General features: G+C 41.2%; 2 protein-coding genes across 3 annotated transcripts; one reads left to right on the top strand and one right to left on the bottom strand.

The window, feature by feature from the left end:
* The first annotated feature begins 7,425 nt into the window (after positions 1 to 7,425).
* Positions 7,426 to 20,952, top strand: LOC139447146 (arginine and glutamate-rich protein 1-like). 2 transcript variants are annotated; one of them, XM_071228328.1, is made up of 6 exons: positions 7,426 to 7,660; positions 9,521 to 9,556; positions 10,870 to 10,980; positions 14,379 to 14,604; positions 16,583 to 16,666; positions 18,489 to 20,952. In XM_071228328.1, the coding sequence occupies exons 1-6, from the start codon at positions 7,497 to 7,499 to the stop codon at positions 18,645 to 18,647; spliced, it is 780 nt and encodes a 259-aa protein (XP_071084429.1). In that variant the 5' UTR covers positions 7,426 to 7,496; the 3' UTR covers positions 18,648 to 20,952. The 2 variants fall into 2 exon arrangements, 1 of the variants encoding a protein (XP_071084429.1); XR_011652009.1 differs by lacking the exon at positions 18,489 to 20,952 and having other exon boundaries at positions 14,379 to 15,763; positions 16,583 to 16,654.
* A 9,980-nt stretch (positions 20,953 to 30,932) lies between these two features.
* On the bottom strand, positions 30,933 to 126,193 carry LOC139448631 (dynein axonemal heavy chain 2-like). Its single transcript, XM_071230197.1, has 80 exons — positions 126,093 to 126,193; positions 122,660 to 122,859; positions 121,549 to 121,670; positions 119,607 to 119,955; positions 118,094 to 118,258; positions 116,184 to 116,422; positions 115,458 to 115,649; positions 114,096 to 114,233; positions 113,299 to 113,406; positions 112,697 to 112,902; positions 112,235 to 112,364; positions 111,435 to 111,620; positions 108,794 to 108,928; positions 105,708 to 105,787; positions 104,946 to 105,092; positions 104,322 to 104,613; positions 103,409 to 103,513; positions 102,633 to 102,803; positions 102,042 to 102,176; positions 100,907 to 101,118; positions 100,188 to 100,388; positions 97,261 to 97,417; positions 96,432 to 96,521; positions 94,919 to 95,167; positions 93,236 to 93,397; positions 91,908 to 92,030; positions 91,054 to 91,191; positions 90,173 to 90,255; positions 89,064 to 89,244; positions 88,372 to 88,510; positions 87,630 to 87,847; positions 85,119 to 85,217; positions 84,828 to 84,953; positions 84,490 to 84,600; positions 84,185 to 84,373; positions 83,114 to 83,407; positions 81,959 to 82,139; positions 80,638 to 80,918; positions 79,597 to 79,722; positions 78,914 to 79,132; positions 78,035 to 78,152; positions 77,248 to 77,525; positions 76,063 to 76,221; positions 74,887 to 75,131; positions 73,998 to 74,196; positions 73,381 to 73,605; positions 72,550 to 72,654; positions 71,765 to 71,953; positions 70,788 to 70,873; positions 70,032 to 70,162; positions 68,076 to 68,225; positions 67,050 to 67,217; positions 65,928 to 66,088; positions 64,864 to 65,003; positions 60,188 to 60,320; positions 58,737 to 58,882; positions 58,027 to 58,237; positions 56,731 to 56,847; positions 55,713 to 55,854; positions 54,455 to 54,741; positions 53,103 to 53,393; positions 52,293 to 52,508; positions 50,481 to 50,631; positions 47,466 to 47,615; positions 46,778 to 46,910; positions 46,072 to 46,216; positions 45,090 to 45,289; positions 43,796 to 43,922; positions 42,480 to 42,872; positions 41,617 to 41,742; positions 40,940 to 41,131; positions 39,529 to 39,720; positions 38,680 to 38,864; positions 37,477 to 37,699; positions 35,843 to 35,959; positions 35,502 to 35,651; positions 34,561 to 34,737; positions 33,880 to 33,954; positions 32,739 to 32,889; positions 30,933 to 31,561 (listed from the first exon to the last, which is right to left on the bottom strand). The coding sequence occupies exons 2-80, from the start codon at positions 122,847 to 122,849 to the stop codon at positions 31,407 to 31,409; spliced, it is 13,608 nt and encodes a 4,535-aa protein (XP_071086298.1). The 5' UTR covers positions 122,850 to 122,859; positions 126,093 to 126,193; the 3' UTR covers positions 30,933 to 31,406.
* Between the last annotated feature and the right edge of the window lie 9,494 nt (positions 126,194 to 135,687).

Genomic DNA, 135,687 nt, shown 5'->3' with positions numbered 1-135,687 from the left:
ATAAGAAACTTTGAAGTAGCTGTTTGACAAGATGTGAAGAGTTTGACCACCTTTCTGACATTTGGGATCTGTCCACATGATCATTCCTCAGAAAGTATTGCATCTGCTCAACAGATGTATTTTCTGTCCCCGCATCAGAGCGCACTCTCTCTGGGCATCCTTGATATGTTAATACAGCATCAATGAAATAACTTGCTACCAGCTTTGGATTGTTATTCGTGTTCCATGCATGCAACCATACTATGTTACGTGAAAATCCATCAATGCATCCATGAATGCAAATTCCGTAGGGCTTCAATTTGTCATACCCATCGATATGCCACACAGCGTTAGGTCCTGATGAAAGGTACTTTCGGCGCTCCAGTCTTCTTTTACTACGACGTTTCACACCCCGAGGATCAACGATACCAAGCAATATTCTTACAGTTTCTGTGTTAACAGTCAAATTATTTTTCCTACACCTTTGATGCATCCATCGATAGCCATGTAGCATACCAGAGGTTTCACATTCAGACAAGATATGAAGAGAGCGACATCAACCAGCTTTGATTTTTCTTTTCTTCGATAGAGCTTCATTTTTGCAAGTTTTCTTTTCAGTGTGCGTTCAGTTATCAAAATCTTGTGATCATGAGCCAGAAAATATAGAATGTCTTTATTGCTCAAACCTAAGCATACGTATGTTCGAATGATGTTAACACACCTCCCCAAAGTTTGAGGTTAATAGGTATTACAATACAACTGTTGACTCTATTTAAAGCATTTAAGTGGAAATTTCCAGATACTGAGTGGAAATTTCCAGATACTAAGTGGAAATTTCCAGTTAATAGGGATATGAATTTTTTTTGGACATGGCCCTAAAAGGCTTCCGTAATATTCAAAATAGCATGTGCTAACCTGTGTTTATTACGTTCAGATCCTCAAGACAAGGAGGACTGCAAGAGTTCCAATTCAAAGGAGGAAACTATGTGCAAATACAGCTTTCAGCAATTACTTGACTGAAGGTGAAGTGTGCTGATGTCATGGGTGCCATCCTGGCGTCTGGCAGCAGCGACTGTAAGCATAGTCTCCTAAAAAAGGAATGTTTGTTTGTTTGTACTCAGCAGAAATCCAGCTATATGACGGTAGTCTGTAAATAATCGAATCTGGACCAGACAATCCAGTGATTGCTATCGCTAGCATCGATTCACACAATTGAAATATGATGACATGCATCAACCAAGTCAGCTAGCCTAACCACCCGATCCCGTTTGTCGCCTCTTACGACAAGCATAGTCGTCTTTAACGGCAAGCATGGGTTGCTGAAGACCAATTCTTACCCTGAATCTTCACGGACACAGAAACGTTTGAAGCATAAATTTGCCATTTCCTACCACTGATTACATCTAAACAAAACTGACAAAATCCTTTCCATCATTTTTGTCATTGACGCGCTAAATGTCCTCCACATGACTAGCATAAATGTTTCTGAATGAATGTATGAGAATATATGTTTATATAAAAGCGATAAGACATATAAAAAGAATACAATGCTTCTAGACTTTCAATAAAAAAAATGGATGAACTTCTGAAAAGTTATTTATTATGGTCGGACAAGATTGGAGTTAAAAAAACGAAATGTGTTCAGCTATCGTCTTAAAATCAATATCCATATACACTCACAGAGTGTAAAGCGTTAATCGGTAAACGTTACACTCACAACAAGCTAGCTCCACAATACAATCTACAATCGACATATTGATACTATTAGCTGCAAACACCGTACAATATAGACCCGTTCTTCAGCTTTAGCACTGGGGTCGATGTGAACTCCTACCACATGATGATCAACGTGTAAACTGGAAACGTTCAAGAACACGTGAATAAGCGACATAACCAGTTCAATACTCAGAAGAACTCTCTGCTAAAAGAAGAGGGCGACTGTATCATAAGCATGTGTTTATGAACCACTATCAAATAGTGATACTGACCCGTGAAGATCCGGGGTAGAATAGGACAAACAAACTAGTGATACCGACCCGTGAAGATCCGGGGCAGAATAGGTCAAACAAAATGGTGATACCGACCCGTGAAGATCCGGGGTAGAATAGGTCAAACAAAATGGTGATACCGACCCGTGAATATCCGGGGTAGAATAGGTCAAACAAACTAGTGATACCGACCCGTGAAGATCCGGGGTAGAATAGGTCAAACAAAATAGTGATACCGACCCGTGAAGATCCGGGGTAGAATAGGTCAAACAAAATAGTGATACCGACCCGTGAAGATCCGGGGTAGAATAGGTCAAACAAAATAGTGATAACAGGTGTTTGCGCCAAGGTGAACGTATCCTACCCCAGAGGCGGTGGGGTAGCCAAAGACTCGGGTTCGATTCCCGACATAGGTCCAATGCACGTAATTACAGCATTGACTTGAATTAGCATTGACTTGTACTTGTCATATCATTCAATTAATGGCATTACATAACAATCATTTAATAACATTAAATTCATAACATGTTAGAACATTGTTCATGAAATATGTATTTATCATTTCACGACTTACATACGGGAAGATGCGGAGTGGGTCTTCCTGGCTGCATTTGAGAAACTGCCTCTGTGAGATGAACCAAAGTATCGAATGGTGTCATCTCGGTTGACCTTTGAGTATTTAGGAAAACATTGAGTGTTTCAAGAGTCTTTTTGGCACCGGCAAAGGAGGGTGTGGCAGGTTCAACACAGTCGATTCCATCTTGCGTGTTGTCATCATCGGAATTCGCTCGGCTATTTCCGTCACGCTCTTCTACAATCGACTAGATAATGTCCTCATCACACGGGCGTTCAGCAACAAGGATGTCTCGGTCTGCGTCTATGTACTCTTAGGGGGCACGGGTGGCCCAGTCGTCTGAGGCGCAGCGATTCGCTGTGCAGAGTTGCATCCCTTTGGCACACCAGAAACCTATGATTGTGGGTTCGAATCCCGGTTAGCCTCGATTATGTTTCTAGGTTTGTCAGCACCATACCCGTGCTCGTGGGATTCACCGAAGTGGTAAATGTCTGAAACCTGCATCTATTCGGGCTTTCCTCCCACATTAAGCTGACACACCATGACATAACTGGAATAATGTTAAAAGCGGCGTTAAACCCAACTCAGTCAGTCAGTTGATTTTCAAGTTTTCAGTATAGGGTGGTACAGTTAACATGAACGTCTTTGGCGAGCACTCTGAAATCCCTCTTCCAAAATGGTACGGACAGGATATAGATTCAGCTGACAGATCAAGGAAACCTAACCATTTTGATTGTACAGTCGGGGCCCCGTCGGTGTGAGCGACCGACTGTTGGTCCGAAATTCAAAGTGCGGCGCTAATTGACTTTTTAAGTTTTCTTCCAGTTATCCTGCGACCAAACAACAATGCGGGGACATGTTTTGTTAAAGCGTATGCAAAGAAATGTCAATAATGCCCATATTTAGGCATATATCAGTATTCATGCTTAACCATATTTGCAACCGGTTTCTGTTTGGTCTGTTAACGAGCGAAAGTTGTGATGTATACACATGCACAAAAGTTAAGCGCCACCATATTCATAGTCTCTTGATTTCACGTGTGGGAATCAGAAATACGAAATATGATGATGTATGACTGAATTAGGCTTCCATAGTTTCATGAACCCAAATTTGTCCAGATACCACAAGGAAAGCGTGCTTTACGTGTTGCTGCAGTTCCCCTACCCTATAAATAGTAAAATTCAAGTTTCAGACACGTGGTTGCACTTTGCTCCTGTGTGAGATTCCCCTTCCAATAGAGGTTGAAAATCAGCCATGGGCAGGAGAAAGTTAACGAACGCTGAAAGATGGCATGTGATAGGCATGAAAAATGCTGGCATGTCATGCAGGGCCATTGCAAGACAAATGGGTCGTCATCACAGTGTTATCACTCGTTTGATTGTCAAACATGGTCAAACCAATTATGTCAATGACAGGCATAGGTCTGATAGGCCAAGAAAGACCTCTAACAGAGAGGATAGACGTCTTTTCAGGATAGTCAGACGAAATCAGATTGAAGACTGCAGTGGATTACCCATCAGAGACTCTCGACCATGACCGTAAGGCGTCGCCTCAGAGCGGCTGGTTATAACGCAAGAAGACCAGCAAAACGTCCTCAACTGACTGAGAGGCACATGCGGAATCGTCTGTTATGGTGTCGTGTCCGTAGTCGATGGAACTTGGCCAACTGGAGAAGGATCCATTGGTCTGTCGAGTGTCGAATGCTGCTACGAACTGTTGATGGTCGAATACGTGTTTGGAGGCAACGTAACACTCGTTTTGCACCAAGGAACATCCAGACGACCCATGTCATCCATGTGGCGGGGGGTCTGTCATGATACGGGGTTGTGTTTCCTTCGGCTGCAAACTTCCGCTGGTGACAATTTGTGGAAACCTGAATGGCCAACAATACCAAGATGCCGTTCTTCGTCCAGTGGTAGTCCCTCATTTTGACAACCATCCTCTTCAGACAAGACCTGTTTACATGGACGACAATGCTAGACCACACAGATCTCTGGCAGTTTGGGCTTATTTGCGTCAAGAAGCTATTGCCACTCTTCCTTGGTCGGCCTGTAGTCCGGATCTTATTCCGATTGAGCATCTCTTGGACATTCTTGGCCGGAAAATCAGACATCGTGATCCCCCAGTTCAAAATCTCGCTGGACTTGAAGCCGCACTTCATGAAGAATGGATCCGTTTGCCTCAGAGAAGCATTCAACGACTTGTAATGAGTATGAGGCGTAGGGTTGAAGCTGTGGTCAATGTCCGTGGATCATACACACGTTACTGACGTTTCTGTCTTGCAATAGACTCTACACTCCCTAGGGTGTCTTTGTGACACCTGATATGGTCTGCTGATATCATGACAGTTACATGACAAAAACAGTTTTTCAATGTTTTCTAATCCTTCAATTTCTGGTCTTCGGTAAAATTCCATTCTGCTCATATTCTTTTGGAACACAAGATAAACTTGCTTTGGGACAACTTTTGCATCACATGAGGTTTACATATACGGCATATAACAATCGTACATCTCGTTATAATAGTCATCATTAAGTTCCAAAAGTAACAGCTCACAAATATGGTGGGTGGCGCTTAACTTTTGTGCATGTGTATATTTACATTTTTAACGCACTTGGGCCGCTTTATGTCAGCAAAAATATATTGAATGTGATACAATTTACGGCACCAATTTTCGAACACAGTTTTCACAGGTATCCCTCAGATAAGCACGCAACCTTTCATCAATGAAACTTCAGTAGTTTCTGAGAAAACTTGTCTTCATTGCACACACTATGCACGAAGTAAAATAACGGATCAAGGGCCGTTAGTCTGTAAACATATAATTGACGGGGCCAATTTTCGAACTCATTAGGTAGCATCAGTGTGTAAAATTTCTTTTCTCTTACTTAATTAGTGTGACCTCTTGATCCCCGACTCTAGTGGGAGTGCGTATATAGGAATGGCTGTTGTCCGTCCTCCCGTTACGTTTCGTTTCCAGAATATAGTTCAGGAACCGAAACTTTGCATGCGTGGAGCCTTTTAATATTTGTTTTTTCAGAAAGTTGCATTCGTTTAGTTTCCATGGCAACAAACTTGACTCAAATACAGATTGCATTCGTTTCCGGGAGCAAAACTTGAAACCCGTATTATATTTCACCATGAAACCTTTCAAACATATCAACTACATCCTAAGCTGTTATTTCTTATTTCTTTTCTTATCTGGTAAAGAGTTTACAAATAAAAGAAGCGTTCATAAAATATATAATTTAACGCCATGTAATATGCCTCCTCCAATGAAGCCGACTTCCTGGTCTGATGATTAGAGCGTGCATGGCAATAAATACCAGTATATATGATCCATGCACCATGATTTCGATTCTCGCCGTTGATAATTTGTCTTATTAAAAAAGTTAAAACTGATAATGATCTTAACGCATTCTGAACACACGAAACGTTTAGTGAAGGTAAAGTCGTTGAAAGGACAATACCAGGCATAATAACCTCCCATTCGTTCTATAAACATTGAGGGGGCACGGTGGCCCAGTCGTCTAAGGCGCAGCGATTCGCAGTGCAGAGTTGCGTCCCTTGGGCACGCCAGAAACCTATGATTGTGGGTTCGAATCCGGGTTCGCCCCGATTATGCTTCTAGGTTTGTCAGCACCATACCCATAGTCGTGCCCCCACTGATATTGTAATTGTGGCTGATCCATCTCTTATTAACTCATGCATTGTTATCCACAACCAGGACAGACAAGCACGCAAACGGTATATTCCGTTTGTTTGTTGTTTAACGTCCTAGTCTATATCTTCACAGATCTTCACGGGTCCGGTGTATTCAGTACGATGCCATGTTCGTTGTGCCGCCCGTGCTCTCATCAAGCTGTATGGTATACCTCATAAACTACAACGAACACTTCAATCGTAGGCAGGCATCGTGGACTGGCATTTAAGGGGAATGATTTAATTCCGCCACACAGGTTCATTATGCGTACAAAAGTTAACGCGGCGACCCTGTGGCCGCCTCTAAGTTACTGTGGAAGGGCCGTACTTATCAAACTCAGTATGTAAGGAGTCCGGGGTTCGATCCCCTGGTACTTGTTGTTACCCTGTCTGGCGCTCGGTTTTAAGGGGCTAAAACAAGGACTGGTCGGCTTGGAGTCAGTATACTGTGTCTAAGTGGGGTATTCATGTTAAACTGCGGCATGGTAACTCAGCGGGCTAGCACTATAAATCGGCATCAGTCCGGACTAGTACAAGCAGCCACACACACACGTGCATGCACGTCGCTATATATTTAGGTGCAATAATCTTGGAGGCGACGTTAAACCCCATTTCACCTCATCTTACCTTCACCCTCTATATTTCATACTTGATGGAATGGAGAATCCTTCTTAAAACATGTAGATCTAATAGTGCACCAATCGATGTCAATCGATGTAAAAAAATCCCTTGAAAATTTAGCAAATATTTTTTATTATTTTTCAGCAGGATGTAACAATTTAGTTACAATGGAAACCAACAGTGTCTGATTACGACACACAAAACGTACCTACTAGGATATAAATATAAAATACCAGCTGATTGTCCTCTTGACGTCCAAAATGCGTTTGTAGTGCGGTTAATCCTTGCAATTGATCATCATAGCAGTTGTCCCCCTTTGTTGACAAATCGGATTCACAGCGTTGATAGTCTTAAAAGACATTTCTAAGGGATAATGTGTAACAATTGTTCTTTATATTCATGGGCCAAATTTACAAATACATCTTAGTATATAAGTACAAACTAGTCATATGTAATGCTGTCGTTTTATTTATCATAACACACTGCATCAAAAGGAATTTATTTTGGTGTAAAATGTTATCAACTATTGTAGCTTCGTGACGTCATAGTCTCGCTGTAGCCGCCATCTTGGGTCATTTCTTGTAGCCAGACTGGGTATATTCAGATCAGGGAAACTGGGTCTTGGAAAGAAAATGGGACGATCCCGAACAAGGAGCAGATCGCCAACCAGACACAGACATAGAGTAAAACACAAGAAACACAGGTCAAGATCCCGTTCACGATCTGTTTCAAGAAATCGACGAGAAGGCAGCAGACGGATACGATCTCGTTCACGGGATAGAAAACGAACAGCAAGGTACTCTTCACAATAAATCTTTGAAGAGTTTACCATCTGTGTTTCGTCAAGTGAAATCCCTATTCATGAAAATCAGTTGTCTGTAGATTAACTCATCTAGATATTTGCCGACTTTTGTGCGAAGGAAATGCATCGATAATGTTGAAACCTGACAAAATCGAAAGGTGCACTTGCTCATAATAAAATATTATTTGCTGTTACCGTCCTTGTAACCTTACATTCAAGTCATTTGAGACAATTATCCCCAGTGCAATTAACGTAGGAAATGACATAGTTTAATCACCTTTCTTCCCATTGTTCCTGCAGGTTATAAGCAAATAACCACGTAGCAAAATGCTGCAGTAAATTTGTATGCACAGCTTTCGAAGCGATATCACACAGAGGAAACCAAAACGTTAAAAATACCTACCGCAGCTGGGTCACACTGACCAGTTTCTGGTTGCTTTTCAAACTAGCCATTAATATAACTTACTCCCAGTCCTAGGGCTCCCCACTAAACCTGAACTGGTTATTTTTGCAACTAAGCTCATCACGACCGCCACTGTCACCGATTTTGGTTGATTATGTTGATTAGACATTTTAGAATCCCTAAGCAGTTCTACAATAAGCAAATTGCTGTATATCCTACTGTAATATTATTAATAATCATAAAATAAACCCGCAATATTAATGTCACAATCTGATGTATTCACTATTTAATACTTGTAGGGCCTATCGTTTGACTATATTGTCGCGGCCTCTGTATTAGGACCCCTGTTGACTGTTTACTTATGCTCATCCAAGCACAATATTTCATTGCTTGACGGAATACAGGAATCGTTTTGGCATGTCACAATTACTCGTCAGTATACTTGTTAACTTTTTTTATGATGATTTCTGGATTTTTTTTTGTTCCATTCAAAATTGGTCAGGAAAGAACACATTTGTTTGGATGATGTCTGTTGACCCAACCTAGGTCGTAATAATACTTATAATGCATAATCCAAAACAGGAAGTAATGTAAACCACGTTTTTCACTTGTATCACACCGCAAAATAGTGATACCTTGATAATATATATTTGCCCGCCCTTGAGTCGTTAAAGACAGGTACTTTGTTTACCAAACTCAGCATCGATCAATCCTAATGGACGTCATAAAAGTTGATCAAAGAAAGGAAGCATTTGGCATATTGACATAGTGGTGTAATGATACAGTATTGTTACGCTATACGAGGGGCGCAGTACAGTGCATCGATTTACAACCCCTGTGTATCACAATACTATACATATTAACAATACAAAAGTAATACTTACAGCGGTGTAAATAAAGTGGGAATAATAATAGAAACTGTTCAACAACCAGCTTATCTGCTTATGCCAATTCTCTGGTATTTCATGGGTGTATACTATATTGTGCACCTGAATGGGGTCATTTTCAACACAAATTATGCATTATATATATTCATTCTAGAGCAAGATTTGGGATCGTTTTCCCAAGTGGGAACATGTCCAATCTTCTTTGCACTGTATGCATTTGGTGTTAATTGGTGATGGCTTGTTTCATTGACTATTTCTGCAACTTAACTTTATCTCACCAAATGTTCAAGTGAGCTTATGGCATGGCATGTTGTCCGTTGTTGGGAGGTCAGGCACTATAACAAACAGATTTGTGTATGACGTTAAAATCAACGTGACTGGGTTTTTTGTTACTGCCAAATGAACATATTTATGAATCTTGCTCATCAATGGCAAGACGATGCAGTAAGACATAAAGGAGGTAGCTTAAGACCTTTATGTGGCCGAGGTTTGTTCATGGCATGGGAATGAAAGATTAAGATTAAAACATATATACAACCATCTCATCAAGTATTTTCTCCGCAGAAACCACAAGGCCCAGAGAACTGACAATACAGTAAGGTATGTAGCACTATATGGGTCACCCTTTTAGTCTTGACATTTTCTTTAAGTGAAATGAATTGGTTTTCCTTAATTGAAAAGAATTAACATTTAATCTAACCTCCAAAGGTTTTGGTTAAGCTACAATGAGCTGAAATTGTTGATAATTACCCTACTAAGTTTCATCTTTCATCTTGGGCATCAAAACATGATAGTTGTTCCCGACCCAACCAACCTGCATTGTCCAGTTTTTTATATCTTATTTTCTATGATCATTAATCACCTGGATACATTTGCCATTATTGTTTCATTTAAAAAGTAGTGTCACTGACTCAGTCTCAAACTTGACACATTATTTTTCTCTGGTCGTAATTTGATTGGGTGGTAGTTTTATCTTGAAATTAAATATGAATCGGGAGAATATGAATGAAATGGAGATTTCGATGATGTAACTCAACTCAACTGTACATCTACAGTCCATTTTGACTGTTGCAAAAATATCTAAAATATTAAAAAATTACTTCTCCAGATTGAGAAACTACCAGTTGTTATCATGCATGGATGTTTGGTGTCATAACATTGATCTTTAAAGTTTCTTTAAAGATAATATTGGTGTCGTGCTGTCCTCTAGCAGTCACAAGACCATTATACACAGCTGATATTCTGAAAATCATTGAAGATTATCATAACAGTCTGATATGCCTAACTCGATGGCTGTAAATTTAACTGCATATAACTTTCAGCTCACTTGGAATGTGTCTGGTGAGCAACAGTGCCTTGGCAGGTTTCTGTGGCGTAGTTGCCGAAATGTCATACATTTTCGTATTTGCAAAGAAAATTTAAGTTCATCCTTATTCCTACAAATAATATGCCAATCTGCAGAAGAACATCACGAGGACTAAATTTTCATTCTGGGATAAATAAAAGGTCAATATTTAGCCTACCACCATCTGCTACGAACACGGGTGTTTTGTTCATCAACTGGTATGAAGTCTATTTATCGTGTTGTATCTGTCCAATTGAGGCATTCCACTCATATTATCGGAAATTGATGCATGCAATAAAAAAAAAAAATATCAACCCATACCAACCCTGACCACAATATCATCAGACTTTGTTGTCCCAATCGGAACATTGTAACAAAATGTTAATTGTAATTTGGGAGCCTTTGCAGCTATGGATTAGTGTGGGGAATTCGTTCAGATTTCAATTTGATGTTTGTGATATTTTTCGAAACAACACTCTTTGCATCGGTAGTGTACCCAACCAATCAGAGATTGTTACATCATGAATTCATGACATTGTGATCATCTTTGAATTGTTTGTCATTTCAGAAAGCGATCATATTCCTCAAGTAGTTCAAGCAGTGATGAAGATCTCATCATGCGGGCTAAGCGTCGAGAGGAAGAAGAGAAAAAGGCTGAATTAGAACGACAGAGACTCCAGTGAGTGGCCAGCACAAAAATAGTCTCATACAGCAGCAGGGGTCCGGAAAATTTAAAATCCCAATCGGACATTTACATTTATGCCACGCCCCCTTCAAACAGCGTGTTTTAGTACGACTTTTTACACACAAATTACAAGTTGTTACGTATTCATAATATGATGAATTATGAATTGTTTCAATTTAAATTGTTTAATTCACCGGACAATTAATAACAAATAATATCATTTTAGATATATATGGAAAACATTCGTTTGTTTCTGTTATAATAACGATCTGTCAACGTTGTGAACGGTCTAATTAATATTCATGAGTCTGCTAGAGTGTACGCGTTGTAACATTTGGATCGAGACTATTATCCCATATTTGGTTATCACGTGACTTCACGGGAAAAGTTTTTTTTTTAAACTAAAGATTATTTAAAACAAGACAGATAATATAATCATAAATCCTAAACTATCGTTGATAGCAGTAGTTATTTGAATACTTTTTCATCTGTACTTAATTATTGACCATAAAAAAAATTGTCATCGATCGTCACAGAAAGCAAAATGGCGGTCAATCAAGATTCAATATACGACTAGCCACTGAAAACAATAAAATCTGCAAATCCTCGTTGTATGTCAACCAAGTGAAAGTCGTTAGCCACGACTTACAAAATGATCATTCAGACTTTGAGGGTTTGGCAGATCCGCTCGACTGATCTGCATCGGTCGACTGGCTGTCGTCACGCTTTCGCTTCTTGACTGAGGTTACGTATCGTAGCATTGTGAGGATAATGAGGTATATCGATGATGCAAGGTATTTATGTACAGTTGTAAATACATTTTACTCAAATTAACAAGATGTTCTCAGTAATAAATCCTCGATTAATCAGTGTCAACTCAGTTTATTGCCTATTACAGTGATTGACCGATTGGACTATCATTCTAGGTACGATGTATTTACAGCAATCAAAACAAACAAAGCTTGTCAGTGTAGATAATCTTCATTGTGTTACAACTGCAGACAGAAATTGCTCAGTCCTAACTGTTGATCATGTCCGGTCAAAATTTAAGAATGTCCGGACAATACTTTTTAAAATGTCCGGACAGAAAAATTTAAATGTCCGGTAAGCAATATTTTAGACCGGACATTTGAGATTCCCAATCGGACATGTCCGGCGCATATGACGGTTTCCGGACCCCTGTACAGCAGTCTATGACTTTTGTTACCCAATCCTAAGCCCTCAGTCTAGTAAAATTCTGTTCTGTCTAGTAAGCTCAGAAATAGTAATCCACATAATGATACTGATATTGACTGAGAGCCAAGTTTGGGCTTGAAACTGGCACAAGTTCCGGTCCAACCTAGACGTCGTAACGACGTAATGTTCGAGTTTTCATAGGTTCTACTCCTTTTCCTTATATTGTCAGGGGTTCAGGGGATCCAAGATTGAGAAATTCAACTGGTCCTGAACAGTGTTTAAAATGCCTAGATTGCCATCAGGACCCATAGAATTTCTCCTCGAGGCAAAGAAGTTAACTATGACTATGAAACTCCAGTTTCCATTTCCACCCGTGCCGAACCCCGGCTATAATTCTTTAGCTTGGTAGTAGTTGCTATTACAAGTTATGTCTCTTCTATGTTCTTCCTATTGACCATCATATTCCACCTCCCATATCACTTGCGTTTGCTTCAAATAAGAGGGCATCACCCAGTGAAGACAATCTGACGGATAATCAAGATCTATATTGTGTGTCTTACTTAACGAAGTGCATCAAATCACTTGAGCACCTTGATTAAAAACATGAAAAGATTTTGAAAATATCTGTTAACGCTAAGCTGTGGGTAAAACATGCTTTGCCAATCCTGCAATCGGCTGAAATGTGCACAGCAGTTTACAAACTGAATGTCGATTTATTTATTTTTACACATTTTTGATTGGACCATGCGTAGACTTGTTAGTCCAGCTAAAATATAATTCCAGCCTAGTTCGGCATGGGTGGAAACTGGATTTATGTTGTCAATTTACTCACTTGCCATGGGAAGATGAGAACCTCTAGGCCCTGACTGAACTCAGTAGGCCCTTGCTGTCGGGGGGCACGGGTAGCACAGTCGTTTAAGGCACCACCATTCGCTGTGCGGAGTTGTGTCCCTTGGCCATCCAATAAACAAATCATCATGGGATGGAATCCTTATTTGCCTGGATTATTTCTTGTTTTTTGAGGACCATATCCGTGCTCGTGAGTTTCACCAAAGTGGTAACAGTCCAAGACCTACATCACTTTGGACTTTCCTCCCGCAGCAAGCTGAGATGCCTCATACTGTTCATACTCACTCGCTCTCTATTGCGATGCCAATGACTCAGTGAATTTGCTGGAGACAAATGACATGGAACATTGTCATGATATCATCACAGCCCGCTCGGTTATTTCTTTTTCAAAGGAGCATGAAAAAAAGCAGGAGCCAAAATAGTATTCCCAGGAGCCAACACAACTGACATTTTAAAATTAACTGGTTGAAAATATTTGTCCAGTAAAATGAAATAACAGATAGGCAGTTGTTTTCAACACTGGTTGGTGTGGGTCCTAGAGTCCTTGAGGTCATGTAATGATCTATAGTATTTGTAGGGACTCCCTACATCTTTACTTTCATCATTAGGCTTCTGACAAGGACCCCTTGATTCTCATGAACGGCAGTGTATGACACCAAGAAGTATCACGTAGAGCCCATTGGGCTTTTCAAGAAATACATTCTGGTAGCCACAGAACCTTGGAAGCTGGACCACCTAACATGCAAAACACTATGCAATTCATCCCTCTAGGGGAGTCCATGGGCTTGCACGCCTTGAAATCTAGACAGCAAATGGTGCAGCGGGGACAAGAGGTAAAGTGCTTTCCAAACAAGCTTTTCTGGCCTCCGACCTGCCCTGGTTGTAGGTAATAACTTGGGATCTTGGTGGATTGTGGGATAGAATTTTTCCCTAGTTTAAAATATTAAGCAATGCTTGTTGTAGAACAGGACTAGGTTGATACATTTTGTTTTTGTTGTAGCGATAGAAGACGGTACACATGCTCAAAAAGTTATTTACCACTCCTTTAATTACCACCCAATGCTTTTGTCAGTCAAATATTGCAAAATGCCTTGTAATTAGCGCTTCAAGGTCACTGCTACAAAATAGCAGCTACGAACATGTGTTTCCTGCTAGCTTTTAATTTTGAACCTGATCTGAAATATTTATAGTAAAAACGTTTCTATGCAACTTGGCATAAAGATGCATATCGCGATATATATCATATCATGACCTATGTATCATGATATGTATTGTATCACCCCTAGTAGTCATCCCTTCTGCTGTGGATGACTGGTATTTAGGCTTTGGGCTGTATGTAATCCTTGCATTCATTTTTTGTGTTAAAGGAAACAAAAAGAGCTAGAGGAGAAACTAATCGAAGAGGAAGTTGCTCGTCGTGTAGAGGAACTTGTAGCTAAGCGAGTAGAGGAGGAACTGGAACGGCGTAAAGATGAGATTGAAGCCGAGGTCCTGCGTCGTGTGGAGGAGGCCAAACGTATTATGGAGAAGCAGATGCTGGAGGAACTGGAGAAGCAGCGAGAGGCTGAGCTAGAGGCTCAGAGAAAGAAGGAGGTATGGGTGACCTCCGTGTGTCAGATGGGTACTGTTGGCATGCCTTTTGTTATAATGGTTGCTTGGACTTTTAACTCCTTAAGTCTTCATATTGTTAGAATGCCCGTACACTAGTTGCTTCATCCAATAGCTATGGCCTGACAGTGTTTGAGTAGTGTTAATGTTCTGTGTATTATGAAAGTACTTCTGTATCAGAGAACATGAATCTGAACTAAAGGACAGACTGATGTCGTTTGTTGAAGTTTCCTTGATAAAAGTGGTGTCAGTTTTGTTGGGAACTTATGAGAATAGACAAGAACATTGCAAGATATGACACTTTGATTTGTATCTGCAACATCTACTTCGCCCTTCATTTGTTTTTCAAAACGTACTGTTTATCTGCATTTATTTTGATGGTATTTTGGTTTGGGCGCTTTTTTGTTAGACCAGTATTTCTTGTCTTATCTTCAAATATTCTCAATAAAATATCACAGTGGAGATAAATTGTCTTGTCCGGTCATAGCTTTGTAGTCTATTGACTCTTGTTGAAAGGTATGCCAAAAGTACTCCAGTTCCTGTCCAGTCCCCGAGATGATGCTTGGCGTTAGAAATGTATGTTGATAAAACTATTCTCCTAAAATTTGCTTATCCCGTCGTGCAAGAAAACAGCTGTGGAGCTTGCCAAATCATAAAATAAAGGTAACAATGGTAACAAAAACAATTGAAGTTTTAAATATATTTTTTAAAAATCATGCATACCATGGAATTGGTGTTACGGTGCGTTTTTTTCACTTGTGTAAACGTGTTGAACTTGGTTTGTTTTCGGACAGTTATCCGACTTGAAGTTCTTGGAAGTAGACACTGTTTCCATTGTTGTCTGTGGAATTGCTATGTATATTTGGCAGCTGTCTTCTTGTGTCAGGATGTGTATTTTGTTAACGATTCAAAACAATTTTAGGTGAATCACTGACAACCATTTCTTTCCCAAGCTGACTCCTTGACTGGGAAGAAATTTACGTTTTCTTGAGATCGTATTACCTTAATCATCCAGCTTGCTTTTCAGCGATGGGCTCTCCGTTTAACTTTGAAATAAGTGTTAACATGCCACCATTTTCTTCCAAGTTTTCTAGGGAATGCTGTGATAAAACAGAAACAAGGCTTTGCGTTTTCAGGAAAAAATGCAAGTATTGTCATGTAAAGTCTTGATTGAGTAAAACATACACTCAGTTTAGCTTCAGCCTAACCCTCCCAGTGAGTATGTTCCTTACATTGAGCTTCGATGTTTAGAACCTAGAAATGGAATTTCAGATGGGAAAATGCCTTTGTTTAGTTTGGTTAAGGGGGCGCTAGTGATTGGTTGAACATAGAGTCCACTGAAAAAATGGATAGATTCCATTGGTGGAGTGAGTCAATGGCGGATATATTGAAGACAACGACAGCTTATCAGCAGCCCTGTTCATAGTGCTGCACTCCTGGTACGTAGCAGAGGTAAAGACAAGCCGGAACAAGGTGATATAACCAAGAATAGTTGCCATGGTGATAACGTTTACATGGCAACCATTCAGTTGTCACTGTGGCTGCTTTCATGTTTACCCTCCATAATATTTTTTTTTTTTCTATTGAGTAAATCTGTTTTTATACTGTTGTATTTGTCTGTGTAATTTCACATGTTTCTTTGTATGTGTAGGTATTTGATTGGTTAACCCTGAGAATTTTCCAATATTTTTTGTAATTTACTCGTTAGTAATCTGATAAGTTCTGCACCACTTGTACATCATATTGTATTAATGTAACCATGGTAACTCTGCAAGATGATTAGCCAGTCTCTGCGACTAATGTATATGTGTATGTTCACATTTGTGTATTGTAAGGAGATTATCATACTAACATCATAAGATTCATGCTTTAGGAGTTTCTGTACATGCTTTGGTTGTGACATTATAGTTGAACCTGCATCATCTTGCATGAGTTCTATCTGTTATGTTTGTATCTATTTTAGGAAGAAGAGCGGGCGAAGAGGGAAAGGTTAGAAAAAATAATGGAGGACAACAATAAGAAAATTGAAGACGCGCAAAGAAAATTAGTAAGTACTTTTCAGTCCAACTTGGGGGCATGAGTAGCCTAAGGTGCGTCAAGTTGACTGTAGAGTTGAGTCCATTTGGCACTCCCGAAACCTGGGTTCAAATCCTGGTTTGCCTCGATTCTGTTTCTAGGTTTGTTAGCACCATACCTGTTCAAAGCTGCGTTTGACACAACTCACTCACTCGGTCCAACTTAACTGAAGCTCTTTCATTTTCCTGCAAGCAATAACAAGATCCGAAATGATTTTGTTTTGCTCAACCATGTAGATATTCAGAGTTAGAATGGGTCCCCAGCAAATTATGCTGGTTGTAAGAGGCGACAAAGTGCATGGGTTATGCAGGTTCTGTGAATTGGTCAGTTGCGTGTGATCATATCGTATGGATCTTTTATCATAATATCAGTCAATTGCTTGTCTGGTCTTGACTTGTTTTTTTACATGCCATCATCACATAGCTGGAATATTGCTGAGTGGTGTTTAACAACAAACAACAACAATTATTACATTTAGTGCAATAAAGTGTAAAGCATTAAAGCCTACATTTATCAAGGAAATTATCTGCTTGTAAAACATCTTTGCTACTGCAGGTCTTATCATACTGTTTATGTATATTAAAGTTCCGTTTATCCCATTATTTAGATAATGTATTTACATTTTAATGAACTTTGTTTTAAATGAAAACGCATTCATAACATCCAGATAGAGCCCCAAGAAAGGGAAAATTTGATGTTTTTTGGCAAATATAAGATTTCATATTATCCACTATTTCTGTTTTATTTTCATTGTTTCTGTGATCAGAAATTTTGAAAAGAATTATCAATATTATCTGTCATCCCCCATTTCCCGACATCTTACTGAGGCAAGGAAGTTAAGTGACCGTGAAAGTCCAGTTTCCACCCTTGCCATACTAGGCTGGAATTATGGAGTTTTATTTCGGCTGGACTAACGAGTCATTTGATGCACTTCCCAAAGTAAGACCTGTTTTTTTACAATACAGACAATGATACAAGTGATATGAGAGGTTGAATCTGATTGGTCAATAGGAGGGTCATAAAAGGGACATAACCCATAGTTCATTTTTTACAAAGTTATGACCCTTGCTACATGCTTTTCAACTTAGTGCATACTGTGTGAAATTGTGGCCGAGGTTTCTCAGACTACTGACATGACATGAATGAAACTTTGCATGCTTAAGAGATACTTGTCAAGACTGAGTTCAAAGATTGGTTCCGCCAATTATTTCTTTACAGAGTTATGGCCCTTGCTCCATGTTATGTTACCTGGTGCATAGTTTGTGCAATGAGGACAAGTTAGCTGATCTAAGAGATACTTATCAGGATTGATTTATTTTTTCTAGAGAAGGGGCCTTTTAGTAATTAATATCACATTTAATATACTTTTCTAATGACGTATATATGTAAGTGGCCCAAGTGGCTATCTCATTTTAAAGCTTGATGGTACTTTTTCTTATAGTTTATATTCACTACTATACATGCTGTATGAACAAACAAAATTCAAATATTTCCCATGGTGGGCGATAGTGATAACAATGTTTTCTCCTTGTTTACAATTTATGTTTTCATGACAACGAGGTGGATTTGTCCCGAAAATGAGGGTAGCGTTCGTTTCTGGAGCAGAACTCCAGAACCTAATATATTTTTTTATAAAACCTTTCATTTATCTTATTCAATAATAGGTTGCACTTGTGCATGTTTTATGCAGCTAGATTGAGCCCTGATCTTGCTTTGGAAGAGTGGCTAGAGTCAGTCTGAACTTTCTGATTGGAAGAATCAAAACATGATATGTTATTTTTGTTTTATCTTAGGCTGAAGAACAGTTGAAATTAGTTGAAGAACAGCGAAAAATGTTGGAAGAAAAACAACGACTTGAAGACGAGGAGAGAAAGCGCACAAAGCGAGACCAGGAAATCATACTCAACAAGAAGAATGCAAGACCAAAGCTCTCATTTGCACTGGGGAAATAGGCACCCCAGTTGCTGTGTTCTTGTGTGTGAATTCTTACCTCTTTCCATGGGAATATGAGCAAGTCTACTTGGATGGCAGAGGAGCAGATCATCCAAAGACAAAGACTCTAACATGCTCAGTTGATGTACACCTCATCTCTGTGAGATGGAAAGTTTATCTGGGAATGGGGACAAATTTTAGTTTGAATTATGATCAAGACATAATAACATTTTAACTTTGCCAGTTTGGCTGGGGGTAACAAATTGTTAGGTATATTGAATCCAGTCAAATTGAAACAATTCCCTAGTAGACAAAGGAACCTTGTCAAGAATGCATGATCATAGACAGCCTATCAAGATGAAAATCTCAGGTGCTTTTTTTTGTGTGTGAATATTTATTGATACTGGCTGTTCACTCATAAGAAGGCACTGTCAACATTTTGACTAGATTTGACAGGCTTGATGTTGATCCAGGAGGCAAGTTTGTGGAAGGACAGTCTTGAACTGTCCATGTACATTGACAGTCAGAGCAGACTGGAGAGAGAGAGAGAGAGAGATCGGTCATTGTTCATCATGCCTGGAGGCTTTGTGAGGAAGGGTTGGGTAAAGGTAGGTTAATCATGAATGGGTGGGGTGAAGGGATTTAATACTGATATTTTAGGGGTGGCATATAAATATTAGTAATGGGACTTAAGGCAAAGGGTTGGGGTTTGGAACAGTTTACTTTATAGGGTGGGGAAAGCGTAAGTTTCTCGTAAATTTTGGGATGGGTTGTAATTTGTAAAAGGGATTTTTACTTTTAGAGGGTTAAGAAAGATGTTTACTTGTAAAGGGTTGAGAAGGATATCAAATGATCCCTAAGGAGGAGGGAAAAGGATGGATTACTTGAAAAGTGGTTGGTTGTGTTATTCTGGAATTGGGGTGGGGGAAGGTGGGTGTAGGCTTGGCTGGGTAGGACCCTGGGTGTTGGTCCTTTGGGTATGGGTGATAGGTTCTAGTAATCTGCTAGGGGGGGAACTGTCATGGCAACTTTAATAAGTATGAGTGTCCCCTCTGTTTATGCCACGATGTCGGCATGCCAGGATGGGATTTTGGTATTGTTATGGATAAGCAATTAACAGGTTAAGGTAGGTGTGAGTCAATACATTTATGCTTTTTGTTTTGGGGAGGGTGGGTGTGCAGTGGCTTGGTATATTTTAAATTCACAGGAAGACTTTTGCTTTTGAGATAATTTATAATATATGGATTTGGCATTGTACTCGAAACTTGTTATTTATTTTGAAAAGGTGTTGTAAATATTTCCTCTATGTCAAACCAATGAATTTATATTTAATCTTTGGATATTTTCTAACACATGGTATCATTAGTCTGATGTTTTCTGTGCTTGTTTTAAACACATACAGTGGTAAGGGATACTTCTTTAACTCTATGCAGTAAGGTGGAACAGTTGGTAAATTTATATGCTATTAATTTTTTAATCCATGACATTTCTATACGTTATGTGAGCAGGTGGCCATGTTGGAAAGTCGGTTTAAGGATTTTTGCTAATGTGTGGAACAAAGCAGTCTCATTTTTTGTGGTCATAATACTTAGTGTCATAATCATGTTATGCTTTTAATAGCAACTCTGGCTGCACGTTTTGGGGAGGGGACTAAATATATTAAAACAAAATGGAAATCAAAACATGACGAAGGGAAAATACTAGGACTACAAGCATCATTTTCCCGATTTTTATAGAACGATACTGATCCTGATGAGGTTGGTTGCGAATGGAGAAGAATATTATGAGAGTATGCTCGGGAGGGTATCTAGGACATACTTTTAGCTGAGTTTTTTTCCTGAATTAGCAGCATGAGTTTCCTATGAAACTCAACAACCATCAGAATTCCAAGACTTTTTATGAGCCATTATGATGGTAACTTGTGTGCTTGTGTGACTGTGAATGTATGGATGTATGGAAGTGTGAATGTACAGCAGTTTGAATGATGTAAGCGTCTGGGGTCGGTTGGCTGGGGCTTCATTGTATCAGCTGGTGTTTTGTTTTATCATGCATCAGAAATGAATGACTCTATGAAGAAAGAGGAGATTGAACAATCAAGGAAGTGGTGTGTAGGGTGGAAGGGGAACAGGTAAGACTCGTAAGACGGATGAATCAGGAAGAACGGAATGATACATCACGGGGATGTGGGAGGGGTATTTAGATATGCTGGGGGTTGGGGAAGAAGGGTGGGGTTTCCAATAGATGGGATTAATGGGTTCTGTTTATGCTTGACATGTTTGTCTATTTGTGCTGTATAGTTGCTAATAAATTTTGTATGAAATATGAGGAATTTGTTTTGTCATGAAAATTGAGTCCTCAAGTACAATGTATTATCTTCATTCCTTTGAGGCATCAGTGAAGTTTTAGAATTGCTATTACAAGATGGGTGGATTTGCCCTGCTCACTCCGATACATGTGTGGTCACGACCTGGACTTTCCTCCTGTGTTGGGATATAGAACTGAATTGCTGTGTGATTGGATTGAACACAGTTTTCCTGCAGCCAAATCCTTGGATCTCTAGGTCACAAGGAGTGCTGAATATTACATATACATGAGCGTTAATTAATCACCACCTTATTCAAAATCCTATTCTGTTAAAGGTAATGACAAACAACGGAACCCTAACTCGTCAGCATGTTTTTTTAATGTACTGAAGACGCCAGGTGAAAACCTAGGTGAACTGCACCAGGAATGGCAGAGTTAAAAAGTTAAAATTCAGACATCTGCCTTTTTCTTTTGTTTGTTGTTTGACGTCGCACTCAGCAATATTCCCGCATTGTGACGGCGGTCTGTAAATAATCTAAGTCTGTACCAGACAATCCAGTGACTGACATCATGAGTATCGATCCACGCAATTGGGATACAATGACATGCATCAACCAAGCCAGCGAGCACCTTATCCCGTTGGTCACCTCTAACAGGTCTAAACTTACTTTAAAATATATTATTTCAAGGATAAGTGTTTACATAATATTCTCTTAAACATGTAAATATATATTTCTATTGTACGTGCATCATTCGAAAATCAGCATATGCATACTGATCCAATCAACTGATGCACAGATCTCAAATTTGAACTCTTGCAAAGACATTCTTCACCTCATCGAACTCTGAGTTTTCATTTTGTCCTGTGATAGTTTTATATATTCTCTTGAAACTCAGTATCCATCAAAAGTCTTGTTCCGAAAGTAGACTGGTACATTCAAGTAAGATTTGTCATTAAGCAACTGTTCTTTCTTAAGACAGACAGACAGATAGTTTATTTATGTCTCACCTTGTGCGAACATACGATATAAAAATATACAGACAAAAGTAAAACATGCTCAAGCCACTTCAACATGATTTATGAGAGACAATCCGGTTATATGTACATAAAAAAAAAGGACACGGATAATATGTTTAAGTGTGTTCGCACCTAACCAGAGATAAGAAAGTAAAAATGTGACACAATAAGACACCAAGAGTACTGTAAATTAAGCGGTTATGTACACATAAAAGAAACAGGCATAATAAATAAAATTTATACGTATACAGATTTAAAAATATATACATGCCCTTCTCGTGAGTAGAATATCCTTGCAGGTTTTGGCTGAGTAAAATAACAGTGATGAATTGCATATTAATGTGACATAACTTGTAATCATTATTGTCCCCCGCCGCGCGAAGTGGGGGATATAGTATTTACGACAGTCCGTTCGTCCGTACGTCCCACTTGGTTGTTGCCGCAATATCTCAAGAACTAAACACTGGATTGTCTTCATATTTGGAACTATGGTGTATATACAGACTCCGCACACAGCAGTCGGTTTTGGTGACCTTGTCCTTATTTTCAAGGTCACAGCAGGCAAATCTGCTTTTGGAGTTGGAAAACGGTGTTGCTGCGATATCTCAAGAACTAAACACTGGATTGTCTTCATATTTGGAACTATGGTGTATATACAGACTCTGCAGACACCAGTCGGTTTTGGTGACCTTGACCCCATTTTCAAGGTCACAGTAGGCAAATCTGCTTTTGGAGTTGGAAAACGGTGTTGCCGCAATATCTCAAGAACTAATCGCTGGATTGTCTTCTTATTTGGAACTATGGTGTATATACAGACACCGCAGACACCAGTCGGTTTTGGTGACTTTGACCCCGTTTTCAAGGTCACAGCAGGCAAATCTGCTTTTGGAGTTGGAAAACGGTGTTGCCGCGATATCTCAAGAACTAAACACTGGATTGTTTTCATATTTGGAACTATGGTGTATATACAGACACCGCAGACACCAGTCGGTTTTGGTGACTTTGACCCCATTTTCAAGGTCACAGCAGGCAAATCTGCTTTTGGAGTAGGAAAACGGTGTTGCCGCAAAATCTCAAGAACTAATCGCTGGATTGTCTTCATATTTGGTACTATGGTGTATATACAGGCGGGGGACATGTCGTCACTTTGTAACAAATACTTGTCTAAATCTGCAAAGCCATTCACTATTTCATTGCAACGTTGTTCAAAGGGTAAAGTAAAACTGGCACATGGAGGACAATTGATTATGAGTTGAGTGTCCTCGGACCATGTGACCAAATATTAACTGACTGCCTTCATCCCACAGATGCAAAGCAGAGAACCCTGATTTATGAGAGACAATCCGGTATATGTACATAAAAAAAAAGGACACGGATAATATGTTTAAGTGTGTTCGCACCTAACCAGAGATAAGAAAGTAAAAATGTGACACAATAAGACACCAAGAGTACTGTAAATTAAGCGGTTATGTACACATAAAAGAAACAGGCATAATAAATAAAATTTATACGTATACAGATTTAAAAATATATACATGCCCTTCTCGTGAGTAGAATATCCTTGCAGGTTTTGGCTGAGTAAAATAACAGTGATGAATTGCATATTAATGTGACATAACTTGTAATCATTATTGTCCCCCGCCGCGCGAAGTGGGGGGATATAGTATTTACGACAGTCCGTTCGTCCGTACGTCCCACTTGGTTGTTGCCGCAATATCTCAAGAACTAAACACTGGATTGTCTTCATATTTGGAACTATGGTGTATATACAGACTCCGCACACAGCAGTCGGTTTTGGTGACCTTGACCTTATTTTCAAGGTCACAGCAGGCAAATCTGCTTTTGGAGTTGGAAAACGGTGTTGCTGCGATATCTCAAGAACTAAACACTGGATTGTCTTCATATTTGGAACTATGGTGTATATACAGACTCTGCAGACACCAGTCGGTTTTGGTGACCTTGACCCCATTTTCAAGGTCACAGTAGGCAAATCTGCTTTTGGAGTTGGAAAACGGTGTTGCCGCAATATCTCAAGAACTAATCGCTGGATTGTCTTCTTATTTGGAACTATGGTGTATATACAGACACCGCAGACACCAGTCGGTTTTGGTGACTTTGACCCCATTTTCAAGGTCACAGCAGGCAAATCTGCTTTTGGAGTTGGAAAACGGTGTTGCCGCGATATCTCAAGAACTAAACACTGGATTGTTTTCATATTTGGAACTATGGTGTATATACAGACACCGCAGACACCAGTCGGTTTTGGTGACTTTGACCCCATTTTCAAGGTCACAGCAGGCAAATCTGCTTTTGGAGTAGGAAAACGGTGTTGCCGCAAAATCTCAAGAACTAATCGCTGGATTGTCTTCATATTTGGTACTATGGTGTATATACAGGCGGGGGACATGTCGTCACTTTGTAACAAATACTTGTCTAAATCTGCAAAGCCATTCACTATTTCATTGCAACGTTGTTCAAAGGGTAAAGTAAAACTGGCACATGGAGGACAATTGATTATGAGTTGAGTGTCCTCGGACCATGTGACCAAATATTAACTGACTGCCTTCATCCCACAGATGCAAAGCAGAGAACCCTGATAATATTTTTTAAGTGAGTTGGGTTTAACACCGCTTTTAACAGTATTCCAGTTATATCGCGGCGTGTCAGCAAAATGTGGGAGGAAAGCCCGAAGTGATGCAGGTCTCAGACGTTTACCACTTCGGTGAAACCAACGAGCACGGGTATGGTGCTGACAAACCCCAAAACATAATCGGGGCGAACCGTGATTCGAACCCTCAATTCATAGGTTTTTGGCGTGCCCAAGGGACGCAACTCTGCACAGCGAATTGCTGGTCATAATCAGCTCCTACATGACCTAATAAACTAGTCCTGACATGAAATTTGACGCTTGATCAGACTGAACTGCTTCAACCGTAGTGAAAAACTTGATCACAGCCTTAGTTTGTGGCACTGTATTTTTTCTGAAGGGCGTGGCTTCTGGTAAACCTGGGTGAAGTAAACATAATTGTCAGTTAACCACTGATTGCCAGACAAGCTTAGACACAAGACCAACACCGTCAACAATGACCCAACTGAATGGGTCTTATTACGTTTTCCTACCACCTGACATGCATGACGCGTCTTTCACTGAAACTTCAGAGGCAAATAAGGCCAGAAGATTGCTCGAAACAATAGTACTCTCATTTGAAGAAAAGGTATCGTGAAGAGAATGATTTATGAAGTTACCCGCAGATCATATGTGGTTTCATTCTCGTCTTTCAAGACGAATACTCTGTGACCACCGTGATCACTGCATGGCCACCTCCTGCAGCAAACATCAACAGAATGCAATGGTCAGCCATGAGACCTGACCTTACCCCATAGAGCACGTCTCTCCCGCAGCACACATCAACAGAATGCAATGGTCAGCCATGAGACCTGACCTCACCCCATAGAGCACGTCTCTCCTTCAGCAAACATCACCAGAATGCAATGGGCAGCCATGAGACCTGACCTTACCCCCTAGAGCACGTCTCTCCTGCAGCAAACATCAACAGAATGCAATGGTCAGCCATGAGACCTGACCTTACCCCACAGAGCACGTCTCTCCCACAGCACACATCACCAGAATGCAATGGTCAGCCAGGAGACCTGACCTTACCCCACAGAGCACGTCTCTCCCGCAGCAAACATCACCAGAATGCAATGGTCAGCCAGGAGACCTGACCTTACCCCGTAGAGCACGTCTCTCCTGCAGCAAACATCAACAGAATGCAATGGTCAGCCATGAGACCTGACCTTACCCCCTAGAGCACGTCTCTCCTGCAGCAAACATCAACAGAATGCAATGGTCAGCCATGAGACCTGACCTTACCCCCTAGAGCACGTCTCTCCTGCAGCAAACATCACCAGAATGCAATGGTCAGCCATGAGACCTGACCTTACCCCCTAGAGCACGTCTCTCCTGCAGCAAACATCAACAGAATGCAATGGTCAGCCATGAGACCTGACCTTACCCCACAGAGCACGTCTCTCCTGCAGCAAACATCACCAGAATGCAATGGTCAGCCAGGAGACCTGACCTTACCCCACAGAGCACGTCTCTCCTGCAGCAAACATCACCAGAATGCAATGGTCAGCCATGAGACCTGACCCTACCCCCTAGAGCACGTCTCTCCCGCAGCAAACATCACCAGAATGCAATGGTCAGCCATGAGACCTGACCTTACCCCACAGAGCACGTCTCTCCCGCAGCACACATCACCAGAATGCAATGGTCAGCCAGGAGACCTGACCTTACCCCACAGAGCACGTCTCTCCCGCAGCAAACATCACCAGAATGCAATGGTCAGCCAGGAGACCTGACCTTACCCCGTAGAGCACGTCTCTCCTGCAGCAAACATCAACAGAATGCAATGGTCAGTCAGGAGACCTGACCTTACCCCGTAGAGCACGTCTCTCCTGCAGCAAACATCAACAGAATGCAATGGTCAGCCAGGAGACCTGACCTTACCCCACAGAGCACGTCTCTCCCGCAGCAAACATCACCAGAATGCAATGGTCAGCCAGGAGACCTGACCTTACCCCGTAGAGCACGTCTCTCCTGCAGCAAACATCAACAGAATGCAATGGTCAGTCAGGAGACCTGACCTTACCCCGTAGAGCACGTCTCTCCTGCAGCAAACATCAACAGAATGCAATGGTCAGCCATGAGACCTGACCTTACCCCCTAGAGCACGTCTCTCCTGCAGCAAACATCAACAGAATGCAATGGTCAGCCATGAGACCTGACCTTACCCCCTAGAGCACGTCTCTCCTGCAGCAAACATCAACAGAATGCAATGGTCAGCCATGAGACCTGACCTTACCCCCTAGAGCACGTCTCTCCCGCAGCACACATCACCAGAATGCAATGGACAGCCATGAGACCTGACCTTACCCCACAGAGCACGTGTGGGCCATTATCGGGAGACGTGTACGCCGACGTCAAAGGCAATCTCTACGTCAGCCGAACGGGCCAGTCGATGCAAGAGAAGGGACCGAGACTCCCTCAAATTGTCATGGGAGATTGACTCGGACCATGTCAAGTGGAGAACACGAATGTTTGACCCATGATGGGGCGTGACCAGTTATTGATCAAGTCATCTCAAACGTTCATGTGTTAACTACATATCCCTGTCGCCTTCCTTGGTTGTTTGCGCCCTTACAATACACTGAGAACAGGGAGCACGGGTTGTCTAAGGCGCCGCGATTCGCTGTGCAGAGTTGCGTCCCTTGGGCACGCCAGAAACCTATGATTGTGGGTTCGAATCCCGGTTCGCCCCGATTATGTTTCTAGGTTTGTCAGCACTATACCCGTGCTCGTGGGTTTCACCGAAGTGGTAAACGTCTACGACCTAAGACCTCGTCTAAGATCATTTGGGGCTTTCCTCCCACTTTTAGCTGACACGCCGCGATATAACTGGAATACTGTTAAAAGCGGCGTTAAACAAAACTCACTATACTGAAGACACGTTTTTTTTATTGTCATGTTACACCGAGGTCTTCATTTTCCTTATCCATCCATTACCACCACTCGATACCTCCTGGTAAAGTACTCACGGAAATGGAAAAAAACTGTTTTTCTCAATTTAAAAATCGACACAACGTGTTACGTAACTGTAAATACGAAATAACAAAACAACTTGAAAAGTACTAGTCTGGATTTGCTAGTTTGATCTCAGTGAACAATACAAAATGTACTTTACAGGAGGTAATTTGTCGGCACTTTAAACATTCAAAAATAAAACCAAGTCCAAATTGACATAGCAGAAACAGACTATAGGCATTATGCACCTGTTCTCACCTGTCGTCAAGGTGTCATAGGTCACCTTGATCTACTTACACCTGGTTATGCCCTGTTTCACAATAGTCTGTTTTATTCACATTTTTACACACTTTTACGTGTAAAAAGGCATAAAAAACATTTGATACGCTGTATTTGTGCCACGGCCCAATTAGTACTAATTTAGTTGTTTGAATATTTACATATTTAAGATCTGAGGTCGAAAAAACAGGGTTTTTTTCATTTCCGTGAGTACTTTAGTTCTGTAATCGTCTGTTATTCTCAAACATTCCCTACTGTTTTTGGAGAGTATAGATGCACTGACTTTATTTGCATCTCCTGAGGAAATTAGCTTTGACCAAAGACTGGTTCTTGTTTCTGTAGCAAAGAAAAGTGCCCTTCCGGTCTCAAGATGTCCGATTGGGAATAGTTTGACCATAGCCCTGGGAAAATATATTTAGATACACGTATGAAACGATCCGGTTATGCATACACTGAAGTTGACTGAAGTTTAATCTTTATCCAAACATAAGATGAGGGGCGGTCGGGTAGCCTAGTGGTTAAAGCGTTCGCTCGTCATGCCGACGACCCGGGTTCGATTCCCGACATGGGTACAATGTGTGAAGCCCATTTCCGGTGGCCTCGACGTGATATTGCTGGAATATTACTAAAAGCGGCGTAAAACCATACTCACTCACTCAAACATATGAAAGACAGACGGAATGCGTTCATATTCAGAAAGAAATGCGAATATTAGTGACTTGCAGTGTAACCATGGAGTTCTAGATAAGTTTGGTCGTTAAACAACCTATCACGTGACTAACCACGGATCCGGGTAGTACTGCGGGTACCGGGTCCTACTCAGTCCCACCCGACCTGAGTACCCAAGTTACTCTTCCCAGCTCTAATGGATACAATGTAAAATGCCCATTGGCGGTGTCCCTTGCTGTGTAAACTGCAGGAATAATGCCAAAAAATGTTTGTTTGTTGTTAAGCATGAACTCAGCAATAGTCAAGCTTGTGGAACCTCCTTGTTTGGCACTTGTGGTGACCTGAAAAAAAGGTCGAGTTATCCGGGGTTCGATACAATCATTAAAGTGACCATTTCGTGTGCTCAGTTATTTGGAATGCATGCCTTTGATGTAATTGTGGGAAACAGTGAGTTCAGTCATTGTGTGGTAAGTAAGTTGAAAGTTTGGCCTGTTCGAGTCATCAGGGGAATGTAATGCTAAATTTGGACACCTGGGACTCTAGTTCGAGATAACCGTGAATTCCACACATCCAGTTTGATGATAAATATAGAAGGCAGGGACCAGTAGGTGTGTTCGAGACAATTGGGAATTGGATACAACGAGGTCCAACTGTATATGCGGGCAACCTGTAAATATGAGATTCTGGTGCACGTTATTGTGAGCAACGATCAACATGACCACAGATCCGTTTTGATGCCTCTTAGGATCAGCACAGGTTGCTGGGGACGTACTCTATTCCTGAATCCCCATGTACTCGTAAATATGACATAAATGAGTAACACCTCACTCACTGCTAATTGAGATTTGGGTAAGAATATGTCCCCTGTGTCGATGATGGATGTCGGAACAGACCTGTGGATGACACGTATACCATGTGTGACCTGGGTGAATCATTCACGACAGACAACTCGTGTTATTCCAGGACAAACCGAATAGCGACTCCTGCCCCTCTCTTTGCCATTTTTACAACTGGGTCCCGTCTAAGCACAAATGGGCCTAGCTAAAAGAATTGTAAACTTGTTGCCTAACGATTCATATATGGTTCCCCCATATATCATATACATTCTAGATGCTATTTAAACACATCAGGACTTTCTGTATTATGCAGTATGATTGAACACATTTAACTGTATGTTGGGTACATATTAAGATGCAAGACATTGTAAAATTAAAACTTATTCCTGAGGGATTCTTTGAATAAAGTACTTGTCATACCCGCATTGTGATTGTTTTGTCGTATTTTCACACATGACATAAATCAATACGGGACGAGTCTTCTTGTAGGTTAGCGATAGTGATGAGTGGTGACGAATGCTGGGTGAATTTGTCATTGTACTCTAACACCGTGGATTGATGCTCACATTATCGACCACTGGTTGGTTTTGTCAGGCTCCCTTATCATGTAGCTGGAATATTGCTGACAGTATTCCCTCATTCACTTCACACTCTCCTCAATGAACTCTCCGATCTCCATAACAGCATCTCTTCACAGTGTCCTGTTAAAACTTGTACTTTCAGGAAAAGAACATCCTCATATGCTGCAGCACAGTCAGGGTTGTTAGGCTTATCATCAGCTCAGGGCCCTTGCCCCCTCTACATGCAGTCCAGACAGTGATTGGAGTTTCTCCCAGGAAACGCTGCCTGTTGAATCCACCCAGAACTTTTCGGAGAATGTGAAGACTCCCCAACACTGCTGCCTTCTGCATTACCCAGATTGTCACAAGGGCTGTTTTTCTCGCAGCAAACACAGGTACTTTCCAAATGTCAGTCAACAGACATTATTATTATTATTAATATCATTATGAAAAAACACGCCATTTCATGACAAACACAAGTCCGGTATTATTAAGTGTTTATTCGGCAGGGTATCAGTTTCAACTGTCATATATCAACCCATATTTATGTCATTTTTACAATGCAATATTTGTTCAATGCTGTAAATGTTTTGTAAAAGTAATAAATAACAACATTGTGTATAAAGTCATAAACAATAACTCTCATTATGTACATTCATGTACAGGCAAAAACAAGGATGGAACAGGAGTCACACTCAAGGTTAATTCAATACACATCAGTGAGCACTTCATATCAGTTGTATTGTTGCATTTTCAAATCTAAGAATACTCTCATTATGGAATTCATTATGTAACGCATTATATACACATCACAAAAACATGTAAACATCACAACTTATAAATGCTGTTTGTAAAAGTTGCTATCTTTTGAAAACAAATCATCCATTTTTTTATCAGTTTTTACTGTGAATTTTCATTTAAACTTAACTTGTTCCCATTATTTTTCATGTGTTATTTATAGCCTATGTATTTTGATAAATAACAAAGATAAAAAGGTAAAAAAAAAAGAGTACACATGCTGTGTTTGTATTTTGTTTAAAAACAGTTATTTTAGACTTTAGAAATCATCCTTAAATAATTCCCAACATTTTTATTAGTTTACCACCAGACTTTTTGTGTCATAACCATCATTATCTGTAAAACAAAGAATTTGACAATATAACATTTTGCAGTGGTTTTGGTCAGAATTATCATATTGTTGAGACAGATTTTGTTTTTAATTACAAATAATTATACAGATGAGAGAAGGACGGATGGAATCATTATTAATATAACTGCTTTAATAGCGGATTCCTGATGAGGCAAGTTCATGAAGGATATTGATAAAATATCACAATACTGTCAGAATAGTAAACATTTAACATAAACAAATGTTGACAAAAACAATTATGTACATATCCACAGAACATGTGAGTGAACAAATCTTTGGATGTAATCGACCACATGAAGATGCTTGCTCTTCGTCACTGAGCAGCAGGACATATTTACACAATGAAGCAATGATCGGTCAGTAACACTGAGAGTGTCTAGTAGTCAAGACTCATGAGTAAAGCTGTGCCTCGCTTGACCCAATGGTCAGCGGCCTTCTCGCCGGACTTCAGTTCTGCTGCCACAATGAAGGATGGCCGCCCGGAACCCCCGGTTCTGTTTGGGTAGTAGTAGACGGGGCATGTGTAGATTCCTGCAACAGTGAGGGGAAACAGGACTCAAAACAAAGCTATCATGGCAACATCGACAAAATGTTTTTGTATACAATCTATTAGGAGCTGGGACGAGTTGAAATTTACTACCTGGGCACCTGCTATAGGTCTCAATCTCAAGAGCTGGGTACAAAATGTCTGAATGGGAACTGTTTAACTGCAACCGTGGCAAAAACTATTTTTGAACGTATAAAAGTCACAATGAATGTTTGCATAGTCAGAAAGAAATGTGAACATAAGCTACTTGGTGTGTAACCAGTTTTATCGTTAATGTCATTAAACAATATATCACGTGACTAACCACAGGTCCGGGTAGTCATGTGGGTACCTGGGTCCTACTCAGGATCCACCGGACCCGAGAACCCGACTCCCATCCCTACAATGTATTTATAGTTGGTAACATCAGTAACCTCCCTTTCAATGAACTCTTATTCCTTACAGAGTGGAATATGCCAGTTGTCAGACCTCAAGAGTTCCACTTTGTGATTTATGCAAAAGTAGTAAAATGTAAATTTGCATGGCCTTGACATTTTGGAGGGGGACCCTTGTAAAGGCCTTGAATTTGGGGAAGGAACCTTGTCAAGGCCTTGTATTTTGGGAAAGAACCTTGTCAAGGCCTCGCATTTTGGGGAAAACCTTGTAAAGGCCTTGAATTTTGAGAAAGAACCCTGTCAAGGCCTTGCATTTTGGGGAGAACCTTGTAAAGGCCTTGAATTTTAGGGAGGAACCTTGTCAAGGCCTTGAGGTGGGGGGGGGGGACCATGTAAAGGCCTTAAATTTTGGGAAGGAACGTTGTCAAGGCCTTGAATTTTGGGAAGGAACCTTGTCAAGGCCTTGTATTTTGGAAAGGAACCTTGTCAAGGCCTTGAATTTTGGGAAATAACCTTGAAAAGGCCTTGAATTTGGGGAAGTAACCTTGAAAAGGCCTTGAATTTGGGAAGTAACCTTGAAAAGGCCTTGAATTTGGGGAAGTAACCTTGAAAAAGCCTTGAATACTGTGACTGTACAAACCCTGTTGTGACCCATGATAAACATTGTTAGAAATGAAGGATGGTCCTTTAGGATTTCTCCGAAATTATTTATATTTGAAATTTTCATATTCAGGTTATGACAAGCACCTGTTGAATTTATATCTAAATTTCACTAATGGGCCTATACCTTTGCTTGTCTTCTTCTTGTTCTCCACAGGCTTGAAGTGGATGGTTGGCATAGCACACACCAACTGCATGGGGTTGGCCTCAATGAGACAGGCGTTCTTCTTGTCCCAGCCAGCTCCTTGCAGGAACAGACCCTTGATGAACACTCCATCCTGCAGGTAGACACATACATTTTGCATCAGACGGTAAGACCTGCAAACCTCCAAACAACACCATTAGGGTTGCATAGAGATTATAATGATCATGTGTCATACTGATTTTTCGAATTGAGTGTCAAAAGTTTTGTTTTTCCTGAGCAGGAGTGAGGGTATTACATGAATTATTACACAAGTTTCATAAAACCAGGATGGCACAACTGACATTATAATTTCTTTATAAACCATTATTCCATCATCAGAGCTCCCCTTTAGAAAAATACTTTGATCACGACCGTCGTCTTAGAAAACCACAATTGTCGAATGACAGCAATCTTCAGTTGTAACCTTGCATCACAACAAGATTCTCATGGTGTCAACAATGCTGTCCAGATGACATGAACCATACACAGGTGTATGAAGTGATATTTGCAGTGGTGCAAGTAAACTAGTTAAAATGTGTTAACACAACTAAGTTTTGTAGCCATGGAGATGGAAACGTTTCACTGCAGAGTCTGATTTGAGAAACTGAAACTATAGACAAACTAAAAGAACAATACTAGACATTAAAGTAATTCTCAGGAGTGTTTTTCTGCTCGCTGTTACATCAACCATGACGATATGGGTTAGAATAGGTCTTCAGCAACCCATGCTTGTCATATAATGAGACTATACTTGTCACAAGAGGCCACTAACAGGATCTGGTGGTCAGGCTTACTGGATGCATGTCATCGTATCCCATTTGCGTAGATTGATGCTCATGATGTCAATCACTGCATTGTCTGGTCCATATTTGATTATTAACAAACCTCATCAACATCTGATCTTAGTTCTCAATACTGCCAAAGAAATATCTGTCAGAATGGCCTTCCATCTGACCAATAAGAGCGTCGCTGACCAGATTGTGACTAAAATCTGATTTTAATGAGATTGATCAGTACCAGGCCACCTTCATATGGATAGGATATCGTTCAATGTGGCATTAAACAACAAACAAAGAAAGTTTACCTTCGGTGGTCCAGTGATGTTGGAATCATCCACCGTCATGACTGTAAACTCCCAGGACAGCGTGTCCACCGATACCTGTAGCATAGAGGAACACAATGTAGGGCGTTGTGGAATAGAGGAACACCACCATGTAGGGCGTTGTGGCATAGAGGAACACGATATAGAGTGTTGTAGCAGAGGATAACAATTTTTGACATTGTAGTGTTGGAGCATGCTGTTCTACCTAGCTGAAATCTGCAGTATTGTTGTGTGGATTGATAAGTAAAGGGAGACAACTTACGCTGTTCTGCCTGGCCGAGGTCTGCAGTATCGTCGTGTGGATTGTGAGTAAAGGGAGACAACTTACGCTGTTCTGCTGGGCCGAGGTCTGCAGTATCGTTGTGTGGATTGATAAGTAAAGGGAGACAACTTACGCTGTTCTGCCTGGCCAAGGTCTGCAGTATCGTTGTGTGGATTGATAAGTAAAGGGAGACAACTTACGCTGTTCTGCCGGGCCGAGGTCTGCAGTATCGTTGTGTGGATTGATAAGTAAAGGGAGACAACTTACGCTGTTCTGCCGGGCTGAGGTCTGCAGTATTGTTGTGTTGATTGATAGGTAAAGGGAGACAACTTACACTGTTCTGCCGGGCCGAGGTCTGCAGTATCGTTGTGTTGATTGATAAGTAAAGGGAGACAACTTACGCTGTTCTGCCGGGCCGAGGTCTGCAGTACCGCTGTGAGGAAGCCAGTTGGGAAGGTGAAGCCGGACATCCAGAAGACCGTCGGTTGGTGAGCTGTCTGAGCCCACTTGGCAAACTGTTCTACTCTCATCACCAAGTCTCGTGTCCATGCTGACAGCGGCTTCATTGATGGGTAGGCCTGAGAAGATAAAACAGTTTGTATGTTGTGTTTCAGATTGGAATAAATTATTTTCCAATTCATCCTGTATATATACAGTTATAAGTAATGCTGTGGCTTTCTATCTGATGGCATGGTAATGTGACTAAATCTTCAGAGTAGCTTGGGTTGTAATACTTCCCAGGGAGCTGAGAATGAAATTTGAGAGCACAATGATCCATTGACCAGTGTATAGTTTGTTTACATCTTCCAACAAGGTTGGTGTGTAAATTCATATTTGTAAAGAAAATCCTTCAAACGGGTAAACTGGGTAAACCTAATTTATAATTTATAAAATTCATAAAACAATTATTTACTTTCATTGGATTTATTTCACTTAGGGAGAACTAACTCAGTCAACAAACTACAGACTCATGTACCACACTCAAAGTTTTTTTTCATTCTTTTATTCTTGTGGATTTTCTCCAACAGGAGAACAAGGCTACTGTTTCCAAGTCGTGAAGTTTTACTGAAGTGAGTAGGTGCCCTGTAGGAACCGAAGACACCATCATGGTGATTATTAATTTTTGTATTCTCATCTCCCTGGGGATCACAGAACCCATCGTGATGATTATCAGTTTTTGTATTCTCATCTCCCTGGGGATCACAGAACCCATCGTGATGATTATCAGTTTTTGTATTCTCATCTCCCTGGGGATCACAGAACCCATCGTGATGATTATCAGTTTTTGTATTCTCATCTCCCTGGGGATCACAGAAGCCATAATGATTATTATCCGTATTACCTTCTCCCATGCTGGGGGCACCCTGCCGTCGTAGATACACTGGAAGATGTTCTCTAACTCGGAACTCATGACCACCAACCCTTGGATACCCCTCTCAAGGTCTGTCAAAGAAACACGGATCTCGTCCAGCAGAAGATTGTACCGCTGGATCTGTAATAAAAACCCAAGTTAGAACACTGCAACTAACACTGCAACAAGGACAGGCCTCAGAGTTCACTGCAACAAGACACTTTATACACTAGACCACGGAGGTGGTCTAGAATGGCCTGAGGGATCAAAGGACTGTTCAGTTATATACTACCAGCCGAACAATCTGCAGAGAAGGACTGGTGTGCACTTACTTCTTGCAGAAGAACCACATTAAGCGGCGAGGGATCCACGGACAATATCTTGGCTGTGCCCTCATAGTCAATATTCTCAGGAATTTGTTTGAAAATATTGGCTGCGAGGTCAAGCACCTGAAACATAGACATGCACACATTAGGACACTTGGCATGTGGAATTCCAAAAGGTTCATAATAAAATCAAATTTTTATCTTTTGAACATGAAATTGTGTTAAGCCACAAAATATACATTTTCTTATTTTCTGGAATCTAATTTAGTAATTATGTGAAGATGAAGGTGTGGTGACCCACAATTTATCAGAATGCCAATTTTGTCCCACTCATTATCAAAATGCCATTTTTGGCCAACACTTTATCAGACACACGCATGTGAATGAGAAGTCGATGGTGTTGATTTGAACTCTTGCATATTTTGGAATTAACATTAAATGTATGTGTATGTGGCTAAAATGCAACAAAAAGTCTGATTTTAAGAGAATTTAGGAGCATATGGTCAAATTGCAAACTTCTTATGAAGCTCAAAACTCAAATATCACAACTAAGTGAATTTAATTTATTTTGAAAACAAATGGCCATGTAGTGGCCATAAGAACTTTGATCTTTCAGTACGGTTGAAGAGCCAAGGCCATCCTACTCTCCTGCTCCCATCCCTGCCCCTCTCTACCCTAGACCTCCCTTGCCTGCCCCTCTCTACCCTAGCCCTCCCTTGCCTGCCCCACTCTACCCTACCCCTCCCATCCCACTGTATCCTAGCCCTCCCTTGCCTGCCCCACTCTACCCTACCCTTCCCATCCCACCCTACCCTAGCCCTCCCTTACCTGCACCCCTCTACCCTACCCTTCCCATCCCACCCTACCCTAGCCCTCCCTTACCTGCACCCCTCTACCCTACCCTTCCCATCCCACTCTACCCTAGCCCTCCCTTGCCTGCACCTCTCTACCCTACCCCTCCCATCCCACTCTACCCAAGGCCTCTCTTGCCTGCACCACTCTACCAACCCCTCCCATCCCTGTCCCACTCTACCCTACCCCTCCCATCCCACTCTACCCTAGCCCTCCCTTGCCTGCACCCCTCTACCCTACCCCTCCCACCCCACTCTACCCTAGCCCTCCCTTGCCTGCACCTCTCTACCCTACCCCTCCCATCCCACTCTACCCTAGCCCTCCCTTGCCTGCACCACTCTACCCAACCCCTCCCATCCCTGTCCCACTCTACCCTACCCCTCCCTTCCCTGCCCCTCTCTACCCTACCCTTCCCATCCCACTCTATCCTAGCCCTCCCTTGCCTGCACCCCTCTACCCTACCCCTCCCATCCCACTCTACCCTACCCCCATCCCTGCCCCACTCTACTCTACCCCTCCCATACCTGCCCCACTCTACCCAACCCCTCCCATCCCTGCCCCACTCTACCCTACCCCTCCCATCCCTGCCCCACTCTACCCTACCCCTCCCATCCCACTCTACCCTCCCCTTCCAATGCCCACCCCACCACTCTCAACCTCTTTATAATCAAACACAGCAATAAATCTACAATCACCAACAGCAAAAGTCTCCACTTAAGATTTGTATCAATACAAGATGAGACCCATGAAATAACACAGAGGAGGCTACAGCATGTTATTTTGTGTACCTTGTCCTCCCTGCTCTCTCCGGCTGTGCTCGAGACCTGTGGTTGCAGTGACAGTAGCGTATCAAACATCATCCTCGTCTCCTGGATCTGGGATGCGATGTCTGCGTTGGGGTGTTGGCCAAAGGCTTCTGGGTGGTCGATGTTAGGCAGCATGCTGACGTACTCCTTGTAGGAAGACAGAGGGCCATCCTTGGGCACATAGTAGGTGGCCAGTGTAGACACCCTGTACAGGAGAGAAACCACACTTACAGACAGAGCTCAACACACAGCGGTCTTTGAAGACTTAGCAATTCAACTTAGGGAGCCTTAAATCTAAACTTTCAATTTAGGCTTAGGCACTGGTAATTTTTTCGAGTGGGAGAGGTGGCGAAAGAAATTTGTTTTAGGACTGTATCATATTATTTAATCTAACATTTTTTATCCCCTCCACCTTAATGTCCTTAAATAAAGTTGAACTTTATATTACAAACATTTAACATTCCACTCTCCCCTCCTCACACAGACACTAAGAGTCCCTCAGGTGTGCTGCTGTCGTAACTGATTCCAGGGCCTTATAAATATTTAAGTTTTAAACATTGGGGTTATGAAAAGGACCCTGTGACTTCCACGCCTAATTTCAAACTCTGCATACAGCTGGGGAAAAGTCAGCTTCACCCCTGTAACCTGGGGCTGCTCCACAAAACCATCTTAGCACTAAGACGATCGTAACTCCCATACGTTAACACAGACTTACGACAATCGTAGCGCTAAGGTTGTCATGTCTTGAAGTGGTGTAAAAGATCTGATTGTAATAAATTTGTCATCTAACCAAAACTTCCAGGATCCATTTGCAAATAGCACCACGTATGACATTGATCTCATTTTCTCATAAAAAATCAACAACAACAACATATATACATTTAACATTCTCCTCCCTTAACATCAGGCCATGCACTTGCACGGGCAAACACCATCCAGCCATTTGCGAATGGCCACCCTTTGTTCAATTTGTTGCAGAATTATCTAAAAAATGCTAGCTTCACCAACATTTGAACTAGGTTTGTTCAATGCTGCTCGATCTCAAGCAACAAATTTCACGTGTGTATTATATTTTAAGTGTCCCCTTTTGTCAATTATCTAAGCGACCAGAGCACTTGTTATAATGAGTATGGTAAACCCACTGATGAATACTAGGGGCAAATGATGCACAGCATGGATGCCTACTTGAAGAAGGCCTGGCTGATGGAGGAGTCACAGAAGTAGTCGCCGATGTAAGTCTGCATGAGGCGTCTGTCCCAGTCGTCTGTGACGTGGCCGCCGTAGTTGATGCCGGCAATGAGGTACTTGAGGGCATCCCACGGTGTGTCTTCATACTCGTCCAGATAGATACTCAGCAGGTTCTCCGACACCTGTAGATGCATGAATCTCTCCATATAATACATATCTGTACACATACACCTTCCTTGCTACCAAATATACGTAAGAAATCCCGCTTGCAGGATATCATATGTCTGGTAATCTCATCGTTATATTAGGGCAGACATCATGATGATTGCTCCAATTAAAAAATGACGTCATACTGTCATGACATCAAATTTGGATCCAATCTGTGTAGGTTATGATGGTTACAGTTTCAGGAGTCTCACGACCGTTTGACACTCGCTGTATCCCACACAAGGTTTATATCATACACAGAGTGCAACTGGTGACCATATTAACAATTAACAAATAATATGACCAAATTCTAATCACTGAAAATTATTCAAAGAAGTCTTTTGGATATAAGTATAAGTGAATGAGCAATATTTCAGCAATGTCATGCCAGGGACACCACAAATGGGTTTCGCACATTTCCCCCATGTGTGACGAGCGAATGCTGTAATCACTATTCTACCCCACTGCCATAACAAGTAGATGAAGTATCAGCTTCATTGGTCCAGCAGTTTCTGAGATCACGTTTACAAACACCAACGATCATGAACACTGGACAAACAGGTCTTCACGTAAGATCACTGGGCTTTTGGTAAGGTGAGCTAAAAATTACAGCAGGAAAGAACCAGATCAGCAACTCACCTCAAAATCGGAGTCGTTGAACTCATAAGCGATGTTCCATCCCAGCATGAGGAACTTCCTCCTCTCCAGCAGCACGGAGTGGAAGAAGCACAGACAGAACAGCAGCTTCTTGTACTTGTCCTGCTTGTGGCAGCGGTTGAACTGACTCTCGGCCACCAGGTTGTACAGCCGCTTCATGTTGGCCTTCAGACCCTGCACACACAACGGGAACAGTGAGGTCAGGTCAGGTCAGGTGAGGAGGGGGAGGTGAGGTGGGGTGAGGTGAGGAGGGGTGAGGAGAGGTGGGGTGGGCTTGAGGTGGGGTTGGGCGGGGTGGGGTGGGGTGAGGTAAGGCAAGGTGAGGAGGGGTAAGGCGAGGGGAGGTGAGGTGGGGCGAGGCGAGGCGGGGTGGGCTTGAGGTGGGGTGGGGTGGGGTGGGGTGGGGTCATGTGGGGTGGGCTGGAGTGAGGTGAGGTGGAGCGAGGTGAGGTGGAGCGAGGCGAGGCGAGGTGGGTTTGAGGTGGGTGGGGTGAGGTGAAGTGGGATGGGGCGTGGTGGGATGTGATGTGAGGTGTCACAAGGTGGGGTGAGTTGGGGGTGAGGCGAGGCAAGGTGAGGCAAGAAGGGATGAGGTGAGGTAAGGCGGGGTGGGGCAGGGTATAATGTCCGTTCAAGATCATTGCAATTGTATAGCGCAGTGCATGTATATGTTTGTTTGTGACTGCTTGTCCTAGTCTTGATAGGCTAATGCCAGTTTGTAGTATCAACCCACTGTGATACCATGCCCCACAATAACACTGGAACCAAACTCAGACTATTATCACCCATAGAGTTAGAAATAACCATGTTCATAAAAACGTATGAGCACTACAGCAAATATCACTTCATGCACCTGTGTATTGTTTCTGTCATCAGGATGGCATTGTTGACATCATCAGAATCTTATTATGACATAAGGTCGGAATTATGTCTCACAAGAATTTCAGAATTGTGGTCTTCTAAGACGGCAGTTGTGATCAATATATATTTTTCAAAAGGGGAGCTGTTAAGGATAAAGACACAATGGGTAACAAAGAAACTAGTACACTCGCATGTGTGTCATTCTGATTATAGATACCTGTGTAAGAAGTCATTCTTTCCCTTGCTCTCGCTACGTCATTTGACAGTTGTGATTTTCTAAAATGGCGATTGTCATCAGTGCATTTTTCAAAAGGAATCTCAAAAGGATTAAGAAATAATTGGTCATAAAGAAATTAATACACTCTTATCATACTGATTTGACCAAATACGTGTAAAAATTCATATATGTATTATACTCACTCTCGCTTGAGATACACAAGAAGTGTGGCACTCGTTTTGTAAAATCAGTATGACACACGTGCGAGTATAATAATCTGTATGTATGTCCATGTGTGCTGCAGCCATCACTCACCTTGGGGGGCTCTGTTGTCATCTTGATGCCCTGCTGCAGGATGGAGATGGGGAACTCCGGATGTGGGGAGCTGCTGAGCCACAGGCGGAACTCCGGGTGGGGCTCCTCAATCTGCAGCTGTTCCACCAGCTTGTCCAGCTGTGGCATCCAGCTGAGAGACAAGTGGCAGTTGGCCAGGAACACCCAGTTGCCCTGTACACACACAGAGTTGAGAGACACTGATGGATGGACTGATCCAATTATAAAACCCATCATGGATACTGACCATTGTTTTGGAAGAACGTGTTTTTTGGTAATAACTCTCAGGAGGTTATACTTTTTCTTAGTAAGACCTCATGCCAGATTGAGGTTTTACTTTTACTCGGAAGACCTCATCCCAGACTGAGGTTTTACTTTTCCTAGTAAAACCTCATCCCAAAGTGAGGTTATACTTTTACTTGGAAGACCTCATCCCAGAGTGAGGTTTTACTTTTACTAGTAAGACCTCATCCCAGAGTGAGGTTTTACTTTTACTAGTAAGACCTCATCCCAGAGTGAGGTTATACTTTTACTTGGAAGACCTCATCCCAGAGTGAGGTTATACTTTTACTTGGAAGACCTCATCCCAGAGTGAGGTTTTACTTTTACTTGGAAGACCTCCTCCCAGAGTGAGGTTTTACTTTTACTTGAACACTCACCTCTTTCACGCCCTCCTTGATCATCCTGGTTGCTATGGGAGCCTGACCTTGACCCAGTGAGAGGGCATGGAACCTGGAAGCCATGCCACTGGTTTCAGCTAGCTGTAGCAGGGAACTCGTAGGATCCTAGAAGCAGAGAATCAGAACCTTTTGTCAGCAGCAGCAGCAGATATAAAGATGGAAATGATGCATTTCACTCCCCTTTCGACAGTATTTCAATAGTGTCAGCTACTTGTGGGAGATAAAGTGAGAGTTGCATACCTTCCACATTTGTGATCCCCATGAACACTGATATAGTGCTGACAAAATCAGCATCAGAATTCTTCCTTAGTCACATGGCTAGACAGAACAATACACTAGCCTTGATTAATGTGAACTAGTTCCAGTTTGGCTTTCTGCTTAATGGAAGCGGGTAAAGAGAGTTTGTTTTACTTTCTTTGTAACATGTGAGTGAATATTGTGTTACGTCACAGTCACCAATATTCCAGCTGCATCTAACAAAGCTGTACCAAACCGAGTCTGGGACAGGAACATCAGCAACATGCAACCATCCGGGTTCAAGGACACACTATCACCCACAAGTTGTACACAACACTCCTCACCCATAAAGATCCAGGTTAGAATTGGTCTTCAGGACCCCTTGTCGTAAGAGGCAACTAACGAGATCGGGTGGTCAGGCCCGCTGACTTGGTTGATGTATGTCATTGCATCCCAATTGCATTGAGTTATGCTCATTTTGTCAATCACTGGCTTCTCTGGTTTAGACTGGATTAATTACAGACACCTTCACAAAGCTGGAATATTGCTGAATGTGGCGTTAAACAACAAACAAACAAACAAACAAACAAACAAGTTGCACCTACCACCCCTGCAGACAGCACGAAGATGAGCGGCGTCTTGGTCGTCGAGTCCTCCACCACCTGCTGCATGTCCAACACCGGGGGCTCCACAAACTTGGAGCCGAGGTTGTTGACAATGAACGACGTGGCACAGAACGAGACTCGGTCGGGACGAAGTGAGCGTACGATCAGCATCCTCTGCAGCTCGTTACATGCGTTGTCCCACTCCCCCGGCAGTGGCGAGGTCTCAGGCTCGGCCGACGTGTACCAGATGTTCCAGTCGCGGGGGTATTGTTCGAAGGAGGTGATTATGCCGTGGAAGTTGGCTAGTTTGTCCAGCTCTGTGATGTTGTCCCAGGCGTTGTCTGACAACCACACGGAACATGGGTTGTCCATCTGGTTGTCTCGGTCAATTACCTGAACACAAACATTTCTTCTTGAGGACTTATACTAACTAAAGATCTATTCTTCTCAACTTTTTATAGGGATACTTGTTTCCAGTTGGAGAGTGAGGTGAGGTGAAACGATTCAAGATTATTGCACTTATGTAGTGACATGTGTGTGTGTCTGTCTGTGTGTGTGGGTCTGTGTCAGTCTCTGTGTGTCTGTCTGTCTGTTTATGAATCTCTGACTGTATGTCTGTCTGTGTGTTTGTCTGTCTGTCCGTCTCTGTTTATGAATGTCTGTCTGTCTGTCTGTGTGTCTGTCTGTATGTCTATCTGTCTGTGTGTTTGTATGTCTCTCTGTATATCTGTCTGTATGTCTGTGTTTGTCTGTCTGTATGTGTGTGTGTCTGTATGTCTGTCTGTGTTTGTGTCTGTCTGTGTTTGTGTCTGTCTGTCTGTCTCTGTGTGTGCATGTGTGCGTGCATGTGTCTAAAGGTCAGAATCCATATCCAAAGATGAGTTTAAATAACTGAATAAGTCTTTGGTTAATAACATTAACCTCTCATCCTTAATCTCAAGGTGTGGATTAATGATAGGTTTTCTGTCTGTTTTTGACCCAGCCTAGTACACCCTTACATAATTCTGAACCTGGCCATTCATTCACGGGATGAGAATTTTTCTTTTTTAAAAACACTAAATGACAGACAAGTGTATGGGGACTATATGATTTATGTATATGGTGTAATTGCATGCATCACAAAAATAACATAACGAAATATGTAGAAAAGTCTCATCCCTGCATTCACATTCATTTTGGTCACATCGCGGGTCTCGTCATTCCTTCTGTGTGAACCTCTAGCATCCAGGTCATCAACTTGTACAATCCTTATTTCAGTTTGAATTCTTAAAAAGTTTACATGTCACCAGAGATAGACGTCAAACTAGTCAACTCACCACGCCCCCTCTGAGGAAGAAATTGTACTCATCCATGTTGATTTTGCCGGCATGTTCGAGGATCTTGGCACACATCTGGAAGGAGAAGAGCAGCTTGTGTCTCTCGAACAGCCCCCGGCATGTGTACCTGCAACACAACAACGCCATGTTACTCCATCAAAACAAACTGGGCCTCTCCGAAACTGTGCCATGACATGACCTGGGTAAAATTGATCACACACAATCATAAAAACAAAGTGATGATTATATTATAACTTGTAGCAGGATCACACAGGGTACATGGGGTTTTATGTGTCCTAATGATCGATGGATCCCAAGTGATCCTACTACAATGAATTTATCTTACCAACATGTTTTAATATGATGCTCCACTGTTCGATTGAGCAAGGTTAACATGTGCTTTTGCTTGGAAGCAGTGTATAAGGGATTTATTCTGCCTCTCAGAAATCCATGTTTTGCTGTGTTGCTCATGGCAGGGTATGAAAGATTATGGTGCTTTGTAACAAAGTCATCTTTAGTGCTAATGGTTGTCGGACATGCTCTGTGGGAACATTTCCAGTGAATGGAAGTTTGACGTCCGGTCTTAATCGTGAACTTGTATCCAGCAAAAAACAAGTGCCGACCCCTGTCAGAATTGGGAATAGACTGTATGTCAGCCTGTGCATTTGCCACAGTGGAATACTGTTTCTTGTCTGTAATTTCTTTTATAGCCCAACTCGTACTAAATGATTAATAAATTCAGTCACGCATTGATATATATTTTCAAGTTTTCACTGTATCAGTGTATGTGAATATAGTTCACCAAGTAGCTGTGTCATTATATTTTGTTAAATCCTCACCAATTACTTGTCTTATGTGAGATTCCCCCCTTAATCCCCAACTGTATCACCCATCACCACACTCGGGTGAATTTGTACCCATAATAGATGCGGGACAAGCAGGAAGACCCTGAATAAACCACCAGGCAGACTAGGCACATGCTCCATCAATGAAATCGCACAGCGTGTAAAACATGGGGAACAGATTTAACTCTGGTAAGGGGAATCCCCGCAGTGGAGACATTTTTCATCTGTATTTTTTTTATCGTAAGTTTTACGCGATTTCCGTTTTTCAAACTTAATTTGGGTCAAGCATTTGTGATTAAGTCTGTCCTAAAGTATTAACATCTGCAATGTGCTATGCTGACTTTACTTCCCCTTTGAGGCAAGCTGTCCTACCTGTCCAGCAATATGTATTTCACACACTGATCGGGGCTAGTACCGGTAGGTAGGATATGACAACTGCGCCAGCTCACCTGTACACGGCATAAGTGTGGTACTCGTTGAGGTTGACGATCCTCTCCTCCAGTTTGGAGCTGCGCTGACTCTTCTCAATGGACAGGATGAACAGCTCGATGTAGGAGTCCAGGGAGAACTGGTACATGGGGTCGATACGGCCCATGTCGTTGAGGACGAAGAACAGGATGGAGGCTCTCTGGGCACAGGGGCGGTAGCCCTGGAAGAAAGAAGCAGATGATCCTGTAGCCTTAAGTATAATTGTACAAGTGGAGCTTCTTCCATTTAATAATAATAATAATGTGCATACATATACAATCCACACCCTAAAGCATGTTCCAAGTGCTATGGTCAATGGATCAGTGTGTACTGGAATTTCAATCTCAACTCCCTGGTTTATGAGCAGCAAGAAGGTTAATAGTCACATTACATCTCATCCTACCGGGTACCCATTCACTGCTGGGTGAACAGAGTCATATTTCGAACAAAGTCTCTTGCCTCAGGAAACACCACATGTAACATGTGCTTCAGTGTGAGGCAGGACCTAGAAAGAGTCAAGCTGCCAAACACAGTCAAACACAGTCGCCAATCCACTTAATGTGACCAATGTTGCTTAACTTTGCCCATTTGTAGTTTGTGTGCTGAACACGAAACACTGTCAAGGTACGATGACATGCAATCATCCAAGTCACTGAGCCTGACCACCCGATCCATGAAGTCGCCTCTTATGCCAAGGATAGGCCAATTCTAACCCAGAATCCCCACGGGGTCTGAAGGCATGAGCCACAATGCTGCCTGGACACAATAACACAACAAAAATCAAGCCACAGAGCCTCAATACCCAATCCTCTTCAGCCACCTATCACAAGCATGGGATATTGATTACCAGGAATCCCCATAAGAAGAAAAATTTCAAGGCAGAAAAAAGAATCCGATTCATATGTTTTCCACTCTTCGCCCTCCAGATCCACACACTTGTCAGTGTTGTGTATATAAGCTCACCTCTCTGGCAGCATCAATCTTGGCCTCGGTCTGCTCAGAGATCTGGACCTGCTCGGACACTTCCTGGGATGTTATCTTGGAAGTCTGGAGCGTGTTGACCAACTGCTCATCGTCGAGGAGGGAGCCCTTGGTCTCATTAAGCAGCCTGCAAATACATTCGGCTGTTATTCAAAACTGTACCCCTAGAGCCAACCCTTAAAAGAAACCAGTTCTTAATTGGTGAAATTGTCTAGTCTCACTCTATTCCTCACTTCACTAAAACAATACACCAGGACAGAGGTAGATTTAACGAGGTTTCATGTAGCCAGAAGGGCTTGCTCCATTGAAAAGTTACTGGCCCTTCTCCAATCCTATTGGCCCACTCCTAAATGATGAGCGTGGCCCATACCCCCCTATTCACATGACCTTATCCCCCTAAATATTTTCATTGAATTTGCAGGATTCAGGAGTTGTGTCCAAACAGAAAATTAAATACAACCTGAAAAGATTTTTGAGCAGCAAAATATTACATCAATTACACATTACTCAAGAAATTATGGCACATGGACAAGGGGTGAAATGCTGACTAGCCGGTTGGGCCATCTACTTTACAATTCAAAAAGCCCTTTGTAAATTTAACTGGCCACGGGCCAACGGGCCAGCAGTTAAATCCACCCCTGCAGAAGAGCTGCTGACTGGTCACTTTGTTACAGTTGCACAGCCTCACCTGAGAATCTCATCTTCACACTCCACCAGCTTCTTCTTCCCTGCAGCGATGCTCCTCACCAGCGTGTCCTTCTGTTCCTCCAGCTCCGGACGCTCCTTCCGGACCACAATTCCCAGTAGCTGGGCCTCCAGACCTGCAGCGCACACACAAACATTAAGGTGAACTATGGAAGCACTAGGACTGCACGGTATTATCCATATACTGCAATACGCTCTCAAAACAACATGTATTCCAATATTTCATCTTTGTTCCTGTATAGTGGGTTGAAATATACAAGTTTTGTTGTTATTTGTATCGTCTAAGATAGTATCTACACAGAAATTCATTAACAAATGATACTTCCCTTTGAAACTGATTGACAAAATGGTGAAAATATGGACATGATTTTTCTCTCACATGGTTATCTCCCCTGTATCCATAACAACAAAATGGCGGCAACTGACCATGGCAACGAGGTTCACAATATTACATTCTGCACTATTTAACAATACTGGACTCACAGACTTTCTCTTCTACTGTCACACATCCGTCTCACACATCTGACCAAGTCAGGTGACAGATTAAATAAGTGGTTTGGTGAATGATGAGCATACTAGTATGAGGGGTTATCTCCCATGAAAACAAAATCTTTGAGACTGTGAAATACATATTGCCAGATAGACTTTCCGATTTGTAAGTTTTTTCTAACCTTGCTCCTTGACTGCGAAATTGACGATGGTGGCCTTGGTGGAAATCTCTGGGGTGTAGTGGGGGTTGCTGAGCTTGGTGGTGATGTAGAAACGGAAGTCGTTGTTGTACTCAATCTCCTTGTCTCCCAGACGGATGATGTAAGCTCCACCTGCAATAGTCCCTCAGTTACAACCAGTTTGACAATTTAGCCATTTCATCAATTGGTTTCTGTTCCATGCAATCTATCATATAAATTTCCAACAAAAACAGATAACAAAAACTTTAAGGCCTGTTGTTTTAATGCTTTAAGTTATGGCAATTTGTTTATTTGTATTTTGTTTTATTCTGCCATTCTCATATGTCAACAACTACCATTAATATATTATGTGATATATATATGTGATCATTATTGATTTATTTAAGAAATTCTTTTCCTTATTTAGGTCTATGTAGATATTTCCATATTTGACATGCAAGAACAATCTACCATATTTCCTCCAATAGACATTGAGCAACAACAAAATAGGATGAAAGAGACTGTCACAGTGAAAATAGTGATACAACGATATGGAGTATAGGCCTATGGTGTTCAGTTGTGTGTAGAAAGCAGGGTTATGTCTAGGATTCCAAAGTAAGTGCCTTGAGATTATTGCATTTATATAATGCTGCTCACTAAACACTGACAAAATGCAGGCAGAGTCTCTGTGAAATCGGAAAAATACACACAAAGAACATCTGTCAGAGGAAATATGGTAATTCTTAGGCATTCATTGTGGTTCTGTGGCTATGCATCATATCAGTGCCTTTCAAACATCAATTGTGGTGCCATGCAATGCATGAAACCATTTCAATAAAAATAATCTTGCTGATAATGTGATTAAAAAATAATATGTGTGTGTTTCGTGTTTAACCCCACACTGGGCAATATTCCAGCTATAAGATGGCGATCCAGTGATCGATGTTGTGTGCATTGATCCACAGCTTCGGGGTACGAAGACACACAATTGCCAAGTCACTGAGCCTGACCACTCGATCCATTTTGTTGCCTCTTGTAGGTTGCTGGAATCCTTACGGCAAAATAATGAAAATCTACAATAAACACATTTTGAAAGTGACAAGTCATGAAACACCAATGAGAAGAATGGTGTCCAGACTGCTGATATAGAGATCATGCATTTTTACCCTTCTCAAGATTGTCTGCAAATAGGAAGAATATGCATCCAATGTAAATCTCATTGACTTGTCTTTCACATATTCTCTTGATACCTTGCCCTCCCACATTAAAAAACATCCTCTGCAGGACGGAACTATTTCATTCTTTGATCTCTTTAAACGTTTTCTTTTTCATAAACCGACACATTTTGAAAATGCATATATTCGACTTTTTTTAATATTTGATAAAATGGCCACATCAATCAAAATAAATTGTTCAGGGTGGTTAGGCATGATTTTTTGTTTGTTTTGTTTGTTATTTAATGCCGCACTCAGCAATATTCCAGCTATATGACGATGGTCTGTAAATAATTGAGTCTGGACCAGACAATCCAGTGATCGACATCATGAACATCAATCTACACAATTGGGATACGATGACATGCATCAACCAAGTGAGAGAGCCTGATCACCAAATTCTGTTAGTCGTGTCTTACGACAAGCACAGTCGCCTTTTACTTCAAGCATGGGTTGCTGAAGATCTATTCTACCCCAGGTCTTCACAGGTAGGCATGACATAATCAAACATAACAATGTCGTCAAACTGGTTCCAATCTCAATCAATGTGTTTAAGATGGACTTGAGCACAAAAACATATCTTTTCAGGTTTCAAGTTGATTATGTGTTTTCATTGTCTTTCAGTATACCAATTTTTGGCAACAATGCAGTTTATAAACCAGGTGCAGCTTACTAGACCTTATTGGTTCAGGCTGCCAACTATGGCTCTCGCTACACAGAGCTCACATGCCATTTTGATCCTCAGGGTTAGTTGTGTTACGGTTAGTAACCCCCAACTCTATCCTCAGTCCTTGGAGCTCCTTTCTGATCAGGGCACCCCTTTACGATCATTAGGGTTAGGTACACCTTTCTGATCAAACACCCCTTTACGATCATTAGGGTTAGGTACACCTTTCTGATCAAACACCCCTTCACGATACTTAGGGTTAGGTACAACCTTTCCGATCAAACACCCCTTCACGATCCTTAGGGTTAGGTACACCTTTCTGATCAAATACCCCTTCACGATCATTAGGGTTAGGTACACCTTTCCGATCAAACACCCCTTCACGATACTTAGGGTTCGGTACACCTTTCTGATCAAATACCCCTTCACGATCATTAGGGTTAGGTACACCTTTCCAATCAAACATCTCTTACCGAACCTTAGGGTCGGGCACCACTTGCCAAAGAAACACCTCTTTATGAACCTTAAGGTCAGGCACCCCATTAAGATCCTTTGGGTTGACTTTGACATCGGGTATGGCTAGCTATCTTTTTTAACAAATTAATCCAATGTAATTTGAGTAAACTCCATATAATTTTTACCAAGTTTCGAGTTTCACAGAGAAATTGGCTACTGTGCATGTGCATAAAAGTTAACAATTGGGTGTCAATTGGGTGTAGATGGGCACTTATTTCTGATAACACACATGGTTCCGTGGTAAAGTGTTGGACAATTTGATGAAGTCATTAGCCAAGCATCACATCAATCTGGCAACGAGATCCTCCATGCGGCACTAATTAAAGTCCGAGGGCGGTAAGGGCACTCGTCTCCAAGTTGTCAATATCCACTGCCTGGAAATCTTAGACTGTATTAGATTGGCCTTAACAATAATAAGTAATTTTATAATGCCCTATAACAATAATAAATCATTTAATAATGACCTATAACAATAACAAGTCATTTTATAAATTATGTATTTTGTGGCTCAAGAAGCCATCAAGGTACAATGACACATAAATAACCCATTAACAACGTCATCATGTGATGAAGATGAGGATGGGGCCGTTATAAAGGAAGCTTGAGGTGTGGAGGACTGACCGATCTTGATGAGGGATCTGTTGAGGATGGGGTCCAGTGAGGGGTCCAGCTTCTCCTGCACATTCTGCAGCAGGACGGGCAGGCCAAACTGTATTGCACTCTCCATCGTGCGCATGTAGTCAGACTGCTGCAGATCTATCACCTTCAGACCCTGGAGGAACATCAACATTCAGCTATTACAATCATACATAGATATTATTACATGAGCATGTGTGTCATACGGATTTTACGAAACGAGTGTCGGAATTCCTGGGTATCTCGAGCGAGAGTGAGGGTAATAATTTCTTTATCTAGGATGTCGTTTCTAGTGGGATATCATTCTGATCTTACGTCGTCGCAATAAGATTTGTATGCTGTCCCCAATGCCGTCTGGATGACGTAAACACTAGCGGACATACAATTTTTACGAACTCGGTTGTTTCTAACCTGAGGGTAATTACTGGCTTAGTGCACATGTAAGACAACTCCAAATAGACTATTGTAAGTAAATGTTCAGTCTGAGTTTGTAAAAAATGACAACATGCAACTTAGTAGAAATGTCACAATATGACGATCTCCGATCCAGTTGCAATATTTTGTTCACAATACGTATCATGATACTGAATTTGTGACAATCTGTATAATTCACAGGGCATAAATACTGTTAAGATGGCTTGAAACTTCCTGCATATCTGGTCTCTTTTAAAAATAAATATGTCTCATTTCAATCAATGTTATTCAAATTACAGAAAACTAGAGCATTAAAACCAGTTAGAAAAAAACTAGAACAGAATTTAAGTCTTAAAACTTAGCATAAATTAACAAAGATAAAATTGTTTCTGAAAACATAGGACTCATTTTGCCAACGAGGTCCTACCACTGCTGCTAGGGTTCACTGTGTGAAGTGATACTGGATTAAATTATGTAACAATATAGGTAGTTGTGTATCGTGTATCGTATTGTCTGGGAATATTATCCATGCACTGATGTATTGGTGAATTGTGACATCCCTATCACTCAGGATGAAATACGAAGTTACTGCTTATTGAAAAAGTTGAAATCCTACCAAGTGACAAAACACTGACTCGTTCGTGGTTCCATGGGCCATGTTACATTAAATTGTGATTTATGACTTTCAGAGATGATACAGGGGACAAATGTGACCCACCTGGAGAAAATGGACTTATGGTTGCTGGGATACAATTGTGCTAAGACTACAAAAATATCATTTCTCGCAGGTTTGTCATGTAATAAAAACATTATTTGAAAACCTTTCAGCGTATATGTTTACTTTCAATTCATCGGATATTATGTTTAAAACTGCAATTATTACAAAAGCGTTTTAAGTCAGAAAATGAGTTTTATGTTTGATGCCATGTATCTCTGTAAAAAATATGAATTGAAGCTTGTGAATTGCATTTTTGTGTTCCGAAGACACTGTAGTTTTAAAACATAATAGTGAGTATGGTTTTACGCCGCTTTTAGCAATATTCCAGCAATATCACAGCAGGGGACACCAGAAATGGGCTTCACACATTGTACCCATGTCGGGAATCGAACCCGGGTCCTCGGCGTGACGAGCAAACGCTTTAACCACTAGGCTACCCGACCGCCCCTTAAAACATAATCAAAAGTCAAACTGTGATTTTTCACACATAAGCTCCCTTATCTCCAGGTTGGTCCCATACTTTGAAAGAAAATGAATGTGAATTTTGCTCAGACTTGTTCTTTGGTTTTAAGATGAACAATTAAAAGTATCTCAATCTAATACTTCAGACATAAGCAACAAAATAAGCTCTTCAAGACATACCCAGTGTCAGTCAATATTCCTACCTTAGACACTTCCATATTCTTGATCCACTTGATGGCTTGTCCCTGGGGGTCAATCATCAGGGGCCAGCGACTGCCACGGGTGACGATCACACCGTTCTCCGTGGAGAAGGCGTCGCTAGGCAGACCCTGGATGTTCCAGTCCCGCACCTGAGTCGGCTTGGCCATGAAGTTACAAAAACTGAAGTCCGGCGCACACGGCACACCGAGCTTTCTCACCTGGGGACAATGTCAAACAAATGAGTGAATTTGGTTTGATGCCGTTTCGAAGAGTATTTCAGTGGTATACTAGCATGTCGGATTGATGAGGTGGAAAGCCCAAATTGAAGTAGGTGTAAGCCGTTTACTACTTTGGTGACGGACCAGCATGATGTGTTGCTGACAAACCAAGAATCATTATCAAGGTGAACCGGGATTCAAACCCACGATCATCGGATTCTGGCATGAGTGGGTCAAGAAGACACGACATGACAAATGGACACTACATGAAGGCACAACATGACAACAAGACATAGGGACACTCCATGAAGACACTATAAAGGAAACCCCATGAGGACACTCTCAAAGACACAACAAAAGGACACCCCCAAAGACATAACACAAGGACACCCCATGAGGCCACTACATGAGGACACCCCCAAAGACACATCACAAAGGACATTCCATGACTACACCCCATGAGGAAACCCCTTAAAGACACAACACAAGGACACTCCATGAGGTCACCCCAAAGACACAACGCTATGGCAACCCATGAGGACACCTACATAAACACCCCCGATGACACCCCCAAGGAACCCCCCATGCCCCTACCTCCTGCATCCACCGCTGCTGCACCATCTCGTCCCTGTAGTTGGAAAGGAAGGGCCCCATGTAGGACAGGAAGGCTGCCGCTATGAGACAGTCCCCCACCAGGTAGCCCATCCTCTCCTCCAGGTCCTTGACCGTCTCCTCCCACCGGATCCGCTCCCCAGCCAGACCAGACACCAGCTTGGACGCACGGTCAAGCATCATCTCGGTGTGCTCCGCCTTCCTCTTCAGCTCCTCCTTCTGGGCAAGCTTTTCGTCGTACTGCCTCTTCAGCTCCGCCATCTTGGCTTCCACCTAAGGGGAACATTTGCAGAGGTTTTGTTTGTTAGTTTGTTTGTTGTTTAACGCCACACCCAGCAAAATTCCAGCTATATGACAGGTCTGTAAATAATCGAGTCTGGACCAGATAATCCAGTGATTGATATCATTAGCATCGATCTACGATGACGTCCATCAACCAAGTCAGCGAGCCTGACCACCCAATCCCGTTAGTCGCCTCTTACAGCAAGCATGAGTTGCTAAAGACCTATTCTCTACCCTGATCTTCATGGTCATTTGTAGGGGTATTCATAAGATAAATACAAATCATATAAGTGTTATCGATTATTAGTGTCATTAGGTATAGTGATCTGACGAATAAACAAATGACCAAGTTCTGTACATCGATTAATTAAACATACGAAATAAGAGAAGCTCAGGCTGGATATTGTGATTGTGACACAACAGATGCCATGTTGTCAGGAGAGTTTTAAGAGATATTTGATAACTAAAAAGAAATGGGCTGCTGAACGCAACCTGACTATGGGCTTTAATGTTTGGTGAAATTTCGTTTAAAGTCAAATTCCAGATTATTGCACTCACCAAACGATATACATGTGTCTGGGTGGCTGCTTGTACTAGCTTGGACTAATGCAGGTTTTACAGTGCTAGCCCAATGAGATACCATGTCATGTTTAACCAACTCGACTCCTAGCTGACCAGTCCTTGTTTTATCCCCTGTATGTCTCCACTACACCACGGAGACCATTATATGGGACTTGAAGCTGCAGAAATCTTCTAGACCTTTCACAAGAACGCTATTTTTTCTTGAAAATATGGAACTTGGCAGCACGCCATGAATATACTTTTCTTCTATTTTGAGTAAGATAATATTTGTATCAAAACCAAATTATTTTGATTATTTCTTCCATTCTGCTTTTTAGATAAACAGGGTGGATCAAATAAAAAAAATAATGCCATGCAAGCATATGGTGTCTTCCATTGTAAATAAGATCTCATTGTATTCTAGAGTGATGTCCGTATCCTGCTGACTGAGCACAATCACTGACTTCCTCCTAAGACTGTAACAGACCTACCTCAGCTAGTTTGGCCTTAGCATCAGCAAGTGCAGCTTGTTTCTCATTCAGCTGAGACTGGGCAGCCTGCAGACGCTGTCTCTTGGGTTCCACGACTCGGAAGATCCGCCCGTACACCTCCATAGCGCGCACCCACATACACAGGGACTTGGCGGCGGTCGACACACGCCCGATAATCTCGGGGTGGAAGTCAGACTGCTGGCAGTATGAGCCAATCTTCTTCAGAATACGGTCTGTAATGTTGTCCTTGTCAAAGTTCATCAGCTGCTTCAAGAAGTTGCCATCACCTAAGAGAGACAGAATCACTGATGAAGCTGGGTCACTATCCAAGAGTTGCCTAGCAACCATTTATCATACTGTGAACCCCTGCTGGGGTCCAAATTAACAAAAGGGATGTAAATAAATGACACAATGAAAAATTACAAATGTTATCAAAACATAACTATGCTGAAAACAGTCACTGAAACACTGTAAACTTAAGGTCCAAAACACAACTGGGGCACCTGCATCCAATACATCACCATCGTATAACCATTTCCTGTTTGTTCAATGTCTAGCTTTCGTGGCAATGCTGTAACATATCATTTATGTGGACTAGTAATAAAATAAAACAAAGGCAAGAAGTGAGTTCAAAACATGAAAAAAGCAATATTTTCTCAGAAAATCCACTTATCGAAATCAAACTTTGCACTGCACCTCTCCTATTGGTATAGGAACTGTACTCTGATTGGAAAAGAATCCATGAAGCAGTTTTCAAGTGATATGTCACACAAATGTTGAAGTAAAAAAAGTATCCTAAGTTTAAAACATGAAAAAAATCATATTTTCTCAGAAATTCCACATATCACAATCGCTATCACCTCTTCTATTAGTATGGCAACTGTTCACAAAACTTTAAAAGAATCCATGCAGTAGTTTTCAAGTTATAGGTCATACAAATGTTTAAGTTAAACAAATTCCAAGTAAAAAAATGAAAATTAATGTATTTTTTCATAAAATCCAAATATTGAAATCAAACTTTGCATTGTATCCCTCCTATTAGAATAGAAAGTGATCACCAAGTGTGAAAAAAATCTATGCAGTAGTTTTCAAGTTTTGGGGCGCACAAAAAAAATGTCCTCAGAAGGACGGACGGAATTCTTTGGTATAACTATACATCGCCTTTTAGGTCGAGGGCATAATAAATATTAACACTTTACGTATACTAAATTTTAACCATGTAGTTATTCAGTTTCTTATAAATAATGAGGGTTCTCACCTAGCTGTCTCTTGGCTTCCGGCCATGTTGGGTCATTTCCCCGGAGAATCATAACAGCCTCCATAACCTTCTCTACCAGAGCGGGGGGTCGGCCATACGACTTGATCTCTGTTATGTCCTTCTTGCTGAGTGACTCCAGAGCCTGGTGTGGAGAAGATGATGTGCTTATGATGAAACTACTTCATTCTTTGTGTTGTAGAGAACCAGTCAGGCTACTGTTTAGTTCTTTGTGCAATAGCAGTTCAACTTTGATCATACCTTTGTAGGTCAGTGTGACCTGTATCCCACCCTACACTGTCGGTCAGGGTGACCTGTATCCCACCCTACACTGTCGGTCAGTGTGACCTGTATCCCACCCTACATTGTCGGTCAGTGTGACCTGTATCCCACCCTACACTGTCGGTCAGTGTGACCTGTATCCCACCCTACACTGTCGGTCAGGGTGACCTGTACCCATGTACTGTAGGTCCGTGTGACCTGTACCCATGTACTGTAGGTCCGTGTGACCTGTATATCTACACTGTAGGTCCGTGCGACCTGTATCTCGACACTGTCGGTCAGTGTGACCTGTACTCATGTACTGTAGGTCAGTGTGACCTGTACCCTCGTACTATAGGTCTGTGTGACCTGTATATCAGTGCGACCTGTATCTCGACACTGTCGGTCAGTGTGACCTGTACGCATGCACTGTAGGTCAGTATGACCTCTACCCATGTACTGTAAGTCAGCATGAACTACTCATCCCCGACGGTCAATGTGACCAAGAGGGCATTTGGACAAAGTGTTTGTAGCAGCTATTGTAAGTAGATACGTAAAACTATGGGACTTACAATAATTGTAGACCTGAGATTGCTCTGTGCAAGTGAGCCCTGCACTCATCAGTACATGACCTGTGTCCTACCCGATAGGTCGGAGTGACCTGTAACCATAGCCTCTAGGTCACTGTGACCTGTTACCATAACCTGGAGGTCACTGAGACCAATGTCCTACCCAACAGGTCACTGTGACTTGTGCTCACCTTGATGGCCTCCTGCAGGGCTGGCAGGGCTTCATCCAGGTCATGCTGGGCCAGGTCGGCCATGTGTTGACACTTTGTCTCTTCCTCTGCAATACGCTCGCCCTTCTGAGCCACAGACTGAAACAAACAAACAAACAAACAGTGTAATCTTTTCCTTCTAGGCTAATATAGATAAAAAAGATGTGAATGACTTGAATCAAATTTGCTTGGTGTGCCAATTGACGAGTCCCCTTTTAAAGTCGTTTAATATTTCAGTCATATCATGGCATGCCAGCATAATATCGGAAGAAATTAGCTGAATGTACGCAAAAACAAAAATAAAGTCTTGGGCAATAAGCACATTCTTATTTTAGCATTAATTGTACACCTATAAAATGGTGAGTTGATTAGAAAATCAGCTGGGCCAGATAAGCTGTACCCACCCCAGATGACACACTCCGACGATGACATGCTCCCATCCCCCCCCAAATCCAGATGACACAATCCGACACAACATGATACACTCAAATGCCAGATGATACGCACCAGCCCATTCTAGATGACATGCCCACCCCCCAGGTGACATGCCCACACCCCATGTTACCAGCCCCCTCATGATAACATGCCCACACCCTAGGTGACCAGCCCCCTCCAGATGACATGCCCACACCCCATGTTACCAGCCCCCTCATGATGACATGCCCACACCCCATGTTACCAGCCCCCTCCAGATGACATGCCCACACCCCATGTTACCAGCCCCCTCATGATAACATGCCCTAACCCTAGGTGACCAGCCCCCTCCAGATGACGTGCCCACACCCCATGTTACCAGCCCCCTCATGATGACATGCCCACACCATAGGTGACCAGCCCCCTCATGATGACATGCCCACACCCTAGGTGACCAGCCCCCTCATGATGACATTCCCACACCCCATGTGACCAGCCCCCTCATGATGACATGCCCACACCCTAGGTGACCAGCTCCCTCCAGATGACATGCCCACACCCCAGGTGACCAGCCCCCTCATGATGACATTCCCACACCCCATGTGACCAGCCCCCTCCAGGTGACATGCCCACACCCTAGGTGACCAGCCCCCTCCAGGTGACATGCCCACACCCCAGGTGACCAGCCCCCTCCAGATGACATGCCCACACCCCAGGTGACCAGCCCCCTCCAGATGACATGCCCACACCCCAGGTGACCAGCCCCCTCCAGATGACATGCCCACACCCCAGGTGACCAGCCCCCCTCCAGATGACATGCCCACACCCCAGGTGACCAGCCCCCTCCAGGTGACATGCCCTCACCTTCTGTTGCTCATCCGCCTCCCTCTTCTGCTGGACGATGATGACCAGGTATTCCTCGCACTGCTTCTGGAACTGCGCCACCTTCGTCTTGGCGTCCTCCAACTCCACCGACATCTTCTCCACCTTCTCCCGCGTATCATCAATTTTACTCAGACCGTTCTTCAGCTTGTTGGCAGCGTCGCCCAGCTCCTTCTTCTTCTCATTCAACAGTCTGTAACAGAATCACCAACTGATTTACAACATCAGGTATGTTGACCATCTCAAACTGTCGTGTCAATCTCTCACCTCTATGAAGCAAGTCAAGCTCACTTTCCTTTTTCATTTGGACATTTGGATTCATGATTTTGGTGTATCCTCCCCTGGGAGTTGAGAATGCAATTTGAAGGCACATTATCCATTCAGGGTATTAATGTAAAGTGACTGAGCATTCACATGTAGTGAAGTGTTGTACATATAAGCCATTTATTCAAGCTAATTCAAATATTATCAATATTATTCTTTTCATCATCAAATGATGTGCGTGTGGTTTGTTTATAACCGTATAAATCCACCTTCCAGCTAAGTGATGGCGGCATGTAACTAATCGAGTCAGAACAAGAGAACCCAGTGACTGATATTGTGAGCAATGATCCTTGCCATCAGGGTACATTGACACGCTATCCACGCCTGACTGTCCAGTCCCGCAGAGGTTGTTAGTGACCGATTCTTACTTCTTATATCCTGACACCAGTTCGAGGTAGTTGGTGGGCGTGACGTAGTTGTGACGTCTCATCTCGAGCAGCATCCTCTTGGAGAACTCTGACACAGACTTGTGCATGACGGAGAAGATCTTTGCGAGGGAAGGCTTCAGCTTGTTCTGGAAGGGAAAGTAAAGAATAAAACTGCAGTGAAGCTCACATGTAGCTCACCTGGATATGTAGACAACTGTTTAAAAATGTCAACGAAGAGAGACTCTCAACAAAGGTTGCTGTCAGCATTGCTATTAAAATATTTTCTGTATAAGTACCGCAGACCAAAAATTAACAACATAATCCTAATGATCTGACAAAACTATGATAAAAATAACAGTTCTAAATCCTAAGAAGGAACACACACGCTGAAGTTCAGCTTCTTCAGTCTGGTAATATTTGTTTGTTTGTTTGTTATTCAATGGCGCACCCAGCAATATTCCCGCTATCTGAACCAGACAATCCAGTGATTGACATCATCAGCATCGATCCAAGCAATTAGGATACAATGACATGGACCAACCAAGTCAGCGAGTCTGACCAGAGTTGCCTCTTTCGGCAAGCATGGGTTACTGAAAACCTATTCTCTACCCACATCTTCACGGATCAGTTAGGTGATAAAATGGCTGCATAATGGTCACTGTGACCGCCAATATTGAAAATAAATTGGATTCACACCACATCAACAAATTGGAATGTCATCATTGCTGGGAACAAACATGACAGGTTTAAGGTCACTGGTCCCACGGTTTCCGAGGAGGTTGTTGTTGTTTTCAGTGCAAAGAGATGCATTTTGAGAATGATAAGAACATGGTCCAAACACCAAGGTCAAATGAAGATGGTAACTGAATATGGCAGAGACTAGAACACATGTATTGTCAAGTCCCACTAATCACTGATCTACTGAAAAAACACTTCTTCATTTCATATCTGTGACCAACCATGAGGTGAAGGACCTTGTGGGTGAAAAATTACACATTGACTTAGTATCTTAGGACCACAAAAGTACAACTGATACATCGGAACTCATTTTCTGCAAAGTCTCATTTTCAAACTTATGACTGTTAGTGTAATAATTGCAGTTTTTAGATATAATGTCTGTTTAATTGAAAGTAGACATGTATGCTGAAATGCTTTGAAATAATGTTTACAAACTAACAACGAAATATATGATACATTTTTACAATCCGCACATGTAGAACTGTGACTATTCAGAGAGATATATTCAACTTAACACAGGGAATATATAAGACATGTATAAACTTCCTGTTAAGACCTATACCCTGCAAAACTGCCTCGTTACATGGCGACATCAAACATGTTTATTTTATGACGTGACAGCACAATTGTACCCCAACAACCATAAAGTCCCCTTTTCTCCAGGTGGGTCACATTTATTGACCTGACTGACAACTGTTTGAGAACTGACTGACCTCCTCCTCGCTGCCCAGGGTCATCTCGGCCAGGTACTTGTCGGCGACCTCCAGCAGGGCATCCTGCGGCCACTCACTGAACCAGTCAATGGTGGTACAGTTGACGAAAGCAGGGTACATACGCATACGGTTCCTGCAAACACATAGCGACACAACTCACACTACAGTTTCAAAACAAATATAGTGTGAGCAAATGATTTAGAATATGACATCTTTGACTCCTAAGGAAAACTGCAAACACTGCCCAAGGTCTTTTGGCTTTCAAAGAACCCCAGACAGTCAGTCGGTAAACTCTGAGGAACGCCATCATTCGGAGAGTATCGACAGGTCAAGGTGCTTTTCCCGCTGAAAAAGACAGTTGAGCTAAGCTTTGCACTTCCGACTCCCTCACTTACTACTGAATTTAAGTTTGCTCCCAGGAAACATGCAAATCAAACTGGATACATATTATTAGAATTTAAATAATTTCCTGTTTATTTTATCATGTAGGCTAATTACTTTATATGATATCCTGTGATCTTTATAACTTATAAGCTGAAATGTTCTACTGGTTAGAATGTATGTCACTTAATTGTTGCTTTAAAGTTTAATCTTTAGAACCACGGCCAGCAATAATCAAGCTACATCAAGGTGTAAACACTGAACTAGATGACCCAGTGACTGATACAATGAGCACTGTTCTACAATTTTCAACCAAGTCAATCGCCTCTTAGGTTTCTTTGTACATGTGTTTCTTGTTTAAAGCTGCACTCAGCATTATTCCAGCTATACCATGGCCTGTAAATAATTTAGTCTGGACCAGGCACATCAGTCATCGATATTGGGATTAATGATCCACCCAGTCACGGTACAAGGACATGCAATCATCAAGTCACCGAGCCTGATCACCCCACCCATTAAGTCACCTCTTACAATCAGCAAAAGGGAGTGGGGACCCATTCTAACCCAGAATCTCCCCTGGGGTCCTCAGTTAAAGGTGATCATTATTCTGTCAGGTTAAATGGAGATCCAAAAGTTAAAGCAGAGATCATCTTCTAACAGCTAAAATCAGGAAAACATTCTATCTGGTGAGATGAAGATGAAGATCCATCAGTTGAAATGGAAATGTCAATCATGAAATAGCAATCATGAAATGGCGATCATGAAATGGCAATCATGAAATGGCAATCATCAACTCTCAGCTAAAATGGTGACCATGATCCATTAATTGAAATGAAAATGGCGACCATAAACTTACAAGTAAAATGGCGACCATGATCCATCAATTGAAATGAAAATGGCGACCATAAACTTACAAGTAAAATGGCGACCATGATCCATCAATTGAAATGAAAATGGCGACCATAAACTTACAAGTAAAATGGCGACCATGCTGGTTCACACTTAGAAGCCAAATGTAGTTGACAACATCTAAAACTACTTTCATTCCACACAAAACTAGAAACGACAGACACCACAAAGTGTAGAAATCATGCCAGCCCACATATAAGCTTCAAAATAACATCCAAAATATCATACCTTTTGTCTGCCACTGAGAAAAAATACTTATCCCATCACCAGAAAAATTCAAAGAAATAATTAATGACAGAATAACATCTAACATCTATTTACATGAACAACGGAAAATTCGGGAAACAGACTAACAAAACATGCACCTGATAAATCTGATAGGATATATCAGGGATTGAAAGTAACCCATTCTTTTATTTAATTGTTTGATAGGTATTACTTACAATGTGACGGATGACAAAGAAGACACAATATATCGATAACAACTTTTTTATTTACTGTAAAGAATAAATATAGATCCTTATCTGTTGTCAAGCAAGACTGAATGCACATGCCGAGTGCCGGCAGGGTAACAACAAGTACCTTCTAGTAACGTCTATTGGTATGATGTGGCCAGGGATCAAACACTGTACCTTCCACTCTCCTTGAGGAGGATCTATCAGTAGACAATGAAGGCGGTCTCTGCTACTGCGAGTATATTTATGTTCTGCCGTGGTTTTCTATTGCAATGATCGTTTTAGAAAGCTGACACGTAATTTGATCAAGAAATCAGGCATCCTTCATTTAAAGATCATCCAACACGACCTTCTTTCAAGTTGTACTCAGATCTTGACGCAGAGAGGTAAGGTATCGGAGTGAAAGATCTGATTTAATGAGATTGGCATAAAACACAGCAAGTATCTAGCAAGTATCTAGCTAGGCAACCTATGGCACATATAGATATCATGGGTTAAGACACACTGGGCTGATATGCGTTGTATTGGTCACTTAATATTATTCTGCTCAGCCAATGAAATGAAGTCGTGTATAAGTCATGGTTGCCAAATGAACCCTACTATGTGCATGATCTTTGTCAGAACCCTTCCAATTTTTTATGGACAGGGAAGCTATGGCGAGGAACAAAAACGTGTCAGCTGTAAACAAAACCGTCATTGGTCTGAGAACTGGCTTCTTTTCCTCTTTATGATTGGAGGAATGAAGTGTATACAACCCCGTGACGTATTGAGGATAGTACTTGTTGGATAGTAAGCACATCACATCTTCCTTGAGCATACATATATATACGTCTAAATTCCTGTTCATGAAAGATCAATATTACATTGAACACTTCTAGAAACACAGTACATTTGTATGTAAATATTTGTAAGGCCTAAGCCCACAGGTCATCGTGAGTGTATTTACCACGCCTTCTAGTGTTCAAACGGGTAACAGATGAAACTTGGAAGCAGCCTTGCTCATAGAGTCATATGACTGAGAGATAAGTCAGCTCTTCTAATATTTCTAATGAAATAGACCACATCATGCATGACAACACACAAGAGGGAATGGTGAGTTGGATTTAACGCTGCTGTGAACAGTGTGTCAGTTATATTCCGTGACAGCTTCATGTGGGAGGACGCACGACAGCAGTGGTAGAAACTGGCACCAGTCCTGCAGTCCTGCCAAACTGCCCAATAGTAAAGGTATCATAAGGGCTAGTAGAAATTTGCCATTTTTAAGGGTTTTGCTATATGTTATCATTAATTGGACGAGAAGACCAAAACGTTATTTCCATCGCTGTGCACGCACTAACAGTTTACAACTAAGTGAAACGCATGAGCATGGGTATGGTGCTGAGAAGACAAAATTCAAGAGATTTGAACGACGATCACACGTTTCTGACATGCCAAATGGACGCAGCTCTGCACAGCTAATTCAAGCGCCTTGGACGAGTGGACTACACATGCTTCCCAATGTAAGTAAGTTAAGCACTGGTCGTAGTATGCATTTTGCACAAATTTCCATGGACTCTGTATTGTGAGAAATGTCTATACGTGTTATGTTACGATTGTGATCACAATGACGAGTGACGGAGACTTAGCATGTATATAGCAGAACCCACAGCCACAAGGTACGTGCATGACACCACCACAAGGCCCCGCCGCTAAGCTGTTGTCGCAGTGTGCGCAGCGCTGATGCATATGAAGAGTTAGGTGCGCGCTGCTTATTGTGATCTACAGAGGCAGGAGACCACGTAGCATCCTCACTAACTCCCTCATCACTAGCAGCGCAGCAGGGAGCGAAAACAATTGCTTTAAAAATAATATAAGTCTTATCGGTACATTCATGACATTCATACTCATTTACTCTAATAGTTATATATCAGTTAATTGTAAACTGTTCTCTAAACATACTGGGTCTTCTGAAAAATAATGTGTTATGTGTTATTCTTAAAGCGCTGCCTGGAAAATAATCTCAAACAAAAATCTCCAAATGTCACAAAAATGTATAAATTCGACCACAACGTCGAAATACCTGAAAATCACAAAAATGTTGCACCATAAACTCAGGTTATAACTGAGACAAATGTAACAAATTCTGTAAGAAATCAACATAAAAAAGTTAGGGGAAGTCCCCCTTCCACATTATGAAAGGGGATGAGGTTTTTTTTCTTTCACTAATGGGGGTAAAGCACACAAACTTCATTGGAGCATCCTTGGAGACACTAATACTGACCTACTTTACTTTCTGATGCCTCTGTGGTCCAGTGGATAGAGTGTCTGCCTGAGAGCAAATTGTCAGCGTTTTCATCCCCAGACACATAACAAAAGACGTTAAAAGGTGGTGGTACCCTGCCATGAGCTCGGCATTTTGGGGATAGAATAAAAACTGGTCAGCATGGAGTCCGTATACTGGGGAGTCATGGTAAACTGAAGATCTCCTGGCAGATCCAGGCGGTCCAATATATGTAAACGAAACAGTGAGATTGACTGCAGAATAATCTGCTTTAAGACACAGTGAGGTGAAATGGGATTTAACATCGCATCCAAGACTATTGCACTTATATAGTGACGTGCATGCACATGTGTGTGTATGTGGGTTAACTAGTCTGTACTAATACTGATATTATAGTGCTAGCCTACTGAGATACCATGCCGCGGTTTAACATGAATACCCCACTCAGTATACTGACTCCTAGCCGACCAGTCCTTATTTTAGACTCTTAATGCTGAGCGTCAGGCAATGTAACAACAAATACCATGTTTGAATGTCTTCTGGTATGAAGTGGCCGGGGATCGAACCCCGGACCTTCACTCTCTGGGTGGACACTCTACCACAAGACCACAGGAGCGGTCATGGAGACACGAACTGAGACAGTATGACAGTGAGTAAGACCAGCACTCTACCTGAAGGCCTCTCCCACTGGGCTCATACACAGGACCACATGGAGGTTGGCTCGGACCCGGTCCACTAGGAAGGCAAACACGCTCTGTACCGTGTCCTCAATACCTTCCTTCTTCACCACGTCGGCCAGAGCAGTGCGCACCTACAAGCAACACATGTAAGTCAGAAGTCCTGTGATGGAGTCTATAATAGGTTAAAAGTCAACAGTTACAGTTACTGGAAAACCTAAAGTGATGCAGGTCTTAGACCTATACCACTTTAATGAAACCCACGAACATGGGCGGAGACTTTGCCAGAAATCTATAAAAGATGGGGGAGGTCCAGAATGGAAGAATGTCCATTTAACCAGCAGGGGAGTGAATGACTTTCATAGTAAAGATCACAGAGGTGTTTCTTACATACCTTCTTATTAACACTTCGACCGTCTATCACCGCTACCTCTCGTAATGTCATTCTCATTAATATTTCTATCACACACATCCATCGGTCTAGATACATTTCTTCCAAAAAGGTCAGATATCTACCTTACTGATTTCACTTGATTTTCACGGCTAGATAACTCACAAATTGTCACCTGCATGACATCTCAAATGGAAAACCATTGATTCTTGAGCAGTACACTGTTTCTGAATTCTGGAATTCCTTCACTTTTGTTTTCGTTGTCAACTGTTTGTTTGAGTATGTGAGACTTTGCTGACACCAAGAGGGACTTTGCAATTTCTTCACTATTGACTGACTACTTTTGATTTATCCACAAGATATTATAGTACCATTGAATAAATATGTCGCACACTATGAAAATTCAAATGCATGTTTATGTCTGATCTTTCACACAAAACTTGTTTTAAAATGTGTGATTATAATTAAATTAGTGTGAATCCCTAAATGTGCAAACTGGTATAATCTCTGCATGTGACAGATGTTGTCATACCTAGCATAATAAATATGGGCTTCAAACCCATGAGAACCGGATTCTGACATGCCAAGGGACATAACTCTGTATAGTTTTGGAAGACGAGGCACATTAGGGAAATCGTTATCTCCTGATTGCCACATCTCAACTCACCTCCTCAAACTCGTCAGGCTTGTAGAGGTTGGGGACCTCACCGCTGCTGAGGATGTTGTTGATGTCCTCGAGGAAGCCCTCCTCCACCACCTGAGTGTCGTTGAACAGGAACAATGTGGGCTTGTTCTCCACCCCAGCCTGCCAGTACAGCTTCTTCAGATCTGAAACACACAATTGCTCAGATATATCATAGAATGTCAGCACAGCTTCTTCAGACCTGATACACTCAGTCAGTCAGTTGACTTTAACACTGCTTTGAACAGTATGTAAGTTATCTCGCAGCATGTGATTAATATCGTAGGCATTACCTACAGATTACTGAGCCTATCATTAAACAACACACATACACAGACACACACACTAGGGCATACGCATGACCAAGCAAGAATGATAGGCCAGGCCAAATTTGGAATTTAAAACCTATTATCAGTGGATTCTGTCACGTCAAAGGGACACAACTCTGGCAGGTAAATGTTACGACCATAGGTCCTTCTATGTCCCCGATCAGCTTAAGAATGTATACAGTAAGGAATTCCCGGCTTTACATATGCGTCCTCAATTCCTTTACACCAGTAGATCAGTTCTCACAATCCCTGAGTTAGTGGTAGTTAATGTCTGAGTTTTTAACATTATTCACATTTATCACAATAAATATATCAGATTAACAACTGTGATATTATTAATGATGCCACAAACATCAACAGCATTATAACAACAATACAGCCTGAGATCAAGATGTCATACATAGATTTATGTGGTCAAGTTGTTCAAGTTTATGAGACAATATGCAAGGTCAAGCACTAATGATCAAGAGACGAGGGAAGTGAAGAGAAAGACTCAAGAGACAATATGCAAGGTCAAGCACTAATGATCAAGAGACAAGGGAAGTGAAGAGAAAGACTCAAGAGACAATATGCAAGGTCAAGCACTAATGATCAAGAGACGAGGGAAGTGAAGAGAAAGACTCAAGGTCAAGCGGCTATTGCAAGGTCAAGCAACAATGCACAAGATCAAGAGTCACGTGGGAGGTCACAAGAGAAAAAGCACATGGTCAAGAGGCAAAGTTCAGGGTCAAACAATAATGTGCAAGGCTAGAGACATGTGTGCGGTGGGTGTACTGACCATCTCGGAACTCCTGCTTCCTGTAGTGTTTGGTGACCTCGATCTGGAAGGTGGTGTAGTCACATATGTGTGCAGCGAGACGGGCCAAGCTCTGGCGCCCACTGCCGCCGATACCGATCAGAAGCATGTTGCCTCGGGGCTGGCGAATGACACGGATGATCTTCGAAACTGAAACATCAATGGCGCCATTTGAACTAAAAATGTTTATTTGCAAGATGATTTCTTTCCTATTACTACAGTTAATCTGTCAGATTAACTATAGTAATATGAATGTCAGATTAACTATAGTAATATGAATGTCAGATTAATTATAATAATATGAATGTCAGATTAATTATAATAATATGAATGTCAGATTAACTATTGTAATTTACTGCTACATTGTGTTATGTTTAGTATCTGCAATATCGAAACAAGAAAATAGTCATTTGATTTAGAAAGAAGAATAGTTGTGTCTCAATAGTTTTACAAACGCAGTATTTCTAAAATTGAAGTGTGTGACATACATTTATCATATAATGAATATACAAGCATATAAGAAATTTAAATTTTTTAGCCATGGTATTAGGATCTAGGGAACCTCAAATCTTTTTTCCAAACATAAGAACTATGACAAGGATGCCTTGACTTTGATCCTTTGCTTCTAACACTGTACTCCACATGATCAAATAGTCTCAATATGATCACAAGGCCGCCACATGATCAAATATCCTCAATATGATCACAAGGCTTTCACATGATCAAATGGCTTTCACATGATCAAAAGACCTTCACACGATCAAATACAGTAAACTACGGTTATAACAACACACTAATAACGAACTGATGGATATAACGAACTTACTTCTTTGGTCCTGACTATTTGCTGTAGTTATGCTGTATATATGCTTATAACGAACTAAACTTAGTAGTCCCTTTGAGTTTGTTATAAACGTACTTTACTGTAGATTCAAAATGAAGAAACAGTCTGCACGTGATCAAACGGCTTTCAGATGATCAAAGTATGTGGCAGCTGGTCAGCCTTACCGTGTTCGATGGCGTCCCTGAAGAGGACAAGGTCCATGCTGACCACCCCCGGTGTGGTGTTGTACTCCACCAGCATCTCCAGCATGTGCTTCTTCAGGGCGGGCAGGCCCTGGATGTCCTCGTACACCTGCTCCCCGTTCATGTAGTCACCTGTACCAGACATACTCCCATGAGACAGTAGACGACAGATTTAGCTCTTATACCTCTTACAGTGGACTCTGGCCTTTGCCTAATCCAGTGCTCTGTCTAAACCGCATTATACAGAGCTCCAGATAAGCTTTTAGGGTATTTTACCCATGCACTTTAAAATCATTGGGTATCAGTAATTCTATCTGGGTATTCAAATTTCTGTTACCCACTATTTTTTATACATGTGGGTATTTAAGTTAAATATTTAAAAACACTATTCATCTAGTCCCTGCAAACTGGTATCATGTGGGTTCAAGAGCTTTATGGGACTCAAAAATACCACGATACTTCCACAAGAAAGTGTGATGGCAAATGATCGTGATGTAACTGTCATCGTGGAGTTTGGCAAGGTTGACGGAATGCCCGTTTTTAATTTCAAAATAACTTGCTGATTTGCTAATCGAATATGCAGGATTACTTCACAGTATTTTGATGATACGCACAAGTTTTATTCTTGTAGCGTATATGTAATGTTTGTTGCATATTTGATACGCTTGGATTTTATTTTACTGCGTATTACTGAATTTCTGATGCGTATTCTGACGCAGCTTATCTGGAGCTCTGCATTATAGTTTATTGCCAGCAGTTACAGTGACAAGGTCATAAGATAATCACTGTCTGATCTGGCCACTGTCTGTTCCGAATCCTGGCACTGTTTGTCAGTCCCTATTACCAATATACATAGAAAATGTCTCTTCATAATCTGGCACAGATCAATCACTCAGCTGTAAGCCAGCATTAGAAATTAGCACTAGTCCTATAGTCCTTGCCAATCTGTCCAATAGTAAGGACTTGTAGAAATTCGCCATATTTATGGGTTTTTCTATATGTTAACATTGTAAGGACTAGTGGACTATAACTGTTAGTTTCTACCCCTGCTGTTAGCCATAATCAATATTCAGTAACATGGTACATGTCTACATAAATAAACACAGAAGGCTTGTACTGGTACATTTCTAAGCACAGACTAACTCGCATCATCTGTGAATAAAGTATATGAAGACATGGAAATACACCATTGTCTGGTTTCTCATCGACAATCAGCATTTTTCTGCATAAATTTGTACAGTATCTCAATGAGAATTGTTTTCCGGTACCATGTGATGCCAGTTTAGACAGAGTGCACTGTAGTTCTGTCCTCTTGACAGTCGGTGCCTGTCGCAGTCCATTAGAATTAGCTCCCAGAATCTACCTGCGTATACTCTGAAGGGGGGAGAGATTTTGGCAGCTTACATCGGTAACAAGAGTTAGCCAAAGAAACATGTCCAAGTCTGACAGCTATAGAGTTTGTTAGTTTGTTTGTTAATCTATTTGTTGTCACTCAGCTATATTCCAGCTATAGGACGACATCCTGTAAGTAATCAAGTCTGGACTTGACAATCCAGTGATTGATATTATGAGCATGACCCACGCTGTCTGGGTACGATGACATGCAACCAAACAAGTCTCAGAGCCTGGTCCCCTCTCTCCCCTCACAACATAGAGGGTATGGAACACTGTATCCACATGATAAATCACTTTTAATAAGCAGCATAAAACCAATATGCAACACATTAATGACCCCACTGTCCGTCCCATATATTTTCTATATATCTATATGATTCAGTGGAATCATGTGTTGTTTGCCAAAATAACTGGTATTCCAGTAAATAAAAGCTCATCCAGTTCCAAATTCAGTCCGGTGACTCTTTACTCTACAGTTAGCCTTGCGCTTCATTGAAAACAGAATTTATTTCCTAAATAGTTGAAATATTATCTTGTACCTACCAAATATAGGTGGTTGTTTGTTGGGGCAGATGTTGTGGAAGGTCTGGTCAAAGAGACTGCCCAGTTTCTCTGTCAAGATGGCCACAAATGCCTCCATATCCTTGTCGTCCACCAGACGGTCGGAGAACACTCTGGACAAAGAAAACATAATCACTCCACTGTCATACTTTAACTCTCATGACTTGTGTCAAGGACTACTTCAGAAACTATTAAGGGGTGAAAATAAATCAATAAATAAGTATACATACATGTACACGTGTACATTTATGCATTTACTGGAAACAATAGACAACAAGTTCACATTCAGGCTCATTTCATGACCTGACTAAACAAGAGTCATCAGCAGATGAAAAGTCCCGCCCCCCACAACAGCAAAAAGCACCACTTCAGCCCCTGGCTCATACATGTACCAATTAAGGATGAAAAATCGTTCACAGTTTTCAAGTTATGCTCCAGAAACAAAATACGAACAGACAGATGGACAGACAGACCAGATGATGACTATTTCCCCCCATTATATGCCGGGGGATATGCCCGAGGGATATGCCCGAGGGATATGCCCAGGGGATAAAAAAGACAGCTCTATGACAGTAGCATGTAGATATTCAAATCTGGACCAGACAATCCAAGTTACAATGACATGCCATCACCCAAGTCACAAAGCCTGACCACCCGATCCATTTGGCGGCCTCTTACGCCCAGCACAGGTAACTGGTGACCGATTCTAACCAGGAATCTCTACAGGGCTGCTGTTACCTGAAGCACTCATGGATCCATAATCTTGTCATGGCATGTTTTGTGTCATGGTAGTCCTTGTGGGCTCGCAGCAGACCTTGGAACACCTGCAGCAAACATAGATGTTCAGTCAGTTCAGTTTCTTGTGAGAGGGTACTGACAAGTGGAAGACTATTCACATGTTGGTACTGACAAGTGGAAGACTATTCACATGTTGGTACTGACAAGTAGAAAACTATTTACTTGTTGGTACTGAAAATGGTAAGACTATTCACATGTTGGTACTGACAAGTGTAAGACTATTCACATGTTGGTACTGACAAGCGTAAGACTATTCACATGTTGGTACTGACAAGTGTAAAACTATTCACATGTTGGTACTGACAAGTGTAAAACTATTTACATGTTGGTACTGACAAGTGTAAGACTATTCACATGTTGGTACTGACAAGTGTAAGACTATTCACATGTTGGTACTGACAAGCGTAAAACTATTTACATGTTGGTACTGACAAGTGTAAGACTATTTACATGTTGGTACTGACAAGCGTAAGACTATTCACATGTTGGTACTGACAAGTGTAAGACTATTCACATGTTGGTACTGACAAGTGTAAGACTATTCACATGTTGGTACTGACAAGCGTAAAACTATTTACATGTTGGTACTGACAAGCGTAAGACTATTTACATGTTGGTACTGACAAGTGTAAGACTATTCACATGTTGGTACTGACAAGTGTAAGACTATTCACATGTTGGTACTGACAAGCGTAAAACTATTTACATGTTGGTACTGACAAGCGTAAGACTATTTACATGTTGGTACTGACAAGTGTAAGACTATTTACATGTTGGTACTGACAAGTGTAAGACTATTCATATGTTGGTACTGACATGGGACATGGATCACAATGTTACACATGGGACATGGATCACAATGTTACACATGGGCCATGGATCACAATGTTACACAAGGGACAAGGATCACATCTCACCCTGGATATATCCCGGAGGTTGAAGAGGTAGTGTATTTTGGTGGGTGTGGGGAGGAACTTGGCTACGATGGTCTGGTACATCTCGATGGTTGCCTGTGTCATGACGTCCCCGATCGGTTTCACTTCCTCCTCAAAGTCCTGCAGCTTCTGGTTTATCATGCTGCCAAAGATGCGCTTGATCTCGGATTCCTGAAGTATGAATGGTTGGGGATTGTCTCATACTTAAACTAAAATACTTTTCCACAATTAACTATCATTTAATTACTTTCTCATAGTAAATAATAATTTAATTTCTTTCACCAGAATTATTTTCTCATACTTAAACTATAATTACTTTCACACAGCTAAACAACAATTACTTGAAATATACTACTCTTTTGGAATCAATCTCAGTCTCTGATTTCATTTCTGTACATATATTTGGGGTGGACAGATTTCCATGTTAGTTTGCCAAAAGGCAGGAGGCAACACCCACAAAATGTTATCACAACAGACTGTTGGTCAACTTTAAGGAAAAGTTAAAAAAACAACCACAAACTAAAATTTGTAAAGAACACATTTTCAATGAGACAGAATTCAAATATTTTAAATTAATAATTTAGGGTATATTCATCCGTAAAACATGAACATGAATTGATTGGGTCTGATCAATATCTATAATAAACATAATTTTATAATCATACAAAAGATCCAAAATAGTTATCGAAAGATTTTAAAACTAATATTGTCTAACTACAGGCCTGCTGAAGGAATCTCCAGAGAGAGTGCAAGGATGACAGTGTTACCTGCGGGAAGGTCATGTTGATGAGGTTGAAACGACTCTGTAGTCGGCGTGAAATGACCATCCTACCACCCCCAGGTGGCCCCATAGCAACACACAGCAGCATGTCCTGGAAATACATATATCATTACTTAATCAAAATCACACACTGGCCAATCTGATGTCGTAGTGTTGGCACTTATTTAGGACAGTCATTTTCTCAAACCTTTATGCGAAACCGCTGACTCCAAAACATTCTGTGTTGAGTGATTAGAAGTGAGGCATCACTGTTAGTGCCAATCTAAACAATCCCTTATCCACCGTAGACACTTCGCTTCTCTATTCTTCTCTGCTTTGCACCCACATGCTTTGAACCGTATTGCAGTTATCTCTGGTGTGTCAGTGCAGTTATCTCCTGGTGTGTCAGTGCAGTTATCTCCTGGTGTGTCAGTGCAGTTATCTCCTGGTGTGTCAGTGCAGTTATTTCCTGGTGTGTCAGTGCAGTTATCTCCTGGTGTGTCAGTGCAGTTATCTCCTGGTGTGTCAGTGCAGTTATCTCCTGGTGTGTCAGTGCAGTTATCTCCTGGTGTGTCAATGCAGTTATCTCCTGGTGTGTCAGTGCAGTTATCTCCTGGTGTGTCAGGAAGGATCTAAGGTTCTAAGGTTCCAACCCATGATCGTCCAATCATTTAGACCACTGGTCACTATTGCCCCAAATTTCAACCCTTAAGACCACTGGTCCCTATTTCCCCAAATTTCAACAGTTTAGACCACTGGGCCCTAATGCCCCAAATTTGAATCCTTTAGACCACTAGTCCCTATTGCCCCAAATATCAACAGACGGTTGCTGTCATACCTTGATGTATTTGACGGACTGCTTGGCACGGTCATACCAGAATCCATAGTCCAGCCAGAGTTTGATGAGTTCCAGAGGCGGCTGTGATCCGAAGGTGTCCTTGGCCGGCATGTTGAAATCATCCATGAATGTGATCAGCTTCTTGCCGCCGATAGGCACATACACACCCTTGGTACGCTTCTCTACACGGCTCTCTATGATGTCTTGCACGTTGTTCGACGTGGTCTGTGGGCAGAACGGTACATGGTCACAGTGGTATACAGTAAAACCTTGTTAGTCTGGACCCTGTAAATCTGAACACCCAACCTTTGTGTTGATCTTGTTTGGAATGTCTATGTATCCCAAAAGGTATCACTCAGAGCAAGACCCACACCAGCAAAACTGGAAACAATTTTTTACCCCCTGCAAAATAGGACCCCTCACCCAGCAACACAAGACCCACACCCATCAACACAAGACCACAACCCAGCAACACAAGACCCAATGAGCACACAATGATAAAAGTCCACCCTCAGCTAAACAAGACATACAAGACCCCACTCCCAGCAATACACATCCCCACCCAGCACCACTACAAACCCACCAAGATCCTACCAAGCAGCACAAGGCCCACCCACCTGTGCCGACATGTTGACGGAGAGGATGCTGTAGACCTTGGCATCCAGTTTACCAATAGTTGAATCAGCGACGGATGTCTTCCCCGTGCCGACTGGGCCCACCAGCATGACGGGGTGGTTGTTGTCAATGAGATGTTGGGTCAAATATTCGTAGCGCACCATGTCGACTGTAGGCACAATCAGCCTAAAGAAGGGCAGACTGAAACCAAACAAGTATTTCAATGTATACGCCACTGCTCAAAGGCTGACATTCAGCCAATGCCAGCACAAATTCCCAAATTGAAATAAATGAAACCTAACGCGGGATCACACGGGGTACATGGGGTTTTATGCATCCCGCATTAGGTTTTATACCATGAGCCGGAGGTAAATGGTATAAAACCTAACAAGAGATGCATAAAACCAGATGTACCACAAGTGATCCTGCTACAACGAGTTTATCTTACCGACATGTTTTAATATGATATTATAAAATAATTCAAATAAATTCCAAATGATAGAAAACAGCTGCTCAGATGAGCTGAGGTTAGCTTGTGCTATGTCATGTGACATCCATTGGCTTAGAAAAAGCGTCCAGCTTTTTGCTTCGCAGCAGGGTATAAAGGATTTATTCAGTCTCTCAGAAATACATATGCAGCTGTACTCGTGGCTGGGTATAGGAGATTTATTCCCCCCCGAGAAATTCATTGCCCTCCAAGGCGGGTTACACAGTATTATATCAAGATCACATGGACCAATCAGATCTCTTGACTCTGACATAGAGGTATGATAAAAAAAACTGTACCCCTCGTGATCCTGCTACAACTTATAGTATGGCTTTGTTGGTGGGACTTGTATTTCAGGATAACATGACCAGTAAAGGCAATCAAACGTAAACAGAAACACTCACGCTGAATTATACTTCCATCCCCCCTTGAGCTTGTCTTCCCAGTGCACCCATGTCTTGTTCTTGGGGTCCACATAGTACTCATAGATGGTGTCTTTGTTGGGGAAGGTGCCTTCTGTTTCACGGATGTAGTTGTCGATCTTCTTCCTCCCATCTTCATCAATGGAGCAGCAGATGGACCAGATCATACAGAACTGGAACCACAGCTCCACCATGCGAGTGAAGTTCTCTGTGTCGCTCGAATCAACCTGGTGGACAAGACATCGTATCGTAAATGCCATTATCAATACTTCCTGGGTTTGTTTACATAACGTTCCTCCACCCCCATGAATAAAATACACCCACTTTACCATGTATTTGCTCAAGACTGAAGGTGAGAGGGAAACCAACGACAGCTCAGATCAGTGAGCAATCAGGTTTCATCACACAAATAAAATGTAACATATCCGAAACATTTCAGCCAATTACTTTACGTCCTGCTTCCTTATCAGGGAGCACTGGCTTCTCACAAAGTTCATATTTGTTTGTTTGTTGTTTATTCCCCACTCAGCAATATTCCAGCTGTATGACGGCAGTCTGTAAATAATCAAGTCTGGAACAGACAATCCAGAGACTGACATCATGAGCATTGATCAATGCATTTGTGATATGACAACATGCATCAACCAAGTCAGCGAGCCTGACCACCCAATCCCCTTAGTCACCCCTTGCGACAAGGATGAGTTACTCAAGACCAAATTTAATCCAGATCTTCACAGGTACACAAAGTTCATGCATAAAGTAGGTCTCATTTTCTCACTATACTGACTGGTTGGTTTGTTTGTTGTTTAAAGCAGCACTAAGCAAAATTCCAGCTGTATGACAGCAGTCTGAAAAATAATCAAGTCCGGACCAGGCAATCCAGTGATTGACATCATGAGCATTGATCCACCCAATTGAGATATGACGACATCCATCAGCCAAGTCACCGAGCCTGACCACCCGATCCCGTTAGTCGCCTCTTATGACAAGCATTATCGCCTTTTACAGCAAACATGGGTTGCTGAAGAACTATTCCACCCGGGATCTTCACGGGTCCTGGATTGAGGTTTCATTGTAGCTGAAATTGCTTACAAGTAATTATCAAAACTGAAGAAACTTATTTTAAAAAATAATTCAATTATCATTTCAAATGATTACCCCATTTTCTGTTGTTGCCAAACTGTCAAACAGTTTACACAAGGAGGAGACCCCATTGAGCTCAGCAATGGAGATCAACTCTCTGCAGTTGGCTTTCTTGAAGTCAAGGATTTTGACAATGAATTTGTCAAACAGGCGACGAAGCTCTTCAATCAGGGCCTACAAAGAAGAGGTGGCTTATAAGGGAGTGACAAAGCTACAATGTAGTACTGATAACTGAAAGAAGGAGATCTGGCTCACTAGAAATGGCACATTTATAGTAACTGAAAACTTGTAGACATGGATATGAAAGTTATCAGACATGTACAAATGGCTGACAACTAGTGTCTTTTCTTTCTTACATTTGCAATTTATTTAATTCGTCATGCTCAAGTTCATAAGAACACTAAGAATGAGTGTAAACATCTTTTGTTCAAACTTCAAGTGAAAATCTCACTATGAGCCAGAGTGTGACCAAGATCACTTTTTACTGTTCTTTTTCTTTATCTGAGAAAATGAGCTTTGGTCAAGGAATAACTTATGTTCAAATATTTGGAAAATATATCCTGGAAACCACTTAAGTCAGCTCAGCTTTTTGGACACATTTCAGTCTTTATTATACTTTTAGTTTTGTTATAATTTCAAAACATACAAGTATTAACAGAGTCTAATCACGTTCTCATATCACACATGTGATAACTTTTTCTAAAGGTTTGGCTCATTTCTTATATTTGATTCAGATCCTGTGGGGCATAAAAGGCCTTTATCACAGTCCTCTAAAGGGGGCTTCACATGACATGAAGATCACTGAGTTACAGTTATATATAGGTTTGTGTGTGAAAATTGTGAAAACAGTTTGAAAGATAGTTTGTGAAGTTGGCAAACTGTTGGAGAGAAATAGAATCGGTATCAATTCCCACTAATATTTTTTACATTTTAGTGTTTAATACTTGATTTTGATGTATTAATGATTGTCAAACATTAGTTTGTTAATTACATCCAATCAGATACTGTGTAGATGTCACATGACTTTCACTTACCTCTGCTACAAATTGGCAATGTTATTTAAGAGATGTTGAGGAACAACGTAACACCAACACATATTTGTCATGTAAAACACAAGTTGGCAAACAATGGGGAGTGTGAAGCTGACTTAAGAATGAAAATGTTAGCCCCAAAATATGAAACATCCCACTCCATCCATACCTTATCTTGTTTCTTTTTCAGCCAGGACTCCACAAATGGCTGCCAGCCGAGATCTTTGTAATCAGCATACACCATGCCACTACGCGAGACAGTGGCAGGAGACGCGACTGCAAGGTCCTCGACCTCAAACAAGAGTGACACCTGTTCTGGCATCGAGATACGTTCTCCGTTGATAAGAGTGAGAATCTTATTGTCGTCCATCACAGAGTTCATGCTCTCAATCCACAGTGTGTCGACGGGCCCGTCAAATACAATCCACTTCTCTTCTGGTTTCTCATCTGCAGAAAGATGCTCCGTGATTATTTGGTGATGCTTGGTGAAAACCATTTTTCGCGAAACACATATCAGCTGACATTTGTGCATTATATTTGCTAATGTCTGACAATAAATTTGATCATCAGAGAATTTATGTATCGAGCAAATGTCTTCTTAAATAGGCCAACTAAATCTTACTATGAAATCTAAGAAATGTAATTTGGATCATAGACCCGGTGTAAGGTGCCAAAATCTACCTCCCTTCAGAGTATACCCGGGTAGATTCTGGAAGGCCACAGTCTATCTGGGTATACTTTGGAGGGGGGGTATACTTTCAGACTTTACGCTCGGTCTGTAATCAAATAAAATGTACCATGCATGTTACTGTAAGAAACAGCAGGGGGTTATCTAGACCCGCTTAGAGACCCTAAATCTGCAACAAAAGTCAGTAAAAATTCCCAAGACCAGCATAGATTGCTGGGGACCATTTCTAACCCTGAATCTTGAACACTGCCCAATTCGATTGACTGACCTGCACAAGTTTGCCTCATGACACAGGACAAGACCCCGTCCGTCCATTCGTTGGTGCTGAGGTCAAACTCTCCGTACAGCTCACCCAGGGAGAGAGCTTTGGGATTCAGTGGGAAGTCCTGTAGTTAAAAAGCAGATTATCCATGACAGTCCTCTATTCTCTCTAACATAATCACACAGTAAATACGTGACCATCAGAGCACAATAAACATACATGAAGTCCAACATATCAAAGATCCCTACCGGAGATGGTGCTGACAAAACTGGCAACAAAATCAAGGCAAACTACGGATTGAAAACCATGATCTTAGGTTCCTAACAAGCCTAAGGGAGGCAACTCTGCACAGTGAATTGTAGCACTTTCAACAACAGTACAACCTGTGCCTCTTGAGACAAGTTGTGAGTAACTGAGTGAGTTTGGCTTAAAGCAGCGTTAGAAATTGGCACTAGTCCTGTAGTCCTTGCCAAACTGCCCAATAGTAAACGTATCATAAGGGCTAGTAGAAATTTGCCATTTTTAGAGGTTTTGCTATATGTTATCATTATAAGGACAAGTGGACAGAAACTGTTAGTTTCTACCCCTGTTAAAGCCACACTGAACAGTATTTCAGTTATATCACTGATTGTCAACTTGATGTTGGAAGTGATGCAAGTCTCAGACATTTACCACTTTAGTGAAACCCAAGAGCAGGGTCATGGTGCTGGCAAAACTAGAAACATAATCAGGTCAAATCGGGGTTCAAACCCATGATCATAGGTTTCTTGCATGCAAAGGGATGCAACTTTGCACAGCGTATTGGGGCACTTTACACCACTGGGCCACCCGTGCTCCCTCACAGAGTGACAGGTTATTGAGTGACTACAGAACAGGTTGCCTTACCTTAACTTGCTGATAGGCAGCGTCGCCCTCCTTGTTGAGCCGGGTCATGGCTGCCTGCAAGATCTTCCAGTAGACTGTCTTGCCTGACTGCGTGTTTCCCACGATCATGACGGCGTGGCGGGACGTCTTTGTCTCATACAGTTGGATGACCTTGGTGATGGTGTGCTCATTCACCTGGAGGCTGTGCTCCTTCAGCTCAGTCGTGATGGCCTTCTTCAGCTGCAAGAAATAAAGTTGGATGGTGATCCACTGGGCTTATTTCCTGCGTGCATGCGTGTTGTTTAATGCCCACTCAACAATATTCCTGGTATGTGACAACGGCCTATAAATCTGGACGAAACAATTGAGTGATTGATATTGTGAGCAACGATTCAAACACCAACCAAGTCACCGGGCCTGACCACCTGATCCCTTTTTTGCCTCTCACATCCAACACAGTTTGCTTGGGGCCTATTCTAACCCGGATTTTACACAGGTGTCGTGCACTTGCACTTATATGAAGTAAGTTGCCTTTAACAGAGGATGGATGATTTACCGATATATTGATGCACACCTACAAACATAATCGGGGTGAAGCAGGATTCAACCCCCAATCATAGGTTTCTGGTGTGCCCTAGGGATGCAACTCTGCACAGTGAATCGCGGCACCTTAGATGACTGGGCCACCCGTGTCCCCTGCTTACCTTGGAGTTGTCAACGACTGGTGTCTCCACTCCTGGGAACAGATCCATCATGATGCCGTTAAACAGCGGCAGATCCACGGACGTCAGCTTAGCGATGTTCATGTCCTTCATTGACAGCAGCAGAATCTGGAACAAAACACACAATGGTCTTCAAACATGTTGGGAATAACACACTTAATTCTAACAAGAAGATGTAAAAAGATATGTTTCTTTGCTAATCACACAGTAAACACCGATACAGCTTGACAGAGGAGTGGGGAATTTCAAGTTCACAATTTATGCAAAACATTTGCCATTTCCGGATCACATAGTTCACAAATCATCCAAGGAAATGTTTAGTAACTTTCTAAAAGGAGGCGTATATGTGTATATACGCGTGTATGCAGGTTCTCGGACAGGCCAATATTTTGTTTTTAATGGCGCCTCAATTTATTGTTTCCTTCTTTGAGAAATCAAATCCACCCTCATCATTCTTTTTTGTCTCTAGACATATTTACCAGGAAACTCAGTAGAACCCAAAACAATTTGGTCGGTCTAATCGGTGAATTCCAATTTTTTACTTCTCGTTACAAGTATCGATCACAGTCGCACACTAAGTAAAAAGTATCGATTCTTACCTTAATTTTTTTCCTGAATAAGTGTTACACCAAACACTAATTACTAGTGAAAATGAGTAGTGAAAACGTAATTTGTTTCATCCATTGCGCCATACCTGACACTGCCAACTGTTAATCATTAGTGTGCCAGGTATTTGGCAATCCTGTCTATGAAAAAGATGGCTTACACACCACAGATAAGTGATATGTATGGGATCATGAGCAAGGTATTGTGATAGGTATCGGATCGCACAGTTGGTGTATTGTCCCAGCAGTAATAGCCATACCATTGTAATATTTAACTTGCCCACGACAGTCTTCATCAGACATGTGAGAGCCATACTGTTATAGAACAAAGATGCTCCAAATAGTCACTCTCTCCCATCTCAAAGGGTGTAGGGATTGATTTTATAACCTCGCTTCCACTCATGGAAAAAGCACATACCTCTTCATCCGACATGTGAGGATTGGACCTCTTCTTCTTGCCGGCATATCGGAGCACAGACACCAGAGCGCGCAGACCGAAGTCGTAGTGGTCCTGCTTGGACAGCTGCTGGGTGGCCAGAGAGTACATGGTGAACACCTTCTTGGCCAGCAGCTTGGTGTTGTTGAAGCCCTCAGCAAACAGGATGATCTCAGCAATCAGGTTGGAGTCCGGCACCACCATAGCAATGGGTCGGAACATTGACTTGAGGTTGTCCGGGAGCTCCGTACGTCCAGCATAACCTGAGTGATCAGTGGAGAGTGAGTGAGTGAGGGAGTTGGGTTTAATGCCGTTTTGGATAGTATTTGAATCTCATTAAAATCAGACCTTAGTTCTGGCTATCGTAAAACAAAGATCTGAGGACATCCCATTACGGGTCACGTCAGAACGACCAATCAAAGCGTCGCTTACCAGATCATGAAAGTGACAGTCGGAATGTGTTTTCTAATCATACAACCTCGAAAACGTTAACACTGGGTATTCCGAATGACAGTAAAGGCACTGCCATACAATCTCAACCATATAATAGACATTCTGGAATGTTTGTTTGTTCAGTTTTCAAAATTTTAATCGAGAACTGTGTCAACATATTTTTCAAGCGTAGTCTGAAATGGAAGTTGCCAGGTTGAGACGAGTGCCGTAAAGCTCGAGAAAGCTGCTTTCTAATTGGCTGATGTCGACTTTCTGTTAGTCATTTCAGTGGTCTGTCAAAGTTCGCGAAAGGTCGTTCTGACATGACTCGTAATGGGATGTCCTCCGATCTTTGTTTAGCGGCAGTGATGATCTAATTTTAATGAGCCTGGATAGTATTTCAGTTATACCGTATAGATGGGTTTAGAACTCCTCATCCCTAAAACGTTTTTTTCTGCATTTCCATTAAATCTTGGCTTCCATTTCATTTGCCTCATTTCGTGGTGATAGATGAGCCAATAAAGAAGTTGTACACAACATTACACAATGACAACTGGTTGTCATTGTACTGAGATGACCCACATAAAATTATTAAACATACACGGAGAAGGGTGAAATTTTGACAAGCCAGACAGGCCATTTACTTTATGTTGCAACAAGCCCTTTGTAATTTTAACTGGCAACAGGTCCCCTGATAAAGCCACGCCCTTCTAACACTGATAAAGCCACGCCCTTCTGACACTGACCTGGGTACTTGAGTTACCCATCCCAGCCCTTGTGCCCTGTGTCCCCTGATAAAGCCACGCCCTTCTAACACTGATAAAGCCACGCCCTTCTGACACTGATAAAGCCACGTCCTTCTGACACTGACCTGGGTTCATTGTGATGAAGATTCCACATGACCAAATAAGGTCAATCTCCCGCCCTTCAAAGACAAATCTCTGTGAGTTTGCTGCCAGCGCACTGAGGATGGAGAGGATCTGCTGGGCTACCACAGACAACACCTCAATGTTGATACGGTTGAACTCGTCAAAGCAGCCCCATGCTCCTGTCTGGGATGAAGAATCGACAATAATTATCACAACCATACGATCATGTTCATCATCACAGCACAATCCTGCAGTAGTACTTTGGAGTGAGTGAGTGAGCAAGTGAGGTTGTATGCCGCTTTTAGAAATATTCCAGCAATATCATGGCGGGGGACACCAGAAATGGGCTTCACATATTGTACCCATGTGGGGAATCAAACCCTGGCCTTCAGCATGATGAGCGAGCACTTTAACCACTAGGCCACCCCACCATCCCAGCAGTACTTTGGAACAAACTGCTATTGGATCTCAAGGCTTCACATTCTCTGTTAGCCTTCAAATCTGGACTAAAGACACACCAAATGTTTTACAATCAAGGAACTTTCAATTTCACTACAAAACTGTAAACTCATGCATATTTCTTGAGCTTTAATTATCTTATCAGAAAATCCACATATCAAAATCAAACTTTGCACAGCACCTCTCCCATTGGTATAGAAAGTGTTCCTTATATTTGAAAAGAATCCATGTAGTAGTTCTCAAGTTCTAGGTTGCACAAAAGTTGAAGTAAAAAACATATCCTAAGTTGATGTAACTATGACTATTTTCTCACAAAACTTTGCAATGCACTGAAAACTGCAAAGAATCCATGAAGTTGTTTTCAAGCTATAGGTTGCCTAAATGTTGAAGTAAAAAAATTCTAAATAAAACAAATAGAAAAATAGCTGTATTTTTTCAGAAAATTCAAATATTGAACTCAAAGTTTGCACTGCATCTCTCCTTTAGAAAGTGCTCACCAAGTTTGATAAGAATCTATGTACCGGTAGTAGTTTTCAAGTTGGTCACACACAGAAATTTTATCAGAAGGACGGACACGCTTTCAGGTCGGGAGTATGATTAATATACATGGGAATATTTCAATGGAATTGAAATAAAATAGAAAACAAAGTAGAAATATGACCTTCAACTTAAAATGAAATCTAAGGTGAACTTCCTACCTGTGCTAAGCCGGAGAACATTCTGCCCATAGACTTGAAATCCAGACCTTCCGAGCAGTTGACAACAATGACGTACATGCCGAGAGCCTTCCCCAGATCCTTTGTGGTCTCCGTCTTACCAGTACCTGCAGGCCCCTTGGGACTACCGCCACGATGAAGGTGAAGGGCAGTGGTCAAGGTCATGTAGCATCGATCTGTGAGTGGCGTGATGACGAGACGACCTGAGTTTCCCAGATACTCGTAGCCGTACTGGAACTGGGTGTTGGTTTGACGGACCACACAGTCATCAATCTCCTGTAGACAGATAGGGAAAAATATCTTAATGAAACGAAAATACTGAATCTGTGTCCAGTTACAGTGCTGCATATCCTTCCACACTATCAGATTCTGTAGAATTTTCAACACTCTAAATACTATATTTTCAGTTTTAAAAATGTGTTTAATTTTTTTTAAAATAGTTTTTTATCATATTTGAAGCAAAAAATATATTCCTTTCCACACACGCCATCAATTCTATTATCAGCCAATCAGGAAACAGCAACCTTTTAGAGGGCGTGGCCTCAGTTATTTTTCAAATATTATCAAATACCACGGAATCACATTGAACGTCCTACCTTATCCCCGTGGATTTCAAAGCCATTATTGTAACAGACAATGCCTTATGTTTTCACTGATCCCCACTGTTGTAAAAAGAATCAAGACAAAGTTGAGAGACAGTGGACGATGGACAGACAGACAAGCCTTGCCAAGAGTGAGAGAGTTAGGTTAAACACCGCCTTGAACAAAATTCCAGTTGTCTCATGGCGTGTCAGCTTAATGTGGGAGGAAAGCCCGAAGTGATGCAGGTCTCAGACGTTTACCACTTCGGTGAAACCCATGAGCATGGATATGGTGCTGACAAACCTAGAAACATAATCGGGGCGAACCAGGACTCCAACTCATGGCCATAAGTTTCTGGCAATTCTAAGGGACGAAACTCTGCACCAGGAATTGCTGCACCTTACACGACCGGTCCACCCATGCCCCCCACCTTGTCACAAGCTCACTGACACTAAGTATTGAACTTCCTACCTTGTCCCAGTACACTCGGAGCTGACTCAGCCACTCAAAGGCAGTAACATCACAACATCCAGACTTGGTTAGCTTCTCAATGATGTCTCGGGCATGGACCTCGATTGTTACCAAGGCAACGATCTTGAGACGCTGAATTTTGGTCAAATTTCCTCGAATAGCTTCTGACATCTTGTTCAACATGGCAACCTGTTGCAAATAGGTGGAATATTATAACATGGTATGAAAAGCAGCAACTTCACAAAACTCTTGGATTCTGACACCACTTAGGGACATAACTCAAAGGACGAGTGTTACATACGTACCTGTTTCTTTTTCATACTCTTAAGAGCCTTCTTGTCCCCTCGTTCCTTTGTTGTGGTCAAGGCTTTGGTCACATCCTGTGTCCACTGAATCTGGCTGGATGTTATACACATCTGTAGAAGAGCAGATACAATTACCCCTTAGGAGAGAGTGATCGATTGATGTGACATTGGTTATTATCCTACCATGCATTGAGACAATGAGTGGCTATTACAAGTTATGTCCCTTCTATGTCCCTCTGATTGACCAATCAGATTCCACCTCTCATATCACTTGCATTTGCTTCAAACAAAATGGCAGCGCCCATCATCATCATCATCATCATCATCAGCATCATTACCTGTCCGGGCCACTCTTTGATCCACTTGTCTCTCTTTGTGAGGCTCTTTTTCAGGGCAATGCGGCAGTTCTTTAGAACCTCCTTCAAAGTCCATCTCATCGTCCTCTCCACGTCACACAGCCAGGCCTACAACATACATTGCACTGACAACAAACCACATCACCTAACTGTCTATACACATACTCAATTCAAATGTGTGTGTTATTCATGTTTGTTTGGAGTCTAATGCCAAAATGAAGAGAAATTCTTTTTTCCAAAAATACTTCATCACTTTATTTCAACATCACTCACCTCAACAGGTCCATCCAGGAAGACAGAGTGTCCGAACTCCACATACTCTCCGTCCGTCGACGACATGCCTGCTGCCTCCCACTTCTGTGCTATGCCAGCCTGCACACACAAACACATGCATCAGTATCCTACACAAGTATCCGACACCCTTACCATGAGTGTCACACCAGTGTTCCTGTTTACCGGTAACTACCAGTGTTTTTCCGGGAAAATTTGGCTTGGACCGGTAATTGATGGGACTGCCAGTCCCTGTGGACCAGCAAATAAAGTACCTTATAAATCTATGTTGTTGAACAAAACATTGGCGATATACATATACATATGTAAGTATATTTTTCGAAACAAAGTCAGCTTGTCTGTTACCATCAGGGTTTCCCCTGGTCTATTTTTAGCACAATGAAATATCATTTCACTTTGCATCAAGGTTAAATATATATTTGTAGCCACTTAGTCTAGAAATATATATAAAAAAAAGGAGAAGATTGTGAACAGACTTTGTGTGAATGATGTGTAGATCTAACTAACTTACTTTAGAGATGACGTCATTGCATTGATCGTGATGTTGAAAGATTTAAAACCAGGTAATAGATTTTTTTTATTTGTTGAATGTTGGCACTGACAAATTTAGGGGGACTGGTAATTTTAGAGTTGCCAGTCCACCAGGACGGGAAGCCAGCAGGAACACTGGTGTCTCACACCAATAACATCAGCATACCTTACCAGAATAATCAGATTCCATTAACATCTGTGTGACAAAAGCTTACCATCAATATCAGGCCCACTTGCCATGAGATTCACGGAAGACAAACAAGCTTCAGCAATTTAAACATTTGAGCAAGTTTGTAAGATACTGTGTTTGAGAAAATACATCTGTCCATCAACTGAAGACCAGCAATGCAGGTAAGTGTAGCTTAAGACATCTACTAAATCACCACCTTAATGTGATCTGGGAATAAAGTTCCAGTAATTCTAGGTGATAATAATTAGATAAGTAGCAGCATTTGAACTCATTCTACATAACTATAGTTTAGTCTAACTAAATAACTAAATCTAGTTCTGTGTAGTTATAGAATGGTTACGTCTACAATATATTCATCTTAATCAGATCCCTTAAATTTCTTCCGCGAAGAAAGTCCAAAGTGAAGACTTGAACTTTGTCCCTCCAACACCCCCAACCCCCCACCCCCCCCCCACCCCCCAAAAAAACCTGAAGGTTGTCTAGACTGGTTTTTCTTTATTAATGATTATTCGTTTGTTGTTTTACACCAAAGTCACAATATTCCATCTATATCACTGCAGCCAGTGCCCGTAAATAAACAAGTCTGCTCCCGATTAACCAGTGGTTGACATTATTAGCAAGCTCCCAAGCTGTCTTGGTATGATGACAACAATCAACCAGTCACCAAGCGTCACCAGCCTATCAAATTAAGTCGCCTCTGACAACACGTAATGAAGTGCTGGCGACCTATTCTAACCTGGGTCACAGGCTCTTCGTTTCATCGTCATGAAACCATACCAGTACAATCAAATTCAGGTAACTCTAAATTGACTCTCTTGGTTTCCATGGTTACTGGTAGTAAAGACTGTATTACTGCCTGATACTGATATCCTGTTAACTACCTGCACTCATTGTTAGGACTATGTCCCACACAACTTGTACTTACTACTGGACGGTCCTGCAGCTAAAATAGGTGGAGAAATTATTATCAATTTAAATTACATTCTCCAACTTCTCCAACGCTGTATCATTATCTGTGTATTGGACTATGAGCAAACTAAAGCTGAGCATTGAAGACAAAGCAAAATAAATGCACATAAAAGCAATGCAAACAAAATACAAGACAACCATTGATACAAGGATGTAAAAGTATTCTTGCCAATTTTTATTTACTTTGTTTTGCAATTTATATATCCAATGTAGCTAAAACTTGTAAATTACCTTAGCTACGTCACAGTTAGACACTGATTGTCAGTACATTAGACTATTCTTTTGATAATGATAGCAATAATCTCAGTAGTTTCTCCACATTCCCGATATGCTTACAGACAAACATGGTGTTGCCTTCATCATTCAGAATTACATCATTCTAGACTTGAGTTGGACTCCTTTTTTAATTAGTCTAGCATCTGGGAAATATGACAATATCGATGAATCAATAAATGTTTTATGTTGATGCTGTATTTATGCAATATCAATACTACAATAATACTTCAGCCCCATGGAAATATTTGCATTTCTTAAGATTACCATAGTAGAGAACAACTTCTTAATAGATCAGCCAAGTTCATATTCACTATAACATTGATTAATTGCAGGTCTGCACAGGTACTTTTTATCTCTACACATACAGAATAATGAATATATTTATTAAACGATAAAGGCCTAAGCTTCTGTTCAGTTTATTAAATATCCTTATTTTGATATGAAAATTCTCTTTGTCTTATCCCTCATGTCAAAGAAACATTCAACATTAAATCTGTACAACATTCATCCCATTCCTGCCTCCTCACCTTTGACATCTTGAGAGACTTGATGTTGTCGAAACACTTCTTGAGGTGAGGCTGAACGGCCTCTGGGTTCTTGGACTGGCCCAGGATCTCCAAGAGGTCATCATTGGAGAGGAAGTAGAATCGTGGGAAGATCTGTCGCTTGGTCTCCAGGTACATGTCCAGTGACTTCTGAATCTCCTCCAGCTTCAGATTCATGTCATTCAGCTGCTCCAGCATCCCTGCAACACACCACTCCCTCATCACTACCAGTCTCATTCCGACTGGATAGTTTACTCCGATCAGGCAACTCTCTGCATGTTGATCTGAGCCCTGTGAAGGTCCTGGTTTGAATTGGACTTCAGCAACCCATGCACGTTGTGAGAGGTGACTAACGGGATTGGCTGATCAGGCTCACTGACTTGGTTGATGCATGTCATCGTAACCAAATTGCTGGATTGTCTGGTCCAGACTCGGTCTGTTTACAAGCTGCTGGAATATAGCTTGAATAGTTTGTGCAAAGAAAGATAGAAACAAAGAAACAAAGAAACAAAAAAACAAACAAACAAACAAACAAACAAACAAACAAACAACCCCTCCACATGGGGGACAGGGGAACTTTTTAATCAACCAATCAACATCAAGGCTTTTGTATGGTACGAGTGAGGAAAGCGATGAGAGCAGCAGATTTGTTCAGTATCATAGAAATTAACTTAAACAAACACATTCTTTGGTCCCTGAGAGCTTATGTTCTGTGTCTATTTACCAGGATGATGCGTTCCCTTGAGTGCGTTCTTCACACTGTTGAGTCTGGTCATGATGATTTTCCACTTGGCGTTCACGTCATCGAACTCCGCCGATTCCCGAGGGAGCTGCTTTCGGATGTCCTCGCCAAGGAAGATATTCTGGTGGAATAATAAATTATTATTATTATTATTAGAATCATGACATCCCTGGGGTCAGCATACATCACAACCTTGAAACAAGCCTGAATTGTGACAACATACAACATGACACCAGGACACCCCTCAAAAAGGACTGAAATTCTACTCGCCCACAGAGTACCTGTAACTACTCAAGCTTTGCAATCACAGATAGGACTTCATGTTACTCACTTACTATCCATCTTTTACCTTGTAAAAATTCTAATTAATTCAATATTTTGCACCTGGGCACCACTGAAGGGTCAGAAGGGAGATAACTGTACCTCATTGTAGTGTCTTCATCATTTTCAATTTTAATTTTAGCATGTGAGTAAGGGAGAAAACTCTACTTCTTGATAAGTGTTCATTATGTTCTATTAGAATTTTTGCATGTAAGGAACACAACTCCGGCAACAGGCCACATATTCATGACATTCAATTTGAATTTTTGTATGTAAGGGAGACAACTCCGGCAACAGGCCAAGTATTCATGACATTCAATTTGAATTTTTGTATGTAAGGGAGACAACTATACCTCAAGGTACATCCACTGCCTCTGCACGGTCAACAGCATCTCCACCACTTCCAGGATGAGAGACAGAGTTCTCTCCCACTTGTCTACATCCTTCTCGAAGGCCTTGACGAAGCGAGATGCCTTCATTGTTGACAACTGAACCTGGTTATCCTCCAGGGCTAAGAAAACATCATCTGTGGACCTGAGGAAAATTGAATGGTGAGTTTGACTTTTTGTCATTTTTAGCATTATTCTGCCATCAGGGGCAGGAAGCTCTAACAATGGGGCTTGACATACTGAGCCCATGTTGGGAATCAAGTCCAGATCTTCAATGTGATGAGTGAATACATGGACTACCACACCTCCCCTCCTGAGGAAAATCAACTTGCAACTCATTTTTTACTCTTCATAAGTTCATGATAGGAAATATGACTGGCCCATTCACTGGTTGTGTGAGTGTCTCTCTTCAGGTAAATCAAAAATTACTGGTTTTAGCAATTATCACAGTCAACCTGCAAAAGGTCGGGATTAAAATGAAAACAAACACAAATGAGTTTGTTTCGAGGGCATTTCTATTAATCAAATATGCAATGAAAATAATATCCTACTTAAAAGTAGATGAAAAAAATATATTCTCAATCAAAGTTTAAAAATAATTGCTCTTTTTATCATTTTTTTCAAAAATTATTTGCAGACCGCTTAAGAAAACAAGATAAGAAACTTCTTTGAAACATGCAATATTGGGTAAAAGTTTGTATGTTTGGTTAATGCTGCACTCAGCAATATTCCAGCAATATTATGGCAGTCTGTAAATAATTGAGTCTTGATCGGACCATCCAGGGACTAACATCATGAGCATCGATCTACATAACTGGGATATAATGACATGCATCAACCAAGTCAATGAGCCAGACCACCTGATCCATTAGTCGCCTCTTACGACCAGCATTGAGAACTATATTCTTACTCAGAGTCCCCACTGGTCTAGCAGGCAAAATGACATTGGTGTGGTTCTTAATGAAGAATGCAACTTGTAAACTCCTCCCTAAAATTAATATGCACATGGTAATTACATGTACACAGTTGAGCCCATCTGGGATAGGGGCTGTTGTCGGTGTATGTCCACTTACTTGAGCTTGAAGTGACCCTTGTCCTTGTATGGAGCGATTTCCAGCTCAGTCACATTCCACGTTCGTTCAATCGCTTCCAAGCCCTTCATGGAAAACAAATAAATGAATCAGTTAAAATCTTTCAACCTTGACATTCCACAAATTGTTAATAAGTGGGTTTAATGCCGCTTTGACTAGTGGCAATGCGGGAGCAAAGCCTGAAGTGATGCAGGTCTCAGATGTTTACCGCTTGGAGAAACCCACGAGCATGGGTATGGCACCAACGAACTAAAAAACATTATCTGGGCGAACCAGGATTCGAACCCATGATCAAAGATTTCTGGTGTGCACAAGGGACAGAGAATTATGGGGCCTTAGAAGGCAGGACCGCCTGTGCCTCCCAATTACCTATTAAATTATGATTGAGATAAATTGCTGTGCAAAAGAAAGTATACACCCATGTTTGATGGTGGCTAAAGTTAAAGCAAATAAGAAATAGTTATTCGATGGTGATGTATTTGATAAGGGTATCCTCGTTGTGTTTTGGACCTTAAGTTTGCATTGTTTCGGCAGTGTTCTCACCTGCGACTGTTTTCAGACTGTTAGTCCCAAGTAAAGTTTGATAACGTTTGTAATATTTTGGTCACATCTGTCACCTGTTACTTTAAAAAACAAAAGTAGTTGGACAAATAAAAAGAAATCTATGCTATTGAAAAGCAGTTAAAGAACTTATAATTATTTCATATGACTATAGTCTTTCCATGAATAAATCGGGTATACAAATTTGTTTTACATCACAATTGTAATTTTGGGCTGTGATCGGACAATTCCATAAGCCAAAAAATATAAAAGAGTGGCCTAACCAGCAATAATTACTTTTGCGAGCCTACTGTATAGTTTACCTGTTCAATGGCTAATTCTTTGGTGGCAGCACCTGAGATGTCATTGATCTGTTCGCTGTACTGGTCGAAGCCATACTCTATGATTCTCTCCAGGGTAAAGTCATCAGCTTTATGGTCGAAGTTTCGTTGCATCTCCGTCTAAACAGGAGAAAACACATGATGCTTTTGATAAGGATCGTGATAGGTTTTACTGAGTCACAAACACTTTTGTAAAGCTGCACTAAGCAATATTGCAGCTGTATGACGAGGCCAGTGATCGATATTGTGAGCAATGATCTACACTGTCAGGGTACGATGAGTCGCAAGTCTCACCACAGATCCTTTTGTTGTCTTTACAACCTGCATAGGTTGCTGGTTTATTCACACCTGGAAACCCCAAGGGGTTGCTGTATTTTATAGCATTTACTTTCAGAAGGAAGTAATCCTGTCATTCATCATAGGGACAGAGGGAATCAGGGGAGTCTCTAGGGGAGGGTCATAAAAAGTAATACAAATATTTGGGGCGCGTCATGAAAAACTAAACACTTGATAATAGAATATAAAGTCCTTTTGCATTTTGTCTTTTCAGGGAGGGTCATGAAGAAAATGTACAAGGATATGGGGAGGGTCATCCAAAAATATGACAAGCATTAATAGGGCAGGGTAATTATTTTCAATACGTTAGTGCATCAAAAAACCCTGACCACCAATACAATATATTCATGGGTCGCATGGCCTTGTTCTTGAGGTCAGTGATGAGGGGCGAGTGTTGTAAGACTAGAAACCTACCTGGATCTGTGTCCAGTGCCTGGGTCGCATGGCCTTGTTCTTGAGGTCAGTGATGAGGGGCGAGTGTTGTAATACTAGAAACCTACCTGGATCTGTGTCCAGTGCCTGGGTCGCATGGCCTTGTTCTTGAGGTCAGTGATGAGGGGCATAGTTCTCTTGAACTGATCGACTCTGTTCTTGCTGGTCTCCACCACCTCCCAGTTCTTGTCCTGCACACAAACATCATGTCAATAAGGCATCAACATCATGTCAATAAGGCATCAACATAACATCAATAAGGCATCAACATCATGTCAATAAGGCATCAACATCATGTCAATAAGGCATCAACATCATGTCAATAAGGCATCAACATAACATCAATAAGGCATCAACATCATGTCAATAAGGCATCAACATCATGTCAATAAGGCATCAACATCATGTCAATAAGGCATCAACATCATGTCAACGCATCAACATCATGTCAATAAGGCATCAACATAACATCAATAAGGCATCAACATAACATCAATAAGGCATCAACATCATGTCAATAAGGCATCAACATATCATCAATAAGGCATCAACATTATGTCAACGCATCAACATCATGTCAATAAGGAATCAACATCATGTCAATAAGGCATCAACATAACATCAATAAGGTATCAACATTATGTCAACGCATCAACATCATGTCAATAAGGAATCAACATAACATCAATAAGGCATCAACATAACATCAATAAAGTATCAACATTATGTCAACGCATCAACATTATGTCAATAGGGCATCGACATAACATCAATAAGGCATCAACATTATGTCAGCGCATCAACATCATGTCAATAAGGAATCAACATAACATCAATAAGGCATCAACATCATGTCAATGAGGCATCAACATCATGTCAATAAGGCATCAACATCATGTCAATAAGGCATCAACATCACGTCAATAAGGCATCAACATCATGTCAATAAGGAATCAACGACACGTCAATAAGGCATCAGCATCATGTCAATAAGGCATCAACATAATGTCAATAAGGCATCAACATCCTGTCAATAAGGCATCAACATCATGTCAATGCATCAACATCATGTCAACGCATCAACATCATGTCAATAAGGCATCAACATCATGTCAATAAGGCATCAACATCATGTCAACATCACTTAGCTTCTCATCAACAGCACATCAGCATTTTGTCAACATTGCATAAACATTTTGTGGAAAATGATTCAACATCATGTCAGCAACTCTTCAACTTCTAATCAACTTCATTAACATCCCATCAACACCTTGTAAATATTGCATCAACAACATGTCAACATCTCTGTAACTTCTCATCAGCAACACATCAGCATCTTTGCATGATCAACATTACATGGTTTTTTAACAAAGTATGGAGACCGTGGTGCGTGTACCTTGAGATCCCTGCTGTGTTTGTTGAGCTTCTTGTAGAGTGTGACAGAGTGAGTCTCCATGTTTGCCGTCTGGAGCTCCGTGAACTTGCCGACCTTCCAGTCCTGCCATAGCTCCTCCCACTCCTTGGTCAGCTGCCACACCATCTCAATCTGCTCCAACTCCTGCCGGGGTACAACACAGAGTTAATCATTGTTTTTATCTGACATTTGTTGGTAACACCACTCTCAGCAATATTCTAGGTTTATGACCTGTAAATGTTGGACAATCCCAGTCTGTGAATCAAGCCTCTTGGCCAAAGTCTGAGTCAAGTAAAATCTATCCAGTCAAGTAAGTTCAGCTGATGATAACACCAAAATCTACAGAAAATGATGCAATAGCCATGTTTCGGCTTAGTATCAAAAGCCTTTGGACCAGACTGCAATCTAGTGATTAAGATTGTGAGCAGCAATCCACACCAGTGTAGTCACCTAGCTTTGACTACCCAATCCTATTTGGTCACCTCGGACAACCAGCTGGGAAACCATATCATTCCATACTCCCAATGAGGGCTGTTACAATTCACTCTCGTATTCGGTGAATCGAACCATATCCATTCATGAATTGAATTCGTTTTTCGTGGTCACTAGAATCGAATATTGAAGTCATGAATATGCAGTCATGTGCATTTACATACCCTGACCCTTAAACTATCCTTAAGAACATATTATATGCATAGATTTCTTCAAAGCCAACACTCTTTCATATTTAATTTGACAGTATTTTAGTCACTGGTCATTATCGCATTTGAGCAGATACTAGTACCTGGATAAGTGCAGTATATAAATGTATAATAAATTAATAATTAACAAACCATGTCAAATAATTTATTTTCTTATTGTTTCACTGAATATCATAAATAATACATCAAGTCCTGACTTGTTACTGTATTCGTGAATAAATATTCGTATTCGTTACCCTATATTCGTGATACGAATAATACTCGCCTAATAGTGTATTCGTTGCAACGCTACTCCCAATGGGAGAGTGTTTAAGACTGACCATCAAGGGCAGTGTAGCTATTACAATTGGTTTGCAATGGTCTGTGTACACTTACTGTTGTACAGTGTAGATTTACCTGCCTTGACTGGGGAATTCTGTAATAGCTTCAACAGCTGTCTAATATAGGGCTCTGACAGGTACTTGAGTACTTGAATGGAACCAAATCCTTGTCAAGACTCAAGTACCCAACCAGGGCTGATTTCTGACACTGCCCACTGATATCACATATAGATTTAGACATTCGTTAAGTTAAGGAGATCAGATGTTACTAGTTAATGAAAAATAAAACATAAAATCTTTAATCATTGCAAAGTTTTCAGGAAATTCAGCCTAGAATGAATGCAGCAGGAAAAGTCAATCTCATCAAAATCACATATTAGTTCTTGCTATTGCTGAACAAAGATCTGAGGACATCCCATTACGGGTCACATCAAAACAACCAATCAAAGGGTCGCTTACCAGATCATGAAAGTGACAGTTGGTATGTGCGTGCACAGCCTTTCGGAAAAAGGTTGATCACATAATTCAGGAATTGATTTGCGTTTGTTAGTCAAATGTTTTTTTGGGTGAAAAAAATGTCACCAAATTGTTTTGTGATATATTTTTTTTAGTATTTTAGTATACTTTCCAATGCAGGGACCTACCTTCTCAAGATTGGCGATCTCCTTGGATGGTGGTTGATCAATCTTGAAGATGTTCAGACCTTTCCGGATGTTCTGTTCCGAGTCTTTGAGACCTGTGAGAGACTTGCGGATGCCGTCAATAATCTCCAGTGCTGATGACGTCGCCACGTTGCTGGTGAAGGGGCCCTTGGTCTGGAACTCATCAAGGAGATTCGCCACCTGTTTCTTCAGTTCTTCTGACTGGGCGAGGAGACTGCTCTTGAACTTCTCCTGTTAACAGGTCAGAGTGAGTGAGGTTAGTATTACTTCAGTTGGCTGAATCAAGGAGAAAACCCAAAGTGATGCATGTCTGACACATTTATCAAATTTGTTTGTTTGTTTGTTGTTTAACGCTGCACTGAACAATATTCCAACTATATGGAAATAATCAAATCTGGACCAAACAATTAATCAAGTAACTGACATCATGAGAATCTATGGTACACAATACGATGACATGACAAGGCAACCCAATTCCATTCCTCGCCTCTTACAACAAGCATGGGTTAGTGAAGACTAATTCTAACCCGGATCTTCATCGGATACCACTTTGGTGACACACACAGGATGAGTATTGTGATGACAATCCCGAAAATGATGGCCTATCTGGGATTTGAACCTATTGTTATATGATCCTGGCATGCCTAAGGGATGCAACTCTGCACAGATGATTGAAAACCATGACACACTGACACAATGCAATGATGCCATGACACAAGCATGTAACTATCTGATGTCTAAGGTTGGTCAACATTATATATTTCTGTTGATTTCAATGACTTCAGGAGCTTTAAAGGGGAACAGATCAACAGTAATTCCCTGGGACTGGTTGTTGCCTTTGTTATTGTTTTTTCCTGTGAGTACCCGGATGATATAGCAGAAATGAAGACTAGTTTGCAGCCTGTGCTGCACCATATGTAAGTGCATTTGTTGCTTTTATTGATAGTGTAAGGCGTATGGTCACATTGATAAAAAAACTGAAATACAGTTTAGTCTAGAAGATAATAAGGAAATGTAGGTATCTTTGTAAATAGCAGAGGTAATGGTGACAAAGTTTTGATAAGTCACTTGCTTGGTATGGTTTGATTTTTTCGTTTACGCTATTTTGACTAAGACACAAAGAAAATATTTCACCTGAGCATTGCTTATTTTATGGTGTGTATATTTCATAGTCAAAATGTGTAACATTTTCACTTAGGCAATTTATTAAATGCCTAAATATTCAGTTATTTTACAAACTGACTGAAAAATCAGTCTATGTATGTTATTAAGATAAGGAATTCCTAACATGTTTATGCTTTACTTTCATCACTTGGTGACTGAAAATGATAGGATCAAAAGTAAATGAAATTCAAAGTACATTTCTGTAGTTTTGGCTTCTAATCTTGGCATAATTAGTCTATTTTGATGTGAAAAGTATAGGATTAACTTAAGACATCACTACAGTAACATGAGTGAAACATACCCGTAGTATTTGGAGAAACCATATGTTTACCTTGTGTTTCTTGAGCATGGTCTCGGCATCGATGAGAGTTTCCTGGAATGCCACCCATTCCCCATGGAGAGCCTTGTGCATCTCCACGACCTGGATAAACAATTTAGTAAACCACCATAAAAAGGTCTAATTCATATTAAATATCCAAAACTTGCAAATCTTAGAAAAAAACAAACCCAAGTTATCAGGCAAATGACAGTGTTGAATATTCACAGAAAATCTTGCCGCACTGGCAACTCTCAACTTCCTTCCCAGTTAGAAAGCTGTCAGTCTAGTCTCTTTGCAAATGATAATAAAACCAGTCAATTAAATGGTATAATATCAACACACAATCTTTGCTGCCTTCCATTGTTATGCTACTGTAGCAGTACTGGAAGTACATGCCAAAGCTTCATGCATTTTTCTTAAACACTAGCATTGGCTACAGTAAAATGTCATGCAGTTGCAAATTAGTCACTTAGCTGAATTTATAGATCATCATGTCACCTAATATGAATTTTTAAGTGTTATTTTGTATGGTACAAATCATATTTTGATACTACTAGTACTCATGGTAGGCATGTCGGGCTGGGCGTCACAAGTTGCCTCCCTTGTTTCAAGTTTAAAATGTTAGTTACCTCCCTTATCTTATCAATAGGTGGCTCTACTATCTCAAAGCAAGCTAAATGAGAGCTAGACAGCTCTAACATTTGTAACCATAAACTTCCCATATTTTACACATGGTTTTTGTAATCAACATGACCATAGGGCCAACATTTTCTAAAAGGTAACTGCCTGAGGCGAAAACAGCCTATATTTCAAATGCTGCAAATGAACATGTCTGACTTACATCTTCCTGAATGGTGACTTCATACTTCTCCAGAATGCTGAACTGGTCGTTGAGGGGAGCGAACTTAGCCTCGATCTCGGGCTTGTCATTGCTGAGTTTCTCCCACAGATTCAGGCTTTCTCCCAGTTCATCCAACGTCTGCGGTAGCCGCTTCACTCTGGAAACAATGCCAATGATTTTGTGTCATATATATACCATAATGTTCCAGCAAATACAGGAGTCCAACTGAAGCCTCCACAATGATGGCGGCATGCTTTATTCACACGGCTACACCACCACCAGCTGTGAGAGGCTTCTCAAGGTGGCGTTGTTGTTTGCACCACTGTCAGCATCTTCCCAAGAAAAGGGAGTTAACTGACTTTAAAAGTCCAGTTTCCACCCTTGTCAAACTAGGCTGGAATTCCTGGGCTCGATCATAGCGCCACCAGAGGCTATTTCGAGTGATGTCCCTTCTAAGCCTCTCCTATGGACCAATCAGATTCCACCTCTCGTAAAACTTGCATTTGCTTCAAACGAAATGGCGCCCAGTCAAGACGATCTGATCGACAATCAATATCTATATTGTAAAAAAACGGGTCTTACATCGCGAAGTGCATCAAATCACGTGAGCACCTTGATTAAAAACTTGAAAAGATTTGGAAAATATCTGTTGACAACGAGCTAGCAGTGCACATGTTGTGCAAATCCTGCAATCGACCGAACTCTGCCTGACAGTTTACGAACCAGATTTCGATGCGCGATTTTGATTGGACTATGCATAGACTCGTTAGTCCAGCCAAAATCTAACTCCATAATACCAGCCTAGTTCGGCAAGGGTGGAAACTGGACTTTTAAAGTCAGTTAAGTCTCTTGCCTCAGGAAGATGCACTGTCAGCGACATTTCCTATGTACTGTGTTTGTAATACAGGTAACAAAGACTTGCCAAAACAAACCAGGATTTGATTAATGAGCCACATCCCATGCATTGTTATACAAATAATTTCTTATGACGTAGTCAATATGTGATAACAAGGACCTGATCAGGACCCGACCTCTGGGGTGGTCTAAATGTACTCGTTTTTGTATAATGATCTCGTCAAGAGTAATCATTTGTTTTGTCATACCAAAATTCACTTTAAAGTTTATAAAGTCTTTAAACTGTCCTCTGTTTCATTACAGTAACTTACCTGTGAACCATAAATGTTAGTATATCACGCCATCTAGTTTTCTAGCAAATTGAGTCGATGTTCATCACATGACAGGTCAATACTGACCATGTGGTAAGTCAATATTCAAGCCCTGGAATTCCAGCCTAGTTCAGCAAGGGTGGAAACTGAACTTTTAAAGTCAGTTAACTCTCTTGCCTCGGGAGGATGAGAATATCCAGAATGGACAATTCCTGCAAGAAATTGGTGCTTCAGTGGAGATACTGTCATCTCCATGGTTTAATGCACAGAGCATCTTGCCAGAGAGCAGAAAATCGATGATTCAATCCACGGGTGCATCACACAAAAAGACATTAAAAGATGATACTTGTTGTTACCCTGCCTGATGCGAGGCGTTAAGGCGTTAAAATAAGGACTGGTCGGCTCGGAGTCAGTATACAGTGTCTGAGTGGGGTATTCATGTGGCATGGTATCTCAGCGGGCTAGCACTATAGAACCGGCATTAGTCGGGACTAGTACAAGTATATAAGAGCAATAATCTTGAATGCAATGCTAAACCCCTTTACATTTCCCCTCACAAAAGAAAACTATCTTGTTCATGTGTCCTATGGTGTATGGTCCAGCATAAAATACAGAATAAATGCAGGTTAAACACATCGTCCCGAAGCAAGGCCATTTACTGACTATAAAAGTCCAGTTTCCACCCTTGCCAATGTAGGCTGGAATTTCCAGGCCCTATTGTAGCGCCACCAGTGGCTATTACCAGTTATGTTCCTTCTATGTCCTTCTCCTATTGACCAACGAGATTCAATCACTCCTATTGCTTGCATTTGCTTCAAACAAAATGGCAGCACCCTGTGAAGACGATCTGATCGATAATCCTGATCTATATTGTCATAAAACGTGTCTTATCCTGCAAAGTGCATCATATCACTTGAGCACCTTGATTTAAAACATGAAAAGATTTGCGACATCCAGTTGACGGTACACATGCTTTGCAAATCCTGCAGTAAACAGATGTCTGCATGCTGACATCCATGTTTACGAACCGCATGTCTAGTTCCTCACATGATTTTGATTGCAATGTACATAGACTTGTTAGTCCAGCCAAAATATAACTCCGAAATTCCAGTCTAGTTCAACAAGGGTGGAAACTGGACTGTTGTAGTTAGTTAACTCCCTCGCCTCAGGAAGATGGTTAAACACACAGCCGGCATGCAGGCCAATGAGACACACAGCTTCATAAAAACTGTAGGTCCGAATATGTACACACACACACACACACACATACACGCACACAGTTTTGGGTGTCTAACATTTTAAATCATGCATAAAATAATTTCTGTGTGTGTGTCACACCTTTTCTTCATGTATGATTCAATTGTTAAACCACACCAAAAGAGATCAACACAGCAAAGCTGACAACCCAAGTGCCACGCAAAATTACACCAGCTTCGAAGAGAAACTTTTTCTATTTTTTTTTTACAGATGAGCTACAAAGTACTAATTGCCAGCTTGATTGGAAGCCAGTGTTTATCACAGCCCAGATTACAATATAAATACCTCGGTCGTATGAACCCAGTCACATTGCTGGATCAAAGTAGGGTATTCTCCAGAAAGAAAATTTTCCTGACCTGGTAACTGTAGTGTGGTCACTTCTCTTCAGGAATACAGAGAGCAGATCGAGTAATCTCAGTGGTTATCGGCTACTGTTTCCAAACAATGCTTCAGAACAGTCGACGCCCTGGTGTTTTAAGCATGTTAAGTGATGAGAAGACTTACTTTTCACTGTTGTCCTTCAGGAACATGTACAGCTCCTTCAGTTTGCTGGATGCTATCTCATTGAGGAGGGTGGTGAACTTTCTCTGCCAGTCCTTGCAGTGAGACAGAATGGCCTGTTTCAGGGGGGAACAGTCCAGGAGGACGAACTGGATGTTGAGGATAGTCTCCTGTGTCTGCACATTGTTAGCCACCTCGTCGTATCTGCAGGAGAAGAATGTGTGTTAATGGTAACCACAAGCGTTCACCTCATGAAACATCCCACCTATTGAGAGTATTGGAAATTTTTCATGCCATATTCAGTTCTGATTCCGCCTTTCAAGATTTATTTTCCATTCTTTAGTTGCACTTTTTGATGCAACCTGATATGTCGAACATCATTGCTGTTTGTAAACTTTGACATCATATAAATATTTCAATGTTTTTATTAAGTACAATTGAGAATTTAGATCCAGGATTTATCTACAATTCTAAACTCAGTTCTCATGGCAGGCAAACTGAATAAATGTTTACATATTGGGCTCATATAATAAACAAAAATATTTTCTTTATGTTAGAGGTATTTTAACACTGTGTTTCAACAAATGCATTCAATGCAATAATGTCAAATGAAGCATTAGAGCTTCTCCCTCTTCACTGGTCCTGTTATCAGTGCAGTTACAGACTGGACTTGCTGGGGCTGATGTAACCTTGTACCTGGCATGTGATGAGATCCAACGTACCTGCCGATATCTGCATCAAACGAAGACACCTGTGGGTTGAGTTTCTGGTATCTCCGGATGAAGGCGTCCTTCTGAATCTCCCAGATCTCCCTGTAGTTGTCCCAGGTGCTCAGATAGTTCTGCAGGTGAGACGCGTTACTCTGCATGCCGCTGTTAATCACGGTCTGGATCTTCTTAGTCTCGTCATCCTGCGCTATGACTTCGTATATAGCCTGGAAACAAAGCATACAATTGACTGTAGCATCATCACAAAGGGCGAGAAATGTGAGAACCATGGGAATGGATCCAGGGGTTAGTGTAGGTTTACCGAAATGTAAGCCGGGGAGATATAGAGGAGGGACCTACTCTAACCGTGACACCATTGATGAACTACAGTCCAATGGTGGGACTTAAACATGAAAGTCAAGGTCATAACCCCATGTAGGGACTTGAACATGAAGGTCAAGGTCACAACCCCGTGTAGGGACTTAAACATGAAGGTCAAGGTCATAACCCCATGTAGGGACTTAAACATGAAGGTCAAGGTCATAACCCCATGTAGGGACTTAAACATGAAGGTCAAGGTCATAACCCCATGTTGGGACTTCAGCATGAAAGTCAAGGTCACAACCCCTAAAGGACCCAAAGACCCATAAATTTCAAACAGCCCTCAAGAGCATATTCAATTTGCAATGTTATATTTGTAAGGATCACACAATTCTGTGACAGCAGGGGTAGATTTAACTGCTGACTCGTTGGCCCATGGCCAGTTGAAATACAAAAGGCTAGTTTAAACGTAAAGTAGATGGCCTATCTGGCTCGTCAAAATATGTTTAAATTTTTTAATTGAATCATGTCGGTTGAACAACTTCTTTATTTGCTCATAAATCGCCACGAAATGAGGCAAATGAAACGGAAGCCAAGATTTAATTCCAGGGTGCAGGAAAAAACGTTTTAGGGATGAGGAGTTCTAAACTTTTCAGAGCCCTGCTGGGTGGCTACGTGATCTCCGGATTCAGCCACTTCATGGCCTCCACCATTTAGGTGAAGACCAGTTAGTTTGGAAAAGGGCTAGTAACTTTTAAAAGGAGTAAGCCCTGCTGGCTACATACAAATTTGTTGTTAAATCTACCCCTGGTCAGGGATAAAACTTTACCAGCTCTCTCATTGACTTCTTCCTGGTGCGGAGAGCATCCGGCAGCCTCTTGATGCCGGAGATGGCCTTGGTGAGATGAGAGGACATGTTCCCCATGATGGTAGCCAGCTGCTTCAGAGTTGGCGAGAACTCCACCTACAGGAGAGAATCATCAGAGTGAACATCATCAAAATCTAGAAAACACGGTCAAGTGAGTGAGTGAGTTGGGTTTTACGCTGCTTTTAACAGTATTCCAGTCATATCGTGGCGTGTCAGCTTAATGTGGGAGGAAAGCCCGAAGTGATGCAGGTATCAGACGTTTACCACTGCGATGAAACCCATGAGCACGGGTATGGTGCTGACAAACCTAGAAACATAATCAGGGCGAACCGGGATTCGAACCCACAATCATAGGTTTCTGGCGTGCCAAGGGACGCAACTCTGCACAGCGAATCGCGGCGCCTTAAACGACTGGGCCACCCGTGCCCCCTAACATGGTCAAGAATAAGGTGTAATCTTAATGAGAGCTACTTTGCAGGGTCAGGCGAGTTGTTGAAAACAAGTCTATTTGATTATGACCAATAAGGCTTGTAATAATAGGGTCATGCAAACCTTGTCTTGTTCCAGCACGACCTTGACCCTGAAGAGTGGGTTAGGCTGAGATTTGCCATCACCGTTGATGGCCTTGGACAGTTCCTGTAGGGAGTACTTGACGTTGAGACGGAACGCCTCCTCCACCATCTTGTCCATCTTCTCCGTGTAGCGGTGCCAGTGTTGCTGAACCTGAACAACATCATCAGTATATGAACAACAACACCAACAGATTGCCTAGCAACTATTATTGATAAAGCTTGAGTTTCACTGATGTTGGAACCATGTGTTTCCACCACAGTCAAATCTCTTAAAAACTGATTTAACTTATGGCTTTGATTCAAGCACCGCCCCCATCTTTGTCAATTTTTTGCGTGGCACTTATCATGGCGAATACGTTTTTGTATTGTTCATTGTGCTACACATTTTCTACCTAGGTCAAGAGATCAGCGTGACGGCAGATTGCGCACTAGCGGGTATGAGAATTTTCTTTAAATCTAAACTGCAAATGGTGAGATCTAGAGCAAATTGGAGCAAGAATTAAAGACCTTTTTCAAATATATTTCTTGTAGTTTAACCTGGAGAAATATGAGCCATAATTCTTAGTACTACCTGATCCTTCAATGTAATCATCATAGACAACCTGTCTAGTTTAGTTTGTCACATCATAGACCAGTCAGAAGTTTGATAGCCACAGGCCATTGTCTTTCGTTCTGTGCACTGAACACTTGTGTATGAACTTACGTGAGAAAAGTTCAAAATAAATGTCAGCTACAAATCAGACAGCAATGTCTCACCTCTGTTCCGTCGTGTTTGAAGACGTCGTGTGTCTGGTTCATGGTGGACACAATCTCCTCGTGAATCTCCTTCAGCTGTTTCTGTACTGACTCTCGTAGTCGGGCCTGCAGACATTGGCATCAACTTATTGAAATACTTTATTATGAACATTGCACAATTGAAACATATTCTGAATTTTTTTTTGCAGGACCATTTTTTTAAAATTTGAAATAAGTCGATCCATACAGGTAAAAAAACTAACCTAAGGCCATACATTACAAATCATTACACTTTCAGCCTCACTGTCCTACTACCAGTCACCTAGCCTCTCATCATGTTGTTGTCCCCAAGTACCTACACATGAAGAAAACTGCAACATGCACTTCCTTCCGCGTCATACCAAAAGACGTTAAAAGATGGTATTTGTCGTTGTCCTGTCTGGCGCTCGACATTTAAGGGCTAAAACAAGGACTGGTCGGCTCGGAGTCAGTATGCTGTGTCTGAGTGGGGTATGCATGTTAAACTGCAGCATGGTATCGCAGTGAGCTAGCACTATTCAGTCCGGACTAGTACAAGCAGCCACGGACACACGTGTATGCACATTGCTATTATATAAGTGCAATAATCTTGGATGTGACGTTAAACCCCATTTCACCTCACCTCCTTGCTGAAATACACCACATCTAATCCTACCAAATTGTCAAAATGAGAATGAGTATCATAACAGTCAATAGGTAATGTCCACGCAGACATCAGTTTGTTTACGAAAAGATAAACAACAAAATCATAGTCTTCGACGTTAGAAAACCATCAAACATCTGAGTCTTGGAAGCTGGACTAATCACATTAAAGTCTACTGAAAATAATCCTGAGAGCAAAATTTGGGCTCGTACACAATTTTGGAACAGACTGTGACACTAAGTTTAACCCCACCTGATCTTCATCAAACTCCAGATTCTCGTAGATCTTCCGGCTGTCGATCTTCACTAGCAGAGTCTTGCTGATCTTCACACAGTGGGCGGAGACTGTCATGTTAGCACCCTTGTAGTCATCCAGTATGGCCTGCACCTTACTGGCGTGAACTCGACACTCGCCCACGAAGTAGTCTGATATTCCCTTTGATGCCCACGTCAGCTTGGTGAGTCCTGCGTGGATCTTCTTGTCTAGCACTTTGATCCTCTCCCGGAACAATCCCCGCTCCTCTAGAGACAATGCTGCGATAATTCTGGAAAGATGGCAGTTTCAGTGAGTGGGGTTTGTGCATTATTCAGTAGTATTTCTTTTCAATATACCTGGCGGTGCAATAGATAATCATTAAATAAATCTTTATCTGTTGAGTGACAGTATACATAGCTGCTGGTCAGGGTCAATGGTAAAGTTTAAAGGCTGCTGGTAAAAGTTCAAGGCCACCTACCAGTATATTAGCAAAATGTTTGTTTCCAATTTGGTCGTATCAAGTAAATTGACTATGGCGTAAAACAATATTCATTTCACTCATAAACACATCGATTTCCTAGAGTTGGTCCTCCAAAACATCAACCAATATGAGTAGCTGACCTGTTATAGTCTCGGACAACCAGTAGCACATGTTCGCGGAGGTTACGGAGGTCTTCCCTCTTGGAGTAGAGATCAGCGGCGTAGTGAGGAATCTCGAACATCAACCTCTCCCAGTAGTGGATCTCTTGGAACATCTTCAGCATGTTCCTGAAGGGCAAGGTCACACAGTGACAATATGGACAACATGTGCACTACATTTAATCAGAAGCATCTCTTCTGAGTTATAACTATTTAAACAGCGATAGAAACTTACTGTTTTAGTCTACTAGTCTCAATAACACATAGAAAATCCCTTAGTAATGGCAAATTTCAACTAGTCCTTATGATACCCTCACTATTGGGCAGTTTGGCAAGAACTCTTGGACTAGTGCAAATTTCTAAAGCTGTTAACCGCTAAAATATTAATGTCAGTTCTTCCATATAAATATGTCAACAATAATAACTTCACAACTGCATATTTAACCTTTAAAACAAAAAACTGTAGACAACACAACAAATCAGTTTTGTTCAGTGCAATAATACAACACAAGTCTTGCCAATTCTATTATAAGCCAATCAAGACACAGTAGTCAGTGGACATGGCCTAAGTCTTTTCCAGTTTATGGAAATATAAACGGAAAACAAATTGCTTGGTTCGCCAATCAAATGCCACAGAATCACTTGCTATTTATTCATATAAAACAACAGATGCAAAAGATCAAAGTGAAAATAAACAAATGTATATCTTTAGTCACACAGTCCATGTCAAGCCATAACGCCGACCTGTTAAAGTTGATGTCCAACATAGGTGGTCTCTCCATACTGCGACACATCAGCGGCGCCTCCAGCAGTTTCTGGGGCTCCTGTTGAAAACATTCATATCGAGTCACAATACAGCTTCCTATGTCTGTGTGTAGGTTGTCGACAATTACACCTTATACTGCTGAACTCCATCCTACTGTATTCACAATCTACTGTTGACATTCGTAACACTATCAATATATCTCATCCCATTGATTCACAATCTATAGTTCATATTCATAGTACTACCGATATTCAACCATTGAATTCACAATCTATAGAAGCTATTCATAATACTATCAATATACATCATTCCACTGAATTTACAAGCTACAGTTCATATTCATAATACTTATTTTTCCTTTTTTATAAGGTATCTGGTAGGTTTCCAGGTCTGAAGATTGTGTGTTAAAAACATGAACAAAATGTGACGTATTAGTCAAGTGTTTCCCCTTTAGATACCCTTACATTTCACAGGAACACCACAGACCCATCACCATTTTCCAGTAACGCAACACAGTTTTTGACAAACACAAAATTGGGCACGACATTGGGGAGATTTATTTGGTTTGGAGGGAGTGAGTGAGTATGTTTTTACGCCGCTTTTAGCAATATTCCAGCAATATCACGGCAGGGGACACCAGAAATGGGCTTCACACATTGTACCCATGTCGGGAATCAAACCCGGGACTTCGGCATGACGAGCGAATGCTTTAACCACGAGGCTCCCCGACTGCTCTTGGTTTGGAGGGAGGGTATCAGTATGGCATAACTTCAAATAGTTTTAAAATAACTAAAATATTCAACTTTTCACGTGACATAACCTGGTGTTCCATCTGATTTCTTATGACCTCATACTAATTTCATCAGATGAAGGATACTGGTTGGATGAGAATAAGACTTGAGTGAGTGAGTGAGTGAGTGAGTGAGTGTGTTGGGTTTAACGCCTCTTTGAACAGTATTCCAGTTATACCACTGCTTCTCAGCTCAAAGTGGGAGGGAGCCTTAATGTTCTTAGAATAATTGAACATATCTCTGCGGGACTCATTCAAATTGTTAATAAAAATACAAATACAATTTTTTTTTAAAATAATAGACATTCCTATTGCGCAATATCCAACTAGAAGTGCATGCTCATAGCGCTACGTCAGAATGCTGAAAGCTAACAAAATATGCTCCCTATACCCAGGCCCAACATCATCAAATCATTGAATGATTCCAGGGTGCCCTCATTCAAAAATTACAAGGCGAAGGATAAAAGGTGGTTGGAAAATAATGCCTACCAAGGCCTACCCAAAAAATGTTACTGATAAAAAACATTCAGCAAAATATGTTACATTAAGTGCAAAATAATGCATGTCTCAAAAAGTGCAGGGTGCAGGGTCGGTGTGACAATGTGACAGTGAGTGACATTAGATCACATGACGCAGACTACGCTAAGGAATGGCACATAGCAATAAGCAAACAGGAGACTTACATGGTTCTGGAATAGAGAAAGATACATTGATTAGTAGAAAATGACGAAGAGGATTTCGAAATTATTGCTATAGTACGTGAACAAGAGGATCAAAAAGATAATTTGTGCTTGATAGATATTGTCAATACTTCTGGGTGTGTAAACACGTTCCTCCTACACGCTTGAATAAACAAACACAAATTTACACCAATTACGGGAAACTGAAAAATTTATTTGCCCATAGAGAAAAGAATTTCAAACGCTAGTTTCTAACAAGAATACCATGCTGGAGAGTTTCGAGAGGAATACAGCATGGCAAGATCACACTCCAGAGAAGCGATGACTTAGCATGTTGATTTACATGTTGTGTATAATTATTATCATATGCTACTAAAGCTGTTTGTTTGTTTGTTTGTTGTTTAATGACGCTCTCAGCAATATTCCAGCTATATGACTGCAGTCTGTAAATAATCTAGTCTGGACCAGACAATCCAGCGATTGACATCATGAGCATCGATCCACGCAATTGAAATACAATGACATGCATCAACCAAGTCAGCAAGCCTGACCACCAGATCCTGACAAGCATAGTCGGCTTTTACGGCAAGAAAGGGTTGCTGAAGACCTATTCTAACCTGGATCTTTGGGGTCTGTGTCACTGAGGTGTATGACAACATTCACAGCAAAATGACAGTATTGCTTGCTATCCATAGCTTCAATGTGTGCATGTGCAGCTGTACAACCATTGTAAACAAAATATGAATATGCAAATGGAAATCATTTTTCATGTTTCATGACATTTTCTCAATGAAAGTTAACCATATTTTGATGACATGTTTATCTAAATTTTCGAAAATGAAATAGACCAAAAACACATGTCATTTGTTGAATGGACTATGTAAGACATGTGGCAGAAGTACTAGGCTGATCGCAAGGAACTCTGGGTAGAGGCAAGATCCGCAGTAGGATGAGATATATATATATATATAGAGAAAGAGAGAATATACAGGTGGATATTTCATGGACAGGTACATTGAGCTGCAAATGGTAAGATAAATATACAAACACAAAAACAATAAGATGTTTTAACAGAAGGACACTTTCACTATTACTCATCTGAAACTATATACAATGAAATCTCTGAACACTATTTCAAACCATGATGGTTTATTCAACAACTTCCAGTAAATGTAACCGATGAAGATCTGGTCTTCACAAAACCATGCTTGCTGTAAAAGGTGACTGTGCTTGTCGTTATTTTTAAGTGACTTGTTCTCCATAGATGTATCTGGGCAACGCAGATGAACGTGATGGCTGACCGATTGCATCCCATAGCAGGAGAGATATGACAATCGGTATTGGGAGAAAAGGTACAGGAAATAGATGTGAGGATTGTGAGAATATGTTGGAGTCATCATTGAGGGAGTCATCATTATTCAAAAACGGGTAAATATTTTTAAAGCTTGTACATTTTATCGTCATCCTTAAAGAGTCTGTACATAATGTTGAAGTCTGGTACCAATTACAGCTCAATGTGTCTGTGAGGCCTTGGGTTATGATCATTGAAACACCTGTGTCAAAGTGGGATGCTGGTACAAACTGTTCTACTGACCTTGTCCACTGTCTGGGTCCACTCATAGAAGGTCTTGCGGATGAAGTCATCCAGCGCGATACACAGCTGTTGGTACTGACCTCTCACCTCTTCTCCTGACCCGATTTGGGGCAGGAAGTGAGCTCTGTCCAGCATCTGGGTGAATAAGTTTAGTGGTAGAATGTGGCTGACCTCAATACCATCACTCAATTTAAGCCCTTAGTCTGGGTTTGGCTGATGCACAGCGTAAAATTGGTAAAAAAAATACGGCATTAGATTGGCGAAAAAGCACTTGTCTAAAATGGCAAAAACTGCACCTCAAACTGTCAGAATCGGTATTATGGTACCTGGCAAAAATAGCACTGTATGTTTATACTATTGTTGCACTATTTTGAATCAATACGATGTAAACATTAAGGGTGAAATGATACATTGGTGTACCGGTGCATCGTGAGTTTTCATGTCACGATATCATACATGATATGTTTTTTTCTGAATCAATACAATACAACAAACATGCTAAAATAAATTACTTACTTTTGTTTTATGACAATGAAATTATCACAAAATGTGTTGTAATTAACGTTTCAAGTTCAGTACTAAAAATAGTCACTAAGAACATATGTCTACAACTAGCTTTTGTTTTGACCAGAGACCATATATTATATGGTCTCTGGTTTTGACGTAAATATAAGCATCACGATACATACATATGAAAGTGAACAGAAACAAGTTTTCAAACACAATAAGAAATAAACTTTCCCATTCACCGCAAACAGCAATCAAACTACAACAAGGTTCAAAAGCAAAAAAACTGTTTTGATTTAAGATAAGTAAAATCTTAGAGACATTTCCTTGTGGACTTTCACTATCACCATTTTGTAGTTTCTAACCCCTTAAGAACCCGAGGATCAGAGTCAGGATAAATCTGAGATTCAAACCCATGATGGCAGATCCTGGCAAAACAAAGGGATATAACTCTGCACAGAATAATGCATTAGTGTATAAACATGTGTTGTCTGTATCACAATGACATTTATCACTGACTGTGACTTAGAAGTGTAAAGCTATCATTAAAGCGATGCAACACAAACTGTCAAGTGCTGTACAGAGCTGCAGCTGGCTGTCTCCTACACAATATGGCTCATGGATTATGTACAACCTAACAATGTGACTACACCAACACCACAGCAACCACTACATGACTAGGATCACGTGATCATATCTCTAGGATCACGTGATCACATCCCTAGGATAACATGACTAGGATCACTTGATCGTATCTCCAGGATCACGTGATCGTATCTCCAGGATAACATGACTAGGATCACGTAATCGTATCTCCAGGATCACGTGATCACATCCCTAGGACAACATGACTAGGATCACATCTACAGAAGCCCACACCCTTGGCCGTACAACGGGAGAATGCACTTATCAGCAGGGAATCATTTGATCTTCCAGACAATGAAGAGTTAGACATCTACACATCAATCACTAAAGAGTATATTCAAACATAAGGCGTTGTTCATTGGCTGTTTGTCATATCTTGCATTACACAAATGCGGGAAAAAAAATTAGCTTGCGAAGTATTTTGTTCATATTACCAAAACTATGAACTTGTTTAAGTATCAAAGAAACAAAAGGGGAAGGAGGTAACACTTTACTTTTCAAATATTTTTACTTTTAAATTTTTCTTCATTTCAAACGGCCAAACATAACAAAAAGGGATCAGTCTAACAAAACATCAAGTATTTGTTTTATTTCTACTACTGACTCAATGGGTTTAGAAAAGAAATAAACCATAAAGAAAAAAGAATGTTAAAAATAGATGCTCTAAGGCTGAAAAGACATCTCAGGCACTGACATTATATTTTTTTATCTAGTAAACTGCTACCCATGTTTTGTTGTGTTATGACAGGAATACTCTGATGATAAGATAGCTCAGCTGCATGACTGCCAAGATTATTTTTTTAATAGTACAGATTCAAATGAAAGTTGGTTGGTTTGTTGTTTTACGCCGCACTCAGCAATATTCCAGCTATATGACGGCGGTCTGTAAATAATCAAGTCTGGACCAGACAATCCAGTGATTGATATCATGAGCATTGATCAACACATTTGGGATCGATGACATGCTTCAACCAAGTCAGCGAGCCTGACCACCCGATCCCGTTAGTTGCCACTTACGACAAGCAAAGTCGCCTTTCATGACAAGCATGGGTTGCTGAAGACCTAATCTACCCCGGATTTTCATAGATCCTCAAATGAAAGCAATCCAAAGTTTTAAAATAAAAAATGATCTGTTTCATATTTATATATGTTAACATTTAGTACTCCAAATATTTACACTTGTACACTCAAATTTTCAAACCAAAAGTAAGTATTTTGTATTTATTAAATTGATTGACACTGATTGAAAGCTTCATCTTTGAACTAAATCTTATCTTTGATTTATATTAAACCATATACAAATTATAATCAGTAACACAAAATATGTAAAATATTCATCAAAATCCATCACCAACACCAGAACACCACTCAAAATATATAAAAAATAAGATCAGCTGCAAGTGCACTCTCCCATTGACTTCCACCTTATCAAACCTTGACATTGACCCCTGACCCAGGTCTGCTCAACCATTGAAAATCCTCTACCTACCATCATACCCCTCTCAATTCTCTTTTTGAGTAAGCGAGCCCAATGTGCCACCCCAGAGAATTTAGGGTGTGACGGAGTTAGAGGAGCAAGCCCCTTCTGTGAGAGCTCTTTTTTCACGGAGTTGAGTTCCTCGTTGAACAGCGTGTACACCTCCACTGTTTTCTTGTCGATGGTGCGACGAATGGCCTGGAACAGAAGAACATTTGGAGGGTTTTCACAAAGACAAGGGTATGTGCAATACCCATGATAATGTTACCTGGTCACTGAATTAATGGGCATTCAAAATGATTTCTCAGCTCCGTGGGGAGTATCAAGCTGCCTTTCTGGTGGTATGATTGTGAGGTATGCATTTACATTATCATCACACACTGGTACCTATTTGCTTCTTGGTGAACTTGACTGAACTTGTTGCTTGAGCTAATGGGAGCTAATACATGCTGAGATATCAGACCAAACTTTAATTTCAATAGACTCTGGATTTGGGTCCATCTGTCTCGTACAATGTCACAATTTACATGATTTATGGAAAAGATGTCAAAGTACATAATTTTCAATCTCAATTCTGAAAACTTTATCATTTAAACATGTATGGGAACTGGTGGTGGGTACTGGGGACCTATTCAACCCAGGAATCCCATGGACGACAAGAATTGAGAACTTGACACCTATTCAATCCTGGAACCTCCACTGGGGTGAAGCCTGGGGTACTGGATGCCTACTCTGGTCTGGAACCTCCATGGGGACAAGCCTGGGTACTGGACACCTATTCTCCCCACCTATTCACTGGGACATCAACTAACCTCTCTTGTGGACAGATGCATGAAGACGTCCAGCAGCTCTATGCCCTGCTCCACTGTGGTCACTGTGTCGAACGCTGACGAGATCACGTTCTGCATCATCACCTCCAGATCCTTCACACCAGCACGGAACCTGAACAGAACAGCGACATGGTCACCTCGTTTCATGTTTCATCATCCAGACCCTGAACTTTCTCAGAAATACTTTTCAATCAATTTTATGGTCCATGAAATGTATGAAAGTCGTGCAAATACTTTCAGTTAATACTAATAAGATTTGAGTTTCTTGTTTAGTCCTGCTTAGGAGAATGTTTGGCCTGCTACACTTTGTCTCTATCATGACACACCAACAAGAAAGGATAAGAGGCCTTTTTGTAGGCCAAAAGACTCTTTTCATACTCTGTCCTTTATTCACGGCTATGTGGCCAACTGCTGTCAATGTTCTTTAACATTGATTCAACATACCTGTTGTAGTCATCATGCCACGATGTAGCCTTCACATCCAGAATTGTTTTCTTCACAGAACGAAGGATGTTGAGATTTTTACCAAACTGTGCCTCGATCTCCAACAGACCTCGAGTGATCTCCGGTCCCTTCTGACCTCCAAAGTAGGGCATCTGTGTCCGATTCCCATCCTCCATACGAGCAAAATGGATCTGTGCTTCACAAACCTAGAATAAAAGAAGCGATTTCATTTATGCTTGGGAGACTCTAGATTAGGGAATTGTATATAGTATTCAAAAACACAAAGGGATAGATTTAACTTTAAACATGCTTTTTCAAAATACATATTACAGTGCATATTTTTTTGTTATATATAATAGAGAGCCCACAGCTCTGACAATACTAAAACAAAGTGGAATAAAAGATAATCATGAAAGCATTTTCACCGTCGTCTGCCCTTATAAAGCTGGATTAATCATGTATAAAAAAGGGAGGTAACTCTCATTCTGCACATATATCATAATTTAATATCAAACGTGAAGCGAACCCATTAACATAGGATCCTGTCAGGTCTAAGGGCCACAACAATGCATAGCAAATTGGAGAGTTTAAAGAATGCCTACCTCAAGGAGATCCTTGCACCTCTGTATGAAGGCATCGATCTGGGCAAATATGCTGCTCTTGTCCAGAACCCAACCGGAGGGGGAGAACTTGTGGTGCAACTTGGCCGTCTACAAACACACACAATACAGGTCAATACAAACTAACATAGTTGTCAGTTCTTATGAAGCGTTAACTTGATAGAGGAGCAAGACTTTTCATGAGAGACAATGATTGTTTATCAGGCTTCTGACTATGGGTAGAAACTGATTTAAATCAAACATGTCCAAAGCTTATTTCGGACTAGTTATGTCACATACTGTAATCGACGTAATAAGCACCCCGGTCTCAAAAGCGCCCATGGTGATATTGGCTATTGTATTTACAAGTGAACAATCCCAATTAGTGCCCCTTCTGATTGACCAATGTAAACAGGACTTTTTTATTTGTGTATAATACGCACTCATGTTTTGTATACACCCTTAATTATGGGTGATTAAATTCTGGATAAATATGTCTCTCAAGTATAGTACACACAGATTAATCTTTTGTATCATTTCAGGCTGTCAGTATAAACCACGAAATTTACAATCTTTCAATTTTGTTTTTTTTGCCCAAATTATATTGTTATAAATGCCCCCTATTTCTAATTTTGAGAGTGCCCTGGGCTCCACTTAATATAGGAGTTATGGGATCCTGGCATGGCTAAGGGATGCTACTCTGCACAGCAAATTGTAGCACCCCCAGAGACCACTGGGTTATTTGAGCCATCAGATAACATGAGCTGATGCAGCTCCAGTAGGGCAGGGCAGCTTCTCACCCTGTTGTAGATGTCCTTCCATTCCTCACAACACTTGATGCAGTCCTTCAGGGTCTTCTTCCCAGACTGGACGTAGCCGTCGAAGATCTTGTCCAGGTTGATGTCCCGGCAGCAGCGACGGATGATCTCATTGCTCATCTGAAATCAGGCTGCCATTGTTACACACAACTTCTTGAATAAGGGAAATGTGTTGGTGACATTTCATGGAGAAAGCTATGAGCGTATTTATGCTCAAGCATATATTAGTTGCTCTTTGATTATTTGTTATAGATTAACAGGGAATAGGTGGGAAGAAAAGATGTTAGGAAGAAAACTTGGATGGATGGGTGGATGAATGGATGGATTGATATATGGGTGGGTGGATGCATGGATGGATAGATGGATGGATGGATGGATGGATGGATGGACTGATTAAGGAAGTATTTCTTTGAGTGAGTGAGAGAGTTGGGTTTAACGCCGCTTTTAACAGTATTGCAGTTATATCGCAGCGTGTCAGCTTAATGTTGGAGGAAAGCCTGAAGTGATGCAGGTCTCAGATGTTTACCACTTTAGTGAAACCCACAAGCATGGGTATGGTGCTGACAAACCTAGAAACATAATCAGGGCTAACCGGGAATCGAACCCACAATCATAGGTTTCTGGCGTGCCCAAGGGATGCAACTCTGCACAGCAAATCGTGGCACCCTAGACGACTGGGTCACCCATGCCCCCCAATTTCTTGGACAGATTGACAGATGGATGTAGGTGAATCATATCTACTGGGTCTGTGGTTCAGTTCTAAATACAGAGGGGTGGTCAGGTAGCCTAGTGATTAAAGCGTCGCTCGTTACGCTGAAGACCCGGGTTCAATTCGCGATATGGGTACAATGTGTGAAGCCCATTTCTGGTGTGAATCGCCGTGATATTGCTGGAATATTGCTAAAAGCAGCGTAAAACCATACTCACTCAATCTAAATAACGAGGTATGGAATCAAACAGTACATGTAGAATATAATACAGTTTACCAGATGTAAACACATTTACTAGCTTCTAGTTATACCTTAAAGGTACAGATTGTTATTTGATACAGTGCGTGAGTGAGTCACATCTTAGACCATTTTAAGCAATTTTGCAGCAATATCATGGAGGGAGACACCAGAAATGGGCTTCACCACTGAACCCATGTAGAGAATCAAGACCAGGCCTAAGGCATGATGAGCAAACACTTGAATCACTCCACCATCGCCCCAAGAGTTGACATATCGCTCAGTTAATGCAGAATGAGAAATGTTTGAATCCTGTGACGTCTGGATCTGAATAATGAAAGCTAAAAGTGAATGAGTTAAATAATCCACAATATTTTGTCCAGCTAATCTGTCACACCTTTTTCAGTATACCGGTCAGCCGCTCCCTTGTCTTGTAGAACTCCGAGTTGACCCAGATCATGCGGATGAGGTTGAGGATCTTGGGAAGCAGCACAGGTATGTCCTTGGGTTTGGCGTCAGTCAGCTCATGGCAGGGGTCTTTCAGTACCATAAGGAACTTGAGATTGCTCTCAGCTTGTCGGGATCCTTCCTGGAAACACAGATACGGAACAGATAGCTTGTAGTGTTATGTGGCAGTGGAGATTGTTCATCTATCTGTAGTGACTGTCAGTTGCAGCAATGGACAACACAGTGCTGTAGTGGCCAGGTGGTTACGGGGAGACATGATCTTTTGAGAAGTTTTGGGACGGCACAGTTTCAAGAAGGTTGGCTGTACCTTTGTACATTCAACACAACAGCCATTCAAAAGCATTTTACGATTTGCCTTGTGTATTACCTTGCCCATGACCGTCTTGCAAAGTGTGGATGAGATACCTGTCTGAAAACAATGACTTTCTGGCAGCTTCAATACAGCATCAGAAACTAACAGTTTTAGTCCACTAGTCCATGCAATCACATCATGATGACAGTCAGCAAGCCTGACCACCCTATCCCATTGATTGACTCTAACTACGAGCATAGTTTTCTTTTATTGTAAGCTGAGGACCTATTCTAACCAGGATCTTCACTGGCGTATTGATCTGAGTGACAAAAAATGAACAATCAATAACTGATTTCGATTTACCTTAATCTGGCTGGAGAGTTTAAGAAAGGAGGACACATAGGAAGACTTGGCCAGTTCGAGGACCTGGGTGATCCTCTTGACTCCTGGCTTGTCTAGCTGGTTGCTGATGCCAGACAGATCGGCACACCTGTTCTTCCAGAACTCAATCTCTTCCAGTGGGCCGGAGTTCTCTGCCATCTCAAAGGCATCCTGGGTACTGAGAACTTCCTTGATCTGCCTTGCCCAGTGAATCATTGCCGCTGAAAGAATTAACAACCATCCTTATCAATACATGCACTATCCCACTATCCCTATCAATACACGCATTATTCCACCATCCTTATCAATACATGCACTATCCAACCATCCTTATCAATCCACGCATTATTCCACCATCCTTATCAATCCACGCATTATTCCACCATCCTTTCAACCCATGCATTATTCCACCATCCTTATCAGTCCATGCATTATCCCACTATCCTTATCAATACATGCATTATTCCACCATCCTTATCAACCCATGCATTTTTCCACCATCCCTATCAATACATGCATTATTCCACCATCCTTATCAACCAACACATTATTCCACCATCCCCATCAATACATGCATTATTCCACCATCCTTATCAACCAACACATTATTCCACCATCCATATCAACCCACACATTATCCCACCATCCTTATCAATACATGCATTATTCCTGATTGCAGGTTGAATATGAAAGTGCTCACTCCATGATGGAGTAACAACAATTCAGGATTTGGCTTGACAAATTGGTTTACAGATCAACTGAACAAACAATGTGGAATATGAGTAAATTATTGAGAAAAAAAAGATCAAAGAAGGTGAGTACAGGAAGTGAGAACATATTTTTCTGTTTATTTAATCTCAATCACTCATCTACAAGCTGTACCAACCTAGTATACATTATGCCAGAAAGCATGCATGCATTATTCCACTAAACTTATGAATAAATCCATTATACAACCACATTTATCAACTCATGCATTATGCCAACATCCTAATCAACCCATGCATTATTTGTTTGTTTGTTTGTTTGTTTGTTTATTTCTTGTTTAACACTGAACTCAGCAATATTTCAGCTATATGATGGCGGTCTGTAAATAATCAAGTCTGGACCAGATAATCTAGTAATTGACATCATGAGCATCGATCCATGCAATTGGAATATGATAACACCCATCAACCAAGTCAGTGAACCTGACCTGCTGATCCCATTAGTCGCCTCTTATGACAAGCATAGTCGCCTTTTTCGAAAAGCATGGGTTGCCGAAGACCTATTCTAACCCGGATCTTCACGGGTCCATGCATTATTTTACCATCCTTATCAATACATGCACTATTCCACTATCCCCATCAATACATGCATTATGCCACCATCCTTATCAACCCCTTTATTATTCAACCATCCTTATGAACCCACACATTATTTCACCATCCATATCAACCCATCCATATCAACCCATGCATAATTCAACCATCATTATCAACCCATGCATTATTCCACCATCCTTTCCAACGCATGCATTATTCCATGATCCTTATCAATAGATGCTTTATTCCATGATCCTTATCAACCCATGCATTATTCCACCATCCTTTCCAATGCATGCATTATTCCACCATCCTTATCAATAGATGCATTATTCCATGATCCTTATCAACCCATGCATTATTCCACCATCCTTTTCAACGCATGCATTATTCCATGATCCTTATCAACACATGCATTATTCCACCATCCTTTTCAACGCATGCATTATTCCATGATCCTTATCAACACATGCATTATTCCACCATCCTTATCAACCCATGCATTATTCCACCATCCTTATCAACCTATGCATTGTCCCACTATCCTTATCAATAGATGCATTATTCCACCAACTCATCACTACTTACTCTCCAACCTCTGTACCAGCTCCTTGTTCTTGGCAGCCACATCTGGGGGGATCCGCATCCCCTCTGTGGGGATGTACAGGACCGTCTTCCCCTCCAGCTTCCACCGTGTGTCCGTCAGGTTGGCCAGGAACTTGTGCAGTTGGGCTGAGAAATCGTTCTTAATACCTGCGCCTAGTTCAGGAAATTTCCCACTCACCAGTACTTCCAGAAATATATGAACCTTCACTAGGCTAAAAAATACCCTATTCTTGGTTCTCAGGCAATGCTGCATCATCACAAAGATCCGCATGTTTCGTTTTTATTTCCATTTTCAAAAAAAATAAATCGAACACACGACCCCAAAAGGTGAAATGCTAAAATACTTGAAAACAATGAAATCCAACGTGCAGTTACTTCCCTATTCATGTGCACTGCTTTACTGCGTATCTCGAGTGTTATCACTTTTACAGGCAATATGGGAGTTTGTGTGCTTGTTTTGCTGCTTACAAATTTGGTCAATGAAATACACAGGGTACTAAATATACAGGCTACAAGATGCTTAATATGTATGTATTTGTACACAAACATTTCAAAGAAACTGTAAATTTTGACACTTCCATTTGGACCCAGCTGAGTGAAAGCAGTCATCTTGACATTCAGTCCAGGGGAGATAACTCTTACAATGCTATGAGACTGGGTATTTGGGAGATCGACTGTTATGTACATGCTGATGGTCAGTGTCCGAAATTATGTAAAAAGGTTAAGGAGTCCTTGACCTCTATTTTTTTAGTGTGAAAAGTTTCAGATCTGGGAGGTCCCTAGATGCAAATACCATAGCAACCTGTGCAACCTCAAGGATCCAGGATCCAGGATTTGACAAGTCAGTGGAGTTCAGAATACATCAGACTGATATTGTCCTTTCATACTTTGTAGCTGTGGGACAATTCATGATGCATAGAGAATCTTACCCACATGTCTTTGTATATGAAATATATACCAATATATATATACCAGTGATAAAGAGTTTAAAACTCTGAGGCTTGCCTGAGTTTGCAACTTGACATTACCTGGTACTTTCAGCAGATCTTAGTGTTATTTTTGGGACTTTTATGAGCACAACTAACTAGACTGAAAGAAATTTTTCAAGGCTCAGGTCACAGATTTATCATCAAGCCCATTTGGCTGCCTCTTACCCTCAGTATCAGGGACCTGTTCTGACCCAGATTCCCCACAGGAGCACCATAAGGTTTCTTTGTTTGTTTGTTTAACGCCGCACTCAGCAATATTCCAGCTATATGACAGCAGTCTGTAAATAATCGAGTCTGGACCTGACAATCCAGTGATTGACATCATGAGCATCAATCTACTCAATATGATGACATGCATCAACCAAGTCAGCAGGCTGACCACACAATCCCGTTAGCCGCCTCTTGCCACAAGCATAGGTTGCTGGAACCTATTCTAACCAAGAATCCCCACCTGGGAACATGAGTTTAAACATGCTGCACACTGCTTTATGTCAATGCAAGGATACTGTCTGGCCAGGAAGTGTTCTCGAAGAAGATGGGAGCATATATTCCCATCATGAGTCGAAGAAGACTTTCTATGTGTGCTCCCTTCACTGTTCCGTATTGCACATTCTTTAACAAATTGTCAGAGTTCAGCTCCCTCACAGAGCCCGTTTTGATGAAATAGGTCAACTGTTCCACATTAAAAGCTGGTAGGCTATGCTCCATGCAGAATCCTTTGAACTGATCATAGTAAGCGACCAGGAACTTTGTAGCAGGATCCTCAATGAACTTCTGTAGTATGGCCTCATGGTTATCTGTCCACCAATCATCCTTCCAGTTGCAGAGCGTGATGCGGTCCCTCATCATCTGCACCTAGACGACAGTATTGAGTGAGTGAGTGAATGTTACTTACAGTAAACTACGGTTAAAACGAAATCAAAGGGACCACAAATTTAAATTTGTTATAACCGTAGTTCGTTTCAAGCATTTCCACTGAATTTCCTCACTCTTGTTGTCACGTTTTAAAGACAGAATATATTCACTTCAAAGGCTTATCCGAATCATGTTGTAAAATCATGGAGTAAAATGAGGACAAGGTGTCAGTACTTAATCCAGTTAATCAATTGCCTGTAATTGTTTATTGCCTCTTTGAACTGTGCATCATCGAGTATGTTTTGATAGTCTGATTAGTGACACATGAGCAACTCAGAGACTAACAGTTCATTGAAAACATAAGCATTGTCCTTGACAGAGTACACACAGGACCACAAAGTGAGGTAGCTATATCAGTAATAATCATGTATATCATAATAATCATAATATCCATCAATTTTATGTGATAAAAAATGCAGCCAATGACCAGGACCGAAAAAGCACTTTGTCACATCTGTCAGTTCGTTATAATACAAGTTTGCTCTAAACATAGTTCACTATGTAAAAGGTCCCTTCATAATGTGCCTGGTTCCATTCAACCAGTGAATGCTCATGGCGCTATGGTATATCACATATACTCGTGGAAATGAAAAAGGGAACACCTAGTGTTAGACACAGTAAAATGATATGCTATCATGGGATCCCAGTCTTGACTACCAAATACGTATTGGAAACAATGGAAACAAACACATCTCAACATTTGATTCTGACATGTGTTGACTTTGTATGCACACTATTTCAAATGGACTGACAGTAAAACTTAGCTCACTATAATTTTTATTGTTCCCTTACTCATTTCTGTCAGTATACATTGTCATTTAATAGGTAACACTACATACGAGCGGCTTACACATTTATGTATTTGCCACTTTCAATATACTTAAAACAAAACATAAATAAATGATGATGATGATGATGATGATGATGATGAAATGCATATTCATATCAAACCTGACCCATGTCCTTAAGCATGCTTATGGCGCTACATAATGGACAGGTGTGCCCCCAAAGTACATTATCAACTCCCTTTGGACTTTACCCCTAAATCTTTCATGATGAATTTCCATCAGTATTTGTATCAATGATGTGAGGCATTTTGCATGTGTGATATCCCTAACACTCTCGGTCACATCACAGGGAATGAAATAACCAGGTCTGTATTACACCCCTGAGGGCTTACATGGCTTGTCAATGCATTTTGATAGGGAGATCATAAGCTCAGGTGGGAAGAAATTAGAGTTACCTCCCTTAGTGCCAGCTTGTTGTCTGCTTGACTAGCTTATTTTACCATTTGATTTTATGGTATATGATAAAAAGGTTATTGTAAAGGAGTTTTAATGACATACCCCATATCATCCCTCAATTTAAGGGATGTCTTCAAGAATTTAAGTACCGTATATGATTAATATTTTCTAGCATTTGGACTACACCATGGGCTGATTGTCCTAAATCTTCAATTTTGAAGACCGAGGGACAATATCAAGTCTTCTGATCGTTGATTATGCAGCACCCCATGGAAGCTAAAACACTCACAACACTTATTTGATCAGTCTCGGGTTCATGGACACTGACAGCCAGCTCTCCATCATCATCTACAGCAACCAGACTTCCATTTGCTGCCTCGCCTGCATCGACTGGTTCCAGCGTCCCATCTGCTGTGAAGAAAATAGTAATAATAACAATAATAATAGGTCATGAATATTGCGCCATATCTCTACACTACACAGGCATGCTTTTACAATATTATTACCCGTCAATGGATTGTACACACAATTTTCATTCTCAGCTCCCTGGGGTGCATATAAAACACATGCGCACAATCACTGGGTGAGTCAGGCCAGGGCAGGTCAGCTGAATGTAGGCGGGACAGTCTCTGTGGCCTACAGGGTGGCGAATCTGCCCCGAGAACGGAAGGTCGACAGTTTGATCCCCTCGCCTCGTTTCACTAAAATACTTTCAATGATGGTACTTGTTGTTACCCAATCTTGCTCTCGACATCAAAGGGATAAAACAAGTACCGGTTGGCTCAAAGTCAGTATAATGTGCTTAAGTATGGTATCCATGTTAAACTGCAGCATGGTATCTCTGTGGGCTAGCACTATAAAGAGGCACAAATCTGGACTAGTACAAGCAGCAACACACATATGCATTCATGTCGCTATAAAAAGGCAAAAATCTTAAATGTGATGTCATTCCCAATATAGCCTGGCCAAACTTAATGGAGAAGGAAAACCAATCATTCAGATCTTTACCACTTTGCACAGGTATGGTGCCCATTAACCACAAGGCAGGAATACTATTCAGGGCGAATTCAAACCTATTATCACAGAATCCTGACACAGCTAAGGGTGGCAACTCTACACAGCTTATTGCTGCACCTTACATGTCTAAGAGACTCATGCCTCTACAATTACAGGAATATCCCCTAAAAACATAATCAAAATTGATGATTTAAGACCTGACTGCATCTTCAGATCCATAGTCAATGGTAAACTATTCTTAAATCATTGTAAATATCAATAACTGCCAAAACAAATAAATATAATGTACTTGTGAATCCATATGCCATTTAAGGATTTGAATTCCTTGTTTGAAACAAAACTTTGTAATGGGTACAGCAACAATGACATTGCGTGACACTTACTGGCTCCAGCATCTTGATCTGGGCTCCCGTTGACTGCTCCAGACACAGATTCTACTGGCAGAGGTGTGTTGCTCTTGGAGCCTTTAGGTGTGCTTGCTTTGGAACTGCGTGGTGTACCAGTCTTGGAGCCGGGCTTGGATCCTGCCTTCGACCCGGCCCGTGAACTTGCTTTTGATCCTTTTCCAGACATTTTGTTCACTCTGCAAAAATATGATTAATTAGTTTTGTTTGAATGATATCAGTAAGAAAAAACACAGAAAATTATGTCAAGTTGAAAATAATTGGAGAGAAGAGAAGTGTTAATACAAGAGTTTATTGTTGATAAGGTAAAGGATATATATAGAATGCTAAACGAGCTCCCGTGTTATACCAATTTTATGAAATGAGTGAATAGCTGTGGTATCAGATACCACAACTGTTCACGAGTTTCATAAAATTGGTTTTACACGGGAGCTCGTTTAGTATTTTATTTATTACTTGCCATTTATTACGTTTTTTAGAATTATACTGTTGAGTGTGAATAGGCTGACACCTACACGATCCACAGCATAATCCAATTGAGTGAACAATAATACTTCCAACACGTCAAAAGTTGAAACGTATGAATTTAATACCATACAACGGCCCACCTTTAGAATTCAGGCGTCCGTTCCACAAAATTATCGTAGCTTTAGGTTATCGCAACTCACATACTTTAACTTAGACCAACGACTGTCATTGGGCTTCAGTACGATCGCCTTGTGGAAGGGGCCTTGCACCTCAAAGTTTACAATCACGTCATAAAAAACCCGATGACGTAATTTGTGGAAATGAGTTGCAAGATCTTTCGGCGAAACAATGCCATGTGACGTCAGCCTAGCAACAAGATTGCGGGGTTCATCGAGTGTGCATAAGCTCCTCTCAGTGATCTATTATCTCCACACGCAATGTCGTTGAATAAGCCAAGGGATGTTAAGAGCTTTCAATATTTGTTCTAGAAACGTGTTCCAAGAGTACATACGAACGCGTTTTGGTATTACACAATGTGTAATACAGCTGTATGTTTATTAAACGGGTGATCTCTTCACGGGCAAGTAATAAATTTATATATAACTGAGTTATACTGCTACAATGAATTACATGCATTGTTAAGGGATTTTAAAAGAGGTGAGGCTCAAATATATATAAACCTCTTTTAAAGTCCCTTAACAAAACATGACCACAGGTTTAATGATGTAATCCAGGTAGACGCCTCAAAGCCCACCAAGACATCAAAGTGTTTGCTACTTGCCGCTGATGTTGTGTTGTGAATTAAGCCACACAAGGTTAGAAATTCAATGAAAACATACCTCAAAACTTACTTTTTCACTACTAATGCAAATTTTAGTCAAACTTGTTATGATGGTAACTTTGCATCAGAGAGAGAGAGAGAGAGAGTATGGTTTTACGCCGCTTTTAGCAATATTCCAGCAATATCACGGCGGGGGACACCAGAAATGGGCTTCACACATTGTACCCATGTCGGGAATCGAACCCGGGTCTTCGGTGTGACGAGCGAACGCTTTAACCACTAGGCTACCCGACCGCCCACTTTGCATCAGAACAAGCATATGTACCGATGATGTATCGGCTGCTGTTTGTTTGAGAGGTTGCTACTCTATTATGCTGATGTAGTAACATGTAATGCATGTTTGCAAAATAAAACGAAGAAAATTCACATGTTTGTGGGTCATTACCATGGCAAAATTCTAATGCTGAATGGAAAGCTGAGAGTAAATAATGTCACGTCAAGACAGTACAACTGCCAAATGAAAAAAGTACATATGACCTTTTTTTCGGCATGTAAGTAATCATATAAGTCCATATAACAAGCTTCTCTAAAAAACATGACTCCCTGATTGTGACCAGACCGTAAACTTCCTGTCTGTAATGTCATGTGACTGATCATGTTGTGCATTTGTTTTTCACTTGGCTTGAAATCAAGCGATTAACTCATCTTCCTTGGAAAGGGATAATCAATGTTGAATTGAAAAGACATGGTCATTTGACCATCCAAGTGTTAACAGAAATGTTCTCAAAGGTCAGATTTAGTTTTAGTGTTTTGGGATTGTTAGACACATAATAAGAAATAATTCTTAGGGGCTCAAAAACACAGAACACAAGTATAAAGTAATGAGACCATAAAAATAACATTGATTTATTAAAGGTCCCTGTAAAACTACATTTAGTATAATTATGCCTCCAAGTGAAATTGACCAATGCGAGAGCAGAATTACTAACCCCACATGAGCCCATATATAATATATACCCTCAGTAAAAATCCAAGATTGCTGTTACCGACCTAATATGAGACGGTATACAGTCAGTAAAAGCCATTCTGGATTTTCCAACACCCACCTCACATATTTCACATGAAAATCCTTGTACAGAAATTTTTGAATTCAACACTGTTTTGCGTTTTCATATCATTAATTTTGATGTACAAAGACATTCATTTTTTTAAGTAACCTCGTTGGTGACTTTCTTAATAAAAATTGTAGAGAAAAAAAGCTGACATTGGAGGTCACTGATTTACAAATGTTTCTGATAACATGAGCGCAGTTTTATGATACTTGTTTAATTGTTCACATTTAGTGCATGATATATTCCATTGTTAACGTTTGTGTTAACATGAAAGCGTTGTATTAGCATAGGGCCTATGCCATATCTCATGTCAGTCTTTGAAGATTTTATTGCTGATAGAATGTTGGTGAAATGTTAAAGAGCTTGGCCGGAGGTCAAAGAAGATTTCGCTCATAATCCAAGTAGATCTAGATCTGGTACACTACAATGAATTTATTTTGGCAAGAATCCCTCTTGATTCCATCTATATTAGACAATAGACAGACAACATGATACTCTATTTCTGTTTCTGTTTGGTGAACATATTCAAGAAAACTTCAATGCAGGCTAGGCCTAATAACAATAATAATAAGACAATGTTTAGGCCCGGCTACTTCAATCACATCTTTTCAACCATGAAAATGTCTGAAAACAGTCAATATTGCTCTGAAAAAATTTGTTTGAGGGGAAATAGTGAACTCATTAACACATGTCAATTGATAAGGTGTAGAAATACGGTTATTCGTCGTTTCTCTAAAAATCATTTCACACGTTCACCTAGGCCTACTAGAATATCATTGAGACGAATAAGTCCTGTATAAAATTCGACTCAAAGTGTATACAAATAAGTCATAGGTGGGTACAGTTCTTAAACCAAACATTCAACATCAAATAAAAACGATAAAACCAAGTATTTATTAACCCCACTGCGTAATTACGATGGCATGCATCATTGTAAGTGATTCAAGTTGCAAGTTCATAACAATCTCGCCAAATCGGTCGGTGCGCGTTCGGGAAATTTCATTGAAATCATACGATATAAGCAACACATTATGCCTGGCACACAACTTACTGTTCATATGTCCTTTAAGTATAGTTTTGGCTTCTATAATGTGTAAGGACCGAGTTTCAAGCCTTCATGTTGAAATATATCTACAATGTGATCGCTCCTGAATCGTCAGGCACTGGACGTTTACCTTGACGACGACCTTCGCCTTGAACGAGCTCCACGCAGCGAAGTATCCTAACAATTTCGCATACCATCGTGCGCTTACGCAAGGTAGCACGCGGTGGGTTGGAGTTGGTCGTATTTGAGAACATGTACACACAGCTCGCTCGACTCGCCTAGCAGCGGATTAAGCCGAGTGGTCCCGAATGATTCGCGTATTCACTAAATATTATTTGTAGCGGTTTTGATTGATTGCTGATTATATTGTTACAGTAATTGTTACGGCTATTTTTTTAATCATATGGACAAATTAGCAACACTGTAAAACTATATCCTATATTATTTTTGGAAAGGTGAAACCTCCAAATGTAAGAAAAAAATATGTTTTTCAAATTTCCGAGTGAGAAAATATCTTACGCCATATTTGTAATATTTCATCCGTATCGTGACTAGAAGTTATAGATTAATAATATATATCTTAATGTTTTTTCATCGATGGACAGAACAATAACTAGAATATCCAAGATTCGATAAAAAAACTAGCTGAAAACATGTAAAACAATAAATGATCAGTAACAATACTATCGCATTATGAAACCGGGCTATAGATCGCCAGCAACTAGGGTTCATGGGGACTTACAGTAGTCTGACTTACACCATCCCTTCAGTTGTTGGCGATGATTGACAAATTTTGCCTATCATAAAAAAATAACACGGATTCTAGGTAAGGATAGGATCTTTTGATGAACAACTTCTTCATTACAATTAAGAGCGACTAAGTGTCAGACTAAGAGTTCATCACTGAACAGATGAAGAAATGTCAGCAGATTGGGCTACAGCAGCAGAGTAATTTAGAGTAGAAATACGTATTGACTGATTGGCAACAAGCTGCCTGGCGTCAGCAAAGCTGATGTTTCCTTCGCACATTACTTTACAAATTTTGATTTCTGTTTGTTAAACTGGGCAGAATTTGGAAGAGGCCATGTGTTGGCCATTACTGTTTGAAAATTTCAAATCTTGAGTACAATCTGTTCTTTCCTGGTTGTCACAATGTTGGCAAACCATGGGTCGAGTGCCGGTTTTTGAAGCATGTCAATTTTTTTTGACATAACCAGACAAAAAAGTAGGTGCTACAAAGCCAAAAGCAAAGGAACTGCGTCAGGGTCTCTCTGTCCAGCGAAAGGAAAACTTCTGCCACTGTCCGTTTCTTTCCAGATTCCCCACCCTGTATGTCATCAGCCAAGACAACTACATAACATCACTAGACTTTCACGAACAATATGAAGCAAAGGACTCCGAACTACGCACACACGCTACCAGATTCCAACCCTTCATAGCAAGTTCGAGGTGGTTGCCATGAACGCGGGCTTCGTCGACACCAGAACTCCATGCAATGTGTATGGTAACGCCAAGGTTAGAGTAGGTCAAAATTTGGTGGCAGGGACGGGAGATCGGGATCTCTTGGTGGAAGCTTTGTGTTATTCGTTGAGGGGGTATAGGATTCAATCTTTTATAAGTTAACAGGGAAAAGTTGAGATTTTACATGGATTGAGAGTTACTTTGGAAGTTGTACATATCTGTTGATCTGGAGACTGCAGACAAGATCAGTGTCAGATCTATCTTGGAGTTGGACACTGAGCTCAACAGGACCAGTTTTGATGATGTCACACCACAGCATGTCTCGATACATGCATTAAGTCTCACATTGACACAGGGCGTGTGTTAGTAGGTCCTCGTAATGAGACCACAGAGAAAACAGCTTCCTTGAACACTTCAGGATCTCCAGAGGGCACATAAATGAACAATGGACGCACTCTGTTTCTGAAAGTTTGGATGGGCTTTTGCTATGAACCAGGCTTGGTGAGGCTTTTTGTTGGAATGGATTTTCCTGAAATGTTTAAGGACGTGATCGAGAGTTACTCGGGTATTCCATTCCTTCTCTTCATGAATGGATTTCTTTATAATTTTCTTCCAGGAACTTTGCACAGGAAATGTACCACTAACCATGAAAGCATGTAAGAAGGGTAGAAGCAGATACTTCTCCAGAATGTTTCATAAATCCAGGATTGGAACCATGTTCATTGATAGAAGAAGAGACGAGCTAAGAAGAGCTGTCTGGCTACAAAATGTTGCACAGGTTTCCAAGAAAGAACAATTTCCTTGTGTTGATATGGGATTCCAAAGAATGCCAACCTTTTAGTGTATTACAGCCAGAAGCGTTGCCATCTTTCAAGTGAGATTTGTTCACCTTTGGATAGGTTGGTCCAAAGCTCACAGCCAAAAAGTGCCTGGGGAAGTCTGACAGAACAAATGCAGTCGTGAGTGGATTAAGACCGTTAGAGTGACAGCCAGTCTTAATAAGCATCATCGTTTAAGATGTTATTTTTTAGCAAGCATTTATTGTTCCCTCCCAAGAACTGAAGTTGGAATTTAGTTAATTGTTTATGTGTTTGTGTTCTTCGCCATGGGGAAGTCCATTCCATATAATGGTATGTGATGTTTGACTGTTTTGACTTATGAAAGGTCATCACACAGAGTGTAGTGGGAAGTGTATGCCTACACTCGAGCTTGCATATCCACCAAAGTCTATCTTCAGATCTCCTAGACTAGCTTTAACAAATACTCTTCACAAAAACGAAACGCAAAACCAGATTTTTGTGAGGTTGGAAAATACATTATAGGAGGAACCGTACATGGTATTGAGTTAACATGTTGCGGAGAGAACACTTGGTGATTGTAGTCATCTCCTGCCCATGGAAGAGACGAGTATGCGAATTCTATTCTAGGGAATGGTAACCTTCTCAGCTTGCAATGCAAAAGCACACTCCTGCAACGTCTGGGGTTGTGGTTGATGTCAGCATAGCCGTCTATCCAATTCGTCCCACAGGCGCTCTGTCCAGTTCAAATCCAGGGATCTCGAACATCAACATTGTTGTTGTGTAGACATGCTCTTTTTATCGGTGATGTATGCGGTCGAGCGTTGTCCTGCTGGAATACACCGTTGCTGAGCCAGAAATCTCTCCATCGCAGTTGAGGCCATACGAAACCAATGCAGTCGTTGTTGACGATGTTGTCAACTCAATATGCCGTGTCGAACAGGACGTCTTGTTCATAGACCTGCTGCTCGTAAACGGTTTGGAAGTGTCTGGTCGGAGATTATGCGCAGTCCTGGTATTTGGGATGTGATTGAGGTGTCTGTGGTCGTCTTTTCACGTTGGTGGCGCACTTGGATGTTGCGATCTTGGGCAGGGGTGGTTACTCTTAGTCGTCCCGACCTTGGCCGATCACATGTTGACCCATGCTGTTTGGCGCAACATTGACCCAGCTCCATGACCCTTTTGTTAATGCACTGGGTGCGATTGTCCAAATCGTACTTGCAGCCCGAATAATGGTTTGTATGTCATTGTTGTGATCATTTTGATCAGGAAAATATGTCACTGAATCTATTACTCATAAAACCTCTTCCTTTTGCACCTCTAAGTTTGCATTTATGGCCAAAAATATCTGTTTTGCGTTTCTTTTTTTGTATTGTACATTCAGATATTATTTTTATCTGTGTCTTCATAATTCAAAACATATCCCTTAAAAGGAAAATGTAAGAAAAACGTATCTATAGTTAAACATCAATTTGAACAACATCTCGAATAATCATGATTTTATTATTTTTCCATACAATATTTGAAGAAGATAATATGGATAAGTGTCATATGTACAAAAATGTACACAAAGGAATGAAACTAACTATAACAAGATGCATGTTACTCTAGAAAACAGTTCAAGTTATGAAATGTATAGAACTTTCAAGAGTATTATTCAACCAGAAAAATACTTATCTACATTAACATCAAGGACCCTTCGACGTCCATTTATTCAATTTATGTTCTAATTCACTATGTTCAAACGAACATAAAATATTTACTATTACAACATACTCCACTCATGGGTAATGCCTACTGCTGGTGACAGGCGAGCGGGTTTATTTACAGAATTATACATGTAGACACGCGACTGTAATGTTATATTCCATGTCAAATACCGACACTCCGTATTCTCTATGGTATTCTTTCTGTAACAAAAACGTACGTTTTAATATTTTTGGCACATTAAATCGTTACGAAATAAAACTGCAGTATCCGTGTCACGCTTGCACTATTGATTTGAAAAAAATACTGCAAAATCTTCTTATTGAAAATATAAAGATAACTTAATCTGGACGGTGGGTCTCCTTGTGTATCCAAACCCATGTCCGGACTCTTGAATCACCTCTGTGGGATCACTCACTGAAAGAAAGCAACACATCTTCGTCTCATGAAATGGACCAGGCGTCGCACAAAGTCCTGTTGGATATCTGTCCACATCTGCTGGAGCATGTTTCGAAGTTCCTGGAGTGTCTGTGGAACACGTCTCATCCCAAATGTCCTGGATTGGTTTGAGATCAGGGGAGCGAGCCGGCCAAGGGTGACATTCACGTTGTTTTGTTAAAGAGAATCCCGAACAAGTCGAGCAATATGAGATCGGGCGTTGTCATGTTGAAAGGTAATGCTTGGGCCATGACGACACAAAAACGGTAGAACATGGGACGATGATCTCGTCACGGTAGCGCTGTCCATTGAGATTTCCCTCTGCCACTATCAAACGGGTCCTCTGTCTTGCTGTAACCCCACACCATACAATAACGCTGCTGTCCCCGAATCGATCTTCCATGACACAATGATTGACGTAACGTTCACCTCGACGTCGGCACACTCGAATCCGTCCATCGCTGTGGCTGCATCACTGTCGACGTGCTTGACGGTGGTTTCCTGTTAAAATGGGACGTCTGGCGGGTCTTCTGGCGACAATGCGACGACGTACGGTTTGTGAAGATATTCGTTCAAGGCTAGTGATGCTTTTTGCAGTCACTGTTGCTGGCTGGAATCGATTTCGTAGGTGTGTTGTTCGAATCCTGGTGTCTTGTCGATTATTGGTTACGCGTGGCCTGCCACTCCGAGGATGGTCTCTGACTACATTCGTCTGTTGCCAAAGTTGCCATAAACACCAAATGGTGTTTCTATGGACGTTAAATTGTCTTTCAACGTTGTCTCGATCCTGCTTCAAGCATACCAATGGCTCATTTTCGGACAGGCGTGGCACGATGCTAAACAATGCATATGGAATCCCGTTAACACACGTTTTTTATACCCATTCTTGGGTAGTGAAATGCATGGGGCTTGCATAAAAGTCAACTTTTACAAGGAATACATGCTTTTCTGTAGCAATTTTGTGACTTGGTTCCATACATGTACTACAATATTGAAAACCAAAATTTACTTGTTTGAAAAATGCACTGAAATATTGGTGTCACAGGAACTTTTGTTGTTGAGTATATTTTAAGAAAGACAAGGACGCCTCGAGTGGTGTTGCATACACCTTGCCCTCTCCTCTGCACCTTAGGCACGTGACGTCACCACTTTCACGTGCATCACCTTCATCTTCAAATTACATTCCTTACCGTATTTACCCCATAGTAAATGCATTTAGGTTCGGATTGTCAGATATCATGATAACTGAAGGAAAGAAAATGTTCCCATGAAAATTCGAAGAGGCTGTGCCCATTATGCCATTCAGCTATAGAAAATGAAATTCAATTTACTTTTAAATGTCCTTATTATTCTGATCTAAGAAACAAGTTTATACAAGAACGCTATCTGTCAAATTATCCTGTTTTTTTTCTCTTTTTTGTTCAAAAGATGTTATATATATATAGATGCTATATATGTTAAAAATGCAAATTCCCTCAGAAACAAATTGATAAATATGACTATATATCTAAATATGTAAAACTACTTATTTGTAACTGTTTTATATATGGGCCGGAGGCCGTACATGCAATAAATATCTTTGACTTTGACTCTTTAGCTCATTCTTACAAGAAACTGAAAGTATGAACTAAAATGCAGTTTATTGGAAAACACCAGTAGTCTTATACAAGAAAAGCAAGACCACTCCCCATGACAATCTAATTTTGTCTAAACTGTGAGTGCAATATGCAAAACATTGGCGATCAATTTATCCGATTTTTGCCAAGTCCCATTCAGCATGAATAGGAAAGGCACTAATACTGGTTCCGTTAACAGCCACAACACGAAAATGACCATTACTATCTGTGTCCAAACAAGCCATATATAAAGCATTTCCAAAAGCGCCAATTTGTTTAAGACTCCGTTCCGCCGATGGGCACTCCTTCAAAAGCTCACTTCTACCAGTGGTGAAGTCACGTACAACCTTCAGATCACCGTCTGACCAGAACAAAACCCCGTCTACAAGAGCTATATTAATTTCGCCATTAGCAGTAATCTTTGTAAGAACGCTTGGTTGTACCATCTGTAGCAAACTGTAGGTAACATAACTAAATTCAAATTCCAATTTTGTACTGACGTCTCGCTTTGAGCTGCACCACACTATCATGCGAGTTTCCTGATCTCCTATGAGATACCTATGCCCTGGTACAAAGCTGATTTTCTTGGCGATAACTTTGGACTGAGAGGTATACACATTTACACCAATCAACTGCCATGTTGTCGTTTTCTGAAAATAGTACAAGTGATTCCATTTCTTATCGTAATGAGAAAGATATAACTTTGACGAGGCATGAGCTATCTTGAATATTAGTCTAGCAGTATCGAGGCAGTGCATGGTAATATCTGAGGCCTGATTCCTTGTGGACGTCGTGAGAGCGATGAAGTGACAGTGACTGGAATCAACAATCCACCAATCGGGGTCGTAAAATGGCCTTTCGAGGTTTGGCGTCGACACGAATGTTTGTCGTTTGATGTCGGGTGTAAAGATCCCCGTCAGGTCATCGGGGTAGCGGAACACAGTTTCGTTGTTGGATGAGAAAAGCAGGTTTGTGAAGCTACATTTGCAGTCATCTTCTCGAAAACTAGCCGGTGTTGCTTCTGGGGTCAGCGTTGCTGAGGTAAAGCTTAGAGGCCCAACTCTGATGTCAAGTTGTTCAAAACAGGTATCACGGTCCTCATCATCCTTTGTCAAACATCGTGGTCCTGCCTCTGTATTCCGCTGCTTCAAGAAACACTGATCCGTCTGAGATCCAGATGTCTTTACCCACATCTTCATGACATCGTTGTCTGTGCTACAAGCAGCAAGGTGCACACACACGGACACTAGAAACAGCATGCCAAATAATGTGCAGCAGCACAGCTGTGACACGTCTTTCAAGGACCACGACAGGTTTATTGTGTGCGTGCCGTCACTAACAACACAACAGAAGGCTGACACGCAATACCTGGTAGTTTGCTTGATATCTAACCCTTGGTCATGACTTATTCAAAACCGTCTATGGTTATGTTTCTTATTATGACAATGATTTAAAATAAAACCTGACATCTGATGGTCTGAATCAATCTTCCTCGACAGATTAACCACCTTACTGAAGACTGAACATTCATGATAAATATTGTAAAAGTAAGATTGATGTACGCTAATGTAAACGTTATTGCCGCATATACAAAACAAACATGATCTGTCATAACAAATGAATCGCCATAAATAAGGCCACGTGGAAGGAACATTGTTTGAAGGTACGTTAACAAGCAATAGTCTATGTGAAGAGCGCTCCTATCATAAGCAAATCAGCCATGTCACACGAGGGGGTTCAGAAGCAGGTTCACCCAGCAGGTACCGAGTATGTCCACCTTTTGCATGAATGCTCTTGATGGTGACGACATGTCTGTGGAATGGTATTCCATTTCTGAGGAAGGATACGCTGTATTTCCTGCAACGTTATTAGATGATTTAAACATGTTTGAGTGTTGTCAGATCAGGGGATCTCGCAGACACTTGTCCTGCCATCAGATTGTGACGAAGGAACCATGTGTCATCAGTGAAGAGTGAGTGAGTTGGGTTTAACGCCTCTTTTAACAGTATTCCAGTTATATCGCAGCGTGTCCGCTTAATGTGGGAGGAAAGCCCTAAGTGATGCAGGTCTCAGACGTTTACCACTTCAGTGAAACCCACGAGCACGGGTATCGTGCTTACATGTACAAACCTAGAAAAATAATCGGGGCGAATCGGGATTCGAACCCACAATCATAGGTTTCTGGTGTGCCCAAGGGACGCAACTCTGCACAGCGAATCGCGGTGCCTTAGACGACTGGGCCTCCCGTTCCCCCATCAGTGAAGAGAACAGGAGACGTCGGCGTTGAAGTTCTGCCGTCAAAAATAATCCTGACTCTGACTAAATATCCCTCTTGTGTCCTAGATTTCCACAAAGACATTGTCACGTTAATGGACATTTTCCATTTCAAGTAGCATAGTTAATGATAGTCTAAGGACGGTTTTGTGCTGTCCATTTAATGCCGCCAGTAACGAATGAGACCCGTCAAGATCCGGGGTAGAATAGGTCTTAAGCAACCCATACTTGCCGTAAAAGGCGACTATGCAGTTCGAAAGAGGCGACTTACGGGATTGGATGGTCAGGCTCACCCTCTTGGTTGATGCATGTCACCGTATCCCAGTTGGGTAGATCGATGCGCATGATGTCGGTCACTGGATTGTCTGGTCCAGACTCGATTATTTACAGACCGCCGTCACATAGCTGGAATATTGCTGAGCGCGGCGTTAATCAACAAACAAACAATAACGAATGAAACATTACTTTTTATTAACCATTAGGGTTTATGAACCCGACAGCTAATGAATGTTTTATAGAACTGGATCCAGTTGAACTGCGAATCAAATTAAGTTATGTATTGTATGACCCTGCCTTTACAGCAGCATTTTCGGATGTGTACACGTATCGATGTTTCAGTGTAGATTGCTTGTATCAGTGGAAAGGAATAATTTATTAAAGATGTGAAATGAAATACTTCCAAACGAAGCATCTCCTACTTCACTTTCATGTGCACATCGATAAAAGTGGTGGCCATTAAACCGATCCCAACGTATTTTATAAAGGACGATATAAAATTTATTTTGACGTCATTTCGAATAATCCTAGTTCAATATTCACTAGATTCTAGGGAAACACCATACACCTTCTTCTATAGATTCATCTGAAAGAGCGGCGCTGAGGTAGTCTAATTAGTATAGCGTTCGCTCCTCACAACGATTAGGCCGGGTTCGATGGTCCACATGGGTACAATGTGTTTCTAGTGTCCCCCACCGATTTATACTGTTGGAATATTGCTCAAACTGGCGTGAACACACCACTCACTCACTCACTCACTCAACACCCATTCAAGATTGATCACATGCAACTCATAAATGTGAATGTGTAACAAATTAACCACGGGCAAATATATACACAAAGAACAAAGTTAAGCACACCCCTATTTCTGAACCATGACTAATGGCAAAACTCATGGCATGGGATGACTGACCACAGGAGCTGGGCGATACAAATGTCATCGGATAGAACACACATTTGACAACAAATAAAGAAGACATTTGTGAGTTGTGATTGAAATTTACTGACAAAACATCATGGTAACACAGGTAC

Source organism: Haliotis cracherodii, unplaced genomic scaffold, assembly GCF_022045235.1.
Source record: "Haliotis cracherodii isolate W230 unplaced genomic scaffold, xgHalCrac1.p SCAF_7, whole genome shotgun sequence".
Classification (NCBI taxonomy): domain Eukaryota; kingdom Metazoa; phylum Mollusca; class Gastropoda; order Lepetellida; family Haliotidae; genus Haliotis; species Haliotis cracherodii.
Note: the sequence above shows the minus strand (reverse complement) of the source record. Positions and strands in the feature narration are given on the sequence as shown.

What these genes read in the sequence shown, in the direction of transcription:
- LOC139447146 (XM_071228328.1), top strand. Translation starts at nt 7,497, where the DNA reads ATGGGACGATCCCGAACAAGGAGCAGATCGCCAACCAGACACAGACAT. An exon ending in GATAGAAAACGAACAGCAAG is followed by an intron (nt 7,661 to 9,520) that starts GTACTCTTCACA and finishes TTTTCTCCGCAG; the next exon opens with AAACCACAAGGCCCAGAGAA. An exon ending in TTAGAACGACAGAGACTCCA is followed by an intron (nt 10,981 to 14,378) that starts GTGAGTGGCCAG and finishes TTTGTGTTAAAG; the next exon opens with GAAACAAAAAGAGCTAGAGG.
- LOC139448631 (XM_071230197.1), bottom strand. Translation starts at nt 122,849, where the DNA reads ATGTCTGGAAAAGGATCAAAAGCAAGTTCACGGGCCGGGTCGAAGGCA. An exon ending in CTGCCTATCAGCAAGTTAAG is followed by an intron (nt 78,153 to 78,913) that starts GTAAGGCAACCT and finishes TTTTAACTACAG; the next exon opens with GACTTCCCACTGAATCCCAA. An exon ending in CAGGGACGCCATCGAACACG is followed by an intron (nt 67,218 to 68,075) that starts GTAAGGCTGACC and finishes TTGATGTTTCAG; the next exon opens with TTTCGAAGATCATCCGTGTC.